Source organism: Eleutherodactylus coqui, chromosome 11, assembly GCF_035609145.1.
Source record: "Eleutherodactylus coqui strain aEleCoq1 chromosome 11, aEleCoq1.hap1, whole genome shotgun sequence".
In the NCBI taxonomy this organism is placed as follows: Eukaryota; Metazoa; Chordata; class Amphibia; order Anura; family Eleutherodactylidae; genus Eleutherodactylus; species Eleutherodactylus coqui.
The window spans coordinates 102,219,792-102,363,970 of NC_089847.1; the positions used below are offsets into that span (position 1 = coordinate 102,219,792).

Genomic DNA, 144,179 nt, shown 5'->3' on the forward strand with positions numbered 1-144,179 from the left:
ATCGGAAACTACAGGACATCCCGCAAAAAATGAGTCCTTGCTCAACTACGTCGACGGAAAAAGAAAAAAGTTATTGTGCGCACAAAATGACCGCAGAAAATAATTGAAAAAAATTAAATATCTTAAAAAAAAATACAAGTACTACAGCAAAAAAAAAACGATATACGTTTGGTATCGTAGTAATCGTACTGACCCATAGAATAAAAGTATCAGGTCGTTTTTGTTGCAGTTTGTGCACCGTAGAAACAGGACGCACCGAAAGATGGTGGAATGTCGTTTTTTTTTCCATTTCTCTCCGCTTAGAATTTTTAAAAAGTTTTTCAGTAAATTATATGGTACAATAAATAGTGCCATTGAAAAATACAACTCGTCATGCAAAAAACAAGCCCTCATACAGCGACGTCAATGGATAAATAAAGGAGCTACGATTTTTTAAAAGGGAGTAGGAAAAAACAAAAATGGAAAAAAGCAAAAAAGCTCCGTCACTAAGGGGTTAAAAGGCCATGCAACGCTCCCCTAGGAAATTTGATATGCAAATGAAACATGTTACAATGCCTTGGTGGTGCCACCTATTAGAAGATAGCATTCCTACAAGTCAGGGTCTGACCTTTAAACAGGACTTGACTGGGAATATAAGGCAAACACAGAGTCTTCTCTAGAAGGGAAAGATAACCATGTGCAGACAGCTGTTTGAGGGGGTTTGCCCCTCATCAGTGTACAGTAGGTTTTGGCTTATATTCCCAGTCATGTTACAAGGCCTGTTAAAAGGCCAGACAGTAACTTGTAGGAAACCAGCCTTATAACAGATGTCACTGCTAAATCATTGTGACATCTCAATCTTCCATTTGCATATTGAGGTTTATAGCCACATCACTATTATATATATATATATATATATATATATATATATATATATAAAACACAGTATATATACTCTTATAAGAAGGTTCAACTAAATTGCCTCTAAAATGTTTTCTTGCTGCAGGAGGTTACTCCTGATCTTTCTCGGGAGGTCAAGGCCAGGAGTAACCGCCAATCACCGTCATCTATTATGAATGACCATCATTAGCTGTACAGACCACCTGCACCACCAGCCAACACCTAGTACCACCTGCCGCTAGCAACCGACACCAGATAAAACCTGCTGCACCAGCCAACATCAAAAGCCATCAAGTTCCACCAGCAACCACCTGCTACTACCAACCAAACCAAGTACCATCAAGTTTTGCCAGTGATCACCTGCCACCATCAACCAACACCTAATACCACCTGCCACTACCAACCAACACCAGATAAAACCTGCCACCAGCCAACATCAAAAACCATCAAGTCCCACCAGCAACCACCAACCAACACCAAGTACCATCAAGTTTTGCTAGCAACCACCTGCCACCACCAACCAACACCTGATATCACTTGCCGCCACAAACCAACACCAAGTACCATCAAGTTTTGCCAGCGATCACCTGCCAGCACCAACCAACACCTGATATCACCTACCGCCACAAACCAACACCAAGTACCATCAAGTTTTGCCAGCGATCACCTGCCAGCACCAACCAACACCTGATATCACCTACCGCCACAAACCAACACCAAGTACCATCAAGTTCAGCCAGCAACCAACTGCCAACACCAAACACCTGATACCACATGCCGCCACCAAACACCAAGTACCATCAAGTTCAGCCAGCAACCACCTACCACCAACAACCAACACCTGATACCACCTGCCGCTACCAACCAACAGAAAATAAAATCTGCTGCTACCCACCAAAATCCAAAACCATCAAGTTCCACCAACAACCACCTACTACTACCAACCAACACCAAGTACCATCAAGTTTTACCAGCGATCACCTGCCACCACCAACCAACACCTGATATCAGCTGCCGCCACAAACCAACACCAAGTACCATCAAGTTTTGCCAGCGATCACCTGCCACCACCAACAAACACCTGATACCACCTGCTACTACCAACCAACACCAAGTACCATCAACTTTCGCCAGTTACCACCTGCTACAACCAACCAACAACTGATACCACCTGCCACTACCAACAAGCAGATATCACCTGCTACTACCAACAACAAGTGCCATCAGGTTCCACCAGAAACCACCTGATACCACCTGCCGCCACCAACTAACACCAAGTACCATCAAGTTCAGCCAGCAACCCCCTTCCACCACCAACCAACACCTGATGCCAACCGCTGCTACCAACCAACAGCAGATAAAACCTGCTGCCATCAGCCAACATCAAGCACCATCAAGTTCTACCAGAAACCACCTGCTACTACCAACCAACACCAAGTACCATCAACTTTTGCCAGTGACCACCTGCTGCGACCAACCAGCAACTGATACCACCTGCCACCACCAACAATCAGATATCACCTGCTACTACCAACTAACACTAAGTACCATCAAGTTCTGCCAGCAACCACTTGCCAATATCAAGCAACACCTGATACCACCTGCTGCTACCAATCAACAACAGCTATAACCTGCTGCAACCAAGCATCAAATACCATCATGTTCCACCAGCGACCACCAACAAACAGCAGACACCACCTGCCGCCATCTTTTATTGTCAGCATTTTGTTTTTCTTTAATCAGTTTTATATATGTTTGTGTGTTATATTTTAAATAATGATATATATTTTTATACATATATATTTTTGTATACAATCTTAAAACCTTAAAATATATATTTTTATACCAAACCTCTGGAGTGGGCTGTGTTTTATTATATTCCTTTACATTGCTTGTTTGTCCCAGGAGCAGTGGCATGGCAATAGAAGTTGCAGGGGTCTCAATTGCACCCAAGCCCTTAGGGCTCATGTCCACGGGCAAAATGAGATTTAAAATCCGCAGCGGATCTCCCGCGCGCGGATCCGCACCCCATAGGGATGCATTGACCACCCGCGGGTAGATAAATACCCGCGGATCGTCAATAAAAGTGATTTTAAAAAAAATGGAGCATGAAAAAATCTGGACCATGCTCCATTTTCATGTGGGTCTCCCGCGGGGACGGCTCCCGCGGGCTTCTATTGAAGCCTATGGAAGCCGTCCGGATCCGCGGGAGACCTAAAATAGGAATTAAAAGCATTTACTCACCCGCAGCGGGCCGCGAAGCTCTGCTCTTCCTCACGGCCGCATCTCCCTTGCTTCGGCTCGGCGGATGTGCCCGGCGCATGCGCGCGGCACGTCGACGTCGTGCCGGCGACGTGCCGCCGGCGTCAGGAATTCATCCGCCGGCCGAAAATGAAGATCCGGCCGTGAGGAACAGCTGACCTTCTCCGCCCGCTACGGATAGGTAAATGCTTTTAAATTCCTATTTTCGGCGCTCATGTCCGCGGGGCAGGAGGGACCCGCTGCAGATTCTCCATGTAGAATCTGCAGCGGATCTGATTTTCCCCGTGGACATGAGGCCTTAAGCTTGAGGGACCCCCTCACCCCTAACATCACTGAGCTTCACTCACATGAACTTATGCAAATAAGGAAGATGGAACAATACTTCTGCATTAGAGATGAGCGAGCACACTCGTCCGAGCTTGATACTCGCTCGAGTATTAGGGTGCTCGAGATGCTCGTTACTCGAGACGAGCACCACGCGGTACTCAAGTCAATTCCATTTCCTTCCCTGCATGTTTAGGGCCATTTTCTGGCCAATATACATGCATGGAAGGCATTACAACTTCCTCCTGTGACGTGCCAGCCCTATCCCACCCCCCTGCAGTGAGTGGCTGGTGAGATCAAGTGACCGCCGAGTATTTAAAGCGGTCGCGCCCGCGGCACGCCTTAGACACATACTGGCAGAGATTAGGGAGAGTGCTGTTCCTGCTATAGGGGGAGTGTTAGGCTACTGTTAGCGTCTTCAAGAACCCCAACGGTCCTTCTTAGGGCCACATCTGACCGTGTGCATTACTGTTGTGGCTGCTGGGAGTAGATTTGCACAATTTTTTTTTTTTCATCTTGGGCTGTGCAGACTATTGCGTTCTCAGTCTGCAGCCAATTATACAGAGTATAGGGGCAGTACTGGTGAGGCAGGGACAGTGCTAGTGTAGAATCCTGTCAACAAGTACCCCAAAAAAGCTCCTCCTTAGGGCTACCTGTGACCGTGTGCATTTTACTGCGTGGCTGCTGGGAGTTACCCGCCTCACTATTAGCCAGCTAGGCCTTTTTGCAGCCTTGCGTATAATTTTTTTGGGACTGCAGTGTGCGTTACATAACCGCTGTGAGCCATTGCATAATTAGTCAGACCGCTCTGTGTGTGCCTGCGAATTCACGCACAGCGTGCGGCAACAGCCCCTGATAGAGGGAAAGACATATATGCGCTCTCTAGGCTGTAAGCTTTTTCAAAAAAATTTGAAAAAAAAGCTCCTTCTTAGAGCTACCGTTACAGGGGTCTGCCTATACTTCTGCTACTGAAATGCTACTGGGGTCTGTCTATACTGTTACTACAGAAATGTTACTGGGGTCTCCATAGACTTCTGCAACATAACTGTTACTTAGGTCAGCTTATACCTTTGCTACAGGAATATTACAGGGGTCTGTGTATACTATGGGTGCACTAAGTCTTCCCATCGCGGTGTTCTACCTATCTGGCCCACCCAAAAAAACAGAATGTCTAGGGCATGGAGTGTGGGCTGCAGCCATCATGTATTTCCTGTCACGTGACCTCAGCTATCCGGGGCATTGCAATGGGATTTCTTTCTGTACCGTCTGTGGGTTCCTGCTAGCCACCCATGCTGTGGGTGCACACAGACTTGCCATAGCGGAGTTGTACCTGCCTGGCACTTTACAAAAAAACCCAGAATGTCTAGGGCATGGCGTGTGGGCCGCAGCCAACATGTATTTCCTCTCACGTAACCTCAGCTATCCGGGGCACTGCAATGGGATTTCTTTATGTACCGTCTGTGTGTTCCTGCTAGCCACCCATGCTGTGGGTGCACACAGACTTGCCATAGTGGAGTTGTACCTGCCTGTCCCCAAAACACTGACAGACTTGGGTAGGGTGCAGAGTGCAGATGGTTTACCCCTTGCGTTGTCGATGAGGTATCCAACACCCAAACAGATTGAGTAGTGTGTGGACACATGGAGTCCCCATTGCTATGTCACTCGCAGCACCTTAGGCCACACAAGGTGTTTGCTGGGACAGAGGCTGACCCAGGGCCCGCTCACATACTTCCCACACCGATTATTGCTGCATTGTGGAGATGTGTAGAAGTGCTGGGCTGGCAGCGGAGTCCCTTTTATGCCCACGTTTGCAGCTCCTGAGGGAGGTGGCACAGGATTGGAATGAAGATGGAACGTCAATCTATTATCAATTCTCAACAGCATTGTGGGCTATCGCCCACACTTTCAAAGAGGGTCGCTGCCTAGCCGTGCCAACCCTCTGCAGTGTGTGCCTCCAGTTCCTCCTCATGGCTGACGCACTTATAAATAGACATGAGGGTGGTGTGGCTATGAGGCCAGCGTCTGGCATGAGGGCAGCTGAAGGCTGCGCAGGGACACTTTTGTGTGCGCTGCGGCCACAGGGTCGTGCGGGGGGGTTGGGCAGCATGTAACCCAGGAGAAGAGGCAGCGGTGTGTCCCGAAGGCAGTGCTAGTGCTTAGTTGAAGGTAGTGTGGTGCTTAGCTAAGGTGTGCCTCGCTAATGAGGGTTTGTCCGAAGTAAAAATTGTTAGGGGGGGGGGGGGCACTCTTGCCGCTAATGTGGCTTAATAGTGGGACCTGGGAACCTGAGATGCAGCCCTGCATGTTGCCCCTCGCCTGCCCTATCCGTTTCTGTGTCGTTTCCATCACTTTCGTAGGTTTTGCAGATTTACACAAATGAAAACCTTAGCGAGCATCGGTCATATACAAAAATGCTCGAGTTGCCCATTGACTTCAATGGGGTTCGTTACTCGAAACGAACTCTCGAGCATCGCGGAAAGCTTGACTCGAGCAACGAGCAGCCGAGCATTTTGGTGCTCGCTCATCTCTATTCTGCATCCACCTATTGGATGGCAACATTCCTGCAAATCAATGTTCGACCCTTTAGATATGTGTTTATACCAAATATTGGGAATTGAAAGTCTCACACAGCTTCTAGGTGCTCTCCTTAGGAGATATGATACCTCACCTGACCCATGTCATAGGCTTCTCACTAGCCAAGCCAGAAACCTACTGCATACTGATGAGGGGTAAACACCCAGAAACAGCTGTATGTGTATGGATTCTGGCTTGGTTTTCAATTTCCAAACATTGTTTTTAAAGACCTGTCGGACACTGATTTGCAGGAATGCTGCCATCCAATAGGTGGTGCTGCAGAGGTATCGTTCCATCTTATTTGCATATATTTCCCAGAAAAGTATACATGGCCTTATAAGTCTCCTAACATACCTTGTAGGTGCTCTCCTTAAAGGGGTTCTGTAAAAAAAAATTGCATTGTATTTCTTCCCTCTGTTGTTTAGCTGGCGCGTGAAGGGTCATCTCTCAGCGGCTCCTGTGTGCTGACGCTGACCTGGCCGCGTCTAACCTCTGACCTCCTCGGAGAGTAGTCAGCGAGTGCGCACCCGTGCCGGGAAGGGGGTCGTATGGGCACTCGCCATCGACTCTCCGAGGGCTTCAGAGGTTAGACTCGGCCAGGCCAATCAGCGGGCGATCGGTCACTTGTGACGCATGGACCACTGACCCGGGCAGCAGTGGTCGGAGCAGTGGCGGAAGCTGGCACTTTGCAGCTTCTGCCCTGAGATAGAAAGGTTGCTGGAGGGACATCAGGAGAGCAGCAGGTTCTTGGTGAACGGCCTGGTAAGGCACAGGTGAGTATAATTTTTCTTTTTTGCTGACAGAACTAGAGATGAGCGAGCATACTCGTCCGAGCTTGATGCTCGCTCGAATATTAGGGTACTCGAGATGCTCGTTACTCAGAATGAGCACCACGCGGTACTCGAGTCAATTCCATTTCCTTCCCTGCATGTTTAGCGCCATTTTCTGGCCAATAGAAATGCAGGGAAGGCATTACAACTTCCTCCTGTGACGTTCCAGCCCTATCCCACCCCCCTGCAGTGAGTGGCTGGTGAGATCAAGTGACCGCTGAGTATTTAAAGCAGTCCCGACCACGGCTCGCCTCAGACACACGCTGGCAGAGATTAGGGAAAGTGCTGCTGCTCATTCAGGGATAGTGTTAGTGTAGGTTCCTGTCTTCAAGAACCCCAATGGTCCTTCTTAGGGCCACATCTGACTGTGTGCATTACTGTTGTAGCTGCTGGGAGCAGTTTTGCACATTTTTTTTTTTTCATCACAGGCTGTGCAGGCCATTACAGCTATAGTGTTCTCAGTCTGCAGTCTATTATACAGAGTATAGGGAGAGTGCTGGTGAGACAGGGACAGTGGTAGTGTAGAATCCTGTCTACAAGAACCCCAACGGTCCTTCTTAGGGCTACCTGTGACCGTGTGCATTTTACTGCGTGTCTGGGGGAGTTGTAGTGCATCACTATTGCACAGCTAGGCCTGTTTGCAGCCTTCCGTATAATTTTTTTCTGCCTGGAGTTAGCGTTACATAACCGCTGTAAGCCTTCAACTGTATGCCAATAATTCCAAAAATTTTTACACCGCTCTGTGTCTGCCGTCAACTTCACGCACAGCGTACGGCGACAGCCCCTGATAGAGGGAAAGTCATATAATGGGCAAACAGAAGTGCTCACATGAATTTATTATGGTCGGACAATAAAGCATTATAGTTGGGGGTCCTGTTACAAGTTTAGCATTGGGGCCTGGGAGCTTCAAGTTACGCCTCTTGTTATGCTCTTACTTGAAATTTGCATTGTATCTGCATTGATGGCCCTGCAATGATAGTGTCAACCCTGGACTGCTCTGTCGAATGGCTCCATGCATGTATGATAGCAGTTATAGCAACAGTCCCACGAGGCTTAGAGAGAGATGCGGGAAGTGGATGTCTGCTTCTCACAATGCTACTCTGCAAACAATTAGGTTTTACTACCTATCTCTTATAGGGGCCACAAATAATGCTGCTCGTCTTGATCGGCCGGGCATAAAAATTGGCCAGATACATCAGACCTGATTTATGGCAAAAACTGAGCAAAAATGAAATTTCTCAAAATACCTGCTACAGAGGTCAGAGTGCAGCCTACCTGCATCCAGGGCACCTTGATGAGGTTACCAAATGTGTCCTCCATCTTGCATATGGGAAGCAGTTTCATTGGATACCTGCATCACATGACCTAGCCATACATAACATAGGCACAGGGCAAGCAGTGGTCATTTTACAGCTGAGCACAGGACAGAGAAGCTGCACCATGTTTATATGCCTACACAGCGCGCGGTCTGTTGTTAGGGACAGATATTCTACAGAGGCTAAAATGCTGCTGGTGTGAAAGCTTGTATATCAGCAGAGACAGGGGCGTAACTAGAGGCTCATGGGCCCGGGTGCAGAAGTTAAGCTTGGGCCCCCCTCCCCATTCCCCAAGGCTAGATTTACAAGGGCGATCGCAAAATTGCAGCAATATTGCAGTTTTTCTCATAGAGCGTCAGCGATGCTTTTTTCACATAATCATCGCCGTCGTTTGCAGTTTTCTTGCGAGAAAAACAACAGGACTTTAATGTTAAAAATCGCATTGCACTAAAATCGCAAGTTCCTGCGATACGATAGAACGAAGGCTCCATAGGGAAACATGGGCGATAAAAAAGAGCAGAACGTACAAAGATGGGGCAGGCAGCGATTTGTTTTTCCACGCAACATCACATCAGTGAAAACATCGAAAATGTGAAAGAAACCATTGAAAAGCCGGGGCTTCATAATTCTGCGTTATCACCCGTGTGAGACTGGTCTTGGGGTCTGTGCCCAAGTAGTGGAAAATGGCTCTTGTTTCAGTCGGCCGATCAGCACAAAATTTTGCATCAAAACCACAAAAGAAAATTGGAAGGGTGAAATCCACTGCGGATACACATGAAAACCTGCGCCAAAGCCTTCACGAATGGCGAGGATTTTGACATTTTTTTCTGATGTGGTTTTGATGCAGAACTTGGTGTGAATTGTCTGTTGCGGACAATCTGCGCCATTTTATGTACTTGTGGCCACTCTCACACACAACGCTTTTTTACAGCGTTTACCGCGGCGTTTCAAACCCTACGGTAAACGCTGTACAACGCCTTCATTGATTTCAATGGAACTTGGCAGACTAGCGTTCGGATGAGGCGTTTCTAACACCGCGATTCTCGAGAGCTGTCTGCTCTATTGTAATGTGTTTAAGCACTTTTTAACACCCCTCATCGCCCCTTATAATGATGGGGTGCGTAAAAATCCCAGTGTAGAGCTGTTCAATGTGTTCTTAACCCCTTACTGACATGGCCTATTTAGGCTTAAGGACGCAACGATTTTTGGCGGATTTTCATCTCCATTTTTCGAAAGCCATAACTTTTTTACTTTTCCGTCGATGCGGCAGTGTAAGGGCTTGTTTTTTGCATGGTGAACTGTAGTTTTTAGCGGTGCCATTTTTGGGTGCATTTACTGTATTGTAAAACTTTTATTTATTTTTTTTATAACAGGAAGAGAAAACGCATCAATTCTGCCATAGATTTTTTTTTTTTTTACAGCGTTAATCATTCAGCAGAAATGACACAATCCATTTTTTTCTGCGGGTCGGTACGGTTACAACGATACCAAAATTCTTACATTTTTTTTTTTGGTTTTTCCACTTTTCTGCAATGAAAACCCTTTTTTTGGAAATCTTTTTTTTTTCTAAATCGCTGCATTCAAAGTCCTGTAACGTTATTATTTTTCTATGTACGGAGCTCTATGAGGGCTTAGTTTTTGTGAGACGAGCTGTAGTTTCTATTGGTGACATTTTGGGGAATGTACAGCTTTTTTGATCACTTTTATTGCCTTTTTTGAGAGGCAAAATGCAAAAAATTTGCATTTTGCCTGTTTTTTTAGTGTTTTTTTTAACGCTTTTTGCTGTGCAGAATAAAAAACGTCTTCAACTTATTCTACACGTCGTTACAGATGCGTCAATACCAAATATGTGCCATTTTTTTTTTAAACCTTTTTTTATGCTAATATGAGAAAAGGCATAAAAAAAGGTGTTTTATTACATTTTTTTTTTGCATTTTTCTTTTTTTCACATTTTTATTATCTATTTTTACACCATCTATGTCCCTCTGAGGGACTTCAAGCACAGCACTGATAATCGCTGTGATAAGGCATGGCAGGAGTTCTGTCCTGCCATGCCTTATCGCTTATACAGCGATCATAGGCTCTGGCGTCCTGTTGCCATGGCAACCAGCTGGGCTCTCTGCGATTATATCGCGAGAGCCCGGCAACTTCACAGACGGAGCACGCTCCCTCTGTGAACCCTTCCCATGCCGGGATCTACATAGATCGCGGCAGGGAAGGGGTTAATAGCAGGGAGCGCATCTCCGATGCCCCCCGCTACTGCAGCAGAAGGCCGGCTATGACTGACAGCCGCCTCTCGCTGCGGGATAGCGTGAGATCTGTCATGATCTCGCGCTATCCCTATCACGTAAGGATACGTCATTTTGCGGGAAGTACCCCGCTCCCATGGCATACCGTTACGTCACGGGGAGGGAAGGGGTTAAACACCACTCAAAATCGCGTCTTTTTAAATGCAGCGTTTTACTGATGGTGTGTGACCGTGGCTTCAAGCCGCTCTCACACAGGCGCTCGGCAAAACTCTGACATTTTGATTGCGGTGTTTTGCTGGATTTTACTTCCGGTTTTGGTCCATACTGGGTTTAGCGCACAAAATCACTGATGAGGTGCGCTACAACTGGCAAAATAGAGCAAACAGCACTTGAAATCGAGCCCATGTCTGCAAGGCTCCATGGAAAACAATGGGAGTGTTTTACTGCGATTACCGCGGCGTTCAAAGAGCTGCAGTAATCAGCGCCAGTGTGAGAATGGGCCTTAGATGAGTATCTTCCCGCTCATCCTTAAAGATTCGGGGGCGCCGCGGAGCGGGGAGCTGCGGGGGAGAGCGGGGAGGAACGGAGGGGAGATCTCTCTCTCCCTCTCTCCCGCCCGCTCTCCCCCGCGACTCACCTGTCAGCCGCGGCGCCCCTGAATCTTTATGGACGAGCGGGGAGATACTCATCTAAGGCCTATTACTCGAACGAATAGTGCCTTAGCGAGTATACTCGCTCATCCTTACTCACTACACTTCTGATCGCACACTACAGATCAAAACACTACACTAATCAGTCACTCCCTGCCTAATCTACACACTAATCGCTCGTTTTTATGGCACACAATACAGGAGGTGCTCTGTCTACAAGCACCAGAAACACACTGAGGTGCTTGCAGACAGAGCCCCTATTCTAAACAGCGCGAACACCGCTGCCACGCTGTGATTGGTCAGGGAGTTTTTCTCTGACCAATCACAGCGATCGTGGGGGAGGGACCGCTCTGATTGGTCCGCAGCCCAGACGCAGCGCTTGTCTGCTGACTATGTCAGCAGACGTCACTGCTGTGTCGCCGCGGCGACACTTTAATGACATGACGTACCAGTACGTCATGTTGCGGGAAGTACCCCGCTACCATGACGTAGCGGTACGTCATTGAGCGGGAAGGGGTTAAAGGAGTTGTGCCAAGATCACAAGATCACAAGCTATTCCCTATGTATAGGATAAAATGTAGTTTTTAAGGGTTTTTAGTATTCATGGGGTTTTTCTAACAGTTTCTGCCATGCAGGATAAATAGTGCGTTCAATTTATTGTACAGGAAGATAAGATGATACCAAATATGTGCAGTTTAAAAAACATTTTTTTCATAAATACTGGAAAGTGACTAGAAAAAGGCTTTTTGTGTTTTTTTTTTACAAAAATTCAGTAAAATGTCCCTGTAGCAGACTTGTATCATAAAAGCTCTGATCGCCATGATAAGGCATTACTTCTGTACTGCAGTATCGCTCACAATAGCGATCACAAGCCATCTCAGGCCTGAACACCAGTGTATGGCGTCCAGTTGCCATGGCAACCTATCGTCCCTCAGTGATGATGTCACTCTCCCTCTGTAAAGCCTTTACATGCCGTGATGTGCATTGATCGCAGCATATAAAGGTTAACAGTGGGGATAGATGTTCTCATCAATCCCCGCTGTTGCAGTGGGTGCCAGGCTATCAGTCACAACTAACTTCACTGCGGGATGATGCAAGCTCACTTCTAAGCCAGCGTCATCCACAGGTCGTACGCTTATGTCTTGTTGTGCCTAATGCCCCCCAGCTAGGACATAAATGTGCATCCTTTGGCACTAACGGGTTAAATCAATGAGAGCTATACCTTCTATAGCACTTCCGGCCCCAGCCCCAATGGACAAAGCTGTCAATATCCGGCCCGCTGCAATGAGTGCAAGAGTTGAGATCAGATGATTACCAAGGGTTCCGAGTGGCAGACATTCCTGGCAATCAACTACTCAGGATAGGATTAGTGTAGCAAGGGGTTAAAATGCCTGGAATACCCCGTTTAATAGTTCAGTCCCATTTAAGTAAGGGGGCTACATGCTCAAAACCCTTCTAGAGGGAATTAATATTCCCGATGGCTACTTTGAATTAAAGGTTAATATTCCAGGTGATTTGGGGGGGAAAATGGGGTTAAGTCCGCATCCACATGGGCGACATGAGAAAATTGCAGCGATATCACTGGAGATAACGTGATTTTTAGTGGGAAGGAGGCTTAACATATAAGCCCTACCCTGAAAATACATCACAGAAGGGGAAATAAAAAATTAAAAATAATCACAGAAAATGGCCGTTACTTACTGAGTGAGGAGTGCATATAGATGCATCCTCCTCTCACCATGCAGGTAGCTGACTACCAAATGGAGGAGCCAATAACACCTGTGAGGGCACCGATAAAACACCCACTCACACTGCCTCTTGATAATGAGGGGTGTGGATGCTTGGTGTATACTCCCACACATAGTGGATACAGGGTGCCAGACCATTCTGATATATGTAGTTCACCATGCAGACCAGCAACCTATTAATGACGCCATGATAATTCGGGGGGTTGCCCTGCATTTCCATAAGTGAACCACATTGGTACTGCCACCCTGGGCTCCCCGAACATCCAACCAATGCCTTGCATTTATTATCTAGCATTCACATGCAGTATGGCATTAAGACTCCAGGGGGAGCCCAGGGTGGCAGTATGGTACATCATTGTTGCAGCAAAGTGAACAAAAACCTGCATGGATGGATTGAGTCTCAGAACTGGAGAATTTGGGGATTTAACAGGTGAGTGGAGATGAGCGAGCCCGCTCGGTTAAGGCAGTTACTCGAGGAAATCTGTATTTTTTTCTAAATCGCTGCATTCAAAGTCCTGTAACTTTTTTATTTTTCTATGTACGGAGTTCTATGAGGGTTTATTTTTTGCTAGACAAGCTGTAGTTTTTATTGGTACCATTTTGGGGTACATACAGCTTTTTTAAATCACTTTTATAGCATTTTTAGGGAGGCAAAATGCTAAAAAAAAATTTACGCTTTTTTATGTGCACAGTCAAAAGCATGTGTAACTTATTGGACATTACATACGTGACAATACCAAATATGTGGGGTTTTAATTTTTTTTTAACCTTTTTTTATGCTAATATGAGAAAAAGCATAAAAAGAGGGTTTTTTAACTTTTTTTTAATTCATTTTTATTATCTTTTTTTTACACAATTTGTGTCCCTCTGGGGCACTTACAGTACAGCAATTGTGATCGCTGTGATAAGGCATGGCAGGGCTACTGCCCTGCCATGCCTTATCGTTTATACAGTGATCACAGGCTATGGCAACAGGCCTGGCTCTCTGGGATTATATCGCGAGAACCCAGCAGCTTCACAGAGGGAGCGCGCTCCGTCTGTGAACCCTTCCCATGCCGTGATCTACATAGATGTAAACTTACGCCCTGGAGCGGGAAGGGGTTAATCTAGAAAACTAGACTTTAAGGATAGCAATAGGTTTTACATTAATTTAAAGGTACCCGGTCACCTGCCTAAAGTACCATAAAGCAAACTATGGCAGTAACTATCTGCTCCGATGACCATTCTAGGTTCTAATGTGTGAGGTCACAGACGCTGTAGGAATATAAAGGGCTGTTCCAGTGACAGGGCTCATTCTGGAGCCGCTCCCTGTCTTTGTGCACAGCAAGCTATACAACTCCAGAAGAAAATGTTGTTCAAACTATTACTTATTGCTAATATTCTATTAGTTACCGCGAAAGGGGCTCCGACCGTCACTCCGGAGTGTACAACAGAGCCGGCAATTGGGATAAATGCAGGTAAGTGCATTATACCGACAATCCAATGATCTCCTCTTCAAGTCTCCTTGAGATAAAAAATGGGTAAAAACAAAAAGTTAAAGGGCCTTTTAAAAAACATTTTTTTCACCTATGTGGGAGTATTGAATTATATTTTATGCAGTAGTGTTATGTGTATAATATTTGTACTGTGCGCATAGCAAGAAATATGCGAGGAAAAGGCGCATTGTGGTTAAATGTAACCAACTGGGTCTCACGCGCTGAGCGAGTTTTTTCATAATAATCTTTGTAATATTTTACTGAGGCTTCTTTCACATGAGCGTATATCGGCTGGCGCTTTCACGGCTGTCCGATATGCGCTGTTATCTGATACATTGGATTCTAACTAGAGATGAGCGAACGTACTCGTTTCGAGTACTTACGCACCCGAGTACCGCCATTTTCGAGTACTTCAGTACTTGGGTGAAAAGATTCGGGGGGCGCCGGGGGGCGGGGAGAGGCGTGGCGGTGCGGGGGGTAGCAGCGGGGAACAGGGGGGAGCCCTCTCTCTCTCCCTCTCCTCCCCCACTCTCCACTGCTACCCCCCGTGCCGCCACGGCGCCCCCCGAATTTTTTCGCCCGAGTACGGAAGTACTCGGAAATCACGGTATTCGGGCGAAAAAGGGGCGTGGCCGAGCACGTTTGCTCATCTCTAATTCTAACGCATCAGATCACATGGGTGTATTTGTGAAACGTAAAAACACCCTGCCAAACCAACATAGCGCCGGGCGTTTTTACATCGGAGCCAAAACATAGTTCTGGAACTATGTTTTGGCCAGAATACGTCCAGCCGCTGCACGGGCTCCTATGGGAGCCCATGGCAGTGGCCGTAGGTGGGAGGAAGTTTAGCAGCATGGCTGCTAAACTGCCTCCCTCTGTTCTTCCTCCCCTCTCATTCTGTGCAATGGGAGGGGGCGGAACAGGGATGGAGCTACGTGTCGGTCCACCCCGCTTTCTCCCATTGATGCTATGGACAAGGGACGGGGTGGAGCTAAGTGCCTGCCATCTCTCTGCCCCTTGTACATAGCCATCAATGGGAGGAGGCGGGGCGGACCAACGCTTAGCTCCACCCCTCCTATTGCACAGAACGAGGAAGAGAGGTGAGCCTGCAAGAGGGAGGGAGGGGAAGTGGGTGATGGCCTGGTGAGCTCGGCGCCGGCCTCACCAGGCCATATGAATGGGCGCACAAACGTTTGATTTGTGTGCCCGCTCACCAAATCTTTAATTAACAACGTAGCATATATCGGCCGGGTGTGAAAACGGCCTCAGAGAGAAGTATGACACATGCTGTAGACTATGAATTCTTAACTTGTTGACTTTGTGGGGTCGTTACACTATATAACCAATTGAATTGCAACAATAAAACAGAAGAACTTGGAAACAACACTCTCTTCTCCGATGCATCGTCTATATAATAATTAGGCAGACCTGATTGATAAGGCTACCATACCCCTTAACTATCACCTAAATGAGGGGATTACTTTATTACCTACAAGCTTCCTTTATATGAAAAAAAACTTCCTGCACATTGACGCATTCATAATGACCACACTTATATTATGTCTGCTATCCCACATGATGAATGATGTAAAAAAAGGGGGGAAAAACTATAGTAAAATTGCTATTTTTTATAGAAAGGGGTTTTATTATGCCAAAGTGATAAAAAAACAATATAAATTTGGTATTGCCATAATCGCTCCCTCTCTCCCCCCTGTTCCCACCGCCTCCACCCCGACGCTCCCCGGCACCCCCCGAATCTTTTCGCCTGATTAGGCAGTTACTCGAAAAAAGCAATACTCGTTCAAGTAATTGCCCTAAACGAGCATGTTCGCTCATCTCTAAATACCACACACAGCCCGAATGGCAGAAAAGTGAAAATGTTATTGATCTTGGAATGCAGTGAAGGCCAGTTGTATTAATAATGAGCTATTGAATTAAAAGACCGATTATTTGATAACTTTTGTTGTTACTTCTGTTCTAGAGGTTATTACTAAACCACCAAAACCCATCATACCAACTGCCATTAGCGATGTCGTTGATGGCAAAGATATTATCACCTGGATTAAGGCCAACATCTACATAATTGCCCCTGTCACTGGATCAGTCATCATCTTGCTCATTGTAGCCATTGTGGCCATCTGCTGTTACAACAGACCCAAGTAAGTAGTGGAAATAATGATTTTTTGGGGCTACACAGGAGTCTGCACAGGAAATACCGCACCTTCACATTATCACATTACCCATTAAAGGGTACATTTTAGTGTGCTGTACACTTATTGTAGCTCATCAACATGTTACTCTGGAGTCATGTATTGGGGGTTACCAGATGGGAAGACATTGGATCCGCAAGGAGTCATGTATTGGGGGTGACCAGATGGGAACACATTGGATCCGCGAGGAGTCATGTATTGGGGGGACCAGATGGGAACACACTGGATCCGTGAGGAGTCATGTATTGGGGGGACCAGATGGGAAGACATTGGATCCGCGAGGAGTCATGTATTGGGGGTGACCAGATGGGAACACATTGGATCCGCGAGGAGTCATGTATTGGGGGTGACCAGATGGGAAGACATTGGTTCCGCGTGGAGTCATGTATTGGGGGTGACCAGATGGGAAGACATTGGTTCCGCGAGGAGTCATGTATTGTGGGTGACCAGATGGGAAGACATTGGTTCCGCGAGGAGTCATGTATTGGGGGTGACCAGATGGGAAGACATTGGTTCCGCGAGGAGTCATGTATTGGGGTGACCAGATGGGAAGACATTGGATCTGCGAGGAGTCATGTATTGGGGGTGACCAGATGGGAAGACATTGGTTCCGCGAGGAGTCATGTATTGGGGTGACCAGATGGGAAGACATTGGTTCCGCGAGGAATCATGTATTGGGGTGACCAGATGGGAAGACATTGGATCTGCGAGGAGTCATGTATTGGGGGTGACGAGATGGGAAGACATTGGTTCCGCGAGGAGTCATGTATTGGGGGTGACCAGATGGGAAGACATTGGATCCGCGAGGAGTCATGTATTGGGGGTGACGAGATGGGAAGACATTGGTTCCGCGAGGAGTCATGTATTAGGGGTGACCAGATGGGAAGACATTGGATCTGCGAGGAGTCATGTATTGGGGGTGACCAAATGGGAAGACATTGGTTCCGCGAGGAGTCATGTATTAAGGGTGACCAGATGGGAAGACATTGGATCTGCGAGGAGTCATGTATTGGGGGTGACGAGATGGGAACACATTGGATCCGCGAGGAATCCTGTATTGCGGTGACCAGATGGGAAGACATTGGATTTTTATATATATATATAATGTAAACAATTGCTGATTGTCACACACTAGATGCCAAATATCACTGATTGGCAATGTTTCTACAGATTACATCACTTCATTCTATTCTTCAGAATACGCGTTTTTCTTCACTAATTCACAATACAACTTCTGTTTTTACAATTTTAAAGGAAAAGAGAGAAGAAAAAAATTGACTTGGATATAGAGAGCCAACAGTAACAGCAGCGGTGAACCGAATGGTAAATACTACTTTAACAACCTGCCAACCGGATACTGCAGGCTTTATACATCTCTAAGATGGGCATACTCCTTCAATTTTGTCAAATATTTGACAGATAGCATTCCTACAAGTCAGGGTCTGACCTTTTAACAGGACTTGACTGGGAATATATGGCAAACACATAGTCTTCTCTAGAAGGGAAAGATAACCATGTGCAGACAGCTGTTTGAGGGGGTTTGCCCCTCATCAGTGTACAGTAGTTTTTGGCTTATATTCCCAGTCATGTTACAAGACCTGTTAAAAGGCCAGACAGTAACTTGTAGGAAACCAACCTTATAACAGATGTCACTGCTAAATCATTGTGACATCTCAATCTCCCATTTGCATATTGAGGTTTATAGTCACATCACTAATATATATATATATATATATATATTAACATAGTATATATACTCTTATAGGAAGGTTTAACTAAATTGCCTCTAAAATGTTTTCTCGCTGCAGGAGGTTACCCCTGATGTTTCTCGGGAGTAACCACCAATCACCATCATCTATTATGAATGACCATCATGAGCTGTAAAGACCACCTGCCACCATCAACCAACATCTAATACCACCTGCCGCTACCAACTAACACCAGATAAAACCTGCTGCACCAGTCAACATCAAAAGCCATCATGTTCCACCAGCAACCCCCTGCTACTACCAACCAAACCAGTACCATCATGTTTTGCCAGCGATCACTTGCCACCACCAACCAATACCACCTGCCAACACCAAGTACCATCAAGTTCAGCCTGCAACCTCCTGCCACAACCACCCAACACCTGATACCACCTGCCGCTACCAACAAACAGCAAATAAAATCTGCTGCCACCCACCATCATCAAAACCATCAAGTTCCACCAACAACCACCTACTACTACCAACCAACAGCAAGTACCATCAAGTTTTGCCAGTGACCACCTGCCACCACCAGCCAACACCTGATACCACCTGCCGCCATCAACTAACACCAAGTACCATGAAGTTCAGCCAGCAACTACCTGATACCAACCACCGCTACCAACCAACAGCAGATAAAACCTGCTGCCATCAGCCAACATCCAACACCATCAAGTTCCACCGGAAACCACCTGCTACTACCAACCAGCACCAAGTACCATCAACTTTTGCCACAACCAACAATCAGATATCACCTCCTACTACCAACTAACACTAAGTACCATCAAGTTCTGCTAGTGACCACCTGCTACTATCAAGCAACAACTCATACCACCTGCTGCTACCAATTAACAACAGCTAAAACCTGCTGCCACCAAGCATCAAATACTTTCGTGTTCCACCAGCGACCACCAACAAACAGCAGACACCACTGGCCGCCACCAACCATTTTATCTTTTATTGTTAGCATTTTCTTTAATCAGTTTTATATATGTATGTTTGTGAGTTTTATATATGTTTATACCTATATTTTTATACATATATATTTTTATACCTATATTTTTCATACATATATATTTTTATACATATATATTTTTATACCTATATTTTTCATACATATATATTTTTATACATATATATTTTTATACCTATATTTTTATACATATATATTTTTATACCTATATTTTCATACATATATATTTTCATACATATATATTTTTATACATATATATTTTTATACCTATATTTTCATACATATATATTTTTATACATATATATTTTTATACCTATATTTTTCATACATATATTTATTTTTGTATATAATCTTAAACCTTAAAATATATATTTTTATACCAAATCTCTGGAGTGGGCTGTGTTTTATTATATTCCTTTACATTGCTTGTTTGTCCCAGGAGCAGTGGCATGGCAATAGGAGTTGCAGGGGTCTCAATTGCACCCAAGCTCTTGAGCTTGAAGGACCCCCTCACCCCTAACATCACTGAGCTTCACTCACATGAACTTATGCAAGTAAGGAAGATGGAACAATACTTCTGCAGCGCCACCTATTGGATGGAAACATTCCTGCAAATCAATGTTCAACCCTTTATACATGTGTTTATACCAATGATTGGGAATTGAAAGTCTCCTCACACAGCTTCTAGGTGCTCTCCTTAGGAGATATGATATCCCACCTGACCCATGTCATAGGCTTCTCATTAGCCAAGCCAGAAACCTACTGCATACTGAGGAGGGGTAAAAACCCAGAAACAGCTGTATGTGTATGGATTCTGGCTTGGCTTCAATTCCCAAACATTGTTATAAAGACCTGTCGGACACTGATTTGCAGGAATGCTGCCATCCAATAGGTGTTGCTGCAGAGGTATTGTTCCATCTTATTTGCATATATTTCCCAGAGAAGCATACATGGCCTTATAAGTCTCCTAACACACCTTCTAGGTGCTCTCAAGGGGTTCTGTCAAAAAAATGATACTCACCTGCATCCCTGTACAGTCTAACCTGTGGAAAGAAAAGAGTTAAAAAAACAAAGTAAGCTTACCTAATCCCATTGTATTTCTTCCCTCTGTTTAGCTGGTGCATAAGAGGTCATCTCAGCAGCTCCTGCGCGCTGACGCCGACCTGGCCGTGTCTAACCTCTGAGCTCCTCGGAGAGTCATCAGCAAGTGCGCACCCGTGGCGGGAAGGGGCTCGTATGCGCACTCGCCGTCGACTCTCCGAGGACTTCAGAGGTTAGACTCGGCCAGGTCAATCAGCGGGCGACGGGTCACTTGTAACGCATGGACCACTGACCCGGGCAGCAGTGGTCGGAGCAGTGGTGGAAGCTGGCACTTTGCCAGCTTCTGCCCTGAGATAGAAAGGCTACTGGAAAGACATTAGGAGAGCAGCAGGTTCATGGTAAACGGCCCGGTAAGGCACAGGTGAGTATAAATTTTTTGCTGACAGAACCCCTTTAAGGATAAGTGATTTCTAAATGATTATTGGCCTGCATAAAAGGCCCTTACTGGAGAAATGTCCAGCTCTCATGGCTCCTATCCATCAACAGAAGAAGCCGGCTCATACTACTGGCCCATCACTGCTGGCCACATAACCGGACAAGCAGTGTGAGTGCTGCGCTGCTATTACAAAATCAGGAAGGCTGTGTGTTCTTACTGCTCAGCTACAGGGAGGTTCGGGAGGGATTGAGTTTCAGGGAGTCTTCTTTGGGGGGGGGGGGGGGAGGAGTCACAGTGGGGTCTCTATTACACTGAAGAGGCGCACGGGGGTTGGGGGGGGGCGGTTCTATTTTACTATAAATGGGTTGTTTAAATTCAAAGTTTTAAAAAAAATTGTTTACCCCATGTACAAAAATAAACAATCGCGTATTCACTTCTCCTGGTGAGTCACAAATGCTGCCTTAAAACCGGCTGCATACATGCTTAATCCGACTCTGTGTCCTCCTGGCATCCGCGCATACCTTCTCTTCTTTCATCTTCTCCTAGGGATGGCACGTAATCCGCGACCTTTCCGCAATGTTATTGCAAAAACGGCAGAGGATCTGACGGCTTCCATTGACTTCAATAGAAGCAGTCCACGCGGAATCGATGCCAAAATAGAATATCTGCGATTTTTGCCGGAGTCCAATGAGTCTTATTCATCCCTGCTAGAGGAAGGAATTCGTCAGGGCAGACCCTTCGGAACCAAGAAGAGAGAGGCTATTATCAAGTGGGAGTCTAACTAATCTAAAGAAGCCATCCCAATTTCCTTAATTCCTCCACAAATGCCTATCTAGAAGAATCCTCCAGATAACTTAGACTGGTGGGCTCATCTTCTTGTACAGAGGAAAAGCTAAAGAAATAAATATTTGTCTTTCTGACTTTACCACGGAAGTCTCCATGTCCTTGACCATTCTGGATTTATTAAATAAGTCTCCCCAAACGCGTTTATGTGTTAGTGTCTTTTGGTGTGGCCCTGGTTTTCCTGAGCACAGGCGTTCTTTCTCCCTTCTTTCTATAAATTATATTTGCTTTACGGGTTCTGCCCCCAGTGTTGACGCAGCTGTGATGCGGTTAGCGATCATCGCCTGAAAATCTGGCCCCTCTGTTAGTGGTATTATGTGAGAACAAGGTCCCCCCACCTCCTGAATTGTGGGAGCGTGTTTTTGTCACGAACACACCATATAAAAGCACAGGAGCTGCAGCACAGCTCCAGAGACTGAGAGGAGCAGAGGCGAACACTGCTCCAGTAGAGTCAGAGGCAGCACCCGGGTCCTGGTGGTATTGTGGAAGTGGCCATTTACAGGGCAGCACCGCAGAGACCAGAAAGGGCCCCGCAGTCCAGGAGGGCCATAGAAGGGACATAATCAACTGAATTCCAGGGGTGAAGCGCCTGACAGCGTGCAGGTGGAGAGGGAGACTCCCTCCCTCCATGGCTGTGGACCTGGCAGCAGTGTGGAAGAATATTTTCCATGGATGATAGAGCAGGAAAGCTAAAGAAAATTGGTAGCAAGCATAGCTATATGGATAATATCTAAGCCAGATGATGCGTTCAGTAGTAAAGGAACATTGCTCCTACGGGGCATTTGAGGTCAAGACCTACGGCCACAATAATGTGGTATATTGTAGATGCTATTGATTGCGGCATGTAAGGGATTACACTACCAAGATCTCAGGTTTCTCAGCTACTGGCTGTTAGAGCAGGACCCGGGCTGTCAGTAGTCAGCCAAGTCCATTGGTGAGGTCAGTAAAAAGGCATTTTGCAGTCTCTAACAGGTTAAAGAGGCTAGCTGATGTTGGGCTGAGTTCCTGCGGGTGATTGCCAACCATCTGGTCTTGGAGATGGCAATCCAGCGAGTAGACTTACCACAATATACATAGCCAAGGGGACGTTTTAACACAGAAGCGAACTTTTACATACATTTCACAAACTCTTCATACACAGGCATACCATAACAGACACAGCCATTTTTTTTACCGCGCCGTCCGAATACATCCTACGGCTATGTTATGTTCACATATGACAGGTTTGCCGCAGAGGAAAATTTTGCACCAACTGGAGCCAACTTTACCCCTTTAGGTGACGGTATGAAGTCCAGGGCAAATCTGCATTAAAATTTGCTATGTTTGGTGTGGATAGATGATGGTGGCATTTTTCCTCCAAGGAAAATCTAGAGCAAATCTATAACCTGTCAACATGTCTTAATGCCTCATTCACACAGTAGCATTTCACCTTAATTATGGAGCAGATTTCCTCCCCCCCCTACCCAAATCTGCATCATTTTAGTACAGTGCTATGGAATAAAAGGTAAAATATTGTCATTTACCTCATTTGCAGGTGCTAAATATATGTGTGCAGGTCTGCATGAAAATCTCCAGTGAAAATCTAAGACCCAGCCTCAAAAGATTACTGCGGATTGAACTACGACATTCATCTTGGAAAAAACCAACCTGGATGCGACAGTGCTTGCAAGGCCATATGAGCAGTCGTTGGATGCAGACTGAAGTTTTCCGACATGGATCTGACAGTTCACAGCCCCGAAGTTCTGACTTGGATGCAAATCGAAAAAAAAGTCAGAGGACAGTTCACATGCCCTTGCAAATGAGACCTAAATGCCCTGTTTGTATGTGCCATGAGCTGTCAGATCCACATTGGACTTTTCCGATGTGTGTCTCATTACTCTTCAGCATGCATGTATACGACAGTGTCTGCTATGGACTGGGCCCTCAAGTACCTTGAATCGTGCTTTTCATCACCCTTATTGACTTTAGATACTTTTTGTCTCATGAAAACTTGTTGTGGCTTAGGGGGAAAGGGCATGACCCAAGTTGAAAGACATACCGAAATTATCAAAAAAGTTTGGCCACAAAGTAAGCCAGCCAATTGGGGGGGGGGGGGGATATTTGACAAAAGTTTCTTAAGATGCGTCAAAGTTATCATCCAGCATGAACCACTGTGATAAACTTGGTGCATCTTCAACTATCTAGTCAAATTCATACATTATCCAGATATAATAAGTCTACTCCAAATTATTAACATTTGCAGAACTTTTCATCATCCATTGAATACATATTAAATGTTGAAGGCAGAATATATGTGCATGTATGGCTGCTGTAAGAACTGGAACAAAGTATGTAAAGACAGAACTAAAAGGACTTACAAAAAAAAATAGAAAAGGTTAAATTATTACTTTTTTTAATGACAGCCTAAATCCAACAACGTTGCCAATCTACGGTTTACACCTGAAGGAACACATCGTATTTACATGCAAGTGGTTCTTTGACGGCACAAGAGAAAACACTCTTGTAAGACTCGATGGTATTCAATGTCTTCAAATTAAAAAACGAATACAAGTTTCCTGCAGAAAATGACCTTTAATTTTTGTTTCTGTTTTTCAAACACATTCCATGTCTTCAGAACAGATCTCCATTGGCAGTCGATTGAGCTACTAAACCCAAAGTTCCCGCAGAATTCACATACATCACAAAAACTAAGGAACGACCCAAGTAATATTCTAAATTTAACACCAATTGGTCAACAGTTTACATAGTGCACATTTTATACAGCCTCTTCAGTGTAGCAGCTCTACTCATGTGAGACACCATCCTTTAATAGAATTTTCCATATGTACAAAGAATTTAACTCTTTCTTCTATTTCATACTTCCTTGCTTATATAAGAGGTCGGTCCGAGATTAGAAAAAAACAATCTTTTTTTTTTTCCTCATGGAACAGGGCCACCATTATTCATAGGCTGTGTCCGGTATGGCAACACAGCCCTAGTTAAGAGAATGGAGTTGACCTGCCATAACAGACACGGCCCATGGACAAGACTGGTGCTTGTCCTACAAAGAAAAGTAGACTTTTTCCCTAATGCCACACCACCTATTTATTCAGTGTAAAGGTGCAACTCCCCCTAAATATTGTTGGTTTTTGTTCATGTGTCATATCTGGGATCTGACTTTAAAGTTGACTTCTAACGATTCCTTTATTGAGGTCTTGTTAAAAGATGGCGTCCATTCAGCTGACACCCATCGTGTATGGCCAACTTTAGACATCACAAATTACTATCCACGTCTTGAAAAGCGTCAGTTATTTCTTTATATATCACCCAGAGGGTTTTGTTAAATTACTGGAGCAAAGCATTTTCCCAACCTTGGTCTTCATCCAACGGCTTCCTGATGAAGGACATTTTGAGATGGAGACGTGACACAACCAATAGTAGAATTGAAGAAGATACCAGAGAAACATTTTGGCAACACAAGTTGGTGCCATCTTCAAGGGGTTTTACAAAATTAGAATTTTTTTTTTTTTTTTAAAGTGCCATGGACTAAATTGGTTATTACAACTTTGCTTGCTTTACCTGTACAGGGCAGAGTTGCCATACCGGAGACAGCCCACAGACTGTGGTGTCATTTCTATAAGTCAGTCAAAAACAGAAACCGTTCTTCTAATCTCAGAAACCCCTTTAAGATGCTGTTAATGCAAAATAATAAATTAGGATTGGAATACTCTGTATGTATCATTCGCTCACTTCTGGTGTCTGTTGAAGTCAATGGGCTTGCGTCAAGGCGTAGAACGTATGCAGAAAACCTCTTTTCGCATGTACTTTTCCGCATGGATACCTGCACCAAAATCTGCAACATGGCTATTTTGCGCCGCAGATTTTCTCAGTTGTGCGTGAACGGAGTTTGTTAAAACCCCATTCACTTACTTTGTACTGTACATTTTTGCGGTTTTTCGACAGGCATTTTGCAGTCAAAATTCTGTAACAATTCCATTTTGTGTTAAGTCATCCTTAATGTAGCATAGGTAATCGGAGACAAATTGGTCACTAGGGAAACTTTACCTGGCAACCAAGTTTACCAGATGTAACCGTTAGACTAAGTATCCTTGGCAATTAATCTATCTCAAATGACTCATCTGCTCAACTCCTTGTCCCTTGGCAGTAGCCACACTCTGAAATTCTCCATCTCATGCAATTTTAATAACTTTTTTTTTTTTTTAACTTACTTACTTAGGAGTTAGGACTTATTTAACCCTTTGCAATTCAATTTTGGAATCAGGGTTTCCTAGAGGGTTTTCTCTTTCTGCCATTATACAACGGCACCATCTGCTGGCTAGAGCCAGTACTGCAGAATTGGGCATGCTGGAGAGGCCCCCGAGAACAGAGTGGCCAGTAATATACAGTAAGAATACCCTGCCGGACGTCTTCTGAAATTGGAGCTGTACAGCCTTCAATCAGAATGTCTTCAGACGTCAGACAGTGGATTGGAAAGGGTTAATGTCATGAAAATAATAAAATCGTTAAAGTAATTTAACGATTTAATCGTTAAATTATTGAGTTTACCCAAGATAAAAAACCAAAAGGGTCTGCATTTTTTACCCCATCTATCAAGGGGTTGTGTGAATTATTGATACTCAGCCTTGCAATGCCAGACACTGCCTATGTACTGGAGTGGCGCTATTTCTCAAAAAATGCCACCGTTTTTTCGAATCCTAGACAACAGTTTTAAGGCAGGGATTTGCTGCAGAGCCATTTTCAGAACGCACATTCATACATTCAATATCAGAGGAAGTGCACCCTTCAACAAATTTTTTTCATAAACATTCAACTTTTAAGAGATAAAATGGCGGAAATTTGTCAAAACAGGTGCAGAGTAAAAGTGGGCCAGTTTCTCTTCACTTCAACAAATCAGGTTCCTCTATCCCTCGCACTACTTTTGAGAAATTTCCTCCATTGTTTTAGACTATGAACAAGAATTATAGAGCTTAATCTGTGTTTAAAATCCGTCAGTCACTAATTGTAAAATATAGCCCAACTGCGGTGTGTTTCACTTATAAATACATTCAACATCCAACGAAAGTGATAAATCTATAAAATGTCAACATTCTTATTATGAGATAGAGTCTGTGTACAAGATATGAACATTGGTCTCAAGACACCTTAACGTGACCATCTGCAATATGTCAAGAACGAGGCACACGGAGTTACTGCTTCTATTGAACCCCTCGGTCTATAAACCTCTCTGGCAGTAAATATGGTATATATACTACAAGTCATAGAACTAGGATATCCTTATGTATAATTGAAAGGTGTTATCCAGACAGCGCCTGTTGGGATACACTGGGGTTGCTCCAACCCTTATGTAGTAGCCGATGCAGCAGTCATTGAAATCAATGGGACCCCAAGCTGCAATTACAGGCACAGTTCTCATTAATTTCAATGAGCGCCAGTCGCTACACAAAACTCAGAGCAGCGCTTCTGCTCTAACTACGATGTATCCCAACAGATGCTGCCTGGAAAACACCCTTTAATTCCTCTGACACCCAATCATAGCTTGTACACATAAGGCACTGGAACATAATAAACTCTCCACTGTCCAACGAGGGATGGGGAGGGGAGTCTAATGCCCAACCTTACAGAAGAAATAGTCCACATTCGTGTATAGGATCCATTTCTACCCACATTTTGAAGGAAAAAAACTGGCCCTGTTGTCCTTAAAAGAAAGGCAGAGGTTTAGCTTTACTCATGGATATCTGTTACTCTGGAGTCCCATTCATATCGTCTTGGGAAGTAGAATGTCAATGTTCAGCCAATTATTAAAAAAAAAAAAAAAAAAATTATATTGTATTTGTACTAGCTTTAGGTTTAAAGGCGATAGTCGGGCTTGAACATCCATCTGGTGGGGGTCAGATTCTTGTCAATCAGCTGTTTGAAGGGGGTTTGGAGTGACTTATGAGTATTGTAGAATTGTCCCATTCAAGTACAATCGTCAAAAGACCATAAGCAGATGTAAATAAAAGGTCGTGGCACTCACACCAGTGTCCTAACCCCTTTCAAAAGCTTATAGTTGGGTGTATCAACAGTTGGACCCCTACTGATCACCAATTTTTAAAGCTCAGATAGATCATAGATTTAAATTTCTGGCACTCAACTTTTTTCAATATTTATGGAATATAATGGTTGCTATATTATACCCTGCAATTATGATGGACTTTCACTGATTATATTCATTGGTAACAATGAGATGATGCACTAAATTTAACAAAAGACACACATTTATTGAGTGGGTGTGCTTATGCTACACAGCTTCTTAAAGAGGGAAGGGGGAGGTAAACTTGTGTATGTTCATCAAATAGACCATGAGAACCATGCCCCAGACAGAAACGTGCATGTTGGAGAGCCTGCAAACTAAGTATGAGGCTTTCTAAATGCATGAGAAGGAAAACTCAATGCAAAAAAAAAACAAAAAAAAAATAGATAAGCGCATGATTTTTTTCTGCAGGGACATTGTAAGATATGTATACATTGATTTTTCACATGCAAAGGTTTCAATAGCCTTTACTTTTGACCGCTAGTGCTAGAAGAACCATACTACGTTTTGAGTTAGCCAAAGTGAATCACGAGAACAGGGTTTGTTTTTTTGCTAAAGGAATGAACATGAATAAACCTTGTAAGCCTGTCATTCCACATGACTTTTCGCATAAACTTTCATTGGGCAGAGGAAGGAAAACACTTTAGGACAATCTTATGCTACAGGGTGCCAGACCTGGGAGGAGATCAGCAAACTACCTAGAAGGTTTCAGAATTGGTCCGAAATCTATGTGATGTCATTATTATATTTAGATCTAATACAAGATTGTGTGTTTTGGAATGGCTGAACATTGACACAGTACTTACCCCATCTCCAGTGACCGAAAGTTATTTTGCCATGTATGGTATGGAGCCAGTATAGTAAAACGTGTGCCAGTTTCATGAGATGAAGATGAAAGTGGGCTTCAAATTCAGAAATACTAGTAGGGCATATACTCTGGGTACTATGGAGAGCCCCAAAAAGTCACTCTGCCTTGACTAGAGCATTTAGATCCAAGACTAGGGAACTAAGTCTTTATTGCGGGTGAAGGAAAGCTTAGCTATGACTGCTATATTGATGCCATTTTTGGTTTTATGGTCTTACCACTTACTATTAACTCTCTTTCTGCAAGCCCGAGTTCTATATTAATAATGGTTAGCCCGATGCCATTGTAAATCATTTAAATGCAGCTATACATATAACATACAATAAGCCTGTATGTTATTCAAGTACTAGGTTGAGTTAGTTACAGTATCTTCTAGTAAGATTACACTCTTAGATCAGGCCAACCCCAAGATACATCCACTGTGAAAAATGTAAAGAAGATGATCTCCACTGCATAAGAGAAAGCATAATGGTCCATTGAACAGTACAGTACAACAGTTAGTATATGAGATCAAGCATTTGGATGCAGATGCATACCGTAAATACCAACTTTGGAATCCCAAAATACAAAACATTTAAGCTTCTATCCGGGACCAGGAATGCAAATTACCAGTAACCCCACCCCTTTGCAGTGCCATTCATTGGACAGCCCTACAAATATTGGGACTGTTGGCAAGTACACAGATGAAGTTGTGGACCCATAGAGAACAACCTTGTCCAGGGTTATTGATTGGCAAATTGGAAGATGGTTAGAGAACCAAAGCAAAAATGCCCCCCAAAAACACAAAACAGTTCAATGAAAAGAAGAGAAGGAGGAGGCTACACAGCGGGGTGTAGGTCTCCAAAACGAGAAGCCCTTGTAACATTTCTGGATGATGTGCCAGCAGCAACTGAAATGACAAAGTTACACATATGTTCCGCAAACCTTGAAAACATAAAAATGTATAAAAATAAGTATTAAACCGGCAGAAGGCTATGGGGCCTGGAGGTGTCGATAGTGTCTGCAGTCACTACAAGCAGCAACTACAAGGTTAGTTCTGTCAGGACTGTTGTAGTATATGCACTTTAAAACTAGGAAGGGGGTCAGGAAGTTTACTTTTTTTAATTATGTTTTTTTTTATTTTCTGTTCTCCTGCAAGCTCAGAGGTTCTACTTCTTTCCTTTATTGCAGTTGTTTGTGGTTATGTTGAATAAGCCCATAATTTCCAGCATGGCTTGTCTGATGTGTTTTCCAAAACGATGAGAGTCCTAAAATGAAATTAAAAAAAAAATTAATTAAGATGCTTGATGATATATCTTCATCTTCTGTGTAGTTGATTGCAGTCTATTGTTACCCATTATCAGTCATTTATGGCAAAGGTGAAGTTGACGGTAGTATTTAAGAGTTCAAGAGGGGCTCACATGCTTTTCTTGGGTGTAACAGTATTACATGTGATAGTCACTGATCGCTTCAGGGGTTATTCCAATTGCCAGATTTGGAGTTGGGAAGGATTTTTTTCCCCCCTAAGATTAGGAAAATCGTCTTCTACCTCATGGAGGCGTTTTGCCTTTCTCTGGGTCCACATTGTGGGATAATAGGCTGAACTTGATGGACATGTTTTTTTTTTTCAGCCGTGTTAAGCCCCATTTAGATGGGACGAATGTTGGGAAAACAATGCCCAACACCCGTCCCCGCACATACATGCTCCCTCACGTTTATGCTGCATAAATGATGAGCGTTGAGTTTAACTATGACGGTGCAGTGTAAATAGCAGCCGTTCAGTATTGAACAGCCACTATGTTAACTGAATAGAGAGGGGGCGGGAGGGAGCGAGAACTGAAATCTGCTCCTAATGCCCAGCTGTGAGCCAGCGATACAAGCTCCCATGAGCGTGAAGGTGTGGGAACGAGTGTCAGGCATAGTTTGCCCAACATTCGTCCCGTCTAAATGGGGCTTTACAAGTCAATAGAATTTATTAGACACTGAAAATGTCTATCCCTATGCTTACTTTAATAACATTTCTTCAATCTCCCATCCACTGGACATCAAGGGTGTCAGATTATTAGATCCACTCATTGTCAAAAAGAAAAAGCAAGCCCCTAGGAGTTGTCAGAATTGCATTAAACTTTCTCTGTGGGATTGTAACGTTGATACAGGTGATTACAATATCAGAGCTAAAGGATCATTTATTGTGAAGAACTGAACACTTGAAGAGAGGCTGTAGTACCTGGTTGTACCGCCTTTAGCTTGGATATGGTTGGAAATATTTAATTATTCCAACAGATATGGTCGGGCATGAGGGGTCTAGTATCCTGTTGTACCACCTCTATCTTAGATTCAAAATGTGATATGGACAGGCATGGAGATTCTAGTAACCTGTTGTACCACCTCTAGCTTAGATTCAAGATGTGATACAGGTAGGTATGGAGGCTCTAGTACCCTGTTGTACCGCCTCTAGCTTGGATAAAAAAAAAATGATACAAGTGGGCATGGAGGCTTACAGGTTCCATATGTTATCCTGTGGCAAACCTGTCCACATTTTCTGTAACTGAGCCTCTAGATCATGCAAACTTCTTGGCTGTAGAAGTTGTTGTCCCAGATGTTCCCAAACATATTCTATTGGTGATAAATCTGTGGACTGTACCAGCCACAGAAGTGTGGTAATGTTGTTGAGGCATTCCTGTGACCCCCTTGTGTGTGCAGCTGAGCATTATCCCACTGGAAAATGCCTCTTGGAAGTACTGCCATGAGAGGCAACGCATGTGGCTGCAGGATATCCTGAATATATGACTGAGCTGTCATTGCCCCTTATAACACTACTAGGGCTGACCGATTGTCATATACGGTGGTCCCCAGACCATCACACTAGTAGTGGTGGCAGTGTGCCACTCCACAGCAATGGCAGGTTTGAGGCGCTCACCCTGAGGCCTCCAGCCCCGAACATGGCTGTCACCAGTGCCTAAATCTGGATTCAGTGCTGAAGACAACCCCTTTTCCAGTCCGTACAAGTCCAGTTTAGTTATTCATGACACCACTGCAAATGAAGGATGCGGTAAATGTCAAGGGCAGTACACATAATGTGCACCGTGAGACCAAGTATCCACCAGCCAAGTGCTTGGAAATGGTTATATATAGTTAGATCCAGGGGTCTGTAACGATGGTGCCACCTGTCTCTGTCTATGGCAAACAAAAAACACTTGTTGCTTGTGCTTGTTGAACAATCAGATGATCCTTTCCACTAGTGGTTTGCTGAGAGCGTCTTGACTCATCGACTGGTCCCAATACCTCCAAACCGTATGGTCATAATGGCCCAGGTGGCAGCAATTCGTTGATACAACTATCCAGCTTCTCACATTCTAATGTTGACCCTCAAACTCTTAACTGGGCGAATTCTCTTGGATTGTGTTGTAGAGGTGTCTAGTTGTTATCAAACTCTACACAAGCAGAAAAAGGAGGTCCACTACACAAGTAGCCTCTGAAATGCTTTAAATAGGCCAAGAATGGAACCACTTTTAGGACCTCCGGTGACAAGACCGTTCATCTAATCACCACAACTCTAATCATTTGCATATCTGCCTGGAATGTAACTGCATGCCGAGTTTTGCAGAAAAACGGCAACTCCCTCTAGGCGCTTGATTTTTTTTGACAATGGAGTAGATTTTGGATTATTAAAACAGTCAAAAAGGTGCAAATTAATTACTTGTAATGACCAACTTTCAGGAAGAAAACCCAGACAAAGTATGCCATTATAACTTTGGTTTTAAAGCAGGGGGAATTCTTAAAAACACATCTCATCAGCTCTCCTGACATCGATCTTAGAGCTTAGAAAGACTGGCGTAGGAGATGAGAGGGTAAGGAATTAATTCTCCTTGCCTCCATGGCCCTATGATAGTCACATAGACCCTCAGGTACCATCACAGGGCTGCCCCACCTTATTCTGCTCAGTTGCACCACCAGCGCTCCTGACAGGTCTGGTTTGGTAAAGGTTTGCCTTAACAATAGAATATAGATTCTTTCTGGAGCATCTTTTCTTAGAGCTTTGATTTGTGCTATTCCTCTTTTAATCCTACTGAAATTATATAAACAAATTGACAAGCGAGTATTGCAATTTCTCTGGTCATTGGGACATGATGCTACATGGTCTGACAATCCAATTAGTGCTGAAGTATCAGGCTGTGTAGCGAAATATCTTAACCCCTTAGTGACGGGGCTATCGTAAAACTACGTCCTGCTGTTGCAAGACGTGTATGGAGGGAGGTAGCAGCGCTATCTCCCTCCATACAGCGCAGGCGTCAGCTGTTTATTACAGCTGACACCCGCGGGCAATAGCCGTGCTCGGCCGTTCGCGGCTATTAACCCTTTAAACGCCGCTGTCAATTCTGACAGCGGCATTTAAATCCCCCAAACGCTGTCCAGGGGTCCCGCATGGCCCCCCCGCAGTGAGATCGGGGGAGCCGTGCAGGTGTCATGGCAGCCGGGGGCCTAATGAATGGTCCGAGGGCTGCCTTAACAGACTGCCTATCAAGCCATCCATACAGGGTGGCTTGATAGACTGCCTGTCAAAAAGCAGTATGATGTAATGCTATAGCATTACGTCATACTGCAGGAGCGATCAAAGCATCGCATGTTAAAGTCCTCTAGGGGGGACTTCAAAGTAAAGTGTAAAAAAAAAAAAAAAAAAAAAAAAAAAAAAATCAATAAAGTTTTTTTAATTAAAAAAAAAAAAAGTTATAAAAGTTTAAAATCACCCCCCCTTTTGCCATATCTATTATTGAAAAATCAAAATCATAAAATAAAAATATGTATTGGATATCGCCGCGTCCGTAAAAGTCCGATCTATCAAAGTAGTGCATTATTTTTCCTGCACGGTGAACGTCGCCCGAAAAAAAAATAAAGAACGCCAGAAATACACTTTTAGTTACCCTGTCTCCCAGAAAAAACGCAATAAAAAATGATCAAAAAGTCGTATGTATTCCAAATTGATACTATTGGACACTACAGAACATTCCACAAAAAATGAGTCCTTGCTCAACTACGTCGACGGAAAAATTAATGACCGCAGAAAATAATTGAAAAAAGTTAAATATCTTAAAAAAAAACAAAAAAAAAAACTATATAAGTTTGGTATCGTAGTAATCGTACTGACCCATAGAATAAAAATATCAGGTCGTTTTTGTTGCAGTTTGTGCACCGTAGAAACAGGACGCACCGAAAGATGGTGGAATGTAGTTTTTTTTCCATTTCTCTCCGCTTAGAATTTTTAAAAAGTTTTTCAGTAAATTATATGGTACAATAAATAGTGCCATTGAAAAATACAACTCGTCCTGCAAAAAACAAGCCCTCATACAGTGACGTCAATGGATAAATAAAAGAGCTACGATTTTTTAAAAGGGAGTAGGAAAAAACAAAGATGGAAAAAAGCAAAAAAGCTCCGTCACTAAGGGGTTAATAAGAGCAATGGCAACACCCAGTTGTCAATTTGATCACACATTTCCAAAGGAACAACAGAAGTGAGACAGTGAAGAGTATCACGAAAAAATGTTCTAGCATTGTTATTTTTATGGAGAATACAAGTAATTACATTAACAGACATCAAAAAACTTAAAAACAATTTTTAAAGAGGACCTATCATGTTCTAATCAGCAAGGCGGGCTGCATACATTTACAGCTGTATGTAAATACAGTCGTCTTCTCCCTTTCTTGTGGGCATCATTGGCTCCAATTACATAAGAAGCCAGATACCAGTCTTCTGTCCAATTGAAGGTCTCTACCACATAGTGTCAATGGCTGGAGTCAATTGATTGACACAGAATGGTGGTGCGCACTTGACCGAAAATTACGAAGGGGTGCTGATAAGTTCTTGGCTTTTTAATCTCCCTTTGTTTTCACATAAATGAAGGTTGTATCACTTGAAAGCTCACACTTTCCAATACTTTGTGAGCCAATTCTGGCATGATCTCGTGTCTCATTCTTACAGTATGCAAATCTGAAGACTACATTGTAGAATCTGCAGCAGATTTCACCACAAAGGAGAGCAGAGCAATGATGAACTTTCTGCTTCTGAAAGGGATGTTGGCCAAAAGACAATCATGGTGACATGGTGCAAACATTAGGCAACAAGTGCCCTTCGTATTCCACAATGAAAAATTGGGTTGCCAAATTAAAAATCCGGGAGACCATCCCAGGTGACCATACCATAGACTGTAGACACCATTCATAACATGGTTCTAAAAGACCAGTGAATTTCTGCTAAGACGATAGTGAAAAAGTTGGATCCATAATTCACGATCACCTGGACATGGGAAGGGGTCTGCCAAGTGGGTCCAGATCAAAAACGTGCTGGAGTGCAAGCCTCAAGGAATTCTGCAGCGGTTGTGGCAGGATGCTAGTGTTTCCTGTCTTGCTTAGTGACACTGGATGTGACATAGATTCTTACACATGATCCTAGTTAGAAGACAGTCAGTTAAAAGAATGGAGCCACAGTGGTTGACTGCATCCAAAGAAGTTCAGAGTGCAGAGGTAGTAATCCAAGGTGACGGAGTCTGTCTCGTGGAATAAATTCAGGATACTGCTTGTGAACTACCTTCCAAAAAGATGTACTTTAACGGCTGTGTATTATGCACCATTTCTGGATAAATGAGAGGAGACACTCAAGTCTAAAAAGTGCCAAAAGTTCAATCAGTGTCGAGTTTTTGCACAAACAGTGACCATCACCCAGAGTAAACTGGCTGACATGGGCTTCGATGTGCTAGATCTTCCTCCTTATTCACTTGATCTGGCACATTTGTCCAATCATTTGTGTTCTAATTTGAAGAAACACCTCAAGGAAACCACATTTGTCTCAATTTATGTCAAAATAATGCCCGGTTTGCCGCCCCACCAAAGGAATGGTTTCTGGATAGGCTGAAGAAGTTGCAACACCTCAGTCAGAAGTGCACTGATATTTAAGAGGACTGTGTAGAATAACGGTGAAATTTCATTATTGTATGTCAATTTTTGTTGTCAAAGCCAAGGACTTATCAGCACCCCCTTGTGGTATTGGGCTACATATGCAAGAGCCGCCAGTGTAGGTTAAAGGGAGGCCAAGAAGAAAAAGATAAATGGTGTTGGAGTCATCCGGAATGCCCCACTGATCAGAGGATGATGTACACAATCATTTTAAACATACTTATGATATGTAAGCAAAAAAATAGAACAGTCCTCAAAATACATATATCTATATCTTACTGTTTTACGTTTGGAAATCATCACTACAGTAGAACAGTTCTTTCCAAGCATTGTGCCAAGATTCACACATTGGATAGGGATGTGTATAATGTAGTTAGAGTGCAAGATAAGAAATAAACAATTCAAAACTCTAGGGAATTCTGTCTTATTCTAATTAGTCCCATGACCCCATACACTGGACGAAAATAGTCGCCAAGTTATAACTACTGCCCATGTTAAAGGTTTTTAAGCTCAGGTGTCAGAGAAATGTCCTATGCATCTGGTGGTGTAAGAACATATCAAACAAGAACCAGCACAGCATGCAAGACGACGGATATGTGAGCGAATTCCTAACTTTTGGACATTATTGAAGGGGCAGATCGTATGCCCAAGCCACTCTCTACTAGTCAGAAATAGTATAAAAATGTTCTTTTGCTCTGGAGGACTTTGTATGACTATGTATTTTATCACTATGAAATGGAGCCTCCAATACAGATATTAACATGGCCTACGCCAAGTCAAGTTGTGTAGTGGATCTCTAAAGGTAAAAGATATCAAGGTTTCTATAGCTGACCTGGGAATACAGTATTAAAATGGACTGAAGAAAAACGCCCACCCCAGAAATGGAGATGTATAGCCAGAAAATGACAGATATGTAAAAAAAAATATATATTTTATACGCCCCAGAGGTGCATTACCTTTGGCCATATTCAAACGGATGGTTGCATGCGAATTTCTCTTGGACTACACATTGGACTGCACACACACGCCTGTCTACATGCTGTCCAATACATATGGATCTCGCACATTACATGTGATATTTTGATGCATCAAGGATGAGAATAGGATATGTGGCAATTTTTTTTTCTACATGGCCGATCAGTCCATGTGAATAGATGTTAAGTGACTAGCCTCGTAGGCCATTATGGGGCCCGTGGAATACACAAACAGGACACAGTCGAAATATACATATTTCTGAATGGGCTCTTACGTTATTTGTGAGTGACAAGCACAAAAATAAGAAGCAGCTCCATGACAGAAGAGCTCTCCAAGACCAAGGAGTCTGCATTGTAACTGATCAGTCGATTCCTAATCCAAGCACCCTTCTCATTTTTTGAAACTAGAAGAACAAAGTAATTCAAATCTATAAAACTAAAAACATTGTACTTACTGTTTCTGGGCTGGAAAATTTGCTGGATATGTGTATATTGATTAGATTTTCACCAACGATGATATAGGAAACACCGTATCCATCATCTGCTACCTACAAATGCAATAGATCAGTATATTATCAGGAAGACGTTTTGAAGGCTGCCTTTTATCCTGCACATCAGTCTTGTGGTTCAACTAGTGCCAGAGATGTCAGTGGCTTCTAGCCAAGGAGAATGACTGCTTGAGCAACATGATAAAACTCATGATAAAATCTCAAGGGAAGGATACATGCTTATCTTGTGAACAAACAGACATTGTATTGTAATTCAAGATTTAAGAAAGGTCATCGAATGCTACTTACAGGTCCAAAGCCACCACCACTTGAGACGTTTTCTGGATATTTCTCCAGTTGGAAAAGGTGAACCTGTTGCTGAGGTGTCTGACTTGTAGACAGTCTCCATGGTTCTGATAGAACCTAAAGGAATTAAAATTGTGCCAATATTACTTTTCAAGACCTCTACATATAACAAGTGTGACTAGAAATATTAAAGATGTCCACTCAGCTCTCTTCAGGTGTCCGTTTTAGCAAATACTTGTATTCTTCTAGAAAATAACATTTCTGAAGCATCACTTCCTAGAATTCTGCATTGTGCCTTCCCTCTGTTACTCCTAGAAATGTATGAATAAATTGACTATTGGGTGTTATCAGTTGGGGATGTCCCTACACAGGAGTGCAGTCCAATCAGTGCTCACAATGCTAGACTGTGTAGGTTGTTCCCTTCCTTCCTTCTGCCCGACAACATGGATGCGATTCAGATCTGCCGGAGACTACATTACTAGTGATTGGGGATGGACTATTGAGAAATTCATTACATGGGGAAAAGAGGACTTTGCTTGAAACCCCCAGTTACCGGTAAGGATTTTGTGAAAACTGATATACAGGTATTGGACTTTAACACAATACAGTACCAAACGGTACACTGTCGTTGGTCATCCCAGAACACGACTTAAAAGGGGTTTTCCAGGACTTAAAAAAAAGTTGGAAGGGTTTAAAAATAAATAAAAATGGAATGCTCACCTATCCTGGCTGCTCACCGTCCAGCAGTGCAACCCCGGTGGCCAACGCATAAAACTCAGAAGAAGCAATGAGCAGTCGTATGTCAAACATTGTGCCCTTAACAACTAAGCCACTCAGAGGCTTCAGTGGCCATGAAAGAATCATAGCTGAAGCCTACGAGTGGCTGAGAGATGATGTGCACAATGAACAGCACGTGACTGCCCGCTGCTTCTTCTGGGTTCCGTGTGGCGGGCACCAGGGTTGCAGCGCTGCACGGGAAGCAGCCGGGATGTAAGAGTGTTTAACTTTTATTCATTTTAAACCCTTTCAAATTTTTTTGTAGTCCCTTTAGATGGTTTAATAAGATGTAAAAAGAAAATTGATAAGTTTGTTACTGAAGGTATACATGTCAACTCCTGGACCCTACATGAGCCATCCCCAGAGCCTCCTTGCTATAGACACTGTCCCAGAGCACCAGGGAAATACTAGGGCTCCCACTACAAGAGGCACGCCTTATGGACAAGGCAAATGGTCATATCCAGTTGTCAATTCATTCACAAATATTCAGGAATAATAATAAAGTTTCCAGAATGGCTCTCCAACGGAGAATACAAGTATTTACAATAGACATGTTGGAGAGGTGAAGGGTCCTCTTTAAACTACAAACTCAATATGAAGAATTTCTTAGAATCTCAGATTTTGTTTGAGAGCTACTTAGATAATTGGGACGTTGGGTCTCTAAGACAACCCCTGTCCATAAGCCCCATTAGGGTATGTAGATGCCCTAATGAAGGGGTTTCCTACTCATGGCCTCCCCTATTTAGCCAGAGTAGTGAGCTGCTGAAAAAAAAAAAGCATATTCAACAGTCGAGGGATTTGCATCACTATGTATTTTATGGTCTTTCATTTGACTAGATGCAGCGTTAAACTTCATATTTAATCTTCAATCCCTTTTGCACAATTCCTTTAAGTGAAGCTGTATTCACATGGCTGAGAGTTGCATCCTTAGGCGCAACTCGCATCGTACAGCAAATTACCTGTCCCATTCTCATGCGAGTTTCACACTAAAACAGGACATGCAGCAATATTTTAAACTCAAGCTATAGGTTTAAGTGAAGAAAAATAAAAAACAATCCCTAATGCGAGTGAACCCATTTAGATTAATGGGTTAATTTTCCTGTGAGATTATCGGCCGTGTGACTATGGCCTTAAAAGGAGCGTCACATGAAACAAACTCCTTTCCAAATGCTCCTAAGGATATAAGGCAAATACTGGGGGGAAAAAAGAAATATCTGGTAATGGCGCAACTTTCCAACTTAAGTAAAGCTCGAAAAACAGAAAGAATTGATCAGACTTCTCTTTTTACTATTGACCTAACAATAAAGATGGGTTTCGGGGCAAAGGTGCCCCTTCTTTGGTTGTACTAGGATGGCACATTCACTTGTTACTAGGGATTCAGATAAATCGGGGTCCTTGTTCCGGTCCTCGTAGACTTCTCCAGAGCAGCACCGGTCCTCTGGAACGCACTACCAAAAGCTACCCGAGCAATCCAGGACTCGCAGAACTTCAGGCGTGCTCTAAAAACGCACCTCTTCAGGGAGGCATATCGCATTCCCTAAACAAACCCCTCTGTACGCTGCCTGATAACATGCTCCCTGACCTACTGACTGCAATCCCTGCTAGCCATCATAAACCGCGCCTGCAGTCACACCGTTTCTGCCGTCACACGGCCAAATGTCTGACCATTGTCTATGTGTATATCACCCCTCACTCTCCACCTCGCCATACCATGCACATCTCCAGCCCCTTTACCCTCTGTATCACCCCATTACTTGTAGTATGTAAGCTCGTTGGAGCAGGACCCGAACCCCTATTGTTTCCATCAACTGATTACTATATGTAACCGTGGTTCTGTAATGTTTGTATTTTGTCTTTCTGTATTCCCCCCTGTCTATGTAAGCGCTGCGGAATATGTTGGCGCTATACAAATAAAGTTTATTATTATTATTATTGCAGTCATGTGACACAGAGTAAGCTTGCTGTGGGAGTCCAGACACATGGTGGCGCAGTGGCGACAGTCCCAATGCAGTTATTTGTATGGAAGGAGCTATGGTAGAGTCCAGAGTTGATGGCTCTGGCAGGAAGATCTTGGCGTCACCCATAGAGGAAAAGTTCTCCTGGCAGGAGACCATGACCCTGGACTCCACCACAGCTTCCTGCAGGTAACTGTATCAGGACTGTTGCCCCTGCACTTCACTGGACCGCCCTCTCTCTGGATTCCACCAACCATTTTTCTTGCATTTTAGGACATATGGGCATTATAAAGAACAGCTCTCACTCTGGCAGACCCAGCGAGTGCGTGCATTACATAGGTCAAATGACACTGTCAAACACAACGATCATACACCATATTCTTACTTCTTTAAGGAAAGGAGAGTCAACTCCCAGGTACTTGGACACAACATAAAGACAGAAGAGGTGACGATCAATTCCACCCCCTGTCATGGCCAGACGGTACATCTGCTGATGTTTTTCTGATGCTACTTTGAATAATTTAATTTTGTCTTCATTCTGTAAATAGAGAAACGTCATGGTTTTTTTCAGGTTCTTGGACACACTAAGTTGACTTTGCAAGTCATAATCACAATCACACTCGTAATTTTCCCAGCGTGGACGTAAAGCACATGTAAACTTAAGTTAAGAGTAACACCAAATGTAAAACAAAATTAAGTCTGCAAGAAGTATCACCAATTTGTTTTTGCTAATTAACCCCTTAGTGACCAAGCCTGTTTGCGCCCTAATGACCAGGCCAAATTTTGGAAATCTGACATGTGTCACTTTAACATGGAATAACTCCGTAAAAGTTTTACATAACCAGTTGATTCGGATATGTTTTTTCACCACATATTGTACTTCATTTAGGTAGTAAAAATAGACTGATAGAATTTGTGTATATTTATTAAAAGTGCCAAAATTGGGAAAACTTTGAAAAAAAATGTTCATTTTTGGAGCCTATCCAACCTGAAGCAGTACTGGCTTTAGCCAGCAGATCGCGCCGTTGTATAATGGCAGAAAAAGAGTAAGCCCCACCTAGGAAAACCAGGATACAAATTGCATTGGCCGTCACTAAGGGGTCAAAATTGCTTCACAACCACTCTGGCCTTCCTGGCTGCTGCTGCCCAGGACCTGTGACTGCTGCAACAGATGACTCGCTTTAGGCTAGGGTGACACAGGGCGGATTTTCGTCGGAAATCTCGCGGTTTGGCCGCAGCAAAAACCGCGAGATTTCCGCCGGGAGAACCGCCGCGGTTTAAGCCGCGGCGGCTTTGAAGCGGCCCGGCCGCTCGCTCTTTCGCTGCAGCCGGCGCTTCTATAGAGGAGAGCGCGGCCGCAGCAGAATGGAAAAAAGAATGGACATGCTGCTTCTTTTGAAACCGCGGCTGCGGCGGCCGCAGCCGCGGTTTCAACTGGATTTACCGCAGCGGATTAGCCGTCCCGTGTGGACGAGATTTCTGAGAAATCTCATCCACATGGCTGGCTAATCCCGGGATTAGCGGCCGCGGGCGGTTTTGCCGCATGCGGATCTGCTGCGGCAAAACCGCGGCAAATCCGCCCTGTGTGACCCTAGCCTTAGAAGGTCACTGATGTGGCCAGTAATTGACTGCAGCAATCCCATATACTAATCAGTAGCAACCATGAAAAACAGAGTGGGTGTAAATACTAAGTTTTGGGTAAACCTCTTGAAAAGGATGTCCAGGATTACAATAAGTATCAACTTTTTTTCCCCAGAAACCACTCACTTGTAGGACTATGTCTGATATTGCAAAACCTAGAAAGAATGACTTATTTAAAAAGTGTTTTGTTTGGAATTTTAAAGTTAATTTAAAATTGGGTCTAAAACTTAAAAAAGGGAGTGTAAAAAATACTTACGCTTATTTTGGGATTTGTCATGGCCAAAACAAATGCACTGGATTCATTGGTACATGAGCGGACCGTTTCAGTTCTGCCTTCTCTGTACAATCTTGTCATGGAGGCCTCATAGGTCAGACAGAACTTGCCTTTATCCTGAAGTAAGCAACAGATGAATCCATATAGTTAGTCCCGTAGATGGAGACCACACACAGGGCTTTCTAAGAGCTCAACTCTTCATTCATTCCGTAAAGTCACATGAGATAGTTTTAATGTGTGTAACTAGAAGTGCAACATACCCGGTAGTGCGCCAGCTGAAGGGCCAGCTGAACAAAGGCATCTGGGCTTGTCCTGGCTTTCTTGATAAGACCTTTGCCAAAAGCTTCGAAAGGGAATGAATGAAAGTCAACATCATCTGCAAGGGCTTTGGCAACAGTCAAGGAACTCTCAATCACATTTTGGCACTAAAAAAAGTAAGCATGAGGGAAACTGTGAGCCACTGGATAACAGAGCAACAGAATGCACAGTTATATTAGATACAAAGTGGTTTCTGAAGAGTAAAAGAAAAGATCAAAATAGTCATCTGTTGGCACAAACAAATGAAACAACTAGCTGATTGGCAATGGACAAATAACGAATTCTTAGAAAATGCCCAATAGTTTTGAACTATAGTTAAAAGGGGTTTTATCAGTACCAAAATTTTTTTTCTAGTAGCTGGACCCAATGTAAAATAAAAAATAGACACTACTCACCTCTCTTCAGACCTCTGGAACACAGCTGGGTGACTCACAGCCCCGACTTCCGGAGAATATGGCCAGTGGGAGTCAGGTGACCACCACAACTAATCAGAAGCTCATATCCTGAGCAGCATAATGCCAGTTGTCTGGGACGGTGACGCTGTGGCTTCCAATTGGCTGCAGCGGTCACCTGACTTCCGGTAGCTGTACATCCCAGAAGCCAAGGCCAGGGTCATGGTAGCCTCTCAGCTTCATCCTGGTTACCTGAAGACAGGCGAGTAGAGTCTATTTTTTATTTTACGTTAAGCACAGCTGCTAGGAAATGTTTTTTGTGGGACTGATAAAAGCTCTAAGGCCGTCTTGCAGATGGCCGGGTCGGATCGGGGTGCCAGAATTCTCGCAGCGGGATGCGGTCCCGTGCAAAGGCCTGCGGCTTACCCGCTCACGGCGTCTTCATTCTCTGCTTCGTGCCGGCTGCTGGCCAGCCGGCGCATGCGCAGAGAGGAGCTGTCCCGTCACCACTGACAGTTCTGTGTGGGCCTCTGCGGAACCCGCACAGAAATAGAACATGACGCGATTTGTTTTCTGATATGTGTTTTCATGCGGACAAATCGCGTCCGTCTGCCTAGGTTTGGTGTTATCTAATGCAATCCTATGCAGGCGGGCACGGGTGGAAATTCTGCAGGAGATCCCGCCGCAGAGTTTCCGCCTGTGTGCAGGGGGCCTATCTATTATTGCAGTTTATTCATATTGTGCCAACATATTCAGCAACACTATACCAATCGGAAGGAACCTGGACAAAATCAGACGTCATATCCAGTATTAGACAACAAACAATCTGAACAGGAGTGAGGCCTCTGCTAACAACAGCTTATAAACTATGAGGAAAAAGGAGTGACACAAAAAGGTACAAGTGCTTGTTCTGTGCAATGTTCCCAGCCATCTTTTAGATAAGTAAGCTACCCCGTTTCCCTAAAAATTAGACCTCCCCGTGAAAATAAGCTCAGGCCTGATTTTCCCGGATTTTCAGGGAAGCTTGAAATATAAGCCCTACCCAAAAAAAAGCCCTAGCTGCATTACATAAAAAAATAAAAAGGAATACATTACCTAGCACACTCAGTCCAGGTCACTCCCGCTAATCTCCAGAGCTCCGTCGCGGTTCCTGCAGTCCTCAGCTGCCCATACAAGATCCCTTCCTGGATATGGGATTCATAAATCCCGCCTCCAAGAAGTGATGGCTGCTATTGGCTCCTTGAGCGCTGCTCAGCCAATCAATGCAGCGCTCAAGGAACCAATGTGATATCTGTGATTGGTTCTTCGATCGCTGCTCAGCCAATCACAGCCATTGCATTGTTTCATCGAACGCTGTATTATTCGGCTGAGCAGCGCTCAAAGAACCAATCACAGCCATTGCTTTGTGGAGGTAGGATTTATGAATCCTGTAACCAGGAAGTGATCCTTTGTGAGTGGCCGAGCACTGCAAGAACCACACCGAAGCTCTGGAGAGCAGCAGGAGGGACCTGGACCGAGCCTGCTAGGTAAGTAAAATAAGACATCCCCCAAAAAGAAGACCTGGTGCCACTTTTTGGTCAAACATTAATATAATATTTTGGGGGAAACACCATAGCATCTCATGCATCAATGAGTCATCACTTAAAGACATGATATATTCTATACAAGTAGAGCAGTTTATATGCTAGGTTCTTTGGAATAGCCTAAAGAACGCATGCAAATTACCCTCACAGTTTGGTCAATACAGTAACCTGTTCTCAGCCTCAGAAGTAGTCCCCATTCTTCATGAGTTCAGACTGCTTTATTTCTACAAGCCTCTTTGCTGCAAAACCTCAAAACTTCTAGAAATGAATACAGGAGATACAAAAGGGATGTAGGGTCCAGTTCTCAATATGTGGCACATAAAAATATGGAGGTACATGCCAGATCTGTGTGATGTATTTATGTTGTGCTTTTGCATGACCATAGGCTTATGAAGACCTTAAAATCTAATATACAGAGTTAATTAATTAATTTAAGAAATCTGGCAGTGGATGTTTGTGGCAATTTACAACCCTGATGGCAGACCTGGGTTGTCTCTGTAATGGTGTAAGCAGGCTACACTTGTGTGTGAAGAACACGCACTAGTAATCATTATAGCTGACAAACGTATAAAGAATAAGGTAAAACGTGATGTTACAGTGGCACCTAGAGGCCAAAATGTGTACTAACACCTCTAGATCACTTTACTCTTGGACAATTTTCTGATTGGTAGTTTGCAGGTCACCTGACAGAAGGGGTGGTATGGTGGTCGTGGACTGGTAATGCACTTAGTTTAGGAGGAGTGAACATAGGGCCCCCGAGTCTATCATGCTGCCAGAGACAGCTACCCAAGCTGAAAGGAAGCTGCTGAGAGCAGGGAAGTAATGCTCAGTAAAAGAGCTTACAGCAGTGGGTCGCCAGTGTTTTTGGAGACGATGGGTTGGTGCTGCTGGAGAGAAAAAAAGCAGTGACAGCACACATCATGCACAAGAGCCTGCAAATGCTTCAAAGAATGCAGATGGCCATTATGCAGGTGCTGAACTTCAACAAGTGTAAGTAGAGACCGGTCTCTAGGGTTGGACTATATGGTGTGCAGACTTAACCCCTTTTGATCTGATTTGTATCCAGCGTTTCCAAAGGGGGCTTACTCCTTTTCCACAGCGGCGCCATCTGCTAGCTAAAGCCACTACCGCACGAGGTGACATGTTAGATAGTCTCCGACAGCGGAGCGGCCGGCAATATACAATAAGAAAACCTTGCCAGGCTTCTTCCAACATTGGAGCTGTACAGGCTTAAATCATAATGCCAGAAGACATCCGAAAGTGGATTGAAAAGGGTTAAAACAACCAAGATGTGACTATATCTTCCAAGTGGTCTACCAGCACCATTTTGAGCTTGGAACTCTACTGCCTACATTTTTTCTGCTGTGTACTAGAGTGCGCTTCCTAAGCCATGCAGGGCATCGGGACTAAGAGAGGCTACATGCTTAAAGGAGATGTCCCGCGCCGAAACGGGTTTTTTTTTTTTTAAACCCCCCCCCCGTTCGGCGCGAGACAACCCCGATGCAGGGGTTAAAAAAACCACCCGCACAGCGCTTACCTGAATCCCGGCGGTCCGGTGACTTCAATACTTACCGCTGAAGATGGCCGCCGGGATCCTCTATCTTCGTGGACCGCAGCTCTTCTGTGCGGTCCACTGCCGATTCCAGCCTCCTGATTGGCTGGAATCGGCACGTGACGGGGCGGAGCTACACGGAGCTACACGGAGCCCCATAGAGAACAGGAGAAGACCCGGACTGCGCAAGCGCGGCTAATTTGGCCATCGGAGGCCAAAAATTAGTCGGCACCATGGAGACCAGGACGCTAGCAACGGAGCAGGTAAGTAAAAAACTTTTTATAACTTCTGTATGGCTCATAATTAATGCACAATGTATATTACAAAGTGCATTATTATGGCCATACAGAAGTGTATAACCCCACTTGCTGCCTCGGGACATCTCCTTTAAGGCCCATTTAGACACAATGATTATCACTCAAAAGATTAGTTTTGAGCAGCTTTTGAGTGATAATCGTTGTCATTTACAGCGCAAGGTGATCGCTCAAACGCTGAGCGATCACGTTGTGCTCCGAGCAGAGGATGCAATAAACAAGTGGGGGGCGCTCGTCTTCTGCATCCAGCTGTTTCCCGTTTAGAGCGCCCAGCTGTTATACAGCCGAGCGCTCCGAGCGCGGTATGCAGAGCACAGCTGGACTGCTCTGTTCTTCATACCCAGCCTGTGATCAGGTACGGGATACAGCTGAAACAATAGTATCAGCTGTATCCCACTGTAAATCCCTGATAAGGTTCATCGTTGTCTTTCAGTTCGCTGAAAGACAACGATGAGCGACAGCATAACGAAAACTGCACAATGCCAGTGCAGTTACACACAACGATGATCGCTCAAAAGATGGCTTTTTCAGCGAATTTTGAGCAATAATCATTGCGTCTAAATCAGCTTTTAGACTCCAAATATTGCGGGGACTCAGATTTGTCTACAATGTTAACCCTTTGCAATCCAATTTTGGATTCAGGGTTTCCTAGGGGCCTCTCTCTTTCTGCCATTATACAATGGTGCCATCTGCTGCCTAGAGCAAGTACTGTGGTATGGGACATGCTGGGAGGCCCCTGACAACAGAGCGGCCTGTAATATACAGTAAGAATACCCTGCCGGACGTCTTCCAACATCGAAGCTGTACAGCCTTCAATCAGAATGTCTTCAGACGTCAGACAGTGGATTGGAAAGGGTTAATTGAGGATATAAAGAGAATGTTCAAAGAGAGCTTATACTGTTCTGATAGAATTACTAGAGGGTAGTATGGGACCACATTTAGGACAGATTCTGGTTGTGACAACTATCTGGTTTGATAACTCACTGTTAAAACGCACTGGTTAGACTCTTTTTCTTATGAATCTATTTATTGCTATATAATTGCCAACTGTGCCTTCGTGCCTCCAGTTCCCCATCGTACTCCGATCCCATGCACGCTACTGTAGTCAAACTGCAATGGTGTCATGGAAGCCATACACGAAACATTACATTTTTGAAGACCTTACATATTTGTAGTTTCTCTTACCTCTTCCTGGATTTCCCATTGTAGTCTGCTTGGAGGAGGAATGCTAAGATTGACCTCTCCCTTACAATGGCCGTCATCTTCATATCCAAGGTCAAATTTATCAGTTGCCATGACATACTGGAAATGATAGAACACAATCATTTACATTAGGATTGATGTTAGGAAGATTAGAAAGACTGAAGTAGAAAAGTGAAGAGAATAAAGTAAGCTTATCTAAGATCTCTTGAATACCACATTTTATTAAACACAGAATTGACAGAAAGCAATTAGGACCAACTAAATATCCAACAAGGCCATCCATTCCTTAGAGGCAGTCCACAGAGCTGTTATGGGACCCTTGTAGAGAGGGGTCCTGGACAAACAAAGATGGCCACACAACTTCTCTAACAACCTGATGCACATACAGGCTGCTTTGATTGGCCAGCGCTCTGGCATGACCAGCACTGGCCAGTCAGAGCAGTATGTAATTGCATAGTAATGTACATTGCGCATGAGGTTGTCAAAGCACTAGTGCAGCCATCTTTGTTTGCCCAGGACCATAACAGTCACTTCAATGATCTCCTCTCCATTTCTACTGGATGGCAGGGACCTGTGTAGAAATCCCCTTACCAGATGAACTGCATTGTTGGCAAACAAAAGAGGGAGGGTCATTGAAAAGTCTCGAAGAGGAAAACAAATCATCAAGCCCTACTGTCCTGGGCGGCAAATTCTTGCACCATAATGGAGTTGTCTCTACTATGGACACCTTCCTTTGCATTAATGAATGACAAACTTCCATTAAAAAATAATGTTATTTGCTAGTAACAATGGAAAGCTCCTGATCCGGTGCCTCATTAGTAAGAAGTCCCCATCAGTATTGTGTTGTATGCACCATACAGAAGGTTGAGTCAATCCACCAGATTCAAGACAATCACGGGCATTACACTTTATATGACCAATGGAGAAAACTTTCTGTTGTCATGATACAGAACAGAGATACTCAAATGAACTCGAACCCATCATTATTACCATCATGTGGACTTTACCATGATTATATTAATAACTAAAGAGAACAACTTACTTCCCACAGATGTCCAACTATTGGGGCATCGGCCCAGGAATGTTCACAGTTCATACCCATCTTCCCATTCTTGAAGACAATGAAACTTATAGTTTTATCAAACCACCTAGAACAGATTACACACTCCCATTAGCATATATTTCCTATTTAATAAAGCACTGGAAAAGAACCATTACTTCATATTAACTTATTACTTAAAGGGGTTGTCCCGCGAAAGCAAGTGGGGGTATACACTTCTGTATGGCCATATTAATGCACTTTGTAATGTACATCGTGCATTAATTATGAGCCATACAGAAGTTATTCACTTACCTGTTCCGTTGCTGGCGTCCCCGTCTCCATGGTGCCGTCTAATTTCAGCGTCTAATCGCCCGATTAGACGCGCTTGCGCAGTCCGGTCTTCTCCCTGGTGAATGGGGCCGCTCGTGCCGGAGAGCTGGACCTCGTAGCTCCGCCCCGTCACGTGTGCCGATTCCAGCCAATCAGGAGGCTGGAATCGGCAATGGACCGCACAGAGCCCACGGTGCACTATGGGAGAAGACCCGCGGTGCATCGTGGGTGAAGATCCCGGCGGCCATCTTAGTAAGGTAAGTAAGAAGTCGCCGCAGCGCGGGGATTCGGGTAAGTACTAAACGTTTTTTTTTTTTAACAAATGCATCGGGTTTGTCTCGCGCCGAACGGGGGGGGCCTATTGAATAAAAAAAAAACCCGTTTAATATAGAAAGCTTTATTGATTTACCGATAAACACGAACCCCGACGAGGTTATTTTTGTACAATCTATTCAACTGCAAGACTTCATTAAAAAAAAAGTGTAAGTAGGGTACAATGAAAAATATAAAAGCAATTGTACGATTTTTGGGGAATTTAGTTTTCATAGCATTAAGGGGGCAGTAAAATTGTGTACTTAATTATATGGGTCAGTATGATTACAGGGATACCAAATTTATAATTTTTTAAAATATTTTTCCACTTATGAATAGGAAAAACTTTTTTGCAAATTGCATTTCTCCTCCATATTCTGAATCTCCTGACTTATTTTTTGTCTGAGGGCAAGCTGTTTTTATTAGTACCATTTCGGATTATGTACACCTTTGTAAATCCCTTACAAATCCCAAATACAAAAAAGACTTCACAAAGTGCGGCAAAAAGTCTAGAAAAATATATGCCCTTTCACAGAGGACTTTTTTAAAATCAATATCTTTATTGAAACTCTGTAAAAACATAAACTCTATGGGCACAAAGTTGTGGTGTGGAATTGAGTGCTAATAAGATATCAATCCACATCCGTAAACCAACAATCAATCTTAGATGAACACGGAACTGTAATTCGTTCCTTTCTTGGGTCAAAGAACACCCTACATTAGATTATCTTTGGATGTTATACAGTATATCACCGATAGGATCTCCTTAACCCCTTATGACATTATTTTGGGGGGGGGGGGGGGGGGGGAATAGGCCTAGAGTATAGATATACAAAAATAGAGGTTCAGGAGCCTAAGTAGAAAAATATAACAGGGCCTGTACCCTAAAAATAAGCTCCAATTCAAGTGCTATTGCCAATGGATGCAAATAGTTAAACAGTCCTGGGAGCTGCACATGGCTTTCTACTCTAGCTTCCCTCCAGACTGGTATCCTGAGTAGTGATGAGCGAGCATACTCACTAAGGGTAATTGCTCGAGCGAGCATTGCCCTTAGTGAGTACCTGCCCGCTCGAGAGAAAAGGTTCGGGTGCCAGCGGCGGGAGGAATGGAGGGGAGATCTCTCTCTCCCTCTCTCCCCCCCCCCCCCCCCGCTCCCCCTGCTGACTGCTGCAACTCACCGCTCCCCCCGCCGGCGCCCAAACCTTTTCTCTTGAGCGGGCAGGTACTCGCTAAGGGCAATGCTCGCTCGAGCAATTGCCCTTAGAGAGTATGCTCGCTCATCTCTAATCCTGTGTGTTGGATGCTTAACATGCCCAATAAAAATACAGAAGGGTTTGTCCAAAATACCTAACCCACTCCAACTGAGTTATATTCTGTTGACCTCACTCCGAAGCAGCCATTGGCATGAGATCATGTTGGCATCAACACGAGTTCTTCCTGCTGCATACAAAACAAGCTAACACAGTGGCTCATCAACTCTAAACAGGTAACATGGGGTGAGAGCAGGGGTGTAACTATAGAGGATGCAGGGGATGCGGTTGCACCCAGACCCAGGAGCCTTAGGGGGCCCAAAAGGCCTCTCTTCTCCATATAGGGAGCCCAGTACTATGAATAAAATACTATATTTGGGGGCCCTGTTACAAATTTTGTGTAGGGGCCCAGAAGCTTCAAGTTATGTCTCTTGGTAAGGGGTAGTGGGATTATCAGCATCAAGACCTGAAATCAGCACCAAAAAAGGCTTTACAAACCCTTCTATTATGAAATTATGGATTTAGGCGGAGATTGTGCCACAATGTTAATCATGATGCACCAACTAGGAATAAACTAAGCTTACAGTATCAAAGAGACATCAAAATACCTGTCATAGCATTTTCCATGTAAGAGAGACTTCGCATATTTGTCGAGGGAGGTCACTGGGTCTTCCTTGTTGTATCCTTGCTCTGTGTCATCTAGAGTTACAAAGAAAGCCGCTTTCTCAACAGCATCCAGACTTTGCCTGTTCTTTCCATTTCCAAAGTAATCCTTACGAGCTTTAGCCCATGGCACCCTGCGTGGCACAAAGACTTTAAGTTATTAATGAGTCATAAAATGCAATGAGAGCTAGGCCATAGACTAAATCAGGACTACAATGCAAAACCAAGTAACAATCCGAGCCAAGCTGAAATTATAATTTAAGATAGTATTAAGCACCCACTCTCCAATTATTACTATTGTCATAACTTCTCTTCCACCATTCTGGAGATGTGAGGGGGTCATTATATGGTAGCTCTACTCTCCTTGGTACACAAAAAGGTGTTAACTGATTCCATCATTTGTCTCTCTGCTCAAGCGTAACAGTTACCTGTCCGGTCTACAGTTGTCTGTACTCATTATGGACCATCCTGCAAGAGGCAGTACTTAAAACATTCTGTTAAATAACTTTTTTGATTCGTACACCACTACATGCCATATTACAACTTACCTAACCCCTTAGTGAAGATCCAATTTTTTGTCTTAGGAGCTAAGAGAGTTTCATTCACATTGCAAAAGCCATAACTCATTGACGTAGCCATATGAAGGGCTTTTTTTAAAGTTTGTTTGGTTCTTTTGGTGGTGGTGAGGGGGGCAAGTTGTATTTTTTATGGCACCACTCTGTGGTACATATAATCTGTTGTGTACTTTTTTTTTTTTTGGGGGGGGGGGGGGGGGTAGGAGGTACCCTCCAGAAATTCCACCATTGTTTTGGGGTTTTGCTTTATGGTGTTCATCTTTCAGTAAAAACAACATGAAAACATTCTTACCTGGATCAGCACAATTACTGTGATACCAAGTTTATAAAGTTTTTTTTACTACTTTTGCACAATTAAAAAAAACCAAAAACACATTTTTAAAGAATAATGGAATCTGCATCGCCGCAATCTAAGACCCAGAAAATTCTTATTTTTCTGGCAATGAAGCTCTGTGAAGGCTTGTTTTTTTGCAGGAAGAGTTGTACTTCTTATTGGTACCATTTTGAAGTAAATGTAACTCTTGGATGGCTTTTTTTTTTTGCGTTTTTGGGGAGATAAACAAAACAGGGGGGGGGGGTGGAGAAAAAAAAACAACGCAATTCTGGCGTTACTTCTCTAAAATTACTACCGATAGGACTGACCTGATGTTCGCTAACCGAACATGAACGATCTGGAAAAATGTCTGTAAATGTTTTAAGAAATATTTATTATAAATTGCAAGGACTTCAGGATAAACAACATTTTCAGTGTGCCAACTTCCATCTGAGCGTACCCCTTGACGTGAAACGGGGAATATTGTGACTCTTGGTGACTCTCGAAAATGCTATAAAGAATAGTGCTTACTAGTTTGACTGTTCGCCGTCCACGGCTTGGTCTTCCACGTTTTGGGGACATTGCAACAGTCAAATTGGTAAGCACTATTCTTTATATCAACTGGATATGAACGTCGCTTACCAACACTTGACCCTCCCTAGTGGCGCTGTTGGCTGAAGCACAACAACGCCGCTAGACTCAACATAGGAACTTTGACCTGGCCTGACGGGTCACTTAATATATCAAACTTAAATTTTATTGTTTTAGGGCGATGGTGAGGATGTCACAAATCTAATGACACGAAAATCACCCACCAAAGGTGGCGCAAAGCGGTCAAAGTGTGGGGCAAGAAAAGGCCTGTGGGGCTTTTTTATATTAGATTTCTACAACGTTCATAATGCACAATAGTTAAAATATTTTCATTGTCTGGGCTATTATGAATGCAGTAATACCTATTATGTGTTGCTTTTTCAAAAACTCTTTGCAGGGAGCAGCGCAACATTATACTATATAGAGTATTTGCAGCAGCAAGAATAGTCTTTTTGTCCACTGCTCAAGCCAGGTTTCTTCTGCTGCTGTGTACCATACCCCAAGTAAGATCAGTAGAAATGAAGGTCTTAAACCATGCAATCCCCTTATATTACTCCCTCTTGGACATCACTTACACTCCCCTCCCCCAAGAGCAGTAGCCCTGAGATGTTAGCTACGCCATATTATCCAGAAGAGGGTCATTGAAGGACATGGTCTCAATTGTCTTGGCCCCCAAGAATCATCCATCAATCCTAAAATTGCTTATAAATGCTACAGTTGGCCTAACTAACATTTTGTTTTCCAATGTGGAAAGCTAGTAAGCAGCAAGAATGCGCATTAATATAGTCAAATATGAGCAATTTCCACTACCTGCACAATATGAAATAAAAGACAAAACCAATGCCCTGAAACGACTACTTGTCATTTAATAACATTAATATAAAAATTGGAAACAAATGTTGGGGTAACCATGCAACTCTTACTATCAGGTGAATGTGCACATATGCCTAGAAGATGTTCTTCCATACCTATCTCCTGCAGTAAGTGCAGCCAGCGTTTCCTCTCCAGGCTGGGGTTGAGACTTGTCCTCAATAATTCGTTGCATCTGCTGTTCAATCTCTCTTGGCTTCAATAACCTTCCATCATGATACAACCAAACTTTGAAATAACGACCTTTATGGTATACAACCATGTGTTTGCTGTCCTTTATATGTTGAATAGTGTCTGCAATGGTCAGAAGTTAGCAATGAAGACATACATGTAAACCTTTCAATCTCAACTCACACCCCCAGTTTACTGTAGGAAATAAACCCACAGGCCACCTCAGACTGGTTGATACATTGATATTCAAGGTTAAGCAATAAGAACCTCATTTATATTCTTTTAATTATTTTATGGTTTATGTATAGGGCTGAAGAAACTGAAAAGCAGTCAGGCCTGGATTTTTTGGCCCGTAGGCACTTCAGATGAACCTACGTGTATGGAAGTTTAGTGGGAAGCTGTAATCCAGGCAGTAGATTTTATGGTGAAGTAAGAAACATTAATTTTTCAACTTAAGAACATACTTGGCTTTAGGCCATGTTTAGACTTCTGTTACAAGAGTCTATCATATCGGAAGAAAAGAATAGCACGGTATACTGTGCTACTGACTTCGATGAAAGGATGGACATCATGAGTGAACCCAACAGACACCATCGTAAGTCAATGGGGTTGGTCAGTTGCCATTAGTGTTCGTCATATGATGAATCAGGCACTTTGTTCTTTTTTTTTCTCCTATGACGTGACAGAAAAACTGACAGAAATGTGAACTTGGTCGTAGGGAAACCATATACAAGATGACTGTCAGCCAAATGAGAATTGAGCTGACAGTAATCTTACCCAACACCACCCTACATATGAAATGCGTGTGCCCTGAATGTAGAAAGTGCAGAAAGCTTCTGCCAGACACCTCCAACTGCCCGATCCTTATTTCCCTCCGATATATGGTGTTGGGAGAGAGTTAGGAGGCCTGTATACACTGCTTTGGCTGATATACATCTAAGGTGTATGGCCACCTTGAGTGATACAGAAGTCTTACATTTGCTCAATTAGAGCAGGGGGTGGACTGCAAACATGCCTCTGTGAGAGAACCCATTGCCATCTTAAAAACACAATGATATGGTTTCCTGTTGTCCATGACATAACGTGTGAGTAGTGTTGAGCAAACCAAACATGAAGGACCCCGTTTCAGGTCAAATTTTGGTAAAAGGTTGGCACAAACATGAAAGCTTTTAGCAAAATTCTACTGGTTCGGTTCACTCAATATTAATCCTGAAGACTGGTGTATTACACTGTCTAAGAGCCATAGAAACACTGTATAACAATTTTAGAGTGCTCTACAGGGCTTTTACAGCTCTTACACAGTGTTCTACACTAGTCTTAGGGGTTTTTGAAGAAGTTTGGCGAAGCAGACAAACTTTTCAAACGTTTGCTCATCACTACACGCTAGTTTATATATTTACTGGCTATTGACTAATGCATTGCAAACAGGGCTGGAATCAGCACCAAGCAAACATGGGCAGATGCCACAGACCACTGAGTTTAGAGGAGCCCATGGCAATTAGGGAAAGCATGTTTTATGTTTGTCAAACCTAAACGTATTATATAATATAGAAAGTCAGCCAAGTATAGCATACCTTATAATTTACAGTAGAGGGGACCTATAATTTGTAAGACTTACCAATTTTAGCTGAGACTTTTGCAACTTGACCACATATCTATTATCCTTTATAGCAAAGTGTATAACATACACTTTTTAACTATATTTGCTACATTATTGCTAGGGCATCGTATATTATACACCACTCAACCATAAGGGTTGTACGTGTTCATAGCTATAGGATATCTGCTGGTGGGTTAAAAAACAGTTTTCTTTAAATATGCAGTATCTTGATTAAAATGCAAATTTTAAACTCCCTATGAGACAAATCTAATTGAAAATCATGAATGGAATTTAACCCTTTCCAATCCACTGTCTGACATCTAAAGACATTCTGATTGAAGCCTGTACAGCTCCGATGTCGGAAGACGTCCGGCAGGGTATTCTTACTGTGGATTATTGGCTGCTCTGTAGTCGGGGGGCCTCTCCAGCATGTCATATACCCCAGTACTAGCTCTAGTCAGCAGATGGCACCATTGTATAATGGCAGAAAGAGAAAGCCCTCTAGGAAACCCTGAATCCAAAATTGGATTGCAAAGGGTTAATAGGAGAGCATATTAAGTACTGTAAATATTGCTTAACAAGTCAAGCAAAAACAACTTTAACAATCCCGGCACCAGACACCATGGGTTAAAGAGCAGGCAGCTATTAATTCATACTCGAAACAAAACTGAACTGCGTTACTGTTGGATGAACTAAATGATGACGTACGAATAAAGCAGAGAAAGTTAGTGAACATGCAAGGAAAGGAGGTTATTGGCATGAAGAGACTGCAATGTTTAGATAAGCAATAAATACGTAACAATTCTGAGGCAAAAAGCATTGGGCGCCATCTACAATATAAATCTTAATTACTCATCACGACAATATTGTAAGCCGCCATTCAGAGTGAACCATTTACAATCAAGATCTTGGGAGGCCAATGCGAGATTGCGATCGGCTTTCTGTAAATAGTTTGCCACGTAATAGAGGTCGAACTCTATATATTTTTGTACATGTATGTAGCCAGGTAAAATTCCTATTCACTTTATGTGAAATATTTAGAATGAAGCATGAGTTTATCACATTAAACCCCATGACTATTCCATGTGGTCGGTTTACATGGCACCGCCATGTTGATACGCTTTAAAGGGTTGCAAAGTTGTTATATCCCTTTTAGGGAAATCTGAATTAGAAGAGCGGATTCCGCAATCCAGGATCCTTGCCTACCAGCTTCACACTCTGAAGGTCTTTGCCACATGGTTGCATTATACAACCTGTCACTTGAGGCCAATGGGCATTGTATAATGCTTCATTTCCCTTGTGGTGCTGAACAGCACAAGAATTGTATTCTTCCCCAACAGATTGTAATTAACCACTTGAGTGTCAGTAGCAAATAGGTTGCTGTAGGGGGACATGCTTAAACAGAAAAAAAAACAGGAATAAAGCAGACATACACATTGGATGTATATCGGGCTGGTCGATCATTTAATGTGTGTGGTGGGCTTCATGACTTTTTACCCAATGGCAGGTTCAGGTGAGATAAGTATTAGGCAGTTGAATATCAACCACCTAATTCTTTTGTTCTCTAGAGAAAGCCATTGCCAGACACTTCTGGTGGTAATCTTTCTCTCCTCTGTTATTTATGGGCCAACTGTTGGTCGAAAAGCGATTTTTGACCGATCGCTGTCCTGTGTAAAAGCAGAACCTAACAGGGTACTGTGCAAGGAATCGGTCATAAGTCACTTTTCTTCAGTTCAATGAAACAAAGTGACTAGTGAGCAACCTCTCACTCAGTGTACACAGGCAGTCGTTCATCTTTGAAAGACTGCCTGGTCACAGTGAAGGGAGGTGGGCAGCCAGAAGAGATCCCCGACACACTCTGCCTCCATTCACTGAACGACTATCGCTTCTGGGTTAAAGTACAGGAACGTGTCAAGTCATCCTAAAACACACACCATCACAAGAGTTGAGCATGTAAGGGGTGTGTTGGACAAAACGGCTGCCAATTGAACAAGTATTCGGCCAATAACCATGTAATGTGTATGGGCAGCCATAGCTAAGACTGGATATCCTCCAGTAAGAAAAGGAGGTCCAGTCACAAATAAAATAAACCAGGGAATAAATCAACGAATATGATAGAGATATATATCTATATATAGATATATATCTCCATCTCTCTCCTATCTATATTTCTTTCTCCCTCTATAGCTTTGGGAAAAGCCTTTCAATATAAGATAGTTTGATTTCTATTCAATGCCCAAAAAGATATAGGATTGGCATCAGGTACATGATGACCATCACAATAGTATTTTCTGGGCTTATTTCTGGAGGAGGACTTTCCTAAAATAATTGTACTATGCAAAAACGTGAAGGATCCATCATCAGTTTGTAAATGGTCCACTCTTGTGTTAGATTCCAATTTTTACTGAGCTTTGCGTAATCATCAACAGAAAATCATTGCTACGTGTGCGTAGGTTAAACATTGGTGCACATGCTCTAGAATCATGAGGACTAACAACATGGAAGACAGGACCATGGCTGTACCTGTCTCAACGCCTGGTATACGGCTAGAATTGAACATTCGTTCATACTGATAGGAACACATTGGAATGGTATTATTAACCATAAGCTAAAAGGAAACAAAGGGATGAAAACGAATGAGGGAAGGGAATGGAGAAACAATAATAATACCAAAATAGGCATAAAGGAAAATACATATACACAAAATCACAAAACACAAGAGAACCCAGATGAACCTAGGATGGAAATACCAAAATAAAGGAGAGGAATCGGCAAGCAATTTTCTAGGTGGGGAAACATCAAGGTATCTGATGAAATATTAACTGTGAAACCAAGTAGAACTAAACCGGTTTAATGTTAGAGTAGCCCGTGGAATCTGGCAGAAACCAGTGTATTTAGCACCATGAATTATCTGATACATTAATAATTCAATCTAGTGCAAACACAACGAGCAGATGCCAGTTCCGATAGTCTGATCAAAAGTTGCGTGTGGTTCTTTGGGTCAGATTTATAAAATCACATTGATTTTTTGGAAACATATCTGTTGTCCTCTAGTCTTCAAGTCGAAGAGATTGATGCCTTTTGAAGTCTACAGAGCCATAACAACCGGGAGGTCTCACAGCTTATATTTAATAGATAGCAGGGGCAGGTACTATGGCCTTGGGATGCTCTTACCTGTCTCTTCTCCGGGTATACGGGAAGTATTAAACATTCTTTCCCACTGAGCTGAGCATAATGGAACTGCGGATCCCATCAGCAGAATCTACACCACATAACCAAATGGTGTGCCGAATGGGTAATAAATAGAAGTGTAAAACACACAATATCATAAAAAGGGATACGATTCAACAAGGTACAGCATTTTGCTTTCCTGCAGGTTAATACATTACACAGAAATTATCAGTAAGGCCGGTGATGGACAATCATATTATAGTTACATTTATGAGTCTGTAATAAGAGTGAGTGCTCCGGCATGGTCAAGGACAACTTGACCCAAACTGCCAGAATCAAGAGATTCATAGGATGCTAGTAGTTCGGGTCAGAAGACCCATCGCCAGGCCGAACACTTGCTTAAGATACTTAAATGCGTTAGAAATATGCTCATTCGTCACCAACTTTTAAGAAATATATATAAAAAAAACCCCAAAAAACTGTTATTTAGTCTTCAAGGGGGTTTCCAGCCTTATACAAAAAGTTTTTATATAAAGTTACATACAAAAGTTGCAAGAATTACTTGCCCAATTAGCCCAGATCGACACAATGCAAAGATATGCTGCAAATCCACAAAGAAATTTGGCGGCAAAAGCATAGCAAAAATGCAACAAAATTGGTCTCTGTAGCAGAAGTTGTCATGCTGCGACCTTACAAACGGTGCAGAAAACTTCCGCAGCATGTAAATCAAGTTTGTTAAAATGTCATCACCCTGCCTGTATGATAAACTGCTGCCGATTTTCTGTGTGAAAATCCAAATTGAATATCTACAGCATTTCTGGAAAACCCTCAAAGGGACCCTCAGATTTTGGGACAAAAACTGTCCAATGACCAGGGGGGAGGGGTAACATTATCGACAGTTGTTTTCAGCTGGCTAATCTGGTTGATGCAATCTTCAGACTACATACCCACCACAGTGCATTTGTAGTGTTAAGGCCCTTAACGATTATCGCTTGAACGACTGAACGCCTTTTTTTGCATAAAATGCTGTGCATTAAAATGCAAGGATAAAAAAACAAAAAACGCACAGATCAGGTCTGATCACCCGACAAGCACCAACAACTGTTTCGTTGTCCACCATCCATAGACCGGAGGCCCCATCGATACAGGCCTTTGTGTCTGTTGGAATCATTTCCAGGCTCTTGGCTGAAGCACTTTTGGTCTTAAGGCACCCATTACGTGTGCTGCCTTGGACACCCACCCGCCAACACCTCAGTTTGCAGTGGTGTCATGAATGACAAAATTGGACAAGTATAGAGTGGAACCTGTTGATTGTCGGCAACGAAGCCAAGTTTCGTTTGGGCACTGATGTTCATGTCTGGAGACCTAGGAGGGAGCACCTCAATCCTTTTTCTGTGGAGCGGCCCACTGCCCTCACTGCTGGTGTGATGATCTGGGAGGCCATCGCATACAACAGTCGGTCCCCCCTAGTAGTGGTATGAGGGACAATGACAGCTCAGCGATATGTTCAGGACATCCCTCACCCACGAGTTCCTCTAATGGCAGCTTCAAAGAGGTATTTCCCAGCAGGAGAATGCTTGGCCGCACACACAAGGGGGGGGGGGGGGGGGTCACAGGAATGTCCCCACAACATTACCACATATATTGTGAATAGAACATGTATTGGACCATCTGGAATACCAACTTCGACAGCCTATGAGTTTGCACGATCTAGAGGCTCAGTTACAGCAAATATGGACTGATGTGCAGCAGGATAACATATGGAACCTGTATGCTTCCATATCTGGTCGTACTACATCTTGTATCCAAGATAGAAGTGCCCCAACAGTGAACTAGAGCCTCCATGCCCGTCTGTATCACATCTTCTATCCAAGCTAAAGGCGGCCCAACAGGGTACTAGAGCCTCCACGCCTGCCCGTATCACATCCTACATGAAAAGGTAGAGGTGGCACAGTAGGGTATTAAAGTCTCCATCACATCTTATATCCAAGCTAGAGGCGGTACAACAAGGTGCTAGAGCCTCCATGCCCCCCGTATCACATCTTGTATCCAAGCTAAAGGCGGCCCAACAAGGTACTAGGGCCTCTATGTCCACTGTATCACATCTTGTATCCAAGCTAGAGGCGGTACAACGGGGTACTAGAGTCTCCCCTTCAAGGGGTCAGCTTTTAGCAATAAATTATCCTTTTGCTCCAATATTGCAATCACTTACTTATGTGAATGTTACAACCACAGAGAAAGTTTCATTTGATTCCGACAACTTCTTCTAGGGGTAAATTTTTTTTTTAATAACGAGTGTGTCCTATCTGAGGGCAGCACATAATAGAGCGGGATACATGGAGCTCAGGGATATATATGTTTCTATGATTTAATTTGACATTTTCATGTACAAAGCTAGTTAAAGGTTCCCTGTGAGTCCTGTTTCCTCCACCCACATACACGAAGAGCTGTCAATCCCTGTATGCGTTTCTGTACAGGAAGAGTTGTCAATGACTTGTACAGGAGAGTAGAAACAGGACTCACGTGCTTTTCTAGGAGTCCTGGAAGCATTGAACTAGCTTTCTAGTCAAAATTAGGGAATTAAAATTAAATTAAAAGAAAACTAAAATATGTATCCTTGAGATCAGCATCTTCCCCTCTAAGCCTCCAGATGGGGGTGCAGAAGACCTGACCGCTTTCTAGCCACAGTATGACAACTACTGACATAAAAGTTATAATAATAATCCAGGTCATGGAAACTGCATATCTGAAAACGCTTCCCAGTATTATTGTAATGACAAGAACAAACGTTTACTTAAAAAGTTAAAACAAAAGTAAACTTGACTGGCTTAAAACAAAACATACCGGTTTTATTTCCTCTCTGTCCAGTTTTCTCCGGTAGAGCAAAAGTGCGTGGATCGCATTGCCGGCTCTGGCAGCTTGGATTGTGGTTGGCAACACATAAAGGTAATCCTGAGAGATAAAAAAAAGTATGACATACTAATAACAACTCTAGTTATAAGGATTAAAGAGGTTAGCCAGGCTTTAAAAGTTGATGGCCCATTCTCAGGAGAAGCCATCAACATCAATTGTGGCTTGCCTGAGTACTACAGGTTTCTGTCACTTTTCATTGCAGTTGAGCTTGTTTTCCCCCCTCACATCCGAGCTCACTGCCTCAGACAAGACTTGTGTGTTGCCATTTTTGAAGTAGCCATGTTTCTCTTATTCTTGACAACCCCTGAAAAGACACAGCCAAGTTATAGAAGCCGTGTAGCCTAGCAAGCTCAACTGTTTCCAAGATCCTGACCACCAATGTATTAAATTGCAACCCAGATGCACCAGTCGAAAGAAGACCGGGTCTGAAGACTACCGTTTTCGAGATAGGTTGGAGCCATGTTGAGCAGATATTTATGGCATATCCTATGGCTGTACCACAGTTGTCCAACATGAAAATAACCCTTGAACTGTTCCCATACCACTACTGTCTGCTGCTCCTCAGTCCTTTCCATCTACAATCTCTACACAATGACTTGATATCACATGAACATGTCAGGTAATCTTCCAACAGGATGGGTGGCACTTATCCACGACATCATGTACAGGTTCAGATTCAGGAAGGTCTTGAGGCTGGCAAGGATCAGTTATGTGGGAAGAACATATAATTTATATAGTAACAGGTTTTGTTTTTACACTTTAAGTACCAAAAACTTTATGACTCTCAGAAATCCTCAAGGCTACATTAGGGTAAATACTTAGGTCCTCAAAGAAGAGGTCCCAACACATGGTGAATATCTGGAACACCTTTATCTTCCAAACGAAAATATGCACCAAAATCCTCCCCCCTCCCTTGCCGATAACGTCGGACATTGCTCAGTACTTTATGACGGTACAGTCACATGTCCGTCACCATTTTCCTGCTAGCTATACCAGGTTCCAACTATGTACTGCTTGATTGTACTTTGGTCTTTGCATTGGAAAAGTTTTATCACCTCCTTCTAGTAACTGTACAAGAGAAGCGATAAGGGAGATAAAATAAACATTTTCTAATTAACTGGAAATCAGCATTGCTGGTTATGTCTGCAAGACGGAGAGAGACTGTTAGCAGCTCTGCTCTGACTAAGCCCGCGCTCACACGAACCATCCGAATTCTGCATGCAGGTTCCTGCAACAGAATCCAGGTGTGGCCCCGGCCATTGACCCTGTGTACCTGCTTTTTCTGTACTGCAGATGACCGGACACTCGCTGTTGGTCATGCAGAGTACAGATTAAAAAAAAATAATAATAATAATTTTTTTGCGTGCTGTCACTAGGCGATGACATGGGGTACCATCTGACATTGCGGATGAGCTGCGGGTTGGACGGTCTCCATTGACTTCAATGGAGACAGTCTGAGTGGAGAATACAGCAAAATAGAGCATGCTGCGATTTTTCCTCTGCTCGCGGAATACGCAGTGTGAAGTAAAACTATTTTACATACCGTTGAGTGCATGCTATTTACTGCAGATCATCTATGTAGATGCTGACGATTCCGCTTGTGCAAGACCAGCCTAATGGAGCTAGGTATGAAGCAGAGCAATCACACTTTATGATGTATCCCTATGTATGCCCTACTAGAGGAACCAACCTTGGTAAAACAAACCCTAACTAGAGATGAGCTCCAGACAGAAGGTTCGGGTGCCGGTGCGGGGGAGCGGTGAGTAGCGGCAGTCAGCAGGAGGGCGCGGGAGGGGGGGGGGGGGGGGTGAGAGAGGGAGAGATAGAGCTCCCCTCCGTTCCGTCCCGCTCTCTCCCACAGCTCCCTGCCCTCTGCCGGCACCCGAACCTTACGTGTCGAGCGGGGAGATACTCGCTAAAGGCAATCCTCGCTCGAGCAATTGCCCATAGTGAGTATACTCGCTCATCTCTAAACACAGCCAATTAGACCCTGCTTCCTACAGAGTTGAATAGGCTGCTGTCAAACATAATAGAATGCACTACATAAGTAATGCAGTGTAGTATTCTAGCGATCGAACAAATGCATCTTTAACTCCCGTTCAGGAACTAAAAAATATTGTCAGAAGAGTTAAAGTTCTTTGGAGGATAAACTGAATGATAATCATTCAGTTTAAACACGGGCAAAGAAAAATTGTTTGAAGAGCTAAACAGGGCATTACACAGGGCTGAACACAAGACCATTATGGCTATGTACACATGGGGGTTGATTTCCCGTGGATTTTCTGTCTGAACCTTACGCACGGAAATCTGCAGTATTTACATTAATAGCAATGATGGATAAGATTTTTAATACGTCATCCACACACTACAGAAAAAGTCACTGCGGAAATAGACCCCAGTGCAGAATTTAAGTCCTCAGCGGTGCGGATTCCACCTCTTCAAATGAGGGAGTGAACTCGAGGAGGACCAAACTCCATACCAAATAGAGTCCGCTGCGGACACTCCTCAGTAAACTCTGCACCATGTGAACATAGCTATATAGAGGGATAAGAGAATTCTAGTTTTCTTGGAAAGAATGTCATTCTAGTAGACTTACCATTGCATAGTAATTACTGTTGACCATGATTGGCCCACGGCCTCTGAGGTAGATGTATTCTTCCCACCAATCACTGACCTGAAAACATAGAGGGAGATTTATGAAGCTTTTTGGTGTCAAAAAGTTGTAAACTTTGACTCAAGCCCAGCTCACAGAACATTTTGTGCCCTTTTGACAGATAAGATGTGCTAGGTCATCCCCCAACCCCCTCAAAAAAGCCGTGATTTGTTGCTGCCCTGGACCTACACATTTATGTATAATTTAAGTCCGAAACTGGGAAAACATTATACTAAAAGTCTATTCTGGCTCCCCGCTGGTGTACATTTTTGTGTAGATGCACAACTTCAGTCATTAGGCAACATTGGAATTCTTACCAAGATTGGGCTTTGAAAGGCCGGTTTTAATAAATTACCGCTACATCTGCACAAGATTTCAAAATCTGTAAAAGATGACTCTAAGGCCTCTGATACACAACAGCCAACAAGTGCAAATATATGAAGAGGCAAGCTCCGATTTATATATTAGGTGCATTGTGCGCCGATGGGGGTGGGGGGTAATTTTTCCCCTAACAATCATATTAAATTGGGAAAACTCCTCCTTAAAAATGGCACTTTATTATAGATTCTGAATTCATTTGATGTGGAACTTGGTTGACTTAAGTGCATTTTTAACCCCTCAATGACAACTAATTCTAGCCTTCAGATCCAGTAAGTCATTTCCCCCTTTTGTGTTCCAGCAGTCGTATCTCTTTTCTATTTTTTGTCAGTGTAGCTGTAGGACTCCTTGTATTTTGTGTTCTACTTTTTATAGGAACCAATTTTGGGGCACATACAATGTACAGAATAAATTATTCATTTTTTACTGTGGGACAATGCGGAGAAAAAAAAAAAAAAAAGTAATTCACCATTGTTTTTTTGGGATGTTTACGACATTCGCAGTGTTTATTCTACGGGTCATTAAGATTATGAAAATGCCAAATCGTAGGTTATCTCTTTTGCACAATAAACTTAAAACAAGCAAACTAAAGACTGCGGCTCTGCAACGGCCAAGCTGAGCGCGCCAAAGTTGGGGCGACCATGGTGATTGAAAGATGGTGGTCACGGGTGGCTCTGTAATCCCTCCCAACAGTGGCGATAATGGGGCTCTGCTCAGCTGTCGCATAGTGGCACAAATAACGTATTTTCAGCGCCCTCTCTCTCTCTAGTTCTAGAGGTAACTCTGTATTAATATCCTCAATTGTTACTAGTTGAGGGTTTACTGGAAGTGTAGTATGAAGGAGTGAAATAAGAGTTGTAATGGCTGCTGAACTAATCTTGGCTTTGAATTCACTGGGTAGTTTGACTCACTGTTAGCTGGGGATGATGACCTTCAACTCTTTCCTCCTGACTGCTGGAAAAACAAGGGAGCGGAAAGGAACCTAGCCACTAGAGACGAGCGAGTATACTCGCTAAGGCACATTACTCGGGCGAGTAGTGCCTTAGCTGAGTATCTCCCCGTCCGTCTCTAAAGATTCGGGGGCCGGCGCGGGTGACAGGTGAGTTGCGGGGGAAAGAGAGGGAGAGAGAGATCTCCCCTCCGTTCCTCCCCACTCTCCTCCGCCACGGGCCCCCGAATCTTTAGACACGAGCGGGGAGATACTCGGCTAAGACACTACTCGCTCGAGTTATGTGTCTTAGCGAGTATACTCGCTCATCTCTACTAGCTACCCTTGCTGGACTGCTGCATCGCTGAACACACGCTGAACTGCTGACACCTCCTTTCTCCAGCCACATCTTGCTGCCTCTCCTCTGACTGCAACTGACTAACTCCTCCTCCACTTCCTCTCTCCTTCCCGCACTTTCTCCAAACTCCACCCCCTCTGCATAGAGACCCAAGTGGTGTTTTCCCGTTCTGGACTCACTCACCAATCAGTGGAGGCATGACATATAGCCAATAAGCAACCAGCTATTATCCGTGCTAAACTCTCAGCTTAGGAAAGGGGAGAACAGGGTTTCTCTAATGCATGGCCCCTTCTATGCCTAATAGACAGGTGTGACAGGACCAACTGTTAGTGCAACTGTTCTGTAGGACCCTCTGGGCCACTACAGCTCCACATTCCCAGAGCACAACATTTTTCTGTTTCCCATCAGCAGCGCTATATGTTGTGAGCTTGTTTTATGCAGGACAACTTTAGATTTTATTAGTACCATTTTGAGGTATAGAAAACTCTCATTTTTTATTCCTATTTTGCTGATGCAACATGAATGGAAAGCAGTTCTCTTGGCACTTTAGTTTTTATTTTTTTAGATGGACTTTACCATACTGGATAAATAATGTCATATATTACAGTATGGGTGATTATGGTGTAGCAATACCAGTTATGTGTAGAGGTTTTGTGGTTTAATTTTTTTCAAAGCCTTATGTAAAAAAAAAAAAAAAAAAAATTAAAAAGCAGAAAAAAAAAGTTTAAAAAAAAACACTTTAAAAGGTTTTGATGCAGTGGTCAGCAGTGATTGCAGCATTAAAAGGTGTAAAAGAGTGATTAGATGAGCAAGTCCTAATTTTTTGGAAAACAAAACAAAAAAAAAAAAAAAAGAATGTCAGAGAGTAAATTTGTTCAGATTGATTGGGGTGATAACTAACAAATTCTTGTCAGCTCTTTCCTGGGCTGCTTTTTGATGATTGTGATTGAAGGGCAGGACACCCTCCTCTGTCATCTACGTACCCTAGCAGAACATAAGCATTGAGGCTGTTCTCATAGAATAACCCTTTTACACTCAAAAGGTATTTTTTTCCCTTTGCGTCCACGAATCTAAAATCATCCGGCACCAAGTATGTAGTTTAGAAAACTAATGTTCCACTACTTAAAACTTCACAGCAGTACTGCTAAACATATGCAGCAGTGAAACAATGAGGTTAGTGTTGTGGAGGAAATCACAAAACATTTTTTCCAACCCACACAAGCTGTCTTTGTGCAACCAGCAGCCATAAAAGTAATACATACATACAATCTACTTCATAAATTGGAAATTATAGCTGATAGGCTTATTACGGCAACCTAGATGCCTACATGAGGCACACCTGTTTGTACCTATGCCAACATTTAGTGGTAAGCCTTAAACCGCATCATATTACACTAATCACTGTAGAAGAAGTATTGTGCAAGATCAGGAGGAGTTGAAAGCTAAAGTCAAGGCTGATCTTCCAAGCATACCATATCTCTTTGATAACTACAAGGCTGGGGTTTTTAAGTAGGTGCACGCCTGTTGCCGAGGCACTAGAAGAGGTCGTTATGTCAATGACATATTGCTAGGTTATGTCCTTGTTTTCTGATCGGTTTTGGTTCTGGCAATCCTGAGAATGAGGGAACTGCAGCTCTGGTTCACAGTTTTCTTCTACACAGATCCACATCAAGCTCCATTTGTGGAACATTTCAACTACTAACATATAAAAAATACCACAACACAAAAATGATACCACAATAAGCATACGAACCAACATTTGAGTCTCAAATCATGAAACGTTTGCAAGCTCCGACCCTGTTTCACACCTCTAAAATCAACCAAAGTGGCATAAACAGATTGTTTCGAAGTCTAGTTCATGGAACGATCCCACGAGATTCTTGGCTTTTAGCAAGTATCTATTAAGGTAATTAAAACATGATACTTACATAATTTGTGGCCCACCATGATTTCAGTTTCAAGTACCACTGAAGTCTTGGTCCCAGGTTGACAGCAAAATCTTTGGCAAGACCTTCCATTCTCTTAAACTGCTCGTCGTCCATCAGTGGTCTAACAGACTCCAGGTACTAGAGAGATAAAAGATGGTCGTTAATATTTGTTGCTGAATTCAGCTTGTAGATGGTAATCTTTTTCCCCCCTGGTTCTGCTCATCTCCAACTGGACTTTTCCTTGTCTGATCCAAAATCCTCCAGTCCCACAACCCTAGGCTGAGGGTCTGACTGGCCTCCATACTGAGACACCCCTGTGTGCCTTGAGCCTCCCAACCATGGCATTCCTGTGTGCCTTAAATCGCCAAACCGTAACACCCCTATGGGCCTTAATCACATTAAGGTGCTTTTAGACTACACAATTGTCGCTCAAAGGAGCCAAAGTGAGCGATATACTCATTCGGTCTAAACAGGAGTCAACGACTAATGACGAAGAATCGTTCACTTTTAATTCATTTTATGCAAATATAAAAATCATCATTGACTCGTTCACTTATTCTTCAGTCTTTCACATTCACTTATACGGACTGATCGATGCTTGTTAGAATGAGCCAATGAGGTTTCTACCTGTCTGAACAGGCTACACGAGAGCGAAGGAGACAGCGGCGATGTCACTCGCACGTTCAAACGAGAATCGGCTCTTCTATAAGGGCCCTTAGGGAAAGCAAAATAATCCCAAGCTTTTAATTTCTGAACTTGTTGTTGAAGGTGATCATAGCGGGGCCCATTCCAAGTCTCGGATGTAAAGTTGAGCGTTCCACCAAGGATCAATAGAAGATCTTGCAGTTTTACAGCAAATAAAACCAGCTTCACAAATACATTTTAGGTACTTATGAACTTGAGTCACAGCAGGTCATAAATTAGAAACTTTATTCATTAACCCCTTCCCGCTCCAGGGCGTACGTTTACGTCCTGGCAGCGGGGTACTTCCCGCAACAGGGCGTAAACTTATGTCCTGGGGATAGCGCGAGATCACTTATGATCTTGCGCTATCCCACAGCGGGAGCCGGCTGTCAGTCACAGCCGGCATCCCGCTGCGACAGCACAACAGCAGGGGTGCATTGGAGGTGCGCCCCCCCCCCGGCTGTTAACCCCTTCCCTGCCGCGATCTATGTAGATTGTGGCATGGGAAGGGTTCACAGAGGGAGCGCGCTCTCTCTGTGAAGTTGCCGGGCTCTCGCGATATAATTGCAGAGAGCCCGGCCTGTTGCTATGGCAACAGGATGCCAGACACTGGCGTCCTGTAGTGCCATGGCCTGTGATCGCTGTATAAGCGATAAGGCATGGCAGGGCAGTAGCCCTGCCATGCCTTATCACAGCGATCATCAGTGCTGTGCTGCAAGTCCCTCAGAGGGACACAAATTGTGTAAAAAAAAAAGATTAAAAAAAAAATTGAAAAGAAAAAAGTAAAAAAAAAAAAACCTTTATGCTTTTTCTCATATTAGCATAAAAAAGGTTAAAAAAAAAATTAAAACCCCACATATTTGGTATTGCCGCATCCGTAATGACGTGCACAATAAGTTGCACATGCTTTTGACTGTGCACGGAAAAAAAGCGTTAAAAAACTGAGGCAAAATGCTAATGCCGTATGTACCCCAAAATGGTACCAATAAAATCTACAGCTCGTCTCGCAAAAAATAAGCCCTCATAGAGCTCCGTATATAGAAAAATTAAAAAGTTACAGGACTTTGAATGCAGCGATTTACAATAAAAAAAAAAAAAAAAGATTTCCAAAAAAAGGGTTTTTATTGCAGAAAAGTGGAAAAACCTAAGAAAAAATGTAAGAATTTTGGTATCATTGTAACCATACCGGCCCGCAGAAAAAATGTTTTGTCTTATTTATGCTGCATAATTAACGCTGTAAAAAAAAACAACAAATCTATGGCAGAATTAATTTCTCTCCCTGCTATCATAAAAAAAATAAATAAAAGTTTTATATTATAGTCAATGTACCCAAAAGTGACACCGATAAAAACTACAGTTCGCCACGCAAAAAACAAACCCTTATACGGCCACATCGACAGAAAAATAAAAAAAGTTATGGCTTTTGAAAAATCATTGCATCCTTAAGCCCAAAATAGGCCATGTCATTAAGGGGTTAAATAGCACCCATACAGATGCGCACACAGAAAAAAAAACTTGAACACGGAGAAAATACACAAGAGGACATTAAAATAATAATATAAAAATATCTCCAAAACTTTCTGTGGTTCTCAAACAATAATGAATTAAATATTTGGTAATGATTCACTCCAGACAGATATCTCGTGCCCTCAAAGATCCAAACTACTTCCAGCCAAGTAGCAATCTAAGTACTCCTCCTCTACCAGAAAAATTAACCCCTTCAATTCCCATGAACTGAAAGGCAGGTACATTACCCTAACAGCACTGTAATTTTGTCTGGATGCAAAAAGATTGCCAACATTGGCATTGGCACTGTGAGCAAGGTGCTCTATGTACTGCAACCCACATGTTATACGGTATGTTAAACACAGCAAGCTATCAAATAAACGTTATAGGATCTAATAGATTCTATACGATTTTATAATGCGAGTCACATCAGTCTGATATGATCACAAAAACCACACATTTTATATATTCTCTGTCCACATTTAAAACAACCTTTAGCATTTAACTAAGTTTTACTAGGTCTACCGCTCTCCAAACAAAACTAGATAAAAGACGCTGTCGTACTGTTTGCACTTCCTTAAAGTTTTTAAGGAACTACTCTAACACTTCTTTACAAAATCTTATCTGAAATGTTATCTTGATGCAAAACGGGTAAAAAATAAATATAATATTAATTTAATATTAATATATAGTAATCAGGTTAAATTCTACATTAAAAGGGGTTGAACCGAAAATTATCACCCACCGCCGATCTCAAGAACGGGGTTCCCGTGTGCCTTATCTTCTTCATCGTGGGGTTACTGCTTGTTTAATGGGAGATAGCCAAACGACAGCCACACTTGGATATTTCCGTCACTGCCATTGAAATGAATGGAGCTCTGATTGCGCACGCTCGGCCAGTGTTTCATTCAGAGGTGCAGCATCCCATAGGAAGACCCTGGACACCTGATATACGTGGGGAGCTGGGAGGGTAGAGTGCTGACTTGCAACGGTGGCACTTACCATGCTCCATCCTGGAGGGACACATGCAGCCAAGGACAGAGTAGCACTGCAGTCCACTTTTATATTTTGCCATGTAACCCAATAAAGTTTTTCTACCAATCCTTAGTGGAGTGTTGGATTATATACATATGTTGGATGCGACCTGGGGTGAGGCACATGCGAGCATTGTGGGATGATAATTTTCCCTATTTCTTATTCCAAGCTTTGCTGTGGGGCTATATGGTTAATTGGTTATGCCCCTGAATACAGGCAGATCTATAGTGCACTTATGATATAGAGGCTTTTAAAAAAAAAAAACAGCAAATCCAAGCCTAACCAAAGCCCTCTTCAGAATATTAGTACAAGTAAAATATGTCATGCATCAATGCTGCATCACAATTATGTATCTGAGAGAGCTGTTCATACACAGTAAGGAAAGTGACCATCATCCAAAGGTCATCATACAGTGAATGGCCAGTTTCATTAGAGACATTCCTTTAGTAGTGCATCAGTCTTCTGTTAGCCCGTCGGAACAGTAGCAATTCATTGTGGCACCCATCCACAGGGTTCAGAGGACCCATGGTGTGCCAAGAATACATTCTTCACACCATTACTCCATCTCTACCAGTCTGAACCGTTGACACCTGACAGGAAGGGTTCATCTATTCATGCCATTTGCCCCATATTCTGACCACCCATCAGCATGGTGCAACAGAAATCACCTGAACGGGAAATGTTTTTCTACCATCAGTGATCCAAATTTTGCCCACTATTTGTTCCTCTTAGACACAAATGACACTCAAACTGGTCATCAGCTGTTATCATGCTAAGAAATAATGACTTATGCATTCGTTTCAGAATGCGCATTGTATTCGGCAGCAATTTGCTTGCCTGTGCACCATTTGTTCATGAGAACAATTCTTCATATCCTCCTCTGACCCCTTTCGAATTATTTACATCCAGAACATCCCCTTCCACTGGATGTTTTTCCTTGATCACACTATTCTCGTGAAATCACTAACTGTATGGAGAGTATACCATCTGTTTTGGGGGTTCCAGTTTCCTACTGCGTTCGGAGAGCAGAAAAGGGAATCCCTAGGTGAACGGCTCAGTCTTAGAATGGAACTGAACAGCACATAACAAATCCCATCGACTATAATTGGGTTCATTCGATTTCCGCTCAGCTGCCTGGCCTTTTACCAGGAGAAAAAGTGCTACATGCAGTTCTTTTTCTGCCAGTATTACGTGCCAGATCTGCGACGGAACCTTCAACCGAAAGTTCCAATACAGATGTGAAACCACCCTTACACAAGAAAATCCCATAAGATTGGCAGCTTTGGAGATCCTGGCCCTAGCTAGTCTAGCACCGATGACCAGGTATCTCTCAGATAGCCCTATTTTACCACTCTAATGTGGATTCACATGGAAACTAAACCATAGAAAAGTTTCTCACTAGATTCTAATCTGCAGACCGGGATTACATGACTAAATTTCCATACAGAGGAGCTCCAGTATTACAATGATAAGTATCTCTAATAAAGTGACCAGTGTACTCTTGAAGCTGGCTCCCGAACAAACAGGACATCAATATGCCACATGGTCAGTAATAGCCTTCAATTAGAGAATAATTGGGAAAAATTCTGCAACAAAGCCACAACCCAATACTCAAACTTTTACACTCTTTGGAAGGCAAGACAAAAAAAATAAGCAGCAGGTTAGACATTGTGTAGATTATTTTGAGCATTCTGTCGAATTCTTACCACTTCTCCACATGCTCCTAAAAAAAGCACATAAAATGACAACACATGACTTGGTTCTTATAGTCATGCCCTTCTAGGGTTACAGTTTTTATGTTCCATGTAGCCGAACCAAGTATCAATACTGACCCTTGATCCTCCAATCAAGAAATAGGATCTGGTCTCCAAACCACTATAGAGTATCTCTCAAATAATGACTTTTATACAACACTTGGGAGAATATCATGCACAGGTCTTAATTAGACTAGCAGGACCCATACAGTATCTCTCTGGTTAGTGGACGGTTGCTTTAGCATTTGTTCAGCCCAGCATGTACTAGCATCTCCGAGATGCGAGATCGGGTAGGGGATCATTACTGAAGGTCTACAAGATGGATAAAGAAATAATTTGGCTGATGAAACATTGCAACTATGGAGGGGAAAAAGGTTATTGCTGAGGCTGCATGGTATCACATGGTGCTAATGTAAGAAATCTAGATGGGACTTGGACCGTTCCCTGTACAGGACCCTCTACTATCCCCATCTGGTGTGCTATCATAAGAGTGTTCAAGTACAGCCTAAATAAGTCTATCTTCACATCTGCGTTTGGACCCTCCGTTTGGAGGTTGTGTTGCCGAACCGACATAAAAGTATTGGAGGCAGAAAGTATGGGGTCAGTGGTGCAATTCCCCTCTCACTTGTTACCCTCCTCGCTTGCTCACTTCGTCAATAACGGTACTCCAGAGGGGCTTCCAATATCTAGTCTACTTCGAGAGGAGACTCGTGATCCTCTGGATATATGTTGACCATGTTTGATTCTGGTTGCTCAATTGTGGTAATTGCTGGGGGGGGGGGGCTTAGTTCTCTCTCCCCTCCCTTGCCCTTTCTGTACACCAAATTATTAGCCAATAAAAAACAAAAAATTAACCAGCGCTCCGGTGCTTTGGAAGATGACAAATGATGCAGAGGTTTGTATTTGAAATTGTAAAAGTTTTATGCTTGAGAAAGGCCGAGATTACGACCGAAACGCGTCGCAATAAAAGAATTTCCGTACACATCTTCTGAATTCTGCCTGTCATCTTGGATCCAGGGGTACTTAACCACTATCACCCCTGTAAAGTAAGTAATATTCATCACCATACAACTACAATTTCAAATACAAACCTCTGCATCATTTGTCATCTTCCAAAGCACCGGAGTGCTGGTTAATTTTTTGTTTTTTATTGGCTTGTCTTCTATCCCGTGGTGTGTTTTTTCATCCCTGGGAGTAACCAAGACGCTCTCTTCAAGATGTCTTTCGTGACCGGTGCGAGGAATCATTACTTTCATTGTGGACTGACATGCCATCTCGGATTTTGACGCACGGGCACCCTACACACGGGCCCGGCGTCACGGGGTGAGTGACCTCTTTTATACGATCTCTCTATAGTCTCTTCTCCTTTTCACTCTTTTTTTCATATACTCCTGGTATATTTTTGCAACCATTCCCCCATCCATTTCTTGGAGCGCTATCCACCATATATCTCTTTTGTACACCAAATTCTTGTGATCATGTATTAAATTTATGTTTTGTTGTGCTTTGCCTGTATGTGGAATGTACATGTTTAATAAAACGAGTTTAAAAAAAATGTTTGAGGCAAAATTCAGCTCCGACCCGCTGTATCCTGGCTATAAAAGCAGGCGTTGCCTGGGAAAACCCCTTTAAGCAGCCTCACCTGGCAATGTGTACAGAAGACTTAAGAGGTGACTTTTTAATGATGATGAATATACTAACAAATACTTTCATAGCATAGCAACTTTCTATTGAGAGGACTATAACAACATACCCTTTTGACCGTGTCCTTAACAGCTGGCACAGGTAGATGAGGAAGGGAAGTTTGGAAGCTGTAAAGCATAGGCTTTCGGCCAGAGAACAATTTCACCATTCCCTGGAAACCAAAGTACACAAACTGATTAACTCAAACGCACAAGTTGAAGTTTCCTCGAGTAACAGATTGTCAAATTTGATTAGCAGTGGTCTCAAGAAGAAGTCCATTTAAAGACAGTATTTGACTGGCACTGTAAGGGCCCACCAGAGGAGATCAATGAGGGGCCTTCCATGTATATAGAACCCGTGCTCTCTTAAACTTTCTCATTTTTGCACAGAGCACATCAATGTCTAACGTTACAGTAACACATCACTGATTTGCTGGGGATCTTGTTGCAAATTTTGGTGTGGATCTGAGCAGATTTCACCCTTTCGATTTCTTTCAAATTGAAGTGGTGAAATCTGCTGCAGATCTGAACCAAAATCCACAGCAAATCAGCGACATGTGAACATACCCCAATAGACGTTTCCATGAATCAACCCATAAGAAATAGAGCAATGACAATAGGCTTCAAAGTTATCTCCCAATGGGTTTGTCATATGCTGGACCTTTCTGTCCAAGTTGTATTAGGGACCTACAGTTCTGTCAGAGCCTGGGCCCACCAGCGGATGCTCTAGTATTCTAGATTGGCCAGTCTAACCCGGTTTAAGGGCTTCTCCACACAAGAGTGCTACACAAGGGCAGGTACAGAAAAAGATGGATACTGTGAAACAATATATGGGTCCCCTCTAGTTGACCACCCTTCATATCTCCATCCATAATCCACTAGTAATTGTGAGATATAAATTCCATTTGATGAGCCTCTTACAGAGAAATCAAATACATAGTAGAAAGTGGCTTTTAAGCAGGCAGCAGGTCCCCCCAACCTAATGAGCCCCTGCACAATTGAATAGGTTGCACATAAGGTACAGTATATCTGCCGTTGGGGCTATATTGGTTGTTGTACAGCTTTCCTAAATGAGAAGATGGAACTATGTCTCTACAGCGCCACCTATTAGATGTAGCATTCCTGCAAATGAAAGTCAGACCTTTAACTGGTCTTATAACAATGACTGGGAATATAAGCAAAAGGCAGAGTCTTCTCCAGAGGGAAAAGATAACCATGTACAGACAGCCGTTTCAGGGTTTTTGCCCCTCAGTGTGCAGTATGTGGCTGGCTTGGCTAGTGAGAGGCCAATTGCGTGGCTCACGGGGCCAGTAAAAGGTCTGATTTACTTGCAGGATTGCTGCCTTCCAATTGGTGGTACTGTAGAGGCATTGTGCCATTGGTCAATTTGCATAAATTTCCCAAAGAAGCATGAGTGGCCTTATAAGTCTTCTCACACCTACTAGGTGCTTGCCCTAAGGAGAAACTTTACCCCTTCTGACCCACTGCTTTCCCGAAAATGGATAGAGGGGGAGAGGGGGGGGGGGGGGGGGGGGAGAGAATAACTCTACGCTAGCGGACAACACAAGGACAAATTAATTTCTTTTAGAGGTAAAATGTTCTCTAGAAATCTTTCTTCATACATTTCTTTTTATTAATCTGTCCATTTTCTTTTCAACTCAATGTGTTCATCCACTTCACCTGTCAGATAACAGATTTGCAAGTCAAATAGTAAAATAACCAATTCTCATTTTAGAAACATTCAAATATTATATTTTGTATTCAACCAAAAAATGCACAACCCACAAGGGCTAGGTGAAAATGTTCGCTACGGAACTAGGCAGATTTGCCAATCTCCTGGGTGCTTTATGACGGCTACTTTAGCAATATGATGGCACAACCTAACCTCAAACCACCAAAATGACTAATATTAAACACTTTAGTAAGTTTTAATTGTCAAAAACATATAAAGAATCCAACAGTATCTTCTGGCAGGTCAATCAGCAAGAAGATCAGAACATGAGGAGAAATCTGCAGTGTTGGACTATCACCAATGGTTTAAGCAAGCAGGACCCAATGCTTTTGTTCTAGTAGATGATAGCAGTGCATGTACAGCCACTCACGACTAAAATAAAAGGAAGCCTACACAGGTACGGCCTTCTTTTTGCAGAGATTGAATGGTTTTCTAGTGCTCATTCGGGTCATCAGTAAGGTCACGACTCAACCAAATTTGGTCTTCAAAAATATATATATTTTTTTTTAAAGAACACAATATGTTCATTGTAGGCAACTGCACGATAGACAAATGTTCTCCAATCTGTCCACAAGGACTTCTATAGTATTAAGCTACTCACCATCCACAACCTTGTAGACCTGGAGAGTTTTCCATGCTCTTCAAACATCCATCCATGATATGCCAAAAGCTTCTTTAGGGAATATCGCATTGTTGCAGTCAGGGCCACCCACACGCCTGTGCCAAAGAGGACATTACTGACAATGTCCCGGGTCTGGCTGGTCATGTATCCCCTATTGGAATGGAAAACAATTACATACTTGAAGGTCAACATGACTGAAAGTCAGGTAATCTTGAAAATATTCAACATTTTTAGTCAGTGTTACCGGTCCAAAAACAGCCAAGAATTCACAGTCTATCACAGTCTATCAAATTGGAAAAAAGTAGATTTTATTTGAAAACTAACTTTTTTTGAGCTGCTCACTTTCTTTTCACCTGAGCTCCAAGTTTTTCAGAAGATTTTCTGTCCTTTAGAAGGTAATAATGACAATTCACCATTACAACTGGAGTTGGGCTTTGAAAGGGAACCAATCAATCATCAGGTTTTTCCTATGCAATCTAAGCTGTGTATGTAAGAGTGTTGATAATGAGATTGCCCTATCACTATATATTATGTGGCCCACTACTTTTACAATCCTCTTTTGAAGTTTTCCAACACTGTATTAAAATTAGGCAAAAAGAATCAGAGGTTTTCTCCACACAGCCAAGCCAGGTTCACCCCTGGTTGGATGGACAGACATATTAAATTTCTCAGTCCTGATGAAATCCCGATCAGGTGCCGAGTCAAAGGATGCCCAAGTTTGTGTGTCAAAGTTCACCTTTACTTGCGCTCAATTTATTTGCTGAATGCACATGCACTTTTCAGGCTATTACTTGCAGGGTCATCTGACATCAGACACTGTCCGGCTGCCAATACCAAACGTGGTCACTGCAGTGAGAATGGAGCCGTTTGCTTCCTGCAGAAATTAGCTCAGTGGCCAAGCACAGCGGCCAGGCAAACAGCTGATCAGCAGTGGCCTCAGACAGTGAACACCCACTGGTCCACTATTGATGTCCTATCCTACAGATAGGCAATTAATAGTTTTCAACTGGGCAACCCCTTTAACAAATTTGTAAAGTGAATGGCAGGATAATACAAACTCCTGTGGGTTCAGACAAGGGGAAGAGGTTCCACTAAATCGTATTTGCACTTAAATGTCCAATGGTTCAACTATTGTGGATATCTTCTAATTGTCGGCATTTCTGATTATTACATTCTCGCTACATAGGTTTTCCAATATAGAACCCAAATGTTTAGTAGCAGCCAAAGTCTTAACATATTTAATTCTTGGTCAGACAATGAAAATTTGAAGAAAGAAAACCCTGTTTCACCCGAAACAATGGTCTCCTTTACCTGTATAGGTAAAAGGCACTTAGTCGGTACAGAAACTAAATGGTCTTTTAACAGCTCAGCCAAATAAACCTCTATAGATAAATAACATCTAGAACCACCCAGCAAGTACTGTAAGGACTTGTACGCAAATGACTCGACTAATGCTGCCAACTACCGACCCATCTCAAATCTCCCATTCATCTCCAGATTATTAGAATGCCCAGTTTACTCCCACCTTATAAGTTATCTATCAGAAAACCCTCTTCTTGACCTCCTACAGTCCAGTTTCCGCCCTTTACACGTGACAGAAACCACTCTTACAAAGTGTCAAACCACCTCCTGATGGCCAAATCAAGGGGTGATTACTCCCTACTGATCCTCCTCGACCTCTCCGCAGCATTTGACACTGTTGATCACAAACTCCTCCTCAGTATGCTTCGCTCCATCGGCCTAAAGGACACTGCTCTTTCCTGGTTCTACTCCTACCTATCTGACCGCTCTTTCAGTGTCTCCTTTGCTGGCTCTACTTCCCCTCCTCTTCCCCTTATTGTTGGGGTCCCCCAGGGCTCAGTCCTTGGCCCCCTCCTCTTCTCCATCTACACAGCCCCTATTGGACAAACCATAAGGAAATTTGGCTTTCAGTACCATCTCTATGCTGATGACACTCAGTTATACACCTCTTCCTGTGACATCACAGCAACATTCCTCCACAATGCCACCGACTGTTGGTCCGCTGTCTCTAACACTATGTCCTCTCTCTTCCTAAAACTGAACCTCTCAAAAATTGACCTACTGATGTTTCCGCCCTCTGCTAACCAACCTCATACTGACATCTCCATCCAGCACACCTGCTGTCTTTGGGTTATATTTGACCCCGATCTCTCCTTTACCCCGTATATCCAATATCTTGCTCGAACATGGCAGCTGCACCTCAAGAACATCACAAGAATCCGCCTCTTTCTCACCGTGGACAGGCTAAAAATGCTCACTGTTGCCCTCATCCACTCTCGGCTCGATTATTGCAAGTTGTTGCTGATCGGCCTCCCCTGCACCAGACTCTACCCTCTCCAATCCATCCTGAATGTGGCAGCCAGGCTCATCTTCCTGTCCAGCTGCTACTCGGTCACCTCTGTCCTGGCTGCCCGTCAAATATAGAATTCAATTCAAACTCACTACCTTCATCCATAAAGCTCTCCACAGCACTGTGTCGCCCAACATTGCCTCCCTCATCTCAATCCAACACTTTGCTCATGAAATCAGATGAAGTGCCCCTTTAATTCGAACCGCTCTTTCCCACCTCCAAGACTTCTCCAGAGCAGCACCAGTCCTTTGGAACAAGCTACCCAAAACTATTCGGGCAATCCCTGACAAAACTTCAGCATGCTCTAAAAACGCACCTCTTCAGGGAGGCATACCATATACCCTAAACCAAACCCTTCTGTACTTCACCTGATAACATGCTTCCTGTCCAACTGACTGCAATCCCTGCTAGCTGTAATCAACCGCCCCCTGCAGTCATACCGATTCAGTCACTATACGGCTTAAGTCTGACCATTGTCTATGTATATAGCATCCCACACACTCCATCTCACCATACCATGCACATCTCCAGCCCCTTTACCTTCTGTATCACCCCACTATCTGTAGTATGTAAGCTTGTTGGAGCAGGACCCTCACCCCCTATTGTTTCCATCAACTGATTACTACATGTAACCGTGGTTTTTGTATCTTTGTTTTTTGTATCTGTTCTCCCCTGTTTTGTAAGCACTGTGGAATATGTTGGCGCTATATAAAGATTATTGCTCTAAAACCATACTAAAGACCATTTCACGTAGATTACTACAATTATTGCATGTTTTGTGTTACGTGAACCTTTGTGCAATATGTATCCAAAACATCAAGGAGAATTTATTATTTACAAATCCAGGGGCTTGTATAGCAGCCATACATTCGGTAGCATTGTACATAAACTGAATGGCTGCTTTATTAGAGACGCCCATCTAGTAACACGTTATTTCCGTCCATAGAATCTCCTTTCGCAGGATGTTTTTCCTTAGTCCCACCATTATTACTATACTCTTCACATGGTTATAGAACAAAACTCCACAAGGTTGCAAGTAAGATCTTGGCACTGAACAGTCTAGCACCGATGACCAGGCCTCATTGGAAGTCACTCAGATCGATGGATTTTCCCATTATAATGTGGATTCACATTGAAACGGATTTACGGAAATCTTGCCACGTGATATTATGCTGCACTCTAGGGTCATGGGTTTAACTCCCATACAGGAAAGCGCCAACTATGAAACGGCCAGGGCTCTAATAAAATAGTCACTCCACTCAAATTCCTATTAACATTGGAACTCACAATCTAATTGCTGTATCTCACACACAAAGGCTAATTTAATGGAAAGCTAATTAGCCTAATAGAAAAGGTCTGCCACCAAGCACAGAGTTGATTCAATTTAGACTCTGCACCAAGAGGTTATACCTGATAATGCACCCCCATGAAATCAACTCAAGTGCCATTAGAGATGACTTCACTGACAAGTTGTACAACCCACTCTAACAGACCAGATAGTAATATTGCACATCTCCCTGTACAATCTCTATGATAAGGTAGATAAAATACCAGTCACACTTCTAACCCAAAAAAAAATTAAAATCTTACGTTCTAGCAAGTGCATTGTTAATTTTCTCTATTAAACCAAATGATGGATCCACTTGGGTGTACATGGATACTGAAGTCACACCAACCACCACGACTAACCAACTGGTTGGGCTTGATGGGAAGACGCCGGTGAGGATTCCATTCTGTTAAAGAAGCATTAAAAGACTTGAATTAAATCTGAGCAGTGAAGAAAATGTACAAGAACCACACATAAAACTTTGTATATCTATGAGTTCAAAAAAAGGTGCGAGTGCATGAATGTTCCCTCTCCACTAAAAAGAGACATTGGGAACCCTTATTTTGACTTTACGACTATCGATAAGCCCCTTAAAAACAGAAAAATGTCAAAGTGTGGAAGTCGAGTAATTTCTCTCGCGTTACCTTAAACCTAATGAACTTCTTCTTCCAGGAGTGGAGGCCGGAGAGATAGATCTGTCGCAGAGCTTCATGGCTTAATCTTAAGTCAATTCCATCTGGAGTTACTGTAAACTGGAATGCTACAGCCTGATGAGCTTCTGCCATCTTAACTTATGCCCCTAAGAAGGATGAAACAAAATGTTAAGTACCAGAAGTAGTTATTTACAAAGCCTGAACATAATAGAAAAGCCACTTCTGGTCAGATACTTCTCCTGCAGTGGCTGCTGTAGAGAAACGTAGCATTATATTGCAGCCATTCAAATTAATGGACGTCCATTGACCCCTTCTACGAGCAAAGTCATTGCTTGCAGAAGGGTTTCGGGGAACTCCCTCAAACATATAGGCAAGGGTTGTCTTCATGAGATACAGAGCTGACCTACAACCGTCTCCACAAGCACCAACCAAAATGATGAACCTTTAATTTTTGCCTGGATTTATGCCATGACATCAAAAGTCTTGATCATTGTTTATCATTTTCAAGGTTCCTTGAGCGGTATCTATCAGAATAGGGGTTCTAGATCATATCTGTTTTTACATATATGACCCAATGACATGCATTATGTACTGAAGAACTGGCAAATTACAAAAATATAACATGCAGGACTTATTTTTCTATTATATACTAATTTTGTCAGTACAACTACGTGTCCGCACTGATATTACATTGCTGTAGAAGAGATTAATGCACCATTTGAACTTGCCAACGTCTAATAGGATTAAGATATAACAATGAAACCTAAGCCGTTAAGTATTTTAAATGCATTTCTAAAATAACCATATAAACCTTCTTAAAGGGCCACTCTGGTGAAAACACATTTTTCCATCCCTGCCCCTCTCACTCTGGAGCTTTCCTCTGTGTATTACAGCTACTTCCATGCAGTGCAGCCCCCTATCTGAGGCTTATCATGTACCATCTTGAGGGTGATATTTTTTTCCTTTCACTTTCAAATCTATCCATGATGCATCAGCACAGCATTAGTTAGAGGGTGTACCATTCTGCCTGCTGGGGGGGGGGGGCAGTTTAATTATCATTACCTTCTATATTCACCTAAATAAGCTATAGAGCACATGTATACAGTCAGGAGGAGGAGTTGTGATCTCCTCTATTACAACGGTAGGACAGGAGCTTTGTGATCATCATCAGTAATTGTGATAGAAGTGTTTGTCCCCCTCTCTAAGCAGCTTCTCTGGTAGGGTCCATATAGTAGCATCACAAAAACTCAAAAATTGACTAATTTTAGGCAGCATAAGGGCTCATGCCCATGGCCGGGTCGAATTCCGCCTGTGAAATCTCTCAGCAGAATCAGACCCGGCACCCCCCAGGGACCCCATACTCACCTGTCCGGATCCGCTGCAAGATTGTTGGCCGGCACGCATGCACAGTGTAGCGCCGATGCTGGGGTATGACACAGATTCCTGCGATACCTCCACTGTGCCCACAGCTTGGAGTATCGCGGGACTGACTGCTTCCATTGACTGCAATGGAAGCTGTCCGTGTGTTTTTCGGAACAAATTGGAACATACACCAATTCTTCCCCCACGAGCGGAAAATCACAGCTTATTTCCGCTAGTGGACACGGGAGAATCGTTTTACACAGCATGTCTATGGACAGACATTCGCGTCCGGGTGTCTGACCGCGATTTCTGCAGTGATCTGTCCATGGGCATTTGGCCTAAACCCAAGCATATTGGAGCTGGTCAAAATTGAGATCATATGACTATGTGAGAAGGAGGCAGCCAGGAGTTTAAGAAGAAAAGAACAAAAGGTAACACTAGCTGGCATATATACTGGGGGTAAGCTACAAAATGAATGGAAAAAAAATAAATCACCGGAGTGGCCCTTTCACATTACTTTGACATGCACACCATCTATAAAAGATTTTTAAAAACTAGAAAAAAAAATGTAAGAAACCAAAAAAAAGTAAGGCACTGGGTTTAACTAGCTAAATCAAATTACAGATGGATGAAGGTCTATATTTAGTCAACCAGAATTCCCTGAGAACTGCAGAAAAACCTTCCAAATACGGCTACTCTGTAGGATGTAAAAATATCTAAGACCACAGACCTTCTGTACATCCTGGATGGCAATATGACTACCCCGAGTTATATAATGAGAAGCATAACTGTCACTGAACATTAGAGGGTCTCTGCAGAGGCAAACACAGAAGAGAGGGGGCCCTATACATTTGGGACCCCATTATAATGTGGAGTTTTACTACTTTGGACTGAAGGGTCAGTTGTTTCTTTTTTAGCTGCTACTTATTTTCCAAGACTCTTAGGCCAATTTTCCGCTGTCTTGTTTGCCAAAGGAGAATCCTGCATAGGTTCTCATAAAAGCAAAGGACATGAGGCCAACTAGGACTGGGTTCCCTAACTCCAAGGGCCCCATAGCACCTGCCTGGTATGCAATTCCCTTGTTCTCTAAGATTTATCACGGTTGGCTGTGCTGAGCTGTTACCGCCAATGTTGTAGACTTTGAAGACAGGGACAGGGCACATGCTAAGCTACAGCTCCATTAAACTCCTCCTGTCTGTTGTCTTGGGGTTGGAGGCAACTGGGTCCCCATTCTGGCAATAAGAGGTTCCAGTAGTCGAAACCCAACGGTCTAGCACTGATCAACTATCCATTGGATCCATGATTAATACTTTAGCCTAGAATACTTTATAAAGATAATCCAGAAACAGAAATCCATACAGATACAAGGCCATTATTATGCAATTGATGGGATTCTGAGTCCATGCCCATTAGCCAATTAAAGGAGTCACAGTACTCCAGCATAAGCATAACTTTCACTAAACATTAAGAGGGTCATTTTATATCATTATGGTGCAGTTATATGCTCACTGTTACACTCTATCGGGGTATCAGGAGGACACTATTATTTTGTGTGTCCTTCCTTGCACGGGGGGGGGGGGGGGGGGGGGGGGCTAAGCACCACACTGATGAGAACAACTGTGAGGGTAAAAGTGGGAGGAGGTGTGTTCTGCCCCCCTTATGTCTGTAGATTGTAGTAGAACACACAGGAGAAAGCAAAATGAACAGCAATAGTACAAAAACGAAGAGCCATTCGGGAGCTGAAAGAGAAAGCTTCCTTTGCAAAGTCTAAGTGATCTTGTTCAATAAAAGTAGGCAAAATTCCCATAACTTTTTACAAGCTTTGGTTATTTTGTATACAGAATGTTATAGCCAGCTGCGGCCAATCACTGTGCACCGCTGAGGCCTGCAATTGGTTATAGCCGCCTGTGACATTCCGTATAGGGACTGACTTGTAAAACACATTCGATAGAGAGAGCAATAAATGACAAAAACCCATTTAACTCACCGATATAGTTTTCTACATAGCGATCTACCGATTTGTCACATCTATGAAAGCAAGGAATTTTTTACGGGTGGACTACATATAGAGATCACTATGGAAGTATCCAGAATCCACGATTGAGAAGAGACCCATATTAGGATATTGCCTACTAAGTTTGTAACCCTTTGGTATGTATTATGGTAATGTAGATATCCTTATGGTTGGGTTAAGCTTCATGAATGGTCGACCTGGTTGTAGACTCATATGCGGTTCCATATAGAAGTAGTTAATTGCTCATAGCACTTAATGTGGTCTTGCAACTCGGTGGAAAATATTAAACCTTCTTCTTAAAGACATTGGAAGACTAGAGAAACAGATGTGTTCCTTGTATGTCAAACAGCGGAAACCCAAGACACTGAAACCAGAGCTGTCACTTGGCACCAGTGAACTCTGGAAAATCCAGAACGAACAAGCTTATGCGGATAAGACATCTGGTTATTCCTTATACCGGACAGCATATACATTTCAATGAAAAAAAAACTAACAAAAAATATATAAAATTTGGTTGTTTTGAAGAAGAGCATGAGAAAAGGAATGATGGATCGGGTCTTTTTTGGTTATGTTATGCAAGCAACCAAAATGACAGATTATCATTGACACTACCATACATCTGGCAATGCTCAATCAAATTATCAGAAATAAGGGCTTCTTCACACTGGCGTATTTGTGCACGTAAAATTAACACGCGCAATACACAGAGAGTAGAACCCATTTCCATACTTTGCACACACGGTTCAGTCGCACCCCCCCAAAAAAAATAATTGCAGCATGCTCTCTTTTTCTGCACATTCGCGCAACAACGGTCCCCAAAGAAGTCAATGGGAGGTGCGCAAATGCTTGCATGATACACAAGGATATACGCAATACGCTGCATAATTCCACTGGAAAATGAACACATCCGAATGCACACAGGTGGAAATTCCGCTGCAAGATTCAATGCGCAGCTCGCATTGCCGCGCCATCACTGATGCGCCGGCACTGCGCATGTGCGCCAGCTGGCACGTCTGCAGAGCAGAGTGAAGATGCTAGACAGGTAAGCCGCAGGTCCCTGCAGGGTCGCATCTCGCAGTCAGAATTTGACCCGTCCGTCTGCATTCGGCTGAACTCCGACTAAATTATGCCCAATGTCCACAGGCAGATTTTATTTATTGAATCCAAGCGGGTCACTTGCAGCTCTAGCCGCCCGAAGCATTGGGTATCTAAGTCGTGCGGATTTGACTTTAAATGATTTGCGGATGCCACACGTGGATAATAAATCGCAGCATGCTCCATTTTACCGCAGATCTGGCTCCATTTATCTCTATGGGAGCTTAAGATTCGCAGGTCATCCGCAAATACATTTAAATGCATTTGCAGATCCGCTGCAGATTTGAAGGTTACGAGAAATTAGGGAGGTAGGGAAAGGGCTGAGAGGTGGGGTTGCGTTTTTTTTTTCACAGAAAAATTCACATAGATGAACGACTGCCTGTTTCAATGGGCCAACAGTCGCTTAGTTCTTAGGAGAGCTAAAAACAAGTGATTCTGACAAACGAATGATCATCACTCGTGTCATGTCGGGTCCCGCATTTACATTTGACAACAGTTGCCTGTAATAGGAGGGATTTTTCAGGAAACTATTGGTCCATGTAAAACGTACCCCAAGAGTGGTTCTCATTCAGGCAGGCCTTGTGCCATCCTGGTGTTACAGAACGGCCATTCATGGGGAAACGTCTGACTGGCTGCAGCTTCAATATGAAAGGAGGAGCAAATTTAAAAAAAATTGCAAAATTACCAGGGAGTATGGAGAGTTAGGCCAGGAGGGTTCAACCTAGGCCCCGCATGCTTGGAAGAGTTATGTGAGCTGGCACAACTACTTTAACTTACGGTTAAAGTTTTTTCTTAGGTCTTCTTAATGGGGAGAGGGAGATAAACCGCCTCCAAGCTCCTTCAGAAATTACTTACCTCCAGCATATGTCAAAAGATCATGTCATCAGGCAAGTATCTGGTGACTACCTTTATATACAAGACAGTAGGCTGATCCTGAAGGAATTGGTCCCTTTGCTTTTACCAGGATCACCAGGTATGGATATTACAATACAAAACGAAGCTTGCCTTTCTGCTTTAGCCATTTCTATCAAAACGTCTAAATTGTAGTCAACATGACCCATTCAGCATGGAGCATCTTATAGATATGCAAAACAATTCCCTGCTTTAACCCCCCCAAAAATTGTCTGCTTTATTGTTTAGTAGCAACTTAAAGGGATATTCTGATAACTAAAGCAACCCTCCAGTCTTGGAGAAATAAACATGGCCGACTTTCTGATGCACCCTGGACATTAGTATTAGAGATGAGCAAGCCTACTTGGTAAGGCAGTCGCTCTTCTCGAGTAACTGCTTAGTGATCCGAGCAGACTTGGGGAGGGGGGGGGGGGGGGGAGGAGAGCGGGCGGAAGAGTAGGAAGAGTGAGAGAGATCTCTGTCTCTCTCCCCCCCGCAGCCCACCCGAGCCTGTTACTCGAGAAGAGCGATGCTCTTTGTTTCTCTTGGTCCGGAGAGTCGCTTTAAAGGGTGGTTTCACACGGGGCAAGAAAATAGTGTGATTTTCGAATGATGTGAAACTAGCCTAACATTGATGAAATATTGCTGATACATCTCTTTGGTCAGTAAGGGTCTGACTTTTGCAGAACCACTAAGAACAAATGATTTGCAGTGCTGTGCAGTGGGGTTCTTTTAGGACCAAGCTGGTCGGGTACCAGTCACCAATTAGACATTGATGCCATGTAGTATTAATATGTCATCTATGTTAGGCAATGGACCACACCTTTAAGGTTGTATTGCTCTTATATGCATCATACAGCAACATGTCGAACACCCATGAGTTGGTTCTATAGACCAAAAATCACGATTTGAGCCTACAGCTTGGAGAATACCACTGAAATATAAGAGGTTGGAGTTCGGGGTCAAAACAGGAATCTGATCCAGAATGCATGTTAAAAAAACGTATAGCAAATATAAATTGAATGTGTCAGTGGCCTTCTAACATCACATATTGTAGTATCCCAGTGTTTGTATTACCCTTTAGGGCAATTACCATATCTGCTCCTTTGATGATAACAACCTCCAAGGACACAAGTTTACCAAAGAGACGGGCCACACTTACAATAGTTTTACAATTCAACCCAAGCAAGCGCCATTCATGTCCTCGTAATTGTAGCCAAGTAAAGTGCACATTGCTCTGTATACGCAGATAAGAAGGCCTTCTAAATCAATGGACCCAATAAAATGTCACAACCACCGGAATTGCCCAATTACAAGAACAATACTACTACTATTTATCTGACAACATGGCTAGAAAACCATTTTATTAGTTTACTATGCTGTCAGCTGTCTACCAGAAACTCATCTGTCTCCTGTACATGGGGCATCCTGTTCAACAGGATCAGCAGCCACTTCTCCGAAAATGCTAGGATTTATGCAGACATGGCTAGAGATGAATAATTGGGGCCCTTCTGTTATCTTCTAGACTAGCTATAGAGCAGGTTAGAGATGGCCATTGCACCTGGGCCCTCTACCACATAAACCATCAGTATTATAAATGGTATATGGTAGGGGTCCTGCATAGGGGACAAGGAAAACTGACTGGTCTGCCACTTTTGGATATAAAAAAAAAAAATCTTGTTATTTGTATAGTGCTAACTTATTCTACAGCGCTTTCAAGTAATTTATTTATTACCCCCCACCAAGCTGGGTGCTCATTTTACCGACCTCGGAAAGATGGAAGGCCGAGTCAACCTTGAGCCGGCTACCTGAACCATACAGGGATTGAACGCGCAACCTTCTTTAAATGCCCTACTATTCAGGAGACTAGCCTGTTGTACTGAGAGAGAGCGTATACATCAAAATAGAAACAGCATATTGGGATGGAATTACCCTAAGCCATGTCTGCATATATTGACATGATGAAGTTTCATTAAGTGTCTAATGTTCACTTGTTTTTATGGACAACATTTTTGTATGCACCGGTTTCCATAAGTGAGGTGTGTGGAGGCCTATGGTTGAGGACATACAATACTAAAAAAAAAAAAATTATGGGACCACTCGGAGTACCTGCAGTTTCACTTCAGAGTGCTCCTGCTCGGTTGCCCATTTTCAGCTGAAGACGGCCCCAAATAGTGCAAAATAGGGCCATTTTCAGTTGCTCTGAAGTAAAACTGCACATAATCGTCCCTGGGAGTCCCCAATCCCGTGCTCCTGCCTCGGAGCTAGAAGCGCTGGCTCGCTCACAGAGCGGCCAGCAGGGGGGCGGGGTGGCTACAGGAGAAATCTCCTCCAGCCCCCCTGCTGTGAGCCAGCGATGCTAGCTCACGTGCAGCAGCATGGGAGAGAGTATGTGCGAGGACGAGTGTTGGGCATCGTTTGCCTGACATTTGTCCCGTCTACAAGGGCCTTTAAACTTCTAGGATATCAGCTATCTGGTTAGGGAGCATAAGAGATTGTGAATCAGTTCCACCTACTTTGGTTCAAATGAAAGGGACAACAGGTGCTCTGGAGGGGCAACATCGATACACACCAAAAAAGGGAAGGTGTTGCAAGTGGTGGCCACAGATAATTACTCTCTCATGCTTTCTGACTGATTCTTCTCTAGTTTTGCTAGTGTGCTAGTTAGTACTGGTAGCATTAAATGGTACCTGCAGCCAAATCAGATTGCACAGGTAGTCCTGCTCCTCCATGATGGCACATCCAGACCTGCCATTGTGAGGATGGGGTTTGCTGTTTCTCCCACCACAGTATCAAGAGCATGGAGCAGATATCAGGATATGGACAGTTACACAAGGAGAGCTGGACAGGGCCATAGAAAGGCATCAACCCAATATCAGGACTGGAGGAATGCTGCCAGGACCCACCAGAATGACCTCCAGCGGATTACTGGTTTGCAAGTTTCTGACCAAACTGTTAAAACCAGGTCTCCATGAGGCCAGGCATCCCATAGAGGGACCACTGCTCACAGTGTAGCACTATGCAGCTCGATTGGCATTCTCCAGAGAATGCTAGAATTAGCACCCTACTCTCTTCACAGATGAGAGAAGGTTCACACGGAGCATGTGACAGACATGTAAGAGTCTTGAAATGTCATATTCATTGAGATCAAGAGTGTGAGTTAAGTGTTTCCTTTATTTTTATTGAAGTGGATGACAACTACTAAAGTGCCTCATTATCTACAGGTGGCCACACAACCCATGCAATGAACCTGCCGACCTGCTAATGTGTACTAGAGGTTCAGCTTACACAATTTCGACAAGGTTGGGGGAGGGGAATTTGCATATTGAATCCAACGTGTTGAATCTTTTTGCTCTTAAGGGTGATAAGTCACAACCAGAGGTGCCTGGCTGCGACTTATTGCCTTCTCCCTATTGGGTACATATGTACACTCCCTCGAAATGAGTGCGCATGTGTATGGGGAAATCCAGAGGAACAGCTGTTGGCCAAACAAACATTTGGCCCACAGCTATTGAAGGTCTATGGGCATATCAATGCAGTCCATCGCCTGTGTATCTTCTTCAATGGAATGCCATCACCACAAGGCTGGAAGGCAAGTGGATATAAATGCAGAAGGTATAGTTTATAGCAGGCATAGGTCACACCTTCTGGCACTTGTATTCCTCAATGCAATTTGTTCATCTTACTCCATTGGGCTTTTGATTAAGACTGGCATATGAAACACTAGTATTAATAATTTCCCCCCCTCCCAGCCCCCCGCCGTAAGCCTATATTGACATGTCTGAGTTGCCCCTAGAATCTTGGGCGATACTCACATTAGACAGCACACAGATACTCTTTTCATGTGCAGGGCACTACAAATTTGCATGTTCTACTCTCATCCGAGAATCAGACCAGACTGAAAAATCGCTGCATGCCCCAAACTTGAACTATCAGTCTGAGTGAAAACTACTAAGTAGAAGTAAACCAATTCAAATGAATGGGTTCTTTCCCCAATGAGTTCTATCCATCTCAGACAAAACTTATACAGGAATATTGCCTGGACTTTAGTGTTAGACAGTTGGACAAATTTATCAAGCCACTTATCAAAATCAGCTTTTTTTTTTTTCAATTTTACACCACTTTGTCACTTTTTTTTTCTAAAGTGGGTGTTGTCTGGCAAAAAGGGCAGCACCTACTTTATTCTGACATGTGAAGGCCTCTGGTACACAAGCGTTTCTTTTTAGTCTATATGTAGTCCACTAGAAAAAGGAAAAATTGGACAGCATACAAACCGTATTACTCAATGTGGCAACACACACACGGAGTTGTTTTTTTTTTTGTTTTTTTTTACACAGACATGAACTGTGTAAAAAAACTCATTCCATGTGTAGTACCCCAGAGTTGGTGTCCCACAGCATTATTATTACCATAATGTAAATGTATGAGTCTATATTTATAGATGTATGAAATTATGTGTTCATTACTTAAATGTGTTTATTTGATCAGTGTTCCCCAACTCCAGTCCTCAGGGACCGCCAACAGGTCATGTTTTCAGGATTTCCTCAGTCTTGCACAGGTGATGTAATTATTGTCAGTGCCTGAGACATTGCCACAGGTGTTCTTACCATAGGATATCCTGAAAACATGACCTGTTGGTGGTCCCTGAGGACTGGAGTTGGGAACCCCTAAATTAGATGAGCTTGGATAGTGGAAGGCCCCACTGGTCCTGCAGCAGATGTCGGAGAGGATAAGAGACCTCCATCAGCCCTGCTAGGCCCTGCAGATCCCTCCGCGGCCACAGAGATCCCTGTCGCTCCAGGCCTTAACCCTCTGGAAGTCATTCAGTACGGCCAGACTGTAGCAGTCCCTGCCACAGCTGCCCTTTCCTCTGCGGATGATCCTGTTCCTTTAGGCCTCGCTACTGCTCCTTCACCAATGGACGCTGCCAGGCCTACAGAAGTTCTAGGTCCTGCTGCTGCCATGGATTCCATCAGTCCCACAGATCCCGCTATGAAGCCGGACCTCGTCTTTCCTAAAGACTTACAATAATGGTTGAGATACTTTCGAAAAAGGAAGAAAAGGAAGAGGATCCTTTAGTTCCATGGCTTCCTAAAGGGAAAGGGACTCCTTTTGCAGGTCAAGACATGACTGTTGCTTTTTGTTGTATTTTTGTGTTCTTCACTTAAAAGACTCCCACTTAGGTCAAGCAAAATTGTTTCAAAGACTTGAAATAGACTCCTACTCCAGTTGAGCCTTTCTTTGCAATCCACCAGCTCCACATTGACGTTATTGATCCTCATTGACATCAGTTAAAGTACAATTTCAAGGATTCCCATATGCTGAGCTTTATTCTTCAGTTACGTGGAACCTGCCAGGATGACGGATTCAGCACAGTGACAGGATATTTATTATGGTCTGTGTGCCTCGAGCCTTCCCCGGGGACAGTAACAAAGAAACACATGCACTTTTTTATTTATATGGCTGGGTTATCAATCATTGTTCACCAACATTTTTCAATGACTGATGAAATAGAAATATGGACTATTGTAAGGACTTATTGTGGTAATTGCTGCTAAAATACATAATGAAGTTAATTATGCTAAGAATTGCATGCTGGTGGAGAAAAATGCTAAATATTGGTTATGCCTGTAACGTTTAGGAAAATGTGCAGGAGGTGAAAGGTGTTAAAAGTGTTTGATATGTTATGTAACATTTTTTTTTCTTAAGTGTCATTACAGGAGGAAGAGAGAAGGAGCTGATTTTGTAAGTGGGTTCCTTCAAAAGTCCTACTAAAATTCCAGTCTGTGCAATTCTGAAGGGATCCCATCCTATTGCACATCCCCATTTTTGTTGGGAGTCTTGAGAGTTTCCAGCTGCAGTAGCTTAGGAAGGGTGTAGAGTATTCTGCTCTTCTAGGTGAGAGGCAGTTTGCGGTTTCTTTGCCATTTTGCTCCCATTGGTTTCATCGTCTAGTCTGCAAGTGTGTAAAAAAAGGTTCCGTCTTCCTATGCAAGGGAGGAGTTAATCCTTTATTTGCTCCTACCTGTTCCAAACTTTCCTGACAGATATCCTTTTCTATCTGTGTGTCAGTGCCAGTGTGCGTTCTTTCTTTTCAAGCTTTGGGGAGAAGTTTTATGTAAGGTCCCCATAGTATATGCAGATGTTCCCAGGTTACACCTGGCTCAGCAGATTTTTAAAAAACGAAATGGTCTGTCCTTTTACTTCCGCACGCTATTGCATCTCAATACTGACACTGGAAGTGAGACTTCGGAAGTTATGCCGGAGTGGGTTGTTTAGCCACAAAAGCAACTAAAAGAGGAGAGTGGTATGGTAAGCTATGCCATAGCCAGCCTTGTACAGTGATTTTATATTCCCTTCTAGCCCTTTTATCGAAACTGATAATTCACTCTTTACTGGGGATGTTAGGAGGTGATAAATGGGCCAGAACACTGAGAAGTACCAAAGTTGGATTTAATCTTTTAGTTATGGAGTGCACTGAGGTCAGCTTGTTTTAAGTAGAGGGAAACTGGAGTACCCCAGAGTTGGGAGTCTCACAGCATTATTACCATCTAATGTAAATGTATGTGTCTATATTTATAAATGTGTGAAATGATGCGTTTATGACTTTAAGTGTGTTAATTAGATAAGTCTATGCTACCTAGCACTGTATAACTGTGCAAAATACACCCTAATCTGCTCTAACACCTGTCAGTCACCCATAGCTAGCACTGAGATTGGATAGTTAGGTTTCCTCTGACTCAGGATTGGTTAGCAGGGAGATAGAAAAAGGTAGAGAGTGGGCGGGGTTTGTGCTGGAGTGTCAGTGGGAGAGAAATAGAAACAAGCAGTATTAAGTCAGCAAGCAAGGCACCGATTAACCCTTTATAGTTCAAGTCAGTTAGCTGGATCTATAGCGAATGATGCACATGGAGTCTGTAATTTAAATAATATCACCGTAATGGAAGTGGTGTAACTGCTGTTTGAGACTAAGAACTCAATAAAGTTGGAATTGTTTACATCTATAGTCAACCTCTTGAAGCGCTTCCCATCACCTACAAAAACTGCAATGAGGTGCCCCATGACACTACAAGAGTGCAAGGACTACTACCCCCATTATTGTTTAGTTCTCCACCTTTTGTCTGGAATGGCTCCCTAACCATATACGAAATGGTGTCATGACAACTAACCTCTTCCCCTATCTGACTCCGCGGGTAGCAGGCCATAATAATTGCCTCTATTTTGTTTGTTTTATTATTTTTACCTCTGGTATTGCATGACCCAACAGACCACCATTTTTGCAATCTGCCTGGAGGACAGTACTCAGATACATGTGTGTACAGTCCATGTGCTGCTATTTTTTTTTTTTTTTTTTTTTTTTTAAGAGGCAGAAAAGAGAATTGTGCTCGTTTCTGTTTTTCAAACAGATAGCACACCGAAGAAAAAAAGCGGACCAAATCCAGAGGCCACAAGAAACTGCACAGGTATGAAAAAAAAAATTACGTTTTTTTTACGAATGTAACGTGGACTTTTTTATGCAAGAGTGCACCTAGCCTTACTACAGGTTACGCCAGAAATTTGGGTAAATTAGAGAGTTCCAAAGACGCCCCAAATTTATTAGGAGTGTACCTCTTAATAAAGTCTGTGCATCTAACGCCAGCATACTTCAGATTAAGACCCGACATGACAGTTTTATTCTCTCCCGAGAGATTATTGCGCAATGTTTAATAATTCAATTATATCCCGAAATGCAATTTGAGGTGTATAAACTGATAAACTGCATAACTTAGAAGTTGTGTGTCAAGAGCAAATACAACTCTTCGTCCTCAAGGCGCCCTGCATAGGAGCGTTTGTGCATGCCTGAGCGCAACGTATTTGCGGACCAATGATGGATTGTTTTTTCTGTGCGTATCTTACTGTACTTTTTGCGCCTGCAGGGTATGTTCATTTGTGCGCGGCAAACAAAGACGCACGGATTAAAATGGCTAGTTAGTCTGAGTTCCAAAGTTGTTCTTTTTATAGTGGAATTACAAAGCGTATGATGCATCTCCTTGCGTATTGCATGTGCATTTGCGCAACTGCCTTGACTTCTATAGCGACTTTTGGTGAGCAAATGCGTGGTAGATTTCATGTGCATAAATACACCCATGTGGAAGGGGGCCTAAAGGGTTTGCCCAATTACCGGACAACCCCACTACAATGGTTTAAAACAAGAACGTAAAGCATACTTACCCCACTGCGGCTATCAGGATTCAGCACTGCAGCCTCGCTGTGGTCCCAGTGGTTGTTGAGAACTCAGTTGACCACTGCAGACAATGAGAGGTTGCAGCGTCAAGTTCTTGAAATCCTACATTACAGCGTTGAGGATGTGAGCGGCGGATGCCAGGGCAACAAGAAGCGACGCTGCAGCGGTCACCAGAGTTTGTGTAATGTCAGCCATCATAACAACCACTGGGACCACTGAGCGATAGAATGGCGTTTCCAGGCGGTTAGTCTACTTTCTGATGTCATTCTCTGTTTCCATTCGTTCTTCCACCTGGATGATATGCTATCCTTAAAAATGTACATCCATGTGGAAAACCGAAAACATATGCAACCATACGGAATTCGCTACTGCAACCCATCTGTGTGAACCCAGCCTTATCTGTGGTCTGTGCTAGAAACCAGCAGACTCTACCAAAAATCCACTCCAGCTCATAGTTGGCAAAGATTTCTCTTTAGGAGCGCAGACTACCCAAAATGCACCTCTTCATACATTAGGCACCAATGGAAATCTTATTAAGATTGACCTTTAATACACTGGTCTTAATACATCGCTCCTATACCTGCACCAGATTTCAAAGTCTGTAGCAAGAGGACTCTGTGGCCACTTGTTGAGCCCAAGACTTTTGGGCGCAATTCGGACACACAGCATGCATTGGACACCTGTCCGATAAACGGACGGCCCGCACATTGATATGCATTTGCATGTCCTAATTTTCATCTGGGATACGGACAAGAATAGGATATGCGATCAGTTTTATCACGTGTCTGTAGAAAAAAAAACAAATTCAGCAGTGTGTGCTGCGTAATATGGGTCCACGTGTCAGGCGTTTTTTTCACCCATGTCCAACACGCGTACAATAAACCGCCAAAAATCGCTAGTGTGTTGGAGGCCTTAGACCCATGACAGATGGGTATATTTCAGCCACGTTTATGCATCGTTAATACCGCGAGTGTCCCGGACTGACTCAAATTCTAAGTGTCATAGGAATTTATCAAGCTAGGACACACAAATGTGTTCGGAATATGTACACCCATCACCGGCCTAAGGGGTAATTCACAGAAGCATATTTTCAGTCCGTGAGCTGTTTGAGGCTGCAACTTACTATACTGATAGCCCACGGACTTAGTAGTCATCGTGCCAAAATCCCACACAGACTGCATGAAAAAGGACGCAGCTTGCACTATTCTAATCTAATGTGGATGAGACTCGCCCATTCATTTTTTGAATCTGCTAAAGGCGGGCATACACAGAATAAAGTTAGCTGAGCCTTCCGATTTCAAAGAGAACAACTGGCTATCATGTGTAAATTTGATTTGTGGTCAATGTTGCTTTGGCAGACATGCGGGAAAAATAGGATTGGACAGGTTGAATTTCAACATGCCCCATCCTTTGGTCTTAGAGGGATGAAAGCAAAAATAACACAGTACTATGTTAGCCAGAAAATGTTAAACACTCTTGTATAAAAGAGACAAAAGTGTGATAGGAGGCGATATCGTTATTGGTTAACCCGAAAAATTATATACGCGAGTTTTCAGAGCACAGGAGCTCCTTAGGGTGCTTATACAGAAGAATGAGCATCGCTGACTGAATGAAGGAGGAGTGAGTCTGGGATCGTTCTGGACCACCAGCCTCCATTTACAGTAAGCAGGCGGTCACTCAAAAGTGAACCCACAGAAAAAAGGGCGCACAACCCCTTCCCCCTCAAAAAAAAGTGGACACAGATGCTAATGTGTGTTCATCCATAGTCTTTAATAGCTGATATTGGTGCATGAATATGGACCAAAATAGGGCATGCTGCATTATTTTCCCTTTTTTACATAAAATATCAGCCTGCGCAAAACTGAATACACCAATGTAATATAACGGGCTTGTGTGCTTTCCCTATGCCATCTGTAAAAAGATACAGACTGAGGGCGGTTTCACCCGACCGCGTTTCTGCACGTATTTGCTTGTGCAAAATCAGCACAAGCGAAATGGAGAATAGAACACATTAATTTCAATGCGTTCATTCCCGTGAGTGTATCTTCTGTGTGCACTTACCGTACGTGGAAAAGAATAGGGCCTGCTCTATCTTACTACGTTTTGAAGCAAAGGCCCCTATAGAAGCCTATATGAAGTGCAAAAATACGCAAGGGGATGCGTGAAACACTGCAAAACCATGAAAAGAAAAGAACACATCTAGACCTCATCTAATTTAATCCCCAAAAAGGGTGTGCTGTGCGTGTGAACTAGCCTGCATGCGCAAAAAGTACAGTACTATCCGTAGACACACTCGCAAATGTACCTCTTCCAACCTCATTCAAAATAAGTTGCGCGGAGAACGTATGTGCGCATACAGTCATGTGACACCACCATAAGGCAGTCTTCACACGGGCGAATTTGCGTGCGCAGTACTTCGAGTAAAGAACCCATTGATTTCAAAGGGTTCATTCACATGCGTGTATTCTGTGCGAGGAAACAAAAACAAACAAAAAAAAGGAGAACAAGTTCTATTTTTCTGCATATTGATGCAATAAAGGTCCTCATAGAAATCAATGGGGGATGCACAAATGCCCACGCAAGGAGATGCGTGAAACACTGCGCAATTGTGCTGGAAAAACAACACATCTGCAATTAATCAGCCACAGTACAGTAAAATACACCGAAGCGTGCGGCAAAAAAAAAAAAAATCATTCATTCCGCAAAAACCTAGCGTTCAGGTGCGCACAAATGTGCTTACGCTGGTCTAATGCTTCCCCCTATCTTAAGCGATGACAGGTGTCTCACTGCTCTTCTAGCCCTTTCTCCATTGAGAACACAAGCATGCATGCAAGACGGCGAGGATGCACGGCTGTCAGATGAACGCATACAATCAATCGCATCCTTCACGCAACACGTCATGCAGATAAGATGCCCTCAGCGGGCATTTAGAATATATCTGCCCTGTCAGAGTGCTACTACCATTTACCATAACTCCAGGCCATAAAGGGAATCTCGTCTTGCACCCGCCAACTATTGCAGCCATTCCTAGTAGCAAACATATGCATGTCCTATAAATTCATGCAACCTCATCTACACCATTTACGAATTCCCTCTTCACTCAAGGGTACAACGATAATCTATTCCTCCCGTCATTCCGCCCCATCCAGCGACGTAATCATTCCCAACCCCCAAAACTGCTATTGAACCACATGACTACTGCTTCACAAAAAGTAGGTAAAAGGTCACAGCTTTGCAGAGCATGCTGCTATGAGACTGAGCTCTCCAACGCTCTGGAAGGAACACAACTGATCAATGATGACAGAACCTTCCTTTTTTCCCTCCGCAGAAGACAATTCAAGCCTTTCCTATTGCATTTCTTTAGTTTTGCAACAATGTATTCAATTTATAAACATCCAGTGTTACAATGTTGCCATTAAGATGCAGCAATCCAAATACTAAATACAATGTAGCAATATTTGCACAGCAGGTGGAAAGCCCAATCTAGGGTTTTAGATATGTTTCATTTTGCTACAATCTCCTATCACACCTTTAAAAGGCCAACCATAGTCAGTAAATACAAATGCAACAGTCTACTGCACCCATATAGAAACCACATCTAGTCTGCAGAATGCAAATCATACATAGGCGGCATGACTATGTGCAAGGGGAAGAGTTGCATCAATCATCTCAGTTGTAAGCGATAGCATCTCGTTTATGATGACAGAAGGAAGGAGAAATCAACACGTCTAATGAAGGTATATATTAAATCAATGCCATATGCATGTACAATAAGTCTTCCAAAAGGCCCTGAATGAATGGAATAGCATGCACATTGCACTTCAAGGGTGACAGCACATTAGCAACTACCAAGTCATCCTTGGGTGCAATGTATAGCATGTTGATACTATGGAAAGTTGCATTTACATAAAGGGGTACAGCCCTCAGGCCTTATCTGGAGGAAGCGTATAGGAATCTATAGGTTATGGGAATACGTGATGTTAGGAAGGAATCACATTTACCTGTCTTTGCTCGGCTCTCGACAAGCTGCAGCCTGGAGCTCAGCAAATCCCCAGCCTCTCTCCCCTGCAACACTACACAGAATGGAAAGTCAGCCCTGTGCAGCCCAGCCCAGTCCTTCCTACTAGAGGGAGGAGAGAGCATTGTTTCCTGGTACGAACTACCCAGACTGCTAGCTGGGGAGGAATTTCATTCAAACTCACAAGTGAGCTGTCAGGAAATGTCTGTTTTGCTTTGGGGATATTCACAAGAGCGTATTTGCGTAGCGTATTACATGCAGAGATTTTGCGCACGTAATAAGCAATGAATAGAACCCATTGATTTCAATGAGCGCCCTTTTTACGCGATGTGCAATCGAATGAAAAAATACACCTATTTTTTGTGCAGCGCAAGAGCCTATTGGGCATTTGAAAATGCGCAGGACATATGCAGTAAATATAAGAATTCGCTGCGCATATATACATCACATTGATTTTGTACGTATTTGCTTGCGTGTGCAAATATGCGGTGCATTTGCGCACCCAAAAGCACTCCAGGTGAAATACACGGGCTTAAGCACATTAAGGTCGAATAAATATGCAGCATTAACCCTTTCCAATCGACTGTCTGACGTCTGAAGACATTCTGATTGAAGGCTGTACAGCTCCGATGGGGCAAGACGTCCGGCAGGGTATTCTTATTGTATCTTACTGGCTGCTCTGTTGTGGGGGCCTCCTCGGCATGTCACATACTGCAGTACTGGTTCTAGCCAGCAGATGGTGCCATTGTATAATGGCAGAAAGAGAAAGCCCCCTAGGAATCCCTGAATCCAAAATTGGATTGCAAAGGGTTAATGTGTTGCCGAAATTCACTTACACCATGTGAAGAAATCCTTTAGGCCAGGCTCACATGTCTACATTGGAATTGCGTATTATGAGGGCTCTGTACACTCGTGTGATACGCAGTAACTCATAGGCAACCAATTATATTGCATTATGCAGTTTTGCTTACAATAGCGTGTCGGAATCGCGTAATACCTGAGCGCAAAATAGAACACGCATGAGATTGAGCCCATTGTTCTTTACTGTCACATATATATATATATATATATATATATATATATATATATATATGCGCTCATGCGCAATTACATTGCGTATGGGCTGTGTGTATACGCTTCATAGCTAAGCTACAGCGCGGGAAATATAAACCCCCCAAAATTAAAACAGGTGTACTGCGCATAACTGCATGAGTATGCGGTTATGTCCAGTACAATTTCGCCACCATACGAAGGGTCACGGCCATATTCAGGGCTGTCAAACTCTGCGGGAGCGTTTGTGAGCCGTGTTAGTCCGGCCTAAGGCTTCTTTACACAATCTTGTTTGCGCACGCAAAATCCACTATCGCTAAACAAAGAGAATAGAACCCATTGATTTCATTAGATTTGTTTTCAAACGTGATTTGTGCGTGCACACGGAAAAAAGTAGGACCTGCTCTATTTTCTTGATTTTGCATAAAAAAGGCCCCATAGCAGTCTATGGGAGGTGCGCTAATACAGAAGAGGAAGTGTGAAACACTTCGCAAAACGCAGGGAAATAGCACTTCTGGACCTCATTAGCCTTTTAAACCATGGAAGAGGTGTGTTATGTGCCTATGAACTGGCCCTGCATGCACAAAAAGTACAGTAATATGAGCAGACGTGCGCAAAACAACCCTTATCAAACCTCGTTCATGTGCAAATATGTTCCACTGTGGCGAGCATTTTTGCGCATATTCTCATGTGAAGCTACCATTATAAAGGATGTGATTGTTCCCAACAAGAGAAACCAAGTAATCTTGTATATACGATACCTTTTAATGGCTTTAATATCTTTTAACAAAAATGCATGATGGTATAGCAAGCTTTCGAACCTTTCAGGATTCTTCATCAGGCTTAATGAAATAGATCTAAAGAGGCATGCATGTGTATGTATATATATATATATATATATATATATATATATATCTCGTGCGGATGACACGTGCAGATTCCGCAAATCAAATCCAACTGTGGACATTGGGCCTTAAAGTGCAAATTAATCACTTCCATGTCTGTGCCTTGTCATAAGTATGCGTATATTAATCACATCCTTGTCTGTGCCTTGTCATAAGTATGCGTATATATATTTATACGCATACTTATGACAAGGCACAGACATGGATGTGATTAATTGGCACTTTAAGGCCCAATGTCCACAGTTGGATTTGATTTGCGGAATCTGCGCGTGTCATCCGCACGTGGGATCTGCATATCAAGTTACCCATAGGGAAGCATTGGGCATCCGCACTTCCTTTAACACCTGCAAATTTGTTTTTATTTGATTTGCAGATGGCACGAGCCATAATAAATTGCAGCATGCGCCTTTTTACCACGGATCAGGCACAGATCTGGCTCCATCTATCTAGTTAATGATCCGCAGTGTATTTCCAAATATATTTGCGGATTCACTGCAGATTTGAAGGTTAAAATCAATTAGGGAGGTGGGGTGAAGGCTGGGAGGTGGGGTTGCACATGAAAAATCAGCGCATGCTGTGGACATGAGGCCTAAGGGCACATTCAGATGACTGTATATCGGCCAGGTATTCATGCCGGCCGATATGAGGCACCTCTCTCTGCGGGGGGAGGAGGCTGGAGGAGCCGGGATCAGTGCTCTGAGCTCCCGCCCCCTCTCTGCCTTCTCTTCACCCCCTCTCCGCCACTCTGCACTATTTGCAATGAGAGGGTGCGGGGCTAAATTACGGGAATTAGCTCCGCCCCCGCCACGCCTCTCCTCATTGAAACTAGTGCAGGGGGGTGGAGAGGAGGCAGAGAGGGGGCGGGAGCGCAGAGCACTGCTCCTGGCTCTTCCAGCCTCCTCCCACTGCAGAGAGGGACGCCGTATATTGGCCGGCGTGAATACACAATATACGGTCGTCTGAATGCACCCTTAAGGATACTACAACAGGATGAGAAATGAAAACTTACTTAAATAGTCAACTGATAAAGATGTGACGGTTTTATGGTCCCTGAATTAGTGTTAGGTGGTCACCAGGCCAGCAGTGTTATCTGTGCTATAGATATCTCTATCCTCATAAGGAATTGAACCCTCTATTGAAAGTGTCAAAAGTTGCTATAAATTTATACTCCCAAATTCTTCTGTGGCTTTGTGATTTGAAATTGCCTTTAAGTATAATAACTTTCATGTGTTCCTTGTGTGGTGCAGAGTGTTAAGGCCCATTTAGACTCAACGATTATCGCTCAAAATTTGCTCAAAAGCCGTCTTTTTGAACAGTAATCATTGGGTGTAACTGCATGGACATCGTGCAGTTGTCGTTAAGCCGTTGCTCATCGTTGTCTTTCAGCATGCTGAAAGACAACGATAAGCCTTATCAGGAATTCACAGCAGGATACAGCTGATACTATTGTCTCAGCTGTATCCCGCTCCCTGATGACAGTCTGGGTATGAAGAACAGAGTGGTCCAGCTGTTTGACAGCCAGATGCTCCCAGCTGGGAACAGCTGGATGCAGAGAATAAGCGGCCCCCCTGCTTGTCTTCTGCATTCTCCGCTGGGAGCGCTCAAAGCTGTCTTTTAAGCGATAACCATTGCGTCTAATTGCCGGACATCGTGCAGTTTTCATGCACGATTCGTTCCTCGCTCAATTCTAGTTTTCTTGAATTGAGGAATGAACTCTTATCAGCGGTGCAGACTATTATCACAGTTGGCAGCGCTAATAAGATTCTTTCAGCTCGTGTCCCGCTGGTAGTTCACAGCGGGACACGAGCTGTAAGCACGGAGAACAATACAGCTGTTTGCTTATGCAGAACAGTTGTCCCACTCCACCTGCATAGCTCTTTAGAAACTAATTCGCTACTATAGACTATGCAAAGATGATCGCTCAAAACTGTCACTCAAACGATTGTTTGAGCGATCATCTGTAAGTGTAAATGGGTTCTTTGCCATTAAAAGGTATCATATCTACAAGATTACTTGGTTTCTCTTACTGGGAACAATCACACTGTGCTCTACTGGCTAACACCGTACCAAAGATGTGACACTCAAATCGCAACAGGTGCAGTGTATTTGCAAATTTATTATTAGGCCTATGTCAAATGGGTGTATGCGCATTTGTGCATCGGACATTGCATGCGCCTCCGCATTTTGTAATTTATTTTTTGCATGTGCAAAAAACACACCACCGCAGTCACGGCCATTGAAATAGCCAATTAGTTAAATGCACATGTGAAATCGATGGGCTCTATTCACTGTGTATTGCGGATGTGATACACAGTGAATAGAATCTATTGATTTCTATGTTCTTGTCTGCATAAGCGTATTTTTCACGAGATCTGTGATCGCAAAAAAAAAAAATACACGGCAATATTTTTGCACACAGTAACAGCCCATTGAAATCAATGGGCATGTGTAAATGTGCTTGCATACGCAGTAAGCCAATGTGATTTTGTACAGAAACTCGACGCAGTATGCAAAATATGTAAGTATAAACACGATGCGGATTTGCTCAAAACACAACAGGATGTAGCGTATAGCCAGATGAGTTATTAGGCCGTCACACAGGCATATGAGCATTTGCACTGTAAATTGTGTGAATTTGTGCATACAAAAAAAACACGCAGCCCCAGTGCCAACCATCGAAATGGCCAATTAGTGTAATCAGTTCCATATGTTCTGCGCAGTGCACGGGAAACTGCAACTTGCTGTGTATTTTTTGGTACGAGTTGTGCAACCGAACTGTGCCCGCAAAATAAGTGCATGTGAATGAACCCATTGAACTTAATGGGTTCCATTCACTGCACATTATGTGCGCAAATACGCCAATGTGACACTGACCTTTATTCATTGACTTAGTGCCAACCTATACCACAATGCTGACCAGAGATTGCTATCACTCACTAGCCCAATATGACTCAGTCTAAACGAAAATCACTGCACGTGACGCCTACCAGATGTGCTGCAAAACATTTCCATAGCAAATACAGAGAAATCCGGACCAAAGACTTTTTTTTACCTTATAAATTTTGTCTGAGACTAAAAAACAAACCCTCTGTTGCTCTCCAGTGGAAATGCTTCTCTTATCTCTCTGCTAGTGACAACGCTTCTCTGATTCCCCTGCCAGTGACAACGCTTCTCTGATTCCCCTGCCAGTGACAACGCTTCTCTGATTCCCTGCCAGTGGCAATGCTTCTCTGATTCCCTGCCAGTGGCAATGCTTCTCTGATTCCCCTGCCAGTGGCAATGCTTCTCTGATTCCCCTGCCAGTGACAACGCTTCTCTGATTCCCCTGCCAGTGACAACGCTTCTCTGATTCCCTGCCAGTGGCAATGCTTCTCTGATTCCCTGCCAGTGGCAATGCTTCTCTGATTCCCCTGCCAGTGGCAATGCTTCTCTGATTCCCCTGCCAGTGACAACGCTTCTCTGATTCCCCTGCCAGTGACAACGCTTCTCTGATTCCCCTGCCAGTGACAACGCTTCTCTGATTCCCCTGCCAGTGACAACGCTTCTCTGGTCCCCCAGCCAGTGACGCTTCTCTGGTCTCCCCGCCAGTCACAACACTTCTCTGGTCAACCTGCCAGTGACAAGGTTTCTCTGGTCTCCCTGCCAGTGACAACGCTTTTACGGTCTCCCTGCCAGTGGCAATGCTTCTCTGGTCTCCTTGCCAGTGACAACGCTTCTCCGATCCCCCTGGCAGTGACAACATTTCTCTGGTCTTCCTGCCAGTGACAATGCTTCTCTTGTCTCCCTGCCAGTGACAATGCTTCTCTGGTCTCCCTGCCAGTGACAATGCTTCTCTGATCCCCCTGCACTGGGTATCACCTGAACTTGCTACGCCACTGCGTCTGTGAGCCCTTGACATGCCACAATTTACATTGATTGCGGCATGTAAGGAGTTAAGAACGGGGATTAATGTTCTCACCAATCATTGCAGTTGTAGTGGAAGGTCGACTAACTGTTACAGTGGCTCCCGCTGCGGGATAGCATGGGCTTAGTCCTGACCCTGCAACACATGAGTTTATATCCTATTACGGTAGCTACCACTCTGAGAGGACGTAAACTTACACCAGATATTGCCCCAAAAATGTGGGAGGACGGGATATATCAGTTTTCACAGACACTGTGCTGCTCTGTGTGTAAATTAGCTGCAATCTAACCGATAACCAGTCCTGCAGCTCATACTGGTCCGGGGTGTCTGCTGCTTGTTTCTTCACAACCCTTCAACTTGCCTAATTATATAGTTACAATCATAAGGCAAGGAAATAAATTGTTTTGCAGTTTGGACTACAATACATTTACCATTAACCTCTGTTGGTTTACAAGTTGTTCCAGTTATACGGGTGATTTCTGTTTTCAAGCGTTCCAAAACTTTCAGAACAAGTAGCACTTTAAATGCAGCATTTTTGACTTTTGTCCTCCATCTCTAAGGTAAACTGGAGAGCTTCCATAGTAACATACAGTAAATATAATTCAGGTGTAGCTGGGCTATTGGAACACATGAACTAAAGGGCTTATCTTTATGGCATATACACAGACTCTAGTGACCCTGTGTACCAATTTTGTAGCTTTTTCATAGTGTCCACATGAGTTCAGCTCTTTCTTTAACTCCCATAGACTTCAATGGAGAGAACCAGAGATAGGACTCGCACTTATGAAGCATTCACCTCCCACTGTCTAGAAGGTGAAGAATCAAGAAAAAGTGGACAAAAGCAGACAGAGCATCCCAGGATAAGAGGCCAATTATGTCTGGTGTACTTGGAATAAGTTAACAGTCATCAGACAAAAAGTAGAGAAGGTGCTGCTGGCCTTGTACACTGGGAGACCAGTGGTCTGATTAGCATCTGTAGAATTCGTGAAGAAGTCAAAAAGTTTGGACTCTGGCATGACATACGGTAGTTGGTGTAGTCTTATAAAATTGAAAAGGTATAAATTTTGTAGAATCCAAGTAATGATTTAGTGAAGTCTAGCCAGCAATGTAACCTGTTTTGCGGTATGCAGACCTCTTCATCAAACAGCGGGGTAATTACTGACAAGAGCGTTAAAAAATACGCTCTACATCACAGCGCAATGTTAAGTATGGATAAGATCTGGGAAAACTAAGGCATAGGCATTGCAAGGAAATGCTGGATAGTCAACACAATAATCTTCCCAATCACAACTTTTGGGCTTAGTCACACGGGAGTATGTCGGCTGGGATTTCATGCCCCGGCCGATATATGCTGTCCCTCTGATACATTGGCTTACAATGTATCAGTGCACAGGGGGCGTATCTCCGCAGCATAAAAGCGCCCGGTCGGGGCTTTTACGTCGGCTGCAGCAGCTGCATTGTCTCCTATAGGAGCCAATGACAGCTGCAGGAGAAGGGAGGTGGGAAGAAATTTAGCTGCATGACTGCTAAGCTCCATCTCCCTTCTCCTCTCCTCCCCTTGCCACTGTTTGAAGTGGGAAGGGTGGGACGGAGGCGGAGCTAACTCTTTCCTGTCCTGCCCCTCCCATTGCAAACAGCGGCAAGGGGCGGAGAGGGGCGGGAGCTCAGCATGCTAGCTCCCTCCCCATCCCGCCTCCTCCCCTTGCTGTCGGGCAGAGGGAGACAGCCGTCCCCTCGCCGACTCTCTGTGTATACACCGCCCTGTGCATCACATGGACGGCCGCTATATGCTCGTGTGAATAGGCCTTATGGCTGCGAAAGTTGGAAACTGAGGAAAACGAATCAGAGAAAGATTGATGCCTTCGAACTTTGGTGCTGGAGGAAACTTCTAGGAATTCCTTGGACAGCCAAGATTATGAACAAAACAGTCCTAGACCGCATCAAGCCAAAATTTTCATTGGAAGGCAAAATTACAAAACAGACTAATTCATTAGAAACATCAATAATGCTTAGAACGGTCAGCAGCAAAAGAAGACCTGGCCGCCAAAAAATGTCACGGCTTCTTGGTCCTTAAGGCCTCATGTGCACGGGAAAAATCAGGCCCGCAGTGGATTCTTCATGTAGAATCCGTAGCGGGGCCCTCCTGCCCCGCGGACATGAGGCTCAAAAATCAGAATAAACTCACCTCTCCGGACGCTGCGGATCTTCCTTCCTTCGCAGCCGGATCTTCTTTCTTCAGCCCGGCGGATGTGCTCGGCATGCCGGCAGCGTGCCGTGCACATGCGCCGGGCACATCCGCCGGGCTGAAGAAAGAAGATCCGGCCGCGAAGGAAGGAAGACCTGCAGCGTCCAGGACAGGTGAGTTTAATTCTGGTACGGGTCTCCCGCGGATCCGGACGGCTTCCATAGGCTTCAATAGAGGCCTGCGGGAGCCATCCCCATGGGAGATCCACACGAAAATGGAGCATGTCCATTTTTTCCCGCACGCGGATCCGCGCCTGAAGGGAAAAATGACATCCGCGGGTATTTAACTACCAGCGGGTGTCCAATGCATCCCTATGGGGCGCGGATCCGCGTGCGGGAAAAACGCTGCGGATTTTAACCCCATGGACATGAGGCCTAAAACTAATTTGTTAATAATTAATGCATTTATATAGCAGCGAAATATTCTGCAGTGCGTTAGAAATCAATAATAATCGTCATCAACTTGTCCAAATATCAAATTACTAAAAAGCAACAGTTTACAAGTTCATAGCATTCAACATTGGGTATAAAAGGGTTTTGTCTTCTAGCTGGTCTCTTGGTCATTTTCCTCCATGCCTTGAACTTCCTAGCATACTGAGCATGTGCATGGGATGGAAAGGGAAGTTATCTGCCAAGAATACCACAATTCTCCCTCTTCTCAGTCCATTTTCCTGTAGACAGGAGGATTATTCATCAACCACGCTGGCACTTGCTGATGATTTTTGAATGGGAATTTGAACATTCCACCTCTCAGTTCCAGACGCCATCGCAATAAAATGACTGACAGCAACACAACAAAGGTATATTTATATTATATTTTAATGCTTTATATAATGAGCAGTGAAGCTTCACTTAGAGTAGCCATATTATGAGAAAATGACATTATTTAAATCTGATTTTGGTGTCTTTTTATTTTTTATGTGACTATCCAAATAAAAGAAAGTCTTGCAGAATTCCAGCTTTCACACTAGAGCGTATGTAATAAGTTGATATTTCCTGTTTTCTGAAGCTCAGTTGTTGGCTTTGCTGTTTAGATTGGGGCAGAGTCAGAAGAGGATTGTTTTTCAATGACAGCTCTATTTTATTGCTGAAGGCGTAGATAAAGCAGAATATCAACACTAGAGATGAGCGAGCACCAAAATGCTCGGGTGCTCATTGCTTGAGTAAAACTTTTTGTAATGCTCGAGCGCTCATTTTGAGTAGTGAACCCCATTGAAGTCAATGGGCGACTCGAGCATTTTTGTATGGGACAGATGCTCCGCATAGGTAATGACTTGTCAAACACCAGAAAACATCAGAAAGTCAAGAAAACACCACAGAAACGGATACAGAAGGGCAGGGACAGCATGCATGACTGCATCTGAGGCTCCCAGGTCCCACTATTAAGACTACCTGCAACCAAGGACAATCACTGCCTGCGGATGACACCGCTGCCTCTTCTCCTGGGTTACATGCTGGCATTGCTGTCCAACCCCCCCCCCCCCCCCCCCCGCGAGCGTGCACGACCCTGCGTCAAGAGCGCACACAAAATTTTACCTGCGCAGCGTTCAGCTGGCCTCATGCCACACGCTCGCTTCATAGCCACACCACCCTCATGTCAATTTATAAGTGCGTACTGGATAAGGAGGAACTGGAGGCACACACTGCAGAGGGTTGGCAGGGATGGGCAGCGACCCTCTTTGAAAGTGTGGGCGATAGCCCACAATACTGTTGAAAATTAATGATAAATTGACGTACGATCATCATTCCAATCCCGTGCCACCTCCGTCACAAAATTGTCAGGAGCCGCAAACGTGGGCATAAAGGGGACTCAGGTGCCAGCACTTCTACACATCTCCACAATGCAGCAATACTCTGTGTGGGAAGCATGTAAGAGGGCCCAGGGTCAGGCTCGATCCCAGCCTCCACCTTGTGTGACCCAAGGTGCCGTCAGTTACATAGCGATGGGAAATCTATGTGTCCCCACACACTTCATTCTGTGTAGGTGTCAGATAGCTCAACACCGCAATGGGAAGTCTTTGAGTTCCTTGGGCTTGCCTATGCTGTCGGTGCACAAGGATGGTATTACACAGGAAGAAATCAGAGTGCCCATAGATGTCAGAGTGTCACCCTGCTAAGGGCCTCGGCCTCGGCCCACATTTCTGCCCTAGTCGGTCAGTGTATTTGTGCCAGACAGGTAAAACACTGCCATGGGAAGTCTTTGTGCACCAACAGCATAGGCGAGCTCAAAGAACTCAAACATGGTATTGCACATGAGGAAATCAGAGTGTATAAAGTATAGGTGGACCCCAGTAACAGTTTTGTAGCAAAAGTATAGGCAAACCCCTGTAACATTTCTGTAGCAAGATGATAGGTGAACCCCTCAAACCATTCAGTAGAAAAGGTATAGGTAGACCCTAGTAACATTTCTGTAGCAAAAGTATAGGCGGACCCCTGTAACATTTCTGTAGCAATAGCCGAGGTGAACCCCAGTAACAGTGGTGTACCAAGAGTATAGGCGAACACCTGTAAAAATTTGTTTACCAAGAGTATAGGCGAAGCCTGGAAAAATTAGCTTGCTAACAGTATTGGCAATGGCCTGAAAAATTGGTGTACCAAGAGTACAAGTGTATCCCTGAAACATTGCTCAACCGCGAGGGCAGGTGAAGCCGACAAACATTTTTTGAAGATACAGCACATTATTGGTTAATTTGTAGCAGAGCCTGGAGGCAGCCCTCCGCAAAAATTGGTTTAAGTTTAACTTTTAAAACTTTCAAAAGTTTTAAACAGAGCATTTTGGGCCGCATAGAAATTGGCAGTTCAGCGTGATGACATGCTGTTTTAGGAGGAGGAGGAGTAATAAGGATACACATAGCTAATTCTCCCCTTTTTTTGGGTGATAGAGGATGCATTTTTCTCCTGTTGCTGCAAAAAGATTCTTTAGGATCCGCTGCTTTCCACTGGTGGAGAAGAGAAGTCTGGGGAAATCCAGCCTTTGTTTATGAGGGTAAGCATGTCGGCACTGTCAGTTGACAGGCGGGTACACTTATCCGTGATGATTCCCCCAGCTGCATTAAACACCCTCTCTGACAAGAAGCTAGCGGCAGGGCAGGCCAGCACCTCCAGGGCATACAGCGCAAGTTCATGCCACGTGTCCAGCTTTGACACCCAATAGTTGTACGGAGCAGAGGCATCACGGAGGATGGTGGTACGATCGGCTACGTAATCCCTCACCATCTTTTTACAGTGCTCCCTCCGACTCAGCCTTGACTGGGTAGTGGTGACACAGCCTTGCTGGGGAGCCATAAAGCTGTCAAAGGCCTTGGAGAGTGTTCCCCTGCCTGTACTGGACATGCTGCCTGATCCCCATGCCTCCCCTGCTAGTTGGCCCTCTAAACTGAGTCTTCTGCCACTAGTGCTGTCAGAGGGGAACTTTAGCATCACTTTTTCCACCAGGGCCCTGTGGTATTGCATCACTCTCATACCCCTTTCCTCTTTGGGAATGAGAGTGGAAAGGTTCTCCTTATACCATGGATCAAGAAGGGTGTACACCCAGTAACCCGTGTTGGCAAAAATGCGTCTAACGCGAGGGTCACGGGAAAAGCAGCCTAACATGAAGTCAGCCATGTGTGCCAGGGTCCCAGTACGCAACACATCGCTGTCCTCACTAGGAAGATGACTTTCAGGATCCTCCTCCTCTTCAGCCCATACATACTGAACAGATGAGAGACAAGCAGCATGGGTACACTCTGCAGTGTGCCCAGCTGTCTCTTCCCCCTCCTCCTCCTCCTCCTCCTCCCCATCCCCTTCCTTCCCCTCCTCCTCCAAAACACACTGAGACATAGACATGAGGGTGGTCTGACTATCAAGCGACATACTGTCACCCCCCATCTCCTGTTCCAACCGCAAAGCGTCGGCCTTTATGCTTAGCAGCGAACTTCTCAGCAGGCAAAGCAGCGGGATGGTAACGCTAATGATTGCCGCATCGCCGCTCACCATCTGGGTAGACACCTCAAAGTTTCTGAGTACCTGGCAGATATCTGCCATCCATGCCCACTCCTCAGTAAAGAATTGCGGAGGCTGACTACCACTCCACCGCCCATGTTGCAGCTGGTATTCCACTATTGCTCTACACTGCTCGTACAGCCTGGCCAACATGTGCAGCATAGAATTCCAGCGAGTGGACATGTCGCACAGCAGTCGGTGCTTTGGCAGCTGAAACCGATGTTGTAGGGTCCTCAGGGTGGCAGTGTCCATGGTGGACTTACAGAAATGTGCGCCGACGCAGTGCACCTTGCCGAGCAGGTCAGACAAGTGGGGGTAGTTTTTCAGAAACCACTGAACCACCAGATTGAAGATGTGGGCCAGGCACGGCAAGTGTGTGAGGCTGCCGAGCTGCAGAGCCACCACCAGGTTACGGCCGTTGTCACACACGACCATGCCCGGTTGGAGGTTAAGCGGCAAAAGCCAGAGGTCTGTCTGCTCTGTCAGACCCATCAGCAGCTCGGGGGCCGTGTGCCTCTTGTCTCCTAAGCTGATTAGTTTCAGCACGGCTTGATGACGCTTGCCCACCGCTGTGCTGCTGAGCTGCCGCGCTATACCGACTGCTGGCGACGTGCTCCCAGTTCTTAATTGAGAGGTAGACATGGCGGAGGAAGGGGAGGGTTTGGAGGAGGTGGCATAAAACGCCGCAGATACCAGCACCGAGGTAGGACCGCTATTCTGGGTGTGGGTAGGACGTGAGCGGTCCCAGGCTCTGACTCGGTCCCAGCCTCCACCAAGTTCACCCAATGTGCTGTCAGGGAGATATAGTGGCCCTGCCCGCCAGTACTTGTCCACGTGTCCGTGGTTAAGTGAACCTTCCCGATAACCGCGTTCATGAGGGCATGATTTATGTTGCGGGAGACATGCTGGTGTAGAGCGGGGACGGCAAAATAGTGGCGACTGAGGACCAAGTAGCGCAGGACCGCCGCCGCCTTCATGCTTTTGAAAGCCTCCGTTTCCACAAGCCTGTACAGCAGCATCTCCAGGCTGATTAATTTGGCAATGTGCACGTTTAAAGCTTGTGCATGTGGGTGGGTGGCGGTCTATTTCCGCTTTCGCTCCAACGCTTGTGTTTTGAGAGACATTGCTGGATGGAGTGGAGGACAGTGGAGGTGAGGGTGTGGGTGCAGGCCGGGAGGCACTTGTGCCTGTGTCCTGGGAGGGGGATTAGATCTGTGTGCCAGGTTGTGACACAGGGGAAGAGGCAGTGGTGTGACCTGGAGGCGGTGAATGGTCTTCGTTCCACCTTGTAGGGTGCTTGGCCATCATAAGCCTGCGCATGCTGGTGGTGCTGAGGCTGGTAGTGGTGGCTCCCCGGCTGATCTTGGTGCGACACAGGTTGCACACCACCTTTTGTCGGTCGTTTGCACTCTCACTAAAAAATATCCACACCTCTGAACACCTAGCCCTCTGCACGGAAGCTTGCCGCGAGGGGGTGCTTTGGGAAACAGTTGGGGGATTCTTTGCTCTGGCCTTGCCTCTACCCCTGGCCACTCTTCCAACCTGTCCTGCTGCTGCACTTGCCTCCCCTTTTGAAGCCCTGTCCTCAGTAGGCTTAGCAAATCAGGTGGGGTCAGTCACCTCATCGTCCAGCTGCTCTTCCTCCAAATCCTCTGTGCGCTCCTCCCTTGGACTTACTGCCCTTACTACTACCTCACTAACAGACATCTGTGTCTCATCATCCTCATCCACAAAAAGCTCTTGAGACAGTTGCCGGAAGTCCCCAGCCTCATCACCCGGACTCCGGGAACTTTCCAAAGGTTGGGCATCGGTCACGACAAACTCCTCAGGTGAGAGAGGAACCAGTTTTTTCCCACTCATGGCAGGGACCCGAGAACAGTTCTTGGGAGTCTGCCAGCTCAGAATATGTCATTTTCATGGAGTGAGGAGGCTGGGAGAAAGGAGGAGCAGCAGCCAGAGGATTCAGAGTTGCAGTCCCTAGGCTGGGAGTAGTGGACTACGTAGAAGACTGGGTGGTCGATACATTGCTGGATGCATTTTCTGCCATCCACGACAGGACCTGCTCGCACTGCTCTGTTTGTAATAAAGGTCTACTACGTGGACCTGTAAATTGTGATATGAAGCTGGGGAGCCCAGAAACTTGCCTCTCTCCTAATCCCTCAGCAGCCGGCTGTGATTCACCATGCCCAGGAACTCGGCCTGTGCCCACACCCTCACTTGGACGTCCGCATCCATGTCCTCGACCCTTACCCCTACTCCTCATCATAGCGGATTAATAATAGAGTAGGGCCCAAATAAATTACCCCACTGTTCAGCACTGACAACTGGGCCTTAATTCACCGCACACAGAGACTTGTAGATAGTGGAGGCTTTATGCTGTGACTTGAAAAAATTAACCCGCTGCCTTGCGCTGATACCTAGGGGTAATTTACTGTTCGTAGAGACTTGTAGATAATAGAGGCTGTGTGGAGTGGGAGAAGACTCTTAAGCCAGTGGATAGTGCTGGTAACTGCCGCTATCTCAACCCCACCAAGGAAAGGGTATTGTGAGACGCTCTGCACAGTGGCAGAGCTGAAATACTTTGTAGTGGCGCAGAAAATATTAGAGTACTGTTTAGCGGTGAGACCTCTGTCTAATGCACTGCACATACAGAACGGTATAACTGAACTAGTTTGAAGTAGGCTAGGAAATGTTAGAGTGCAGTTTCACGGTGAGAGCTCGTTATACGTCACTGCAGGCTGAGAACGCTATTACTGAAAGGCTGGGAACAGGCCTAGATGCATAATACAAAAGTTGGTGCACTACTGCTCCCAGCCAGCCACAACTGTAAAGCACACAGTCATATGTAGCCCTAAGAAGGACCGTTGGGGTTCTTGTACGGAGGATCAGGACTGTATAACTTTCCCTATAGAAGCAGCTCTGTCCCTAAACTCTGCGTTATGCACTGCAGGCTGAGAACGCTATAGTTGAAATAGCCTGCACAGCCTGAGATGCTTAAAAAAAAATTGGTGCGCTATTGCTCCCAGCCAGCCACAACAGTAATGCACGCTATGAAGAGTAGCCCTGAGAAGAACCATTGGGGTTCTTGACGACAGGATCCTACTCTAACACTTTCCTTATATCAGCAGCAGCACTAACCTCTGCCAGCATGCGTCTGAGGCGAGCCGCGGGCGGGACCAGTTTAAGTACTCGGCGGTCACCTGATCTCGCCAGCCACTCACTACTGTGGGGAGGGAGGGGGAGAGGGCTGGCACGTCACAGCAGGAAGTGCCTATGCCTTCTTGCATGTTTATTGGCTAGAAAATAAACATGGGGGGAAGGAAATGCAAGTACCGCGTGGTGCTCGTCTTGAGTAACGAGCATCTCGAGTACCCTAATACTCGAACGAGCATCAAGTTCAGACGAGTGTGCTCGCTCATCTCTAATCAACACTATACACAGAAAAGGGTCTTTATTAGAGATGAGCGAACACCAAAATGTTCGGGTGTTCGTTATTCGGAACGAACTTCCCGCGATGCTCGAGGGTTCGTTTCGAACAACGAACCCCATTGAAGTCAATGGGCGACCAGAGCATTTTTGTATTTCGCCGATGCTCGCTAAGGTTTTCATGTGTGAAAATCTGGGCAATTCAACAAAGTGATGGGAACGACACAGAAACGGATAGGGCAGGTGAGGGGCTACATGTTGGGCTGCATCTCAAGTTCACAGGTCCCACTATTAAGCCACAATACCGGCAAGAGTGGGCCCCCCCCCTCCCAACAACTTTTACTTCTGAAAAGCCCTCATTAGCATGGCATACCTTTGCTAAGCACCACACTAGCTACAACAAAGCACAATCACTGCCTGGATGACACTCCACTGCCACTTCTCCTGGGTTACATGCTGCCCAACCGCCCCCCCTCCCCCCACAGCGCACACCAAAGTGTCCCTGCGCAGCCTTCAGCTGCCCTCATGCCACGCCACACTCATGTCTATTTAGAAGTGCGTCTGCCATGAGGAGGAACCGCAGGCACACACTGCAGAGGGTTGGCACGGCTAGGCAGCGACCCTCTTTAATAGGGGTGGGGCGATAGCCCACAATGCTGTACAGAAGCAATGAGAAATAGAATCCTGTGCCACCGCCATCAGGAGCTGCACACGTGGGCATAGCAATGGGGAAGCTATGTGCCACACACTATTCATTCTGTCAAGGTGTCTGCATGCCCCAGTCAGACTGGTAATATGCACCTTAACAGTAACCGCGTTGGTGGTAATGTGGTGGTGACTGCAGACCTAGTAGCACGGTTGTATTTTGTTGGTTTTCGGAATGTGGCCAGGATTAAGTGGGCCGTGGCGGGGGGATGGTGTGGGGGCTCTCTTGTTGTGTCGGTAAAGGTGAAATTCTTGGACTGCCACCAGACGAACCAATGCAAAGGCATTTGCCAAGAATGTTTTCCCTGTTGGAGGAGGAGGGGGATGTTTTTGAGGCACTACGTGTCCTCTCCACGTGTCCGTGGTTATATGCACCTTAACAGTAACCGCGTTGGTGGTAATGTGGTGGTGACTGCGGACCTAGTAGCACGGTTGTATTTTGTTGGTTTTCGGAATGTGGCCAGGATTAAGTGGGCCGTGGCGGGGGGATGGTGTGGGGGCTCTCTTGTTGTGTCGGTAAAGGTGAAATTCTTGGACTGCCACCAGACGAACCAATGCAAAGGCATTTGCCAAGAATGTTTTCCCTGTTGGAGGAGGAGGGGGATGTTTTTGAGGCACTACGTGTCCTCTCCACGTGTCCGTTCCATGTCAGCAATAGTAGCACTCAGGACAGGCCCCATTAACAATTCTGAAGCAGCAGTATAGCGGGAGCGCAGTCTTCGTTCCATGTAAGCAATAGTAGCACTCAGGACAGGCCCCATTAACAATTCTGAAGCAGCAGTATAGCGGGAGCGCAGTCTTCGTTCCATGTAAGCAATAGTAGCACTCAGGACAGGCCCCATTAACAATTCTGAAGCAGCAGTATAGCGGGAGCGCAGTCTTCGTTCCATTTCAGTAGCCTTAGTATAGCCAAGGCGCAAGTTACATTTATGTAGCTAAACTGTAGGCCAACCCCACACACCTTTCTGTACCATGAGTGCAGGCGAAGAACATAGAAATTACTATGATTACACTGTAGGTGAGGGCCCCAAAAAATTGGTGTACCAACAGTACTAATGTACCTCAGTAAAAATTGGCCATGCCCAACCAAGATGGCAGGTGAATCGCTTTGGTTAATGTGGCTTAAGTGGTAACTAGGCCTGGAGGCAGCCCAGTGTAACGAAAAATTGGTTCAAGTTAAAGTTCCAACGCTTTTAAGCGCATTGAAACTTATAAAAATTGTTCTGAAAAATTATTTGAGTGAGCCTTGTGGCCCTAAGAAAAATTGCCCGTTCAGCGTGATTACGTGAGGTTTCAGGAGGAGGAGCAGGAGGAGGAGGAGGAGGAATATTAGACATAGATTGATGAAGCAGAAATGTCCCCGTTTTGGATGGTGAGAGAGAACGTAGCTTCCATCCGCGGGTGCAGCCTACGTATTGCTTACGTATCGCTGCTGTCCGCTGGTGGAGAACAGAAGTCCGGGGAAATCCAGCCTTTGTTCATCTTGATGAGTGTTAGCCTGTCGGCACTGTCGGTTGACAAGCGGCTACGCTTATCTGTGATGATTCCCCCAGCCGCACTAAACACCCTCTCCGACAAGACGCTAGCCGCAGGACAAGCAAGCACCTCCAGGGCATACAGCGCTAGTTCAGGCCACGTGTCCAGCTTCGACACCCAGTAGTTGTAGGGGGCAGAGGCGTCACCGAGGATGGTCGTGCGATCCGCTGCGTACTCCCTCACCATCCTTTTACAGTGCTCCCGCCGACTCAGCCGTGACTGGGGAGCGGTGACACAGTCTTGGTGGGGAGCCATAAAGCTGGCCAGGCCCTTAAAGACTGTTGCACTGCCTGGGATGTACATGCTGCTCGATCTACGCACATCCCCTGCTACCTTGCCCTCGGTACTGCGCCTTCTGCCACTAGCGCTGTCGGCTGGGAATTTTACCATCAGCTTGTCCGCAAGGGTCCTGTGGTATAGCAACACTCTCGAACCCCTTTCCTCTTCGGGAATCAGAGTGGGCAGGTTCTCCTTATACCGTGGATCGAGCAGTGTGTACACCCAGTAATCCGTCGTGGCCAGAATGCGTGCAACGCGAGGGTCACGAGAAAGGCATCCTAACATGAAGTCAGCCATGTGTGCCAGGGTACCTGTACGCAACACATGGCTGTCTTCACTAGGAAGATCACTTTCAGGATCCTCCTCCTCCTCCTCCTCCTCCTCCTCAGGCCATACACGCTGAAAGGATGACAGGCAATCAGCCGGTGTACCGTCAGCAGCGGCCCAAGCTGTCTCTTCCCCCTCCTCCTCATCCTCCTCATGCTCCTCCTCCTCCTCCTGTACGCGCTGAGAAATAGACAGGAGGGTGCCCTGACTATCCAGCGGCATACTGTCTTCCCCGCCCCCGTTTCCGAGCGCAAAGCAGCTGCCTTTATGGTTTGCAGGGAATTTCTCAAGATGCATAGCAGAGGAATGGTGACGCTAATGATTGTAGCATCGCCGCTCACCACCTGGGTAGACTCCTCAAAATTACCAAGGACATGGCAGATGTCTGCCAACCAGGCCCACTCTTCTGAAAGGAATTGAGGAGGCTGACTCCCACTGCGCCGCCCATGTTGGAGTTGGTATTCGACTATAGCTCTACGTTGTTCATAGAGCCTGGCCAACATGTGGAGCGTAGAGTTCCACCGTGTGGGCACGTCGCACAGCAGTCGGTGCACTGGCAGCTTAAAGTGATGTTGCAGGGTGCGCAGGGTGGCAGCGTCCGTGTGGGACTTGCGGAAATGTGCGCAGAGCCGGCGCGCCTTTACGAGCAGGTCTGACAAGCGTGGGTAGCTTTTCAGAAACCGCTGAACCACCAAATTAAAGACGTGAGCCAGGCATGGCACGTGCGTGAGGCTGCCGAGCTGCAGAGCCGCCACCAGGTTACGGCCGTTGTCACACACGACCATGCCCGGTTGGAGGCTCAGCGGCGCAAGCCAGCGGTCGGTCTGCTGTGTCAGACCCTGCAGCAGTTCGTGGGCCGTGTGCCTCTTATCGCCTAAGCTGAGTAGTTTCAGCACGGCCTGCTGACGCTTGCCCACCGCTGTGCTGCCACACCGCGCGACACCGACTGCTGGCGACATGCTGCTGCTAACACATCTTGATTGCGAGACAGAGGAGGAGGAGGAGGAGGAGGAGGGTGCTTTAGTGGAGGAAGCATACACCTCCGCAGATACCACCACCGAGCTGGGGCCCGCAATTCTGGGGGTGGGTAGGACGTGAGCGGTCCCAGGCTCTGACTCTGTCCCAGCCTCCACTAAATTCACCCAATGTGCCGTCAGGAAGATGTAGTGGCCCTGCCCGCCTGTGCTTGTCCACGTGTCCGTAGTTAAGTGGACCGTGGCAGTAACCGCGTTGGTGAGGGCGCGTACAATGTTGCGGGAGACGTGGTCGTGCAGGGCTGGGACGGCACATCGGGAAAAGTAGTGGCGACTGGGAACTGAGTAGCGCGGGGCCGCCGCCTCCATGATACTTTTGAAGGACTCCGTTTCCACAACCCTATATGGCAGCATCTCAAGGCTGATGAATTTTGCTATGCGGACGGTTAACGTTTGAGCGTGCGGGTGCGTGGTGGCGTACTTGCGCTTGCGCTCCAACAGTTGCGCAAGCGACGGCTGGACGGTGCGCTGAACTACACTGCTGGATGGGGCCGAGGACAGCGGAGGTGAGGGTGTGGGTGCAGGCCAGGAGACGGTAGTGCCTGTGTCCTGAGAGGGGGGTTGCATCTCAGTGGCAGGTTGGGGCACAGGGGGAGAGGCAGGGGTGCAAACCGGAGGCGCTGAACGGCCTTCGTCCCACCTTGCGGGGTGCTTGGCTATCATATGTCTGCGCATGGTGGTGGTGGTGAGGCTGTTGGTGTTGGCTCCCCGGCTGAGCTTTGCGCGACAAAGGTTGCACACCACTGTTCGTCGGTCGTCAGGCGTCTCTGTGAAAAACTGCCAGACCTTAGAGCACCTCGGCCTCTGCAGGGTGGCATGGCGCGAGGGGGCGCTTTGGGAAACACTTGGTGGATTATTCGGTCTGGCCCTGCCTCTACCCCTGGCCACCGCACTGCCTCTTGCAACCTGCCCTGCTGATGCCCTTGACTCCCCCTCTGAAGACCTGTCCTCCTGAGTAAGCGTTGCACACCAGGTGGGGTCAGTCACCTCATCGTCCTGCTGCTCTTCCTCCGAATCCTCTGTGCGCTGCTCCCTCGGACTTACTGCCCTTACTACTACCTCACTGCAAGACAACTGTGTCTGATCGTCATCGTCCTCCTCACCCACAGAAAGTTGTTGAGACAGTTGGCGGAAGTCCCCAGCCTCTTCCCCCGGACCCCGGGAACTTTCGAATGGTTGGGCATCAGTGACGATAAACTCCTCTGGTGGGAGAGGAACCGCTGCTGCCCAATCTAAGCAGGGGCCCGAGAACAGTTCCTGGGAGTGTTCCCGCTCCTGAGCAGGTGTTATTGTAGTGGAGTGAGGAGGCTGGGAGGAAGGAGGAGCAGCAGACAGAGGATTCGGATTGGCAGCAGTGGACGGCGCAGAACTGCGGGTAGACGATAGGTTGCTCGAAGCACTTTCTGCCATCCAGGACAGGACCTGCTCACACTGCTCATTTTCTAATAACCGTCTCCCGCGTGGACCCATTAATTGGGCGATGAATGTGGGGACGCCAGAAACGTGCCTCTCTCCTAATCGCGCAGCAGTCGGCTGCGACACACCGGGATCAGGAGCTCGGGCTGTGCCCACACCCTGACTTGGCCCTCCGCGTCCTCGGCCGCGTCCACGTCCTCTAGGCCTACCCCTACCCCTCAGCATGCTGTATTACCAGTGATTTGATTTCACAGGCAGGAAATAAATTGGCGCAAGACTGCAGGCCAAATATAATTTTTGCCCTTTTTGGAAAACGAAAGGCCCCACTGCCTCTAGTGAATGAATTATCTAAGTTTAATAACTGTGCTGTGTCCCTGCTTATGTGTCACAGAACGTGAGGGTAGCAGAGTTATTATAACTCTGGCAGAGCAGGTATTTTTTTCCCAATTAAGGAAAGCAAATGGCGAAGCCAGCAGTAAAGCGTAGCTGGGTGCGTCTGATTTAGCAATGTTGTTCACGCAGCTCACTCGTGTCCACAGCCCTTAGGACGGACAGAGGCTGGACAAATAGATTTGTTTTCAGTTTTTTCCCACCAAAAGGCAGCACTGCGTATATTCAATGAACATGAGAAGTTTAATAACTGTGCTGTGTCCCTGCTTATGTGTCACAGAACGTGAGGGTAGCAGAGTTATTATAACTCTGGCAGAGCAGGTATTTTTTTCCCAATTAAGGAAAGCAAATGGCGAAGCCAGCAGTAAAGCGTAGCTGGGTGCGTCTGATTTTTACAGGTTGCAGACGCAGCTCACACGTGTCCACCGGCGTTAGGCCGGACAGAGGCAGGACAAATTTAATTATTTTCCGTTTTTTGGCACCAAAAGGCAGCACTGCGTATATTCAATGAATAACAACTGTGTTGTCGCCCTGCCTATACAATTCTTTCCCTGCAGTATCAATGGAGGGTGCAATGGTCTGCAGAGGCGATTTTGAGAAGCAAAAAAAAATGCAGCACAGCTAACAGCAGCCTGGACAGTACTGCACACGGATAAATATGGCCCTAGAAAGGACCGTTGAGGTTCTTGAAGGCTACACTCACTCCTAACACTCTCCCTGCCTATGCAGCACTTCTGTCCCTAATGCCAGGTGCAACGGTCTGCAGAGGCGATTTTGAGAAAAAAAAAATTGCCACTGCTAACAGCAGCCAACACACAGCTATCAGTGGCCCTAATAAGGACCTTTGGGGGGTCTTGAAGCCTACACTAACTACCAATTCTTTCCCTACAGCAGCTCCGGTACAAACAGCACTGTCCCTCATCTAACTCACACGGCATCTGAGGCGAACCGCGGGAGGGGCCGACTTTTATGTTCGGGTGACACCTGATCTTCCCAGCCACTCACAGCAGGGGGGTGGTATAGGGCTTGAACGTCACAGGGGGAAGTTGTAATGCCTTCCCTGTCTTTCAATTGGCCAGAAAAGCGCGCTAACGTCTCAGGGAAGGAAGTGAAAATAACCAGAACACCGCATGGTGTTCGTTACGAATAACAAACATCCCGAACACCCTAATATTCGCACGAATATCAAGCTCGGAAGAACACGTTCGCTCATCTCTAGTCTTTATGCATTGCCTCCAGTCTATAAGGCAGGTGGTACATCCGAGCTGAGCCGCCCCCCGCTCTCCGCTGGCTCCCCCGAGGATGCTCGGACAAGAATGCAGCTACTTGAGTAGAGCGAGGCTCGCTCGAGTAACTGACTTATCCAAGCGTGCTCGCTCATTTCCATTACATAAATTTCAGAAATTCTCGTGGGAAGCTGGCCTACTGTAAATGCAATGGTTATTAATTTTCAATTTTTTTTTTTACTGACTTATCCGAGCGTGTTCACTCATCTCTATAATGTACCCTTAATATAGACGATCGTCATGGCCAAACCACAGGTCTACTGAACTGAAGTTGCAGCATCATAATCTCCTATGATATTGAGTTTGGGCTAGTAGAATTACTGTTGGGCCTGAACGCTCATCCATATTATTAGCACATAGCACGGTCATGTGAAAGAATCATTAAAATACTGAATCCATAAGAAACAATTGTGGCATGTTCCCTGGCTGTTGTATTCTGGAAGTATTCAGCCTTAGGCCCGATTCACATGGTCATAAGCGTAGTTGCGCGCACATGAGCGTAGTGTTTTTGCAGAGCGAACTATGCTTTTTTGCGCTCAACTCGGCATATTTCATATTTTTGCGCCCACAAGCCATATTCAGTTGCACGCGAAAACAAAGATGCAACGATTGAAATAGCTTATTTGTCTAATAAATTCCAGATGTGTTCTTTCTCCAGTGGAATTCTGCAGCGTTTTACGCATCTCCTTATGTATTGTGCGCGCATTAGTGCACCCTCTATTAACTTCTATGGACCCCTTTGGTGTGCAAATGCACAGAAAAGTGGAGCATGCTGTGATTTTATTTGCACAGCCGAAATGTGGGCGGAAATGTGAACGAACCCATTGAAATCAATGGGTTTTATTCTCTGTGTGCTGCGTATGCAACTTTTGCATGCAAATACATCCGTTTTCATCTGGCCTTGGAAATATTGTTTCTAGGGAAGAATACGATGATGTATAAAGACTAGAGATGAGCGAGTATACTCCCTAAAGCACTTTACTCGAGCGAGTAGTGCCTTAGCCCAGTATCTCCCGCTCGTCTCTAAAGATTCGGGGGCCGGCGCGGGTGACAGGTGAGTTGCGGCGGGGAGCGGGCAGGGGGGGAGAGAGGGAGAGAGAGATCTCCCCTTAGTTCCTCCCCGCTCTCCCCCGCCGCTCCCTGCCCCCCGCCGACACCGAATCTTTAGAGACGAGCGGGAGATACTCGGCTAAGGCACTACTCGCTCGAATAATGTGCCTTAGTGACTATACTCGCTCATCTCTAATAGAGACACCATACAGAGAGGCACACTGTGCGCCTACTTTGCTAAATCGTTATTGCAGCTGTCTGCATTGAATCAGACAACAGAACTCTTACTCCACCCTAATTAATTCTCACTTCTTATTTAATTCTTGCCCATATTTCAAAATTTCCAGATTCCCAGAACAGGCTCATGGTTTTATCTTGGTTACCAGTGAAATCTGCTGACATGTGACTAATGTATACAAGGAAATAGTCCAGCTATGGGTTCTGAAAGTAGTAGTAATAATAATACGTTACTTACTTTCAGCCCCGAGGCTTTTCTTTCTACAAACCTCTTATTTCTCATAATGCATTGTTGTATGATACATTTCTCGTTAATAACACGTTCATCATTAGGGTCATAAAAAGACTACAATCTGTGAATCATTGCAGGGCATATGCAAATAAGAAGATGGAACAATGCCTCTACAGCACCACCTATTGGAAGGCAGCATTCCTGCAAGTCAATGTCAGACCTTTTAATAAGCCATGTTACAATGACTGCGAATTGTATGCCAAAGCCAACCATATACAGACAGACTGTTTCCGATGAGTGCCCATAAATAAAGTATTACATTTGCATACATCTGTGCACTGACTTGTGATGCATATCTGGTAAATTTCATCCCTTTTTTCCATCAGGAAATTGTCAAAAAAAATGACACACTTGTTAGAAGTATGGCCTAATCCATTCTTATAGAAGTTATACAGAACTTTAATGTTGAGACCTATCCTTAGGATTGTTATCAGTATCAGATCAGTGGGGAACCAACTCCCAGTACTACCACAATTAGCTTGTTGATGGGGCAGTGTGACTCGGGCTGGCGTTACGCCCTCTTCTTTGTCTCGGACCTCGCATTCATGGGTCACATGACCTTTCTGCAGCTCAGTCTCATTTAAATAATTGGGGTTGAGCTGCAATACCAGGTATAGCCACTACACAATATATGTGCAAGGAAAGAAATGGGTGGAGCAATGCAATAGTGACAATAGGGGAAAGGAAAAGGGACTTGTTATTTGTATAGCACCAATTTATTCCACAGCACTTTCAGGTAATTTATTTATTACCCCCCAGCAAGCTGGGTACTCGTTTTACGGACTTCAGAAGCATGGAGGCTGAGTCAACCTTGAGCCAACTACCTGAATCATGCAGGGATTGAACCTGCAACCTTCAGGTTGTGAGCGAAAGCTTAGGACTGCATACTGCGACCTTAACACATGAGGCACAATAGGGTCTAAAATGTTGTGTAAGAAGCCAAGAAGAACGTAAGAACAACTACCAGGAGACTGATATGGAGGTAAGGCCGACCAGATAAATTCCCTGCTTGGTGGGCATAAGTAATCACAGGTGAATGAGCAACAAGAAGTTGGATTTTACTCCTTTCTGCCTCTGAGTCTTTCTCTGGAAGGTTGCACCTTTGTTCCAATTATGTTTTTACTCATTCACCTGTGACTGCACAATTTTTGGCACTGTTTTTGGTTTACAATGAAGAAGCCACATTGCTTAACCAAGTGCAGCAGTCCAATTAAGCATCTGATCAGCAGGTGAGCTGGAAGTCAGCCGCCACTGATCTAACATCAATGACCCATCCTAAGGATCAGTCATTGAAGGGGTTGTACCAGGATGACAGGTTACTCCACAGGATATGGTATAAGTTGTTGATCGGTTGGGTTTTGCTGCTGAGACCCCCATCAATCTCCAAAACTGAGATCCTGTCTCCCCTTCTGCTTGTCAGAACGAATAGAGCTTTGGCCAAACGTGTGTTTGGCACTCCATTCAATTCACTAGGACAGATGGAAATACCCCAGTGCTTTCCATTCAGCTATCTCGGCAGTCCCATTGAAAGAGAATGGAGCATCAGTGCCTTTGCATGACCGCATTCCATACAGTCTTCTCCTCACTGCTTGGGGTGCAGTAAGAGGGATGGGGTCACGGAACTCCTATTCTCAAAATCAGTGGCGGCCTCAGTCATGAGATGCCCACTGATCAGCAAGTTATCCTCTATCCTGCTATTGGGAAAAACAAGTATATAACGTGGTATTATAACCCCTTTCCAGTGATGCCCTTAATATGTAATGGTGGGAACTCCCAGACTCATAGATGCCCGTGTTCACTTGAGTGAGATGCAATACCTAGCACAGCCACAATCACATGAGCGGCGCTGTGCCTGTTTAAATAATGAATAGAAGTCAGACTTTCATCAATCAAATATTCATTTGTTGTATTTGTATTAAAGTCCAGAAAAACCTCTTTAATAGAACGATATGGCAGCCTGTCGGCATTGGCCTGTTTGTCTTCTTTATAATCTGGCTCTGATGAATGATTGTGCCCAGTCACTTATAATATTCTGGCATAGAATAATAAATGCTAAACATTATCCAGTCTTGTGATTACAGGTCAACTTCTGAGAAATTCCACCTCACCAAGTCCCAAGGTGCAAAGGTTGACTTTGTCAGCAATAATGTGACGTCAGCCTAGAGCTCACATAACCATTTTACTGCACCTAACACAATACAGTCTGTGACCTTGTCTTTGGAGTTTACTATATACCTATATGCTACCATATTTTGAATTTAGACATTGTGGAAATAATACAAGGGCTGAGCATGAATGATATCATTAGTCAAAAACCTTTTTTTCTTTAGATAAGGGTGAAGTCACACGAACGTATATCGGCTCGGTTTTCACGCCGAGCCGATATATGTTGTCCTCGTGTGCAGGGGGGGGGGGGGGAGGATGGAAGAGCCAAGTGCAGGACCTGAGCTTCCGGCCCCCCTCTCTGCCTCCTCTCCGCCCCTCTGCACTATTTGCAATGGGGAGAGGTGGGACAGGGGCGGGGCTAATTCTCAGAACTTAGCCCGCCCCGCCTCTTCTCATTACAAATAGTGCAGAGGGGCGGAGAGGAGGCGGAGAGGGGTCGGGAGCTCAGTTCCTGCTCCTAGCTCTTCCATCCCCCCCCCCTGCACACGAGGACAACGTATATCGGCTCGGCGTAAAAACTGAGCCGATATACGTTCGTGTGACTTCACCCTAAGGGTGTTGCCAATTTTAAAAAGGGGTTGGCACATATAAAGGCTATAAGCACACAATGGAACTGAAACTCATGGACCATTTGGCTCAGAAAATTTTGAGAATCTATGTCTTCCTGTTTATGTCTATGCAGTAACATATTAAAGAAATGTGTCTATTGGAGAAAAGATTGGCTGCATCGTCAGGGTTTGGGCCAAGTGGGAGCTTTTGAACCTGATGAGTATTGCTTCACCTGCAGTCACTTGGGTATTGACATCTACTGCATGGATCTTGTTCAATATTTGATACTTCTGTTATGATGCCTCCCCTACAATGAGAAGATCCTCAATGCCTATCTCTATCACACAAAAGCAGCAGCATCACTGCTGGAAATTACAGAGCAGTAATGAACAGTGTAGCTGTTATTCTAGTGGCTGTGAGACAGTAAAACAATTACTGTTAGCTGCAGCACCAACTGTGTGTATCTTTTCGCTCCTCTCACTCCTTCTTGTTCCCTCTTCATAGGCTTCTGTGGGCAGCATGTAATCTGATCTATCAGTGAGTTGTTAAGGGCATCCTTTTACACAGGCCAATCGACCAAGTGAGCATTCATACCGTAGGAACACTCATTCCAAATTATTGCCCCATGTAAACAGGACAGTGAACAACTAGTAAACTAGCCCATACTCCTTTTTTTAGCTGATCGCAGCAGAAAAAACATCACTGTAGGCAGCACATCTCCCAGTAATGTAAACTCCCTCTGTTCATTAAATTACCCCTCCAGGCAGCCACCACATCATCTATGATGGCTTCCTGGTTTTCTCCAGACTGGTGGTGGCCATCTTCTTCTGGTTCACCGTCATGTGATCTCCTGATGGTGGCCATCTTTTTCCAGTCCAGTCACGTCATCTGGTGGCAATCGCCATCTTCTTCCGGTTAGTAAATTCACTAGTGCACATGTGTGTCTACTCTCTTTTCATTTAGTACTTGACAAAGGAGGCACTGACCTCCCAAATGCATTGTACAATTTTAGTTTCCTTCACTATGTATACTGTTGATGTATGGTTAGAATAAAAGTCTTGAAAGAAACTTCCTCCAAGTATCTGCTAGTGATTTATTTGCAAGGCAAACTTGGATATTTGAGGGAACCCATTGGGCACGTCGTCACTTCTGATGTAACTCATTTGGTTCTACTTCAACACAGCTACTAGTACCCATTGCAGCACAGGAATTGTTTTCATACTTTATTTCTATGACCAAGGTCCTGTACCCTGGGCTATTCTGACCACGCTCTCCCTGGACTTCCAGAACAATACAGGGATTAGGTGCATGTAGCAGAATCCTTTTGAAGGCATACCTGGGCAAGTGGTGTGGGAGCCTGTCATTTAGACGGGCCCCCACACCAGTTGAGTTCATCTCTTATTATTCCCGTTTCACCTGTTTTAAGAATTATTCATTCTTTGGAGCGTGGCCACATTTGAGGTCTCGAAACAAGACCACTCACACACATCCATGGGGGCTATAATTTAGTCTGTTGCATCATATTTTCCCAAATCCACCTTGACATTTGCATAGCACACATTAGCAGCGCATGATAAACCTATGTAATAATTATCTATTACTGCAGCACTTCTCCAGGGCAATGAACGTGTTTAGTAAACATTACTCACTTACCTCAATACATGTGTTAACAGTTTACTCTTCTCTGCTAGCTAAACTCTAGCTCATAAGCCAATTTCCACACAAGCATTCATCACATTTCTTTTAGTAATCAGCACTAGAGATGAGCAAACCCAACCTGTGGAAACCAGATTTGGGTCAAACTTTCGTTTCAAGGAGAACACAAACCTCAAGCGGTTCTTTTCTGTTGAACCTGAAGTTCATAAAACTCTTAAGCAATTATTGGATATTGTCTAAAAGCATGGTGGTGGGGTATGTTTTCTGTATATACCTTCTTCTTGTAATCCTCCTTTTACTCCAGACAAGGAAGAAGCATGGTGGCTCGGTAGTTAGCACTGTTGCCTTGCAGTAATGAAGTCCTAGGTTCACATCTGACAAAAGACAACCTCTGCATGCAGTTTTCCAATTCCATGTAGATGTTGTCCTTGGTCAGATTTGAATCTAGGCCTCCAGCATTTAAAGGCAACAGTGATAACCATTGAGCTACATTCATTAAAGAAGGACCAGCAGCATCCTATGTTATCTCTACAATTAAACCTAGCAAATGTAGTATATGGTTGACTTCACTAGGTTAACTTTCCTAATCCTCCTTTATATGCTATTTGATTGCCTCTAAACTTTTAGTGAAACAATGAAAAAAGTTTGGTACCGTGTTAGCCAGTAGAGCAAAATGTGATCGTTCCCAGCGAGAAAAACCAATTAATCTTGGTTGATTAATGGCTAACAAAAATACATGATGTTAATGCAAGCTTTCGACCCTCTCAGGGTTCGAACCTGAAGCAAAACCTTGCATAGGTTTGAAAGCTTGCATTAACATCATGTATTTTTGTTAGCCGTTAAAAGGTATCATATCTTCAAGATTACTTGGTTTCTCTTGCTGGAAACAATCACATTTTAGTGAAACATTACCTTTTTAGTATTTTATCTGTTTTTCTGTTGTATTATGTGTCTGCACTTTCTAAAAACTCCTTTCTGTGATTTCTTAGATGTACCTTCATTATATGAAGTGGCTAATAATACAACAACTCGCACATTGTCTGGTCATCCAAATGCTCAGAGCAGAACAGAACGTTTCAGAACATGAATATATTAATGTTTAGGATGTGGGCGACCCTATCACTCCTCTGACCGAATGATTATCGTTCATTTTTGCTCGTTTGAACGATTATCGTTCCGTCTAAAAACACCCTGAGTAAAGAAAAATGAGCAAGACTACTGATAACGAGGTCATTATCATTGAAGACAAGTGCAAAGCCACAAAATAGTACACAGAAAAGATGGTATATGGGCAATCTGCTCCGTAAAAACCAATGCTTTTAGATTTGTATGAAAAAAGAAAAGCCTCGTATTTCCTAGAATGGATACATATTTAACAAATCAAAATCTAAACATAAAATCATAAATCCCTGTAATTGGGGCCCTCAGGTTTCCACTTTTTAAATTTTCTGGATGCAATAATTGCCTGCTGAACTCTGATGTAAGATAGGCATAAAGTTTTGCTAACAGGTTACGCTGGCCTTCACGAAATATCATGAATTTGGCAATTACTGTAGAGGTGAAGGTTCAAATTGGGCCCCATTGTGATCCCAATTAATGGGGGTTTTCTTGGCCAAAATATGGATAACATATGTTTTTGACTGTTAGAAGGGTTTTCCGTGGAAAATACTATTGAAATACTATTAGCCAGGGTCCGTTGCTCTGATCAATTAATTGATTGTGCGCCTGTCGCAGCTTGTCGGTCGTGACAACGTCGTGGCATGGTGGCCTCAAAACATGCCAAAGAGCTGTTGTCTTGTTAAGCAGGTCAAGGGTTAATGCACCATGTGCAGAGTCTGCTGGTGCTGTCTGCCTTTGCTACATGGATGCATGCTGGATTAGCCATGCCTGGGAGTAGGCTGGAGGTCTGGTTTGCTATTCATTCTGCCAGTGTTCAGGTGCAGAGGAGCTATATATTCTTACCCCTCCTGGTGAGCAGTGCTTTTTATTTCCGCTCCACAGTGGATTACTTGGAGTTGGAGCTTTGATGTGATGGGTGTTTCACAACTTGCAAATAAGTAGCTGCTGGTTCCTTTTCAGTTTGTTTTGTTACTTTTCATTACTGTTTTGCTTTGCGTGTCCGTGCATGTCTCCTGGGATTCCTATAGGCACAATCAGGGCCCAGAAAGAAGACCGCTGGGCTGCCTTTATTGAGGCGATGATCCTGCTTTAGGCAGGGACCCATCACCCTCCCTGCCAGATTAGGGCCAGGCTTCCTTCCCTCTCCCTGGAGTGGTGCTACCGTCCCGCATAGCGTGGTGTGCAGCTATCTGCTACCGTATGTATGTTCCCTGTCGCCGTGCGGAGTGTTGTATTCTGGTGTCACACGGGCCTACTTCTGGGTTACATACTTCGGTTGTGGTGCGCACTGTGCATCAGTGCAATAGTCGATTTTCTACAGGTGCGGTTATCATCACCCTGTATCTGTGCTGAGTTTAGTGCTGATGTGCTGCACGAACATGACAGTGCCTACTGAAAGCACTGCAAATACACAGCGGTGTATCGCTGTCAGCACGGCAGATCCAAGGTAAAACACGGGCATTGAAAGGCATATATTTTCAAATTTTCCTTCACACTTGCGGGTACCAACTGCGAATTCTGTGAGCGGAAGACAAATCGTGGCAAAGTCTATTTTAATGAGGATTCCGTGCGGACCTCCTCAATAGATGTCTATGGATGCGAGCAATCTGCAGCCCATATGCAATTAACATTGCATCTGGTTAAAAAGAAAATGTCGCTGTCCAGTTGTGCCAGATGTTTTAGTTCCATCTGTATTCAGTGAATTCTGGTATCCTCCATTAGGTAAAACGCAAAACGTTTGGCACCGTGTTAACCAGTAGAGCAAAATGTATGGAAATTACGAAACCAATCTTGTAACCAGATGCAAGAAGGAACAAGTGCAAATTAATCACGCCATGTCTGTGGCTTTTTATGAATATATGTATATATATATGTATGCATCTTTGGATCTATTCCATTATGCCTGAGGAAGGATCTTGAGAGGTTGGAAGCTTGTTGTAACATCATGTATTTTTGTTAGCCAAATAAAAGGTGTCATATCTACAAGATTACTTATATTCTCTTACTGAGAACAATCACATATTGTTTTAACTGTAACATATGTTGGAACTTGGCAGCAAGTGATCAACTCCCCTGCAGCACCACCACAGGATGAATGAAGTATTACACAGTGTCTATTTCAGTCTATGGTACTGTGAAAAAAAAAACGAGGATAACATCTTAGGCAGGAGTATCATACATGGTGTAGCACACAGCAATGAATGGCAATGCACTCACATTATACATACATTGCACAAACAGGCAGAACTACTTTACAAGCATTCAAGATCAGTTCTTGGATTGCTGGCAGAGCTCCTGGCCAGTAGGCTCACATCCACCCCAGGGATTAATGGTACAACATCAAGAAACAAAGGTGGATCTTATGGTGCTGTCATCAAATATTCTTCAATGGACAGATCTTAAGAATTTCAATTTTATTTTCCGCTAAGAGCAAATAATGCTTCAAAGTCAGACTCACTTATTCGATGGGGTTCTGCCACCTGGGACCCCTGAAAAACAGCTGTTCAAAGGAGTGAGCTCTGCAGCCCCTTCAATGCATACCAGGGATGGTGCTATTAATTCAGTAATGGTTGTGCCTGGTATAGGCCATGTGAACAGAAGAGGCCATGGTGCTCAACCAAAGTCTCAGGGTCAGCAGGGGTCCCAGGCAGCGGACCTCCATAGATCAAATATTCATGACCTATTCCAAGCAGAGGCATAGCTAAAGGCTCATAGGCCTGGGTGCAAAAGTTTATCTGGGGTCGCCCAACTTCTCTTAACCCCTTAATGCAGAGGCGCAACTTGAAGCTCCTGGGCCCCAATGCAAAGCCTGCAACAGGGCCCCCAACCATAATGCTTTATTCATAGTACTTGGCTCCCTATATGGAGAAGAGAGGCCTTATGGGACCCCTAAGGCTCCTGGGCCCAGATGCAACCACATCCCCTCTATCCCCTATAGTTACACCAGTGATTCCAAGGATAGGTTACCAATATTTTAGTTCCTGAACACCCCTTTAAATTTTTTTAGTCACATATACATATACAGTGGTACCACAGGATGTGAGCGCCTCAGCTTGCGAGTTTTTTGACTTGCAAGCAGGCTCTCTCCAGAATTTTTGCTCTGATTTACGAGCAAAAACTTGGGGTATGAGCTTGCTTGCAATTTAAAAAACTCACAAGCTGAGGCTCAGGGGGGTCTATACTCACCTATCATCCTCATGATGATAGGCTGTCGCTCCCTCCTCCCCGCCGACAGAGCATTGCCTTCTGGATGCAGGGCTTGAATGCCCCGCCTCCAGCAAGCTAATGCTCTGATTGGTTAACTCAGCACCGCGTCAGTCAATGAAAGCCAGCACTGGGTTAACCAATCACAGCCATTCAATGACATCATTGAAAAAAATAGGCATGCTACGGCCGAAGAATCCGTGCCGCAGCGACGGCTTCTGCCGGGTTTGCCACGACAGATTGTCCGTCCCATGTGGGCGAGATTTTTGACAAATCTCGTCCACATGGCTGGCTAATCCCAGGATTAGCGGCCGCAGGTGGATTTGCCGCAGCGAAACTCTGCACGGAATTTCTGCGGCAAATCCACCTTGTATGAACCCAGCCTTATGGTGCTACTTAACACTACTATACCCATAAACATCTGATACATGAGGACGTGATGCTTCTTTGCCTCTGTGCTCTTCATATGACCTTTAGGTTCATTCTGTATACCCTTGTTGGACCTTATAGATAGGGAGTTCCTGCAGAGGTTCCCACCAACCACCAAAGAATACAGCAAACCAATTCTGGGTCGATTTCTCCAGGAGCCCCATAGCAGCAGCACAGTCTTCTGCCTCTATGGTACGCCCTCCCTCGATTTAGTCTAAATTATCTAATAGTCCATGGTCATTTGAATTTCATGACTATTTTTGCACCATCAGCCTTTCGGAAGGGAGTTGCATGTTCTCATACAAAAGAGACACCTGTATCTTAGATAGTCTAAACTCGCGTCGAGTAAGGCTGGCTTCACAAGAGCGTATGCAAAATTGCGCATGCCTTAGAACAACTTTTTACTCTATGAACAAGGTTTTTTGCATGCGTGTCAGCGTACTTTACTGCACTTTTTTTGACCGTGGGCATGTTTTTTGTTTTTTTTTGCATGAGACACAAACACGCACCGCTTGAAATGCTTAATTTTTCTAATGAGTTCCAGATGTGTTCTCTTTCCAGTGGAATTGCGCAGTGTTTCACACATCTCCTTGCGTATTGTGCGCGCATTTGCACCCCTACTCCCATTGATTTCTATGGGGATCTTAGCTGCGTAAATACACAGTAAGATAGAAGATATTATATATCGGCCAAAATGCGTTCGTATGAATGAACCCATTGAAATCAATGCAAATACGTGCGCAAATATGTCCGTGTAAAGCCGGTCTTATGATACTTATGCATGTAGCTACACAGCTTGTTCGGGCGGTCAGTTTAAACACAACGATACATCATTTATTTTTATTTTTTTAAACAGGATCATTCAGTTGTTCAGTTCGCTGCAATGAGAACGACTGAATGATTGGCGTTTAAACTGAACGATTAGCGAATGAGCCATCAATGATGATGTATCAGCAAACAAATTATCGTTCATCGTTGGCTGTGGTTACACTGAACGGTTATCATTTGAGATGAGCGAGCATACTCACTAAGGACAATTACTCGATCGAGCATTGCCCTTAGCGAGTACCTGTCCGCTCGGAAGAAAAGATTCGGCTGCCGGCGGGGGGCGGGGAGCGTCGGGGGAGAGCGGGGAGGAACGGAGGGGAGATCTCTCTCTCCCTCTCTCCCCCCCGCTCCCCCCTGCTCACTGCCGCAACTCACCTCTCACCCGCGCCGGCAGCTGAACCTTTTCTTCCGAGCGGGCAGGTACTCGCTAAGGGCAATGCTCGATCGAGTGATTGTCCTTAGCGAGTATGCTAGCTCATCTCTAATCATCATGCAAATTGGAATGATCAAACTTTGTTTTTTCTTGCACAAGAATCGTCCCATATAAAAGCACTTTAATTCATAAAAATCGTAAGTGCCCGATGCCCCTCGTCCAAGGCTTTACAGCATTCAGAGAAAGCAGACTAGATGGCGAAACAAATCACTAACATTCGACCACAGCCGCAATCCGAAAACATTCTCTCAAAATCCTCAGGAATTTCCAAAATGGAAAAATTAGTGACGTAAGATTGAAAATGAAAGCAAAACTAGCGCCGCTGTCATCTCCAGCCAAGGAAAGTAATACAATGTGCGAGGAATCCCTGCTGTGTCATTTGAAGGGCATTCAGTGAGCCGTGTACAGCTCTTCGCACCCTCCCTCCATGTGAAGGCAGGCAGCGATCACGTGGGTCTTTCAGAAGTAGGCGAAAGGTCGATCCCGCTTGCAAATCCACATACAAAGGAGACAGAAGCGGCTCTTGTCTCATGTCACCCTGCTGGGACTTTTATCCGATTTTAGTACCAGAATACTTCCTTGTAATGCAATGTACCGTCTGAATAAGTATTAGGTTTTATTCTAGCCAGCTCTATGACAATGAGCTTAGAACCTGTATATTGTCAGCGTGCCGCTAAGGGAGGTTTCACATCTGCGTTGGCGGTTCTGCCACAGATACGGCTCAAAACACCGGAAGAAAAAGCGTTGCATGCAGCAATCTTCCTTCCATCTAAATGCCGGGCAGATGAGCAGAAAGTGAATAGCGCTATTATAGTTAAGGGGGTCTGTTCCGCACTGTTCGGTCCCATTTGGAGATGGAGTCGTTGGGCCATGGGATTCCCCTTTCTTGCTCCCCACGTGGAGGAGGAAAGCGGAACTCCAGACGCACCATTACTCGCTGATCTGTAACCACATGTCAATCCAAGGACTCGGCAGCTGACATTGCTCCATCTTGCGGGAATTGATAACTGATGTCACGTTAGAAGCTAAAAGTGCTCTTTTTATGATTGAACTCAGGTCAACCAGATTATTACTAAAGATGGGGAACCGTAATTCTAAATCTCTTTGCTCATTTTAGGTGGTGAGAGAACTTAAAAGGGTTGCCTTGGCCAAAGTGGAGAGCGATTACAAAGAGCATCTATGGAGGACTTGTCATGTTCTACATTACACTAACAATCCAGTGATGTGAATGGATACTATGTAATTCTCTATTTTACCTGTGGGGGTGCTGCAGGAAATTAAATAGAGATTACAGCTAGTCACTGGGGATTTTTTTTAGAGGACTGTCAAATGACTATTCTAAAAAGTAAAGATTATCCAAAACGGAGATCCCGTTAAAGACTAATTTAATCAAATTGGACATTTAGCACTTGCCAAAAGTACAAAGCTCTTGGCTCTGTAATGCTCCTTTTACACTAAAAGATTCTGAATGAGAATTGTAAGCATGAGTGAATGAGCTGGTGCAGCCTGTTTAAACAGGTAGATTGTTGAGAATCCTTCACTTCTCCTTCAGTGTTTCACATTCCATAGGCCTCTCACTAGCCAAGCCAGGAACCTACTACACACTGATGAGGGGCACAAACCCCGAAACAGCTGTCTGTGTATGGATTCTGGCCTGCACACGGCCAGATTTGCATTGTGGAATCCGGAGTGGGCATCCGCTTCTGGATTCCGCAGCAAATACCTTCCATAGCATGCTATGAAAAAAGAGTTTTTTCCTGCTCATGAGCGGAAATCAATTGTGATTTTCTGCTCGCAAGGGAAAAATCGTAGCATGCTCTATTTTTAGGTAGATTCCGTGAGGACAGCTTCCATTGAAATCAATGGAAGCTGTCCAACCCACAGACCTTCCACAATCATCATTGCAGAAAGGTTGTGGGATTCACGTCATCGCTTAGAGATGGCGCAGCATTATCTGTACTGCGCATGCGCGCCGGCCGGCACATCCGCAGTACAAAATAAGTAGAATCCAGACAGGTACGTGTGGGTCACCAGCCGGGCACAGAGGCGGATTCCGCTGCGGGATGCCGCATGTGGAATCCCACGCAGTCATGTGCAGGCAGCCAAAGGAGAAGCGATACCCTTCCCGACCTACATTCCTGAATGAGAAGTGCATGAGCCAACAATGATTTTTATGCTGGCTGAAACTGAATGGCGAACGGGAAGACACTTAGACGGATCCACTTTTGCTCATTTTAACAATTTCCTGGACGCTAATCATTCGCCGTAACACATATCTATATATTTTTCTTATTTATCTTCAGAATCTTTCCTCTTGAGTTTATACAATAATCAGATTTCATATTGAAGCTTTTTTTGGTGTAGCATGGCCAATCCTTTCCCTATATGAATATGAACCCTGTGGTCATCAATACAGCACGGCATTGACTAGGCCATCAGGTCATACAAAATGTGGAATTGGGTCAAACGAACAACATACAGAGGTTTGTTGGAAGTAATTCAGGGGAGCGTACATACCAGATATCTTTTGAGGAGCGGAAATCTGCAGTGGCTTATAATATTTCTAATTATATGTTTGTAATATATGCTCTCCCACTCAATTTACTTACTTACGGTGGAAGATGGGATTTTTTTTTCTTTTTTCATAATGACTCAATTGAATGTTCTTTTAAGCCTCAAGGTCTAAATGTTCCAGGAAAATGCTTGTAGGTACTATACCTCATGCTCAGGGAGAGGGAGCAGCTTGAGAAACACTTTAATAATAATCACATACCTCATCTCAATCACTGATATTATACATCATAGCACCATAGCACTAATTCCAAGGGTGTTAGGGAATCCCTGCCACACGCTACACTTGCTGCAAAGTCCGATACGGAGGAACCAGGGGCGTAACTAAAGGCTCGGGGGCCCTAATGCAAAATGTCAGCTGGGCCCCCCCCCCCCCCTCTATCTGTATCTGTAGCCGTACCCATACCCATACCTAAACCATGCTGCACAGAGACATAACTTGAGGCTTCTGGGCCCCAATGCAAAACATGTAACAGGGCCCCCAACTATAATGCTTTATTCATAGTACTGGGCTCCCTATATGGAGAAGAGAGGCCTTATGGGCCCCCTAAGGCTCCTGGGCGCGGGTGCAACCGCATACCCTGCACCCTCTATAGTTACGCCCCTGGGAGGAACGATTCTTGTTTCTGAAGGTCCTTCTCAGAGATTAATTGTTCACACTTGCCAATCTGTATCTCCTTGACCATGACCAAGCTCGGGTCTACAAGTCAATTCTGCCTTGCAGGAGTTTGTTGAGGGTCTTCTCATTGTAGGAGGGGACTTAAATTTTTTTTTGTTTTGATAGGGCCTTGGATTCATCTTCGGGTAAGAGCGCAATACTGAAATCACAACTGCTAAAGGTCACTCTGGCTCTACATGATATGCATTTGGTAGATATATGCTCCAAAATATTATACTTTTTTACACATGTAGCTGACTGGACACTATTTGAATTGACTTTTTTTAATTAACTGTAACTATCCCAAAAATAAGCCATTATGCTATGGCTCATTTTTGGGATAGGTCTTATTTTCAGGGAAATAGGGTAGTAGATTACATCTGTTCTTTATTAGTCAACACTTACTTACCTGGATTCCGTCTTTCTCTCTTGTGAACATACTGTAGTCAGACCACGCACCAGTATATGTGTCTCTGACCTTTACTGCATCGATGTAAACCTTTCACCAATGGAAAATAAATAATCATTTGCTTAATGACTCTGTAACCGCACTGAAATCCTCTTTAGGGCTCAGTCAGATAAGTGTTTTTTCCCCTGCATCTATGAATGCGGAAAAAAACCCAGCTCTATTAGAACCAATGTTTTCCCATGAAAGCGGTCAAATGTCCGTTTTTTTACAACCTGCAATAAATAGGACAGCGTTTTGCGATTCGCACAAAAACACGGGCTTTCATGTGAATCGATTCAACTTTGACAGTAAGAAACACTACTGCAACAGTAGGAAATCCTACTGTCAAAGCTCTTAAATAAGCCCTAGATGCTGGGAAAAAAATACATCACCTAGAAGCGGTGTCCAGCTTCGGCGCATCTTCTCCTCGGGTCCATGGCACTGTTCTGGCCGGGAATTGAAAAATCCACACCTCCTGGATGCGCTGCCTCTGATTGGCTGAGCGCTTTGACCAATCACAGCCATTCTGGAAGAAAATAAAGAAGAACAGTGCCGCGGACCCAGCATCTAGGGCTTATTTTCAAGGTAGGGTTTAAATTTCAAGACCCCCCACCACCACTTCCCCTAAAAATCCCTGTGGGAGTTCCTTTCATCCCATTGCTTTGAATTGGGCGGTAACAGTGCTGGCCCCATTAAAAGCAATCGGATGAAGGCAACCCCCACAGCTATGGGTTTCGGGGAGTGGAGAGGGGGTTCTTTAAATATAAGCCCTACCCCAAAAATTATCCCCAGCTGCAGGAAAATAAATTTATACATCACCTTAGATGACTAGTCTGATTGGTCATAGCGCTCAGCCAGTCAGAGCAGCGCTTTCAAGAGGCGGAGATTGAAAAATCCCCGGCCAGAAGAAGAGCAGTGAGGGGACCTGGAAGAAAACGCTGGAGATGACAGCGCTTCTAAGGTGAAGTATAATTTTTTTTAATGCAGCCAGGGATGATTTTCGGGGTAGAACTTATATTTCAAGCCCCTTTTCCCCACGAAAATCATCGCTGCAGGGCTTGGCTTCATCCCATTGCTTTGAGTTAGGCGGCAGCAGCGCCAGCCCCATTGAAAACAATGGGATAGCATTGCGCTCTACTGTGACAGCTGTGGCAAGGGATTCCTTTATCCCCATAGGGAGTTCCCTTCTCATTGAATCCTGTGACAGTGCTATCACAGTGTTCACTAAGGAAGGGACTCCCCATGGGGATGAAGGAATACCCTGCCACAGCTGTGGCAGAGAAGCGCATCTTCTGCCTATGTTTTCAAAGGGGCTGGTGATGCCGGCGCCATTGACAACAATGTGAAACCACAAGATGTGACAGAATCCAGGGGTTTCACATCCAAGGAATCCTCTGCTGCAGCAGTCACAGCCGCAGCAGGGGATAGCGATCCTCTCCCATTCCTTTCAATGGGGCCAAACTATAAGTGTGAATTTTAGGATAGTGTGATCGCACAACAAGTGTGAATAAACAACGCGTCTTATGCTTCGGCTACCCGTTTTTCGGTTCGTTTTCACGGACGTATACATCCGTGAAAAAAATCGCTTCTCTGGCTGAGCCCTCATAGACATTTTTTGCTGTCCATGTAGAGGACCTTACTCTGTTTCCACTGCAATAGGTAGCTTTTAAATGCATGTTACGTGGCGTGCAGATACAGCATGGTTCCCGTCTGAAGAAAGAGATGACTGCTGCCATAACTAAACTATTAGACCAAATATACTCTTAAGAATCTCAAACTCTACAATATTCACAACTTTTTACAGAAGTATACAGTGTCCTGGACAAACTTCATGGCTTGATCGACCAGGCTTATACTAGACATTGAGACAGACTATGTAAAACCTTGTATCAATATGGTAACAAATACGGAAGGCCATTATCTCGTATATGTCCAACCCTTGATCACAGGCTGCAAATATTCCAAAATATTAATCTTAGTCTAGGGCTGATAGTCATGATCCAGCTTTCATTGCAGACTGCTTTCAACAATATTACCCCTAGCGTATAATATCAGGGAACACTATCACAACCTCCCTGGGGAGGATTTGCAGGCAAGGATTGACACAGCCGTGCAAGTGGCGTCACTCTTAATTTTGTCCTCCATAGATGCAGGGGCCTTAAAGGAAATGATGGAAATCTTTATATCTATATTACAACAGGAGAGAAGTGAGAGAAAAGGGACATGATGGAAACCTTTATATATGTTACAGAAGGAGAGAAGGGAGAGGACGACATAATGTAAACCTTTATATATGTTACAGGAGAAGAGAAGGGAGAACGAGATATGATGGAAATCTTTATATATGTTACAGGAGAAGAGAAGGGAGAGGGGGACATGATGGAAACCTTTATACATGTTACAGGAGGAAAGAAGGGAGAGGAGGGACATGATGGATACCTTTATATATGTTACAGGAGGAGAGAAGGGACAGGGGGACATGATGGAAACCTTTATATATGTTACAGGAGGAGAGAAGGGAGAGGGAGGACATGATGGAAACCTTTATATGTGTTACAGGAGAAGAGAAGGGAGAGGGGGACATAATGGAAACCTTTATATATGTTACAGAAGGAGAGAAGGGAGAAGAGGGACATGATGGAAACCTTTATATATGTTACAGGAGGAGAGAAGGGAGAGCGAGATATGATAGAAACCTTGATATATGTTACAGAAGGAAAGATGGGAGAGGAGGACGTGATGTAAACCTTTATATATGTTACAGGAGGAGAGAATGGGTAATTGGTCATGATGGAAACCTTTATATGTTACAGGAGGAGAGAATGGGTAATTGAACATGATGGAAACCTTTATATGTTACAGGAGGAGAGAATGGAGAGGAGGAAGGGGACATGATGAAACCTTTATATATGTTACAGGAGGAGAGAAGGGAGAGGAAGGACATGATGGAAACCTTTATATATGTTACAGAAGGAGAAGAGGGACTTGATGGAAACCTTTATATAGGTTACTGGAGAAGAGAAGGGAGAGCGAGATATGATGGAAACCTTGATATATGTTACAGAAGGAAAGATGGGAGAGGAGGACATGTAAACCTTTATATATGTTACAGGAGGAGATAAGGGAGAGGAGGGACATGATGGAGACCTTTATATAGGTTACAGGAGAAGAGAAGGGAGAGTGGGGACATGATGGAAATCTTTATATATGTTACAGGAGGAGAGAAGGGAGAGAAGGGACGTGATGGAAACATTTATATGCGTTACAGGAGGAGAGAAGGGAGAGGAGGGACATGATGGAAACCTTTATATATGTTACAGGAGGAGAGAAGGGACATGATGAAACCTTTATATATGTTACAGGTGGAGAAAAAGGAGAGGAGGGCATGATGGAGACCTTTATATATATTACAGGAGGAGAGAAGGTAGAGGGGGGCATGATGGAAACCTTCATATATGTGTCAGAAGGAAAGATGGGAGAGGAGGGAAATTATGTAAACCTATATATATGTTACAGGAGGAGAGGAGGAAGGGGACATGATGTAAACCTTTATATATGTTACAGGAGGAGAGGAGGAAGGGGACATGATGTAAACCTTTATATATGTTACAGGAGGAGAGGAGGAAGGGGACATGATGAAGACCTTTATATATGTTACAGGAGGAGAGAAGGGAGAGGGGTTACATGATGGAAACCTTTATATATGTTACAGGAGGAGAGAAGGGAGAGGGGGGTCATGATGGAAACCTTTATATATGTTACAGGAGGAGAGAAGGAAGGGGACATGTTGAAGACCTTTATATATGTTACAGGTTGAGAAAAAGGAGAGGAGGGCATGATGGAGACCTTTATATATGTTACAGGAGGAGAGAAGGGAGAGGAGGGACATGATGGAAACTGTTAGTTTGTGCTAGCTGGGATCTGTTGTGCTACATAGGTTTCTAGCAGTACAGCCCCACAAGTGTGGAATGATATAGCTGGCTGGGTGTGTTGTTCTCCTGCTAGCCAATCACCACCAGTCTTTCAGGGAGAGCAGGGCCGAGGTTCCAGCGCGGGGTCGCCTTTATAGAGGCGATAGCTCTGCTTGTTAGGTAGGGCCTCACCATTTTCCCTGCAGCATAGGGTCGGTTATCCCAAAACCCGTGTCTTTGGGCCACAAACGTAACAGCATATGTTGGTATGCATTGTGTTGGTATGCATTATGTTGATATGTTGTGGTATGTTAGTATGTTGACTGTGTTAGTTTGTTGCTATGGATTATGCTATATGCATTGTGGTATTATGCCTGTTGTTGCAATATGTTGATATGTTGTGGTATGTTAGTATGCTGGTAAGCAGTATGTTGATATGTTGTATGCATATGTTATGGCGTAGGTTGCTATGGATTATGTTGGTATGTTGTTGTGTCTGAACAGTGACAGGTCCAGTGTCTGTGCAGGTAGCCAGACATCAGGTGTGGATAGTCCTGTTCTGAGTATGTTGTTGTGTTGGATTATGTTGGTGCTCAGATAGTAGTGTAGTTGCATGCGGATGTTAGAGCAAGTTTCCCCGTATCTCCCCGCCGATGGTTTGGACACCTGCTGTTCCTCCCCTCCTGGCGTTCTGGGGTGGCGCACCCGGTAGTGTGTGGTACGGTGACCGCACAGGTGTAGCCACTCGCAGGTTCCTCTTTTTCCTTGGCAGGTGCAGCCTCCAAACATCTGATTTCTTGTACGTGGTGCGAGCTGGTGATGCCGGCCACGATGAACGTAACAGAAACGGGCTCGGCATATATGTCGTCAGGCAGGGAAAGACAGCTTAGCACTGCTAAGCTGTCTCCCCCTTCCCTCCTCACCGGCTCACCTCTTCCCCTCCGGCTGTTTGCAATGGGAGGGTGCGGGAAGGGGGTATAGCTAAGCTCCCGCCCCTGCCCCTTGTCCGCAGCCACCAATGAGAGAGGTTAGGGCGGATCTTAGCTCTGCCCCGCCCCTCCCATTGCAAACAGTGGCAAGGGGCAGAGAGGATAAGAGAAGGGGAACGGAGTTTAGTAGTCACGCTGCTAATCTCCGTCCCACCTCCCTTCTCCGGCAGCTACCATTGGCTCCCATAGGAGTCTATGGCAGTGGCCGTAGTCAGGCCAGGAAGATAGTTCCAGGACAATCCTTCCTGCCCGGCGTAAAAGCACCCGTTTGGGCTCCTTTACACTGCGGGAATATGCCTTTGTGATTTCATGCATTGGAAACCAATGCATCAGATTGTAGCGTATATCGACCGGCTGTGAAAACGCCGGCCGATATACGCTCGTGTGAATAAGCCCTAAGAGAGGAATAAAAAAGAAATACTTTCACAGCAGACTAGATGGACCATGTGCTATTTTTCTGTTGTCAAGTTTCTATGTTTTCATATACCTTAAAAATGATTATTTTGCACTAAGGCCTCCGACACACTTGCCATGTGTTTGAGTTGCCGTTGAGTGGTTCAGCCACAACTTGCATTGGACATGGCACGCACACCTGTCCATGTGCTGTCTGATATACTGACGACATTGACATGCATTTGCATGTCCTAATTTTTGTCCATGATATGGACCAGCATAAGTCACGTGATGAGTTTTCGTGAACCGACGGTCCACGTGAAAAATGGTAGTGTGTATAGCCTCATAGGCTATAATGGGTCAGCACATGGGGGAACATTTTTCAAAAATAGTGCAAGGAAAAGGTGGAGCATTCCAGCAATACCATTGCTTCCCGAGGGCTACACTAATTTTCCCTTATGTAGTCCTGATTATCTCCCTTGTAATGTTTCATGCAACATTTAGACAATTGCTGTAAAATCTACTACCGATTTCCTGCATTTGCGTTTTCTGTCAACATTTCTGGAGAACTTTATGCAGACTTTGCACTCCTAACTAAGGTCCCTTCCACATGAGCAGTCTTTTTCAATGCATTCAATTAAGGGAAATAGGATGGGATGGAGTTCAAGTATTCCCCCATAGATTTCTCACACTGTGCTCCATTTAAAAAGTAGCAAAGAAAGATTGTTGTCTATATGGGTTTTTAACACTACTACTACAATAAAATTCTGATTATCTGGCATCTTTTGGCATCCTTTGTGTGCTCTATTATTGGATTTCAGCACTTCTGAACTATTGAGATGGAACTAATGAGGTCATAGCGTCAAGAGAGATGAAGGCACTCAATGTGAGACATTATTAGAAAACCATGACTGCTTTCTTCCAGAAACAGCGCCACAGCTGTCCACGGGTTGGGTGTGGTATTGCAGCTGATTTAATCTCAAACAGGTTTGAGATGCAATACCACACACAACCTGTAAGGAGATGTGGCACTGTTGGTAGAACACAGTCAAGTTTTTATGTTTCCCTTGTAAAACTATATGAGGTTATTCGGCAATTAATTTTTTTTTACCGGAACGCGCAAAGTTGGATCCATCACTTCTGGTTATGTTCCAAAAAGAGGTCATATGTAGAGATGAGCGAGCACGCTCAGATAAGCCAGTTACTCGAGCGAGCCTCGCTCTTCTCGAGTAACTGCATTCTTGTCCGAGCATGCTCGGGGGGGGGGGGGGGGGCAGCGGGGGATAGCGGGGGAGAGAGTGAGAGAGAAATAAAAAATAATACCAATTGAAAATACAGGTCACTTTGCAGGCCCAGACACCAGCCCATCAATGAAAAAAATGAAAAGTAATTGGTTTAGTATATGGTGACAAAAGTAATTTTTCTCCAAGGCCAATTTCATATGGGCGATAAAATCGTACTGTAAAATCCCCAAAATAAGCCCTAGCTACATAAAACAAAGAATACATCACCTAAGAAGTGCTGTCAGCTCTCTTCTGCATCTCCGGCACTTGCTTGTAGTTTTCAGCAAGCGCTTTCTGGTTTGGAGGTTCAAAATCCCCGCCTCCAGGAAGCACTGTCTGTCATTGGTTCTCGAGCGCTGCAGCTCAGCCAATCAGAGCCAGCGCTCGATGAACCAATCACAGCCATCGCATTGAAAGAAGGGATAAAAAAAAATAAAAAAATCTCTAGTCTTGAAAGGTTTACATTGTGGAATTTGCTACATCATTCTGGAATCCACTTATGGATCTTCTGCATGGAATATAAAGGAAACTGAAGTCTGCCTTCTGAAACAAAATCAGATAAGTCTTGATAATTGTCTATTTCCATTTATTCTAAACTATATTCATGGTTTACTTGTATATCAGTACTGAGCCTGTATTATACATACGGGTTTGATGTGAGTAGTTTACTGCAATTTTTAAACCACTTCTTGACCACGGACCACCCACAGTAAATGTACTTCGCTGCTGCCTGGGTCCTTTTAAATTCTGCTGTCAGCAGCAATGGCAGACCCCCACAACAGATACTGTCTTTCCCTGATAATAAGACCTCCCCCAATAATAAGCCCTACCCTGATTTTCGGGGAGGGGGTGAGTGGGGGTGGGGCATGAAATATAAGCCCTCTCACGGAAATAAGCCCTACCTACACTATATGAAAAAAAAGTAAACTTACCTCACAGGCGCCATCCCTCTCACTGCTCTCCAGGCACGCCAGCATTCTTCCTTGTCATCAGGAGCATAACTGAAGGCTCAGGGGCCCGGGTGCAAAAGTTCAGCTGGGCCCCCCCCTCCATCTGTACCCATACCCAGTGTCGTAACGTGAAGCTCCTCGGCCCCAATGCAAAATCTATAACAGGGCCCCCAACTATAATGCTTTATTCATAGTACTGGGCTCCCTACATGGAAAAGATAGGCTTTATGGGCCCCGTAAGGCTCCTGGGCCCAGGTGCAACCGCATCCCCTGCATCCTCTATAGTTACACCCCTGCTTGTCATCCTTAGT

At 44.4% G+C, this 144,179-nt stretch overlaps 1 protein-coding gene across 2 annotated transcripts; it reads right to left on the bottom strand.

Moving 5' to 3' along the window:
• Positions 1 to 23,928: 23,928 nt before the first annotated feature.
• On the bottom strand, positions 23,929 to 98,271 carry CPT1A (carnitine palmitoyltransferase 1A). 2 transcript variants are annotated; one of them, XM_066583203.1, is made up of 19 exons: positions 98,200 to 98,271; positions 80,604 to 80,758; positions 80,223 to 80,365; positions 76,241 to 76,412; positions 73,979 to 74,080; positions 67,247 to 67,384; positions 63,598 to 63,675; positions 60,933 to 61,040; positions 57,441 to 57,525; positions 53,245 to 53,440; positions 50,743 to 50,931; positions 48,243 to 48,348; positions 47,183 to 47,299; positions 42,099 to 42,263; positions 41,821 to 41,955; positions 40,309 to 40,461; positions 37,195 to 37,308; positions 36,853 to 36,945; positions 23,929 to 29,743 (listed from the first exon to the last, which is right to left on the bottom strand). In XM_066583203.1, the coding sequence occupies exons 2-19, from the start codon at positions 80,742 to 80,744 to the stop codon at positions 29,645 to 29,647; spliced, it is 2,334 nt and encodes a 777-aa protein (XP_066439300.1). In that variant the 5' UTR covers positions 80,745 to 80,758; positions 98,200 to 98,271; the 3' UTR covers positions 23,929 to 29,644. The 2 variants fall into 2 exon arrangements, with proteins under 2 accessions (XP_066439300.1, XP_066439299.1); XM_066583202.1 differs by lacking the exon at positions 57,441 to 57,525 and adding an exon at positions 58,092 to 58,179.
• Positions 98,272 to 144,179: the final 45,908 nt, after the last annotated feature.

Bases quoted from the DNA above. Each gene is read 5' to 3' on its own strand.
- CPT1A (XM_066583202.1), bottom strand. From the start codon at position 80,744: ATGGCAGAAGCTCATCAGGCTGTAGCATTCCAGTTTACAGTAACTCCA. The intron at 67,385-73,978 runs GTATGTTGTTAT...TTATCTCTCTAG, and splicing joins TTAAGGACACGGTCAAAAGG to TACCTGGAGTCTGTTAGACC. The intron at 41,956-42,098 runs GTATGTTGCACT...TGCTTACTTCAG, and splicing joins TTCAGCTGGCGCACTACCGG to GATAAAGGCAAGTTCTGTCT.